Genomic DNA, 115,882 nt, shown 5'->3' on the forward strand with positions numbered 1-115,882 from the left:
AATGTAGTTCTTGTATTTTTTGGCTCGTCCCGGTTTGTTTTCAAGGTGGAACAGGTTCACCCATGACCTATAGCCCATTTTGATAGCTCTACCTAGAAGTGAACCTTGTAGAAAAGTGAAAATATGGTTTTTTGTAACCCCTATTATGTTTTTGTGCAAGTTTGTGCCATACATTGGGTTATTCATGCTAAGTGTGAGAACCATAGAGACATTGAGCCTCTGGGTACTAAGTTTGGAAGGATCCATGCTAAGTGTTGGGATCATAGAAAGTGGCACTTGTTTAGATTTTAAGTGTCATGTGGCACTATTTTTTGTGTAACTTGAACGTTAAGCATGGAAATATTCATGCTAAGTGCGGGGATTACAAAGAGTTACACTAGTTGTACACTACGAAAATGTCCATGCTAAGCACAACATCCTTAAACTAAAACATGAGATAATTGAACTTAAACAATAACACTAACTTTAATTCTTACAATTGAAGATGAGATATGAGTTTTGATCTTTTGAGAGCATGAGACACTTAAAGTGGACCTTGAGGGGAAATGTTCTAAATAAATGGAACCACCATGAGAACAACTAAAATTGACTAATTAGATAATGAAAATTTTATGAGCATAAAGAACACATAACATGCATCATATGCATAAATTTGAGTTTTTGAGGCATCAATGTAGAGTCTTATGCCTTGAAAGTCACATTAAGGACTTTTGGATTTGGATCTTGTGGGTAAATTTTGTTTGGGAATCCCAATCGCACTCTATGATGACTATAGGTGGACCTAGCATGACCTTGTATTAGGCACTTGAGTTAGTTAACCTTGTCTACATGATGGAGAAGGTAGGAAAAGTGAATGTAGTTCTTCTCCTATTCTTCACCTAGCTCGGATCCTCTTCAATGGAGATGCAAACCGAATGGAATGGAGGCTTAAGTAGATGGAGATTTTCAGAATGGAAGGAGGTTAAGCTTAGAAGGAAGTATCCAAGCTCAAGCATCAATGGATTGTTCACTTCAAAGAGAAGGAACAATGGTGAACTCCTAAAACTAGAGAGAATTCACGGTGACTTTGAGGGAGAAACTTGGCTCAATGGCTCTCAAATTTCTGAATATTCAAAGTGTATACAAAGTGAGAAGGAATTGGCTTAAGTATGCACCGAAATTATGACACTTAGACGCCTAAGCTTAAGGTTCACAAAATGGTGCCTAAAGTTTGAATTCAAATTTGAAATTTGAATTCAAACTTTGGTGCACATGTGTAAGTCCGAAAATTTAGGTACCAAAGTGCATTTAGGTGTGATTTGAGAGTCATTTAGGGTTAATTTGAGTGGCACATGTTCAGCCACCCAAGGTGCTAAACATGTGACTCAAATGTAACTTAAATGACTTCCAAATTAAACCTATTTTAACCTAATTAGCATACTTTAGTATTCCTTGTATTTTCCTATTCTAATGACCTAATTACATTGGTCCAACAATTACAATGGAAAGGAAAAATTACAAGAATGAAAATGAGCCCAATATTGGGTACCAAAAGCCCAAAGGCCCATGAAGCCCAAAACTAGGCCCAACTAGCCTAAAACCTAAAATGCTACTCTATGTGGTCCAAAATACAAGACCAAAATATATGATACCTATACTAACATGATGTATACAAAACATATGAAAATAGCTATAACAAACTATGGCCCATGAAAAGTTCAACTTGGGCCTTCCCAGGCCCATAAGGCCCATTGGGCCCTGGCTGACCCAAACCTTCATGTCTAGCCAACTCCTCTTGGATCTTTGAGTATGTCACCTCTTGCACTCCAAAGCATGATTCCATCACTACCTATATGTACTCTTAGGCTATGCACTTTGAGATTATATTTTGAATTTGGTTCCACATGCATAATTGCATTATAACATAAAAACTTTGAATAACATGAATATATCTTTCATATGTGTTTGAAATAGTATATGTTGCATATTATTGTTGAGTTTGAGGTTATTAACTTTGTTTTTGCCCCAAGAGCGTGAGTGAAATATATTTCACTCCTTTTTCTTTGTGTTTTGTTTATATTTGGGTTGAATGTCATGTGCAAGTGAAGACTAGTTGTACGACAATGTTGGTAAAGAGACTTAAACTTAATTTGTTTATAACTTTAGATATCATGTTGTGATATGACGTCGTGACATTTAGGGTTAGAGTTTAGATATTTTAGTATTGTTTAATTTTCTTTTAGTTTTAATTATATTTGGTTTTAAATTGATGTATGGCAATTAGAAAGTCAAATTTTTTATTAAACAATTGCAACATCTTTTAAGTTTTTATTTTAGTATGCGACTAAGTGTTTATTGTAATTTTCTTCACCACTTATGAAGCGTTTAGAAAAGTTTGAAAAACTTTGGGTCTCATTTGCAAGTGAGAACCAAATGAATGTCAATGCTAGTGAAAATACTTAAATCTCAATTGTTTATAGCTTTAGGTATTATGCTCTATTATGACAAGACATCGAGGCTTGGATTTATTTAATTTAGTATTGTTTAAGTTTCTTTAAATTTTAGTTTATTTGGTTTTTAAATGATGTATGATCATTGAGGTGACATTTTTTTTATTATACGTTACAATATGTTTTGGGTTTCAATTTAGTGTGTGACTAGTTGTTTAACTCTATTTCTTTTTAATTGTAAAAAATATTTTAATTTGTGCATTAGTTTTTGAGGAGTAGAAAGTGTCACAATTACTTTACCAAAAAGATTAAAAGTGCGATTAATCTTTGCTCCAATATATAAAAAAGTTTTACATCACTTAAGAGTCGAGAGCAATGATCATTTATAAATATTTTTTCTCCTTAACCTACATAGTCACGTTTTTAAGGACAAAACCATGATGACCTAACAAGCAACAAAACAAATAATACTACAAATGTGATAACCTTAACAATGTCAAAGAACTTGAGGTCAAAACATTGATGTTAAAAGAGGGGCTTGAGCCATTCTTTTGCCCCTTAGTCTCAATTAGGAGGCTTGATCAATATGTCTAAAAGTCTTACTTCACTTAAGAGTTGAAGTCAATTGTTGTTTATAAACACCATTCCGTAGTTCACTAAAGTACATTTTCAAGCACAAAACTATGATGATCCAACAAGTGTTAAAACAAACAACACAACATATGTGGTAATCCTAATAAGTATAAAGAAGATCAATAGCAAATTCTTGTCCCCACAAAAGACAAGGTGATTTATATATAAAAGATACGAGTTTATATATATATATATATATATATATATATATATATATATATATATATTTTTATCCAATTAAGGTAAACTTGATGAAAATTTGCCACATTTTTTTATAATATTTATTTAGCTTTATATATTTTAATAAATTATATTTTAATTCAAACAATATATAATATTTAATAAACAAGAAAGACGTTGAAAAACAAAAATATAAGAATTAAACTATATATTTTAGTTATATGTATAATTTTAAGTTGATCATTTGATTTAAATTATTTAATCATTAAAATATTTAATTTGTATTTTTAATGAATATAAAAAATGAAAATATAAAAATAAAAGGAATGTTTCATGAAATTTTATGGATTATAAATAAATTTTTAACTCCAAAAACTAAATTATAAAAGACTAAATTATACTTTTGATCTTTCAATTTTTGTCAATAATCAATTTTGATCCCTCTATTTAGAGACATTTAGTTTCTTATTTTTAAAAATACAAACTTTTAGTCATATTATCAATTTGATATTTGTTGATATATAAATTTTGATGTTATTTTGTAATTTGTCATTACTTAAGTAACGTGATATCTAGTGACGTAGTACAGAGAGATAAAAATTAAAAAACAACACAAAGATTTTTGTTTATATATATTTTTACAAGTGATTGATATTTATTTTATTAATAAAAATATTATTTTTGTTTTTGTATAATTTTTTATTTTTAATTGTGATGTTACTAAATATTACATCACTTAAGTATGAATAAACATTAAAAATTAATAATTAGTATATGTTAATTTGATGGATTCATAAGAAAGAATTGCCAATTTGATAGAAAGACCAAAATTTTATATTTTCAAAATTAGAAGGACTAAATTTCTCTATTTTAAAATAGAGATATCAAAATTATATATTGCTAAAAATAGAAAAACTAAAAACACAATCTAGTTAATATAAAAAAACCTAATTATAAACATTTTAATTTAGGGAGCTAATTAAAACTTTAAAAATTAGATGATATAATAAACTAATAATTAATTTAAGACGAAAAGGAAAAAATATATATTAAATTGCAAATTCTGATAAATGAGACTGGAAATAAAGTGCTCAATTAACTAACTATTAGATAATGATAAATTATTTTCAATGTATTTAACTTGTTGTGCACCGAGGCTGCCCCTCACACATACACATGTCTCCACATTGATAAGATATTGTCCGCTTTGGGTTCAACCCTCATGGTTTTGCTTTTGGATACCACCCAAAATGCCTCTCTACCAATAGAGACAATTGTGTGTATATAAACTTATGTCCATCCTCTTGTTTGAATGAAGTAAGACTTTATTTGCATCCCAACATAACTAACTAGGATAATTAGTGTTGGGGGGAGAAAATTGAAAGTAGTACAATATAAGTTAGATTGCTTTCAAACCACATGACTAATTAGGATCAGAGTAGAATTAAGACTCCCCTCGATCAAAGTAGAATTAAGACTCCCTTCTCAAAACTTCATTATGGTTATGCTTAAGGAAGGAATTTTAAATTTTATTATTTATCAAAATTATAAGGATGACACTAATTAAGATTTAAATTTAAAATTATGTGTACTAGATCTATCACTAAATTGATTCAAATAGTTCAAGTTGACACTTTTATATGATAGCACAATTGAAAAATATAAAAATTAAATCAAATTTGATATATTAAATACGAATTTCTATTTTACACGAGATTGTTTAGGGTTTTCCTTTGACAAGAGTTTTAATTTTTTTTTTAAATTTTTCATCCAATTCAATTTTTATTTATCATAATTATGTATGAATTTAATTTTAATATTTTAAAAATAAATTATCAATACAAAAAAAATATTTCACAATAATATAAATTATTTATTATAAATTTAAATATAATTTATATGCTTTAAATATCTATTATATAAAATTTAAATATTATTTATATATTCCAATATTATATTTATTTGTATATAATTTATTATAAATTTTAGTTATTCTACTATCCTGTTTTTTTACTGACTACTTTACCCCCTAGGGATTTTTTCGAATAGTGTGTTGTCTATTTATTATCCGACTAATGTATTGTTTAGATATTTTACCGACTAGTGTACCATCTAGAGAATTTTTTGACTGTGCGTTATTTCTAAACAACAACTCAACCCTTTTCGCGCTCCTACGCTTGGGACCGGGAGACAAGTGTATCGTCCTGATTTTTTATCGACTAGTGTACAATCCGGGGATTTTTCTGACTAGTGCATTGTCTTGATATTTTTTTTTACTAAGGTACTATGTGTATTTGGCCAGCTAGTGTGTTTTTTAGATATTTTGTCAACCAGTGTATCATCTAGGCATTTATCTAATTATATATTTATAAAGTACATGTGCTGATTAAGTTTTGTGTTGATAAAATGCCGAGTTAGGATATACTCAGATTACCAAGAAATATTTTATTTGACTTGATGACTCGAGCAAATATCAAGGTACTTTATTTGTAAGATATATATGGATCCCAAAAATTGCGTAACAGTTAAAATAACGATAATAATGAATAATTAATAAGTCATTAAGAACATTAATGATACAACACTATTTGGGAGATTAATAAATAAAAATAAGAAATTTGTTGTTAGAGAAAGATCCTAACATATATAGATGTTTCCCTAAATAGAGGGGATAGATTGGACAAGAGTTCTAGGCCGGGATAGTCGTTAAGTTTTTTGATGACCATCCTCCATATCGGAACAGTTATATATAATAACTATTTAACTTTTATATTTCACATATTAAAATATTAATTATAAATAAAAATAAAACTTAATTAGTCATATCAAGTATTATCTAAAACAAGATCATTTAAAGTTTGAATATGACATTTATAGAATGATTTTTTTAAGCCAAATGTAACATTGTATTCGATTTAATTTAAAGATCTAGTTTAATAAAACTTTTAAATAAATTAATATATTTAAGCCTTTAAATAAGTTATAAGTATATAGTTTATAGACATTTTAATAAAAAAAAATACAGTAATATGTTGAGTTAAATACGTTAATTTTTCAACTTTTAAAGAAATATTGGTCTAAATTTTTCAGTAAATAGATTTAAGTTACAGTTACAACTAATATTTATTGGATCAGGAGCCTTTAACAAATCTAATTTATTCACATCCCATATTATATATAAACCTCTTGTCCAGATGACATTATAAGCAAGTTGATGGTCGATGTCTTGGGTGTGTATGAGACATTAGTTTTCTTTTGTTTCTTGTCTTTATTTTCCCGACATAAAAAAAATATTATAAACCGTTAGAATTTATGGTGCAAAGCAAAGGAGAGAAAAATAAGATGAGCTAAAAAAAATATAATTTATTAAGAATGAACAACGTGTTTACAATATGCGAACATGTGATTTCAAGTTACAACTTTAATATCTTCCGTAAGTTAGAAGTTGGTTATAACACTTATATAGCTCGAGATGAATAATTCAAGTATATATCTAATCAAAACAAATATAATAAAAAAAATTAAAAAATACAATGGCCAAAAATTACATAAATAAAGTTTCACTATCATATAAAGCAAAAACTAAAATAATCTAAGTCATATAAGACAAAATTTATCATTAAGTAAAAATCATAACATAAACAACTACAAGTAAAGAATCATAGAATAACCTCTATAAACCACTATAAACTACATCTGTGATATAAACCTCCAAACTCCAAAGTACAATAACTTGAACTTTTAAGATAGTGAAATATTTTTGTTTTTATTGTTTTGGATTTTTATGAAATTTCCCTATATCATTTTGTGATTATTCTTCTCACAAGTCACAATAAGTGATTTTCTTTGCAAGCAAAGTCTTCACATTTTATGCAAAAACTATTTAACTGCTAAATTCAAACTAATTTATTATTGACAATTAGCAATTGAGCGTGGTTGGATGCATTTCGACAATGTTGGGGAAAAAATAACTTCACCTAGCCTCCAAATATAAGATGCTAATTCATACGAAAATCAATTTTGTAAAATATATAATAGTAAATTTTATTTTTTTATTAATTAGATGGTTAAATAATAATGATCAAGATTCAAGGTTCAACAAAGTTTGTATATAGTTGAGTTTCTTAAGTGCATCATTAGGATATCCAATGATCGATCATTTGTATGGAAAATATTTTGTTAAGAAAGATAAAATTCAATTTGGTAATCTTTAAGTTTCAATCAAAATTAGTTATCAACGTTGAGAAAATAGTTTTGGTAAAAACCAAAAGAAATAAAAGTAACTAATATAAGTTTTGACAATATAAAGATTTTATACACTATCATCTAATAATAAATTATTATATATAATATTTTTTAACTTTTATAATAATAATCTTATATATGTGTTTAGTTTATCAAATTTAAGATATTTTTTTTCCCTCAAATATAAAATTAATTTTTGGTCCTATAATTATTTTAGTTCCTTAAGATCACATCAAATCATCAATAACAATAATATATTGAAATAGTTATATAACATTGGTTGAATTTTATAAGTTTAATGTGATATTTTTATTATCAAAGACACTATTAAATAAATTTTGTGCGACAAATTAAATAATATATAAGTTTTAATTGATAGACTCACTAAAAATATTTTAGCAAATGGAGTAAAATAATTTTTTTCCCCAAAATTACATAAACTCAAAAAATTATTTTTAATTTATATAATATTAAAAATAAATTTAGCTCATATTTAAAAGATTAAATATTGACAATTACTTTAAAGTACATACTTATCATAATTCTTAATTAGTTGTGTTTAACTTTAAATTAAAAATGTTTTTTAAGATTCACTCGTACGAAATCATTGGCTTTAATTTGTGATCTTATCTATAATATATATATATACTTTTTATAGTAACATTATTTGACAAGTGCTTCCATCTTATGTATATAATTGTTGATTTGTTTTATATTTTTAATTTTATCAATTTTTATCCATTTAAATTATTGACAACATTGGTTGCGAATGTGCAAAACGAAAACTTACCGGGATATATTTTCGAAAAAAGTTAAGGTGTAACATCAGTTAACAAATTGATTACAGACACACATTATGCTCTTAAACTTATGGATAACTCATAACACCCCTACTAATCTGAGTTTATTCAGATATAAGTTAAAAATATTTTTCTACTAAAAATAAAAAATATTTTTTATTAGAAAAACTTAAGAAAAATACTTTTAAATTTGTATTAAAATATATTATTAATCTCAAGAGTAAAAAAGGGGAAACATAAAGGCCAATATTTGCGCATTTTCAAATAATTACTGAAAGTAAGAAGAAGAAAAAAACCTGCGTAATGAGTAATGACTTGTCACATCGCATTCATGTTCTTGGGGAAACCAGGTTCTCCATCAAAAAAAGGTTTATTTCATTGTTACCGTGAAATAATGCGAGATTGTAAATCAGTTACGTGTCCTTTTCAACACATTGAGAAGCAGCCTTGGGCCTTCGCATAAATACAAACACCAACGGCACCCAAAGCCCGGTGAAAAATCACCTAAACTGTGTTTCAACTCTTTTTTTTTTTTTTGAGTCAAAAGTTATTTATAAAATAAGTTACATTTTGGATAATACTTGAAATTTGTATTATTTTTAAGTATTATCCAAATATATAAAATATAAGTTCTTTTTATAAAGTTTGGATAAAGTATTAAAGTATAAAATAAGTTTTTTTTAAAGAAAAGTTTAGATTACAAAAAGCCATTGTTCCATGAAATATTAGAGTTAACTACTAATTTCTTTGAGCTAATGAGATTATTTGTCTATCAATTCCATTCACAACACAAGTTTATATGAAAGAATATGAGTGTGTTTGGAAACACACACATATATATGATGAGGTATTTACCTACTTTAAGAGTAAGTTTATTTAGACTTTCTTTACTCAATAATTTATATTTTATATCAAAATTTAATAATCTAACCATTATATTAAAATTTCTTAATGGATAGATCAAATATGCAAAGTTTTAAAAAATTTAAAAATTATTTGATAATTCATTTCATTAATTAAAATTGACAAATAATTGTGATACTATAAGCTAACCAATTGGTTTTTAGGTATTTAAGGATTATGGAGTGACCCTTAGAGCGGAAGGTCTCAAGTCAAAGGTCTAATTGACCTTGAGAAGGAAAGGTATAAATAGTTTCCTTTTAGAACTAGACTTCATAAATTCATTCCTAAGAATTTTGGAGAGATAATCAAGAGAAATAGACTCGAGAGGTTTTTGACTTCTTCTTTCTTCTAGATTTACCATAGGCGTGAGAAATTTATTGGATCCTCAGTGTAGCAATTCAACCATTTGGAGGTTGAGAAATCCAAGCTTGGGCGCCGAGCACAAAAAGCTCAAAGTTCTCCTTTATTCTTCTTCTTCCTACTTGGACAACTTGGAATTGAGGTAAAGGAAGCTATGAAGTGTTTTTAATGAATGACCGAGTATAATACATTGAAGGGATTGTAGATTGCATGTTTTTGTATGGTGAAACTACATGAGTTTGGGGTTGGATATGTTGAACTCAAGTGGTTGGGTTCATGGATGTGAAATTGTTGATTTCTTTGATTTGTGATTGCATGTGTTATTTTAGCTTGATTTTAAGCCATACATGATGTATATGTAGTGTTGGATGGTTTGCATGTCTTGGATTTTTTGGTTTTTAAGTGCTTGGGGAAATTTTTGTGATTTGCATTATGCAGAAATCACAATCTTGTCAAGCACAATTCCAATAAGAGAATTCTGTCTCGAGCACGCCGAGCGTAGGATCAATGGCACCAAACATGAGGAGAGAGACTAGCCTTAGGTTGGGATGGCGTCAAATGTAATTTAAATGGTGCCTCGGGTCTGTGACTTGGTGATGTTGGGTGCCACTAAGGTGACGCTAGGCGAGAGTCAAAAAGAGGCTTTTTCTCTGATATGAGGTCGGGCATAAGTTTAACCACACTAAGCATGAGGTCCTAGGGGATCTCCACTTTGGGTACATTGGACGTAGTTTGGATGATGCTGGGCGTGAGCAAGTTAGAGAATTCCTTGTCTTGATGGCGCCAAATGCGAGTTACGTTGTGCTAGGCTTAGGATGCCTAAATGATGGTTGTGTTTTAAAAGGTTGTATGATGAACATGAATAGATGTATGAGCTCTATTGCATGTTGTGTGAATTATGAAAGTTGTGATTCTATGTATGTTGATTGGATATGACATATATAGATGATTGTGTGGTGTTGGATGATGGTGAGCATATATATTTATATATTTGTATGGTGTTGTTGATTTCTATATGCATTGACTGAATGTGATGAATATAGATGATGTATGCATAAGGTGTGGATGTTGAAAATGCAGTATGACATTAAGGCATGTTCGCTAACTTAGGACTTTAGAGGAAAATGTTTTGAAATTTGATGATCCTACATAGGGAATCTTGGAGTGGTGCTCACTTAGGCCATTGTTGGAAAACCCTCCTCGAGTAGGTGTGTCACTTGGAGTGGGTTTTGAGGTGTGTTGAGTTTCCTCTAGGTCCTTAGTTAGTGGCTGAATAAGATGGAAGGTTAAGGGCTACAACCTTTAATTAAGTATTTGGAAAGGTTGTGTGGTTCCTTTAAGATAGCCAGTGAGCAAACTCTATATATGATTTGGTAATGAATGTCAAGGTTGTGGTAAGCCTATACCTAACTGTACTATTCCTAATAGTGGAACCAAAATGTCCTAATGTAAGTGACAATACTCGAGAAACTAGAGGAAGGATTAGTATCCCATTTTGTTATGATTAAGCTGGTGCTTCAAGTGCTAAAATGATTGAGTTGGTTCGGTAGGATAGAGTCATTTAGACTGCTTATATTGTTGGGAGATCTTTGTAGATAAATGCATGATGATGCATTAGTTGAGGTGTTTACATATGATGTATGGGGTGACGTGTTTATATGTATTGACAGATGCCTTGGCTGATATGGTGTGGATTAGATACATGTTTATTTTGGAGTGTTTGGCTTTCATGTATGTTTTGTTATGATGTTGTATGATATAGAATTATTTTTATGCTTACATGTTTTCAAACAATAGCTTACCCTTCTGTTATGTGATTTAGATTGCGATGATCATACGTTGTATGGGGGTGGATTAGGGCTAGGCTAGAGAACGACTGTTGGCAAGTGGAGGGACTTTTGTTGGTGTCGATGCTACTTTATGTAGCTTGTATATGTGTGCTCAACCGATACAAAGTTATATAATTTATCTATGGATTATTGTACATACATGTATATAATTTTTATACATATGATGATTGCACTTTTATATTCCTATTATATGTATGTTCATATATTTGATAGTATAAACTTTTATAATTATAGTAAACTAGTTTCTCTTACTAGTAGTGATTCTACATAATTTAGTGACCATGACGAGTCGTTACAATAATCATTAATATGTTTTATACGTTGATTTAAATCAATGAAATGAAATATAAAATATTTTTCAAGTTTTTTTTAAAATTACAAACTTGATTTATGTATTAAGAACTTTTAATTCAATAGTTTGATCGTTGAAATTTTATGTAGAACATAAACTATTAAATAGAGTAAATTTATGTAGATTTTACTTTTAGAGTAAATGCATCTCTCCTTGTGTATGTGTGTATAATATATATATATATATATATATATATATATATATATATATATATATATATATATGAGAGATTTGTTTACTCTAAGAGTAAGTCTACCTAACTTACTACACTCAATAACTCATATTTTACATCAAATTCCAACAATCCAATCATTCAATTTAAAGTTTTCAATACATAGATCAAGTCTGTAAATTTTTAAAAATTTAAAAATTATTTAATATTTTGTTTCATTAATTCAAATTGACAGATAATCATAAAAATATTTTATACTTTGATTTGAATAATTGAAATGAAATATCAAGCAGTTTTTAAATTTTTTAAATATTTGCAGACTTGATTTATATATTAAAAACTTTTAAATTAACAGTTGAATCTTTGAAATTTGATGTAAAATATGAGTTATTGAATCATTCTAGACTTACTCTTAAAGTAAATGAATTCCTCCTTTTATATATATATAAATCATGTGTGGCCTACATATTAGGAGTTTGGCATGCATGCTAACAAACTAAGTTTAAGTTCAGTGCTCTAGACCTTGATGCATCATAGTGATGTACCATGTGTAAAGAATATTAACTTACCCAGAATATTTTGTGATCTCACCAATATATATAAAAAAGTTTCTAACCATATATATGATATAGTATCATATAAAAACAAAAAAAAATGCCTCTTGAAAATGTCACAATTTTCTTATCACAACTAGGTTAATTCACGTTATAACTTGAGTTCTATGCGATAACAAATAAAATAAAACAAAAAAAAAATGAGTGAAATGAACGTGGGACTAATTTATTTTAACAGTCAAATTTTATGATAATGTACTAAATATATTAATCACAATTCAAACTTTTATATATTGTTGGTATTCCCAAATATTAATTCAATTGAAATTTATAACATAGATGTGAGCTTACGTATACTTGAAAGTTGAAACTTATTTGAGAAAGTTTGCTCTAATTTCGGCAAAATAAATGTAATTGTTTTCTTAAATTTTGTTGAAAAATTCATAGATTTTTTCTCTCGTTTTTTTTTATACAAATTTTGCTTTGTACAATAAAACTTATTTTATTTTGGGTTATTTTTTCACTAAAAAATTATGGATAAAAGTTCCAAATTATTTGATTTAATAGCATATAAGGATATAAAAAGTTGTAAAAAAAATATAAATTAAATTATATTTAATATTATAAAACAATTAATTATTTTAAAGTGGGTAATATTTTCATAATGATTTTGCTTTGTACAATGATTTTGATTTGGCCTCCATTTTTTTTCCTCAAACTCCGCCACTACGCATCAATGTGCTACAACTTAATTACAAGTATAATACTTCGGATTCAAATAGATAAACAAACTGCGTGTTTCGATACCATCGTTGGATGTTCGTTGTCATTAAAATAAACGTGGAAGCAATTTATATATATAACTTTTATGTTATTTTCTATTTTTGACTTGAATTTAGAGTAAAAATATGGGTGTTAGACACTAATCCAAATTAACACTCTAAGACAATATCTCATTAAAATAAGTTAGAAAATCAATGACTAGACATTTTTTTCTTGCAAAAATATAGTTTATGAAAAGGCAACCTGAGATAAAGAACACAAATATAAAATTACTTGTACTAATTATTTTGGTCGAATATTTTATGTTTACGAAGATAAAATTCGAGACTACCAATTAAATTTAAATAGTACTGCTATCATATTCGTTGATTTGCATATGGAGTGACTTTTTACATGGTTTTGTATATTTATAATTTTAAACGTGTTTCTCGGTTCTCATTAGTCATTATGTCGCTTTCTCTTATCTTCTCCTACAAATAATACTTGGTCATTATTGACCCAAAATAATAATTGAAGAAGTTTTAAGTAGGGGGTGTTAATGGATCGATTTTTTGAAAAATCCGAATCAAATCAAATCGAACCATTTTATAAAAGTTGATCGATTAACCAATCTATTTTTTATAAAGTGGATTGGTTTGATTTTTTAAAAATATGAATCGTTTTTTTTAAATTGGATCGGTTCAGTGTAGTATAGTTATCCACTTTTTACTCATAGATGGATCGTTTTTTTTTAAATCAAACCGAACTAAACCGATTCACTTTGTAAAAATGGATCGGATAACTGAACCGGATCTATAAAGTGGTTTGGTTCAGATTTTTTTCAAAATAGATCGGATTTTTTAATATAAATTGGATCGGTAATGGATCAGTTTGGATCAATTTAGATTTTTTGCACACCCCTAATTTTAAGGAGAAAAGAATTATGAGGATTCGTTTATTATTTTTAAGTAAATACTTTTGCATTTGATTTTTTTAAAAAACAAGAAGGATAGAGTAAAATTTGTCGTGCAACTTTTCAATTATTTTCTTTATTTAGTTAGTTTTTTAATTGTATAATATTTTCTAAAGTAAATACTTTCTCTCAAAATTCTCCAGCATTCAAATATAGATAATGGTCACCCAGAAAGAATAATGTTATAAGTTTTAGCCTTGCGACTACTTGGTACCCTTTCTCCCACCTACTCATTGTTTTTTTTTTTTTTAATTTGTTTTTAGTATTGACCATTTTTTTAAAGTTGCCAAGTGACAAAATGCACAATTTCATTGTTCCTCACAGCTACCTTTGCCATTTCTTACTTAGATGTATTCTTAATAAAAAAATAAATGAAACAATATAATGTTATTAATCCACGTTCTTAATTCATGCGTTTCGTGCCACTTTTTTTATTCACAAAGAATAGCACTGCTATATTTTATAGAAAGAGAAGTGGTACAGAAGAGAAGTGATACGAAACACAGCAATTGCAAACTGGATCAATACCATTATATAATAAAGTTTTGATGGGAAACACAGGGTTCGTGAAACTCAACGAAAGACATTTCGTGATTCGTAGCGATTAGCATTTTCCTAAAGAATAGCACTGGTGTTCACATAGACAATGTAGTGGTAGCTTCTTGTTTCTGGCATTTAAGAAGCATGGTTTGGTTTGGTTGGTATCACAGCATGCAGCCATGTCGTTTTATGTCATTGCATACTCTGAATGGTAGATGAGTTGGTTAAGATGACAGCAATTTCATATGTGACATGGCCAAGCTGCCCTCATGCATGGATCCATGTATGAACACGACAATGATATTTGATTAGTGTTTTGACGTTTTGTGTTTGTTTCTTGTTCAGGTAAAATATGTGCATCATATCGCCTATGCCATATTAATTTACTGTAGTTTTTTACCTTCTAATTTCTTGATCAAACTAAGTAGTTGGGATGAATTTTTGCTGATCATGACTTTTTTCCTTCAGATCCCACTTGTGCTAAATTTAGAATAAGGACTATATAATTCTCATGTTACTCTATTAACACATATTTAGTTATATATGTTTTTTATAAAAAAATTTTACTAAAGACTCTTTCTGCATTATAATAATAAATGATTTGAGATTTCGTTTGAATTTATATTTTCCATAATATTCTTTTGACTCTCCTTATGATCAATAAAATCTTACTCCAATAGACATATTTATTTAAGAACACGGATAAAATTTCTCTAAAACTCTATTGATCCTTAATTTAACAAGTAAAGTACTGTTCTAAATGAGTATTACTAAGTTTTAATTAACTATTAAATGAGTAATGGTGTTTGATTTGAAGATTCTAGCATACCATTGGCTCCTTGTCTGATAATCTTGGAAGTATTATTTTCTACCTACTCTTTGATGCATAAAAAAGCATTTGATTATAACTTCATAAGCTTCTTTTTTTTACTTGCTTAGCTGAATTTGAATCTTAGCCAAGAGACTATTAGTTCATATTTCCGTTTTTATCTGGTTTAAACAATTGATTTATGAAGTAATGGGTTAAACTTGATTAATTAAACATGATTTGTAAATTAGTAGAAATTTCTTGACACCAAATTTGATTATGATGTTAGAAAAATAGAATTGAATCAAATCACGGTCAAGAAAGTGAGTCACCAATATCGTTCAACCCATCAAATGTGTTTTCAAGAAAGATGGACTTCAAATGACCTTAATTACAAGCAGTCTCCTCCACATTTTTTAATCCAAGGTCCAAACGATCAAACCTTTGTGACAAATAGATGGGCCCTTACTATATTTGATGGGCCAAACTTTAATTGATAAAAGATGTAATACACTAATATACATCAAATGAGTGTTGTTTTTGAAGCAGAGGGAGTGGGAATTAGAGGTGGTGGTGGTGGTGGCGGCAACGGCAAGCATCACCATGACCACCACCGGTGGAGTTCTCATGAAACTTCGTTTTCACTAATGTCATTATTTTTTAAAATCTAACAACAAATGGGTAAAATACAATATTATTTTTTTTAAAAAAAATTTGCATCAAAATATTGTAGGTCATTCATCTAAACCATTGAATATAATAATAATAAATTTGATGGACAAATTTCACTTGATCACGATTAACCATTTGAGAGATTGGTGCACATTAGTTACCGTCCACTAATTAACAAAAATAGTATAATGGGTGTTAAAGATATGCTGTTATTTTATGCAAACAGAAAACTATGAAAAGATTGTATAACTAGAAATTAGGGATTTCTTTTTTTTATTTGTATATTAAATTGTAGCATTATTTAATTATAAATAAAGAATTATATGTGTGAGTAAAACACATTTCAGTAAACATATATTTTATTATTGACTTTTGTCAACTTCAATGGTCGATGAACAAACATGTTCACTGAACTTCTCAAGATTTCGTATAACATGTATGCTCCATCTTATGTTAAAGATATGCTTTTATTCTTTGTAGATAGAATATGATAAACAAGACATGTATAGTTAGAAATTAGATAATTCATTCATTATTTGTATTCTTAATTGTACTTTTCTTTGATTATAAATAAAACACCGTATGTGTAAGTAAGATGCACATTTCAATAAATTATATATTGGAAATAAACTAAAATTCATTTTTTTAATCAAATAGATTTGATGCATGCTAGTGAAAGACCACGGACGTTATGAAGTTTGAAATTAAAATGTTCTTTGTTGAAGTACAATTTTTTGTGTGAATATTAATGCAAAGTTGTTATTCCAAGAAAAAAATCATTTCAATGCTCCAAATCTAATAATTTTTTTCTAATAAGAGCACTCTTATTTTTTTTTTGTTGTTGATTTTTTTTATAAGAAGATATAACTTCTTTTCATCAAGTCTTATAAGGATAAAATGATTAAAATCTAGTCCTTAAATAAAGAATATAAGTATCAAATTACTTAAGCTAATAACTTTTGATATATTTTTATTGTTATGAATGCATATAAATAATTTATCTATATTACTTTTATTTAATTTATTTTATCATATACGATTTTGAGACTCTAATGTTATCATAGGATAATTCATAAAAAATATTTAAAATACTTAATTGAAGAAATATTTTTAAGATAATTCTTCAAGAATGTTTGATAGGAATATTTTTGTTGTTTTGTCTTTATTGCCTCAAACAATCTCACTTATTTTTATCTACTCGTTAATCAATTTATTTAAAGGAATAAAATGAGTCAAAGACTAAATTAGTAAAAAAGTGTTTTGTTCAACATAGAGGAAAAAATAAAGCTAAAAATATATTTTATTTTAACTAAAAAAAAGGGGCAATGTAAAAATTTTTCACGACTCAAATGAACTCCTTTTAATTCCATGAAGATATTCTTAATGCTTATACGAGTCTTTATATGATTTCATAAATGTAGGTCTATTAATGTTTTTCAAAGTCACTCGGCCTCAACCAAAGCTAAGGACTTGTTGAGTATGGGATAAATGCAAAAAAAGTACTGATGTTAGCACTTATTTCAAGTACTCTCAAATTAGGCAAAAGGCCTTAATAAATGCCAACTATTTTGATAAAACTATGAAGGGTTTAATTAGAAACTATAAAAAAATTGCTATATTAAAAAATTTGAATAGGAGACAAACATCAAGGGTGGTCAAGAGGTAGTTGTACATGTAGAAGTACAACTCTTACAAGGAGGTTGAATAAATGTCATAAATATTGTCAAATTATACTTGAACATCTTTGTGAAGTGATTCTCGTTCAATTAGGAAAGACAAGGCCTTTATGTTTCTTCAAATATTATTATGAATAACTTCATTCATCATTTCTTATGGAAATCCAGTGCAATCTAGTGTCTCTTAAATTGTGTCTTTTCCTTTAGAACTTGAGCTTGTCATATTTGAAAAATCAAAATTTGCAAGGATTAAGGAAAAGTTAGATTCTAAACCAAAAAATAGAAAACAAAAAATATTGCAAGTTTTTTGAGGTTCAAAGACATCACAATTTTTCTATTTTGTGTGGTTGAGTTAAAGAAAATGTTGAGCTTCAAATATCTCCACAATGTTGTCATTCCTTTCCTTCTTCTTAAACAAAAACACAACTTGATATTATTTTGTATCTCCATATGCTTTATTGGGCCAATAATTCATTTGAAGTCTACTAAAATCATTTTATCATATAATATGTAATGCTTTTTACACCATTAATTAGATAATCAAAGTCACTCTACTTATACCACTCATGCTAAGAGGTTATAGATATTAAGTGGTTAAAGAATTCATGTTATGCTGAATTTACTCTATGAAGTGTGCTCGTATGTTAGAATTGTGACTCATTTGCACTTGGTCATATAAAAAGGACATTTCCCACATCACTAGATAGACCCTTTTCATGTATTGTCACTATACCAATTCACATACTAATTGGAGTGTCAGTAAGAGGATATTTGCTTTTAGTAATTTTCGCTTACTTGTAAGGCAAACTTTTATCCTTTTCATAATTAGAAATAACATAATTTTCTTTAAATATAAAAGTTTAGTTAAATCAAAATTAAAATTACATTGAATCAATTATTTTACTATATTACATGCTAAAAGTGTAACAAAAAATTATTACATGCTAAGAGTAAATTTAGTACTTAATTAATGGTTTAAGACTCGTTAGAAAGAAATTATAAACAACTTATTTTAATATATTTTATGTTGTAAGAGTGTATTTTTAAAAGTTTTTTCTTCCCAACTCTAGTTTTTTAAAAGGTCATAGTAATATTTTAATCTTTCAAATAATTAATATGCTAATATGATATTATTTAGTTAATATATTAACTACTTAATTATATTTTAATTTTTCAATCATGATTTGTTTTTTTTTTTAAAATAAAAATAATATCTTATTAGTACTTATGTAACAATACTTTTTTTTATAACAAATGTAACAATGTATGTAAGTACTTGAAAATTGTACACGTAATTATCAATATTATGTATAAGCATAAATAATTTATTAAGTTTAAAGCAGTAATAATATATACTCTAAAAAATTACTAAAAAAAATAAGTTTTTTTTTCTCTTTCAAATACGCTCTTAATTTTATAACATTAACAATGTTCTTATGTTATTAATGCATGAGATCAAACAAGATTTGAATTCATCATTTTTTTATTAGTTGATGTATTTTAATGATTTATTTTTATTTTATCTTTAGAATGACATTTATGTTAATAATATATGATTTAATTATTCATTTTCTTCATGAATTCTTACATTTATTTTTATTTTATGTTTTAGTTCTTATATAAATATTATTTTCTTTATAATTTTGTTTTTGTCATTATATTTATTTTTTCTTTTTTTGCTTTTCCACCTTTAATTTGAATAAAAATAATCGTTAATTTGTTTTGTAAAATTGACCAAATCACTACTGTCAATCTAATATTAGTGAGTTAGAATAATATGTGCAAAATTTTAGGTTTAATTTTTATTATTGTGTAGTATTTTTATTGATAAAAAAATCAAAATTAGTAATATAAAATGGGTAAGACAATAATACAAATTATTACATGATATAAAAAATTGTCAAGACGATTTTGTATAGCCCAATTTTGATTTTGTGACAAATTTAGATAACTTGGAACTAATGAATTAACTTGGTAACAAATGACATGATGTAAAACATAAAAAGAATTTCTAATATAGAAACCAAAACATGCAATTTCAAAATATAGAAACTAAAATACAAAGCATAGAGAAATGTAAAAAACAAATGAGTAGTTCATCTTTTTATTTTTTTTTATTTTTTTTATTTTTTTAAGTCAAGCAAGTAAACATAATATAATAGTATAAAAATAAAATTATTTGTTTTTATTATTATTTTTTATTTTTGTTATACCATGACATTAACTAAAACTGAAACCTCATGTGAACTACCAAAATATTTTTACTAAGTTAACCCTTATAAAATATTTTGCATTAAAATTATTGTTATTTTTTGCAAATCATGTAAGATATTACACCCAAAAAAAAAAAAGAGTCATACATAAGAAATTATTTTTCATTTCGTTACATAAAATTTAATGTCTATATTCTATAATAAAATAATAAGTCATTACATAAATGAAAAAACGAAGGTTATGGTATTTTAGAAATTTAGTTTTTGTATTTTGAAAATAATTTATTTTTCTAGGGTCTGGTCTTCGCTTCTGCCTTAGGCTGCGCAGTGTTTGAACGTGGAATTGAAGGAGTTTAAAGGCAAAGAGAGGTTCGCACCGTAGAATCGATTCGAAATTCATTCTGATAGCGTCACTCTCCGATCTCCAAATTCTCAACAACTATGGTGAGAGGATTGCTCAACAAGCTCGTCTCTCGCTCCCTCTCCGTCGCCGGAAAGTGGCAGCACAACCAGCTCCGCCGCCTCAACATCCATGAGTACCAGGTCTCTCTGCGTTCCCCACTCTTGTTCTTATCATTGCAATTTACGAATCAATTCCAATTTTCGCGGAATCTGTTGATTCATTTCGCTCTTCCGTTCGTGTATTTCTTTTCAATAATAATAATAATAATAATAAATCGTTTTTGTGGATGACGAATCTGGAGTTCCTTGAATGTATATTTTGTGAAACCGTGGATGTTTTTTTGTCGAATCTCTTTTGATTCGGTTGATTGACGAGCGTTGATTATGGAAACCAGGGCGCCGAATTGATGAACAAACACGGAATCAACGTTCCGAGAGGCGTAGCTGTTTCCTCTGTTGAAGAGGTCAGAAAGGCCATCAAGGATGTCTTCCCTAACGAGAAAGAGGTAATTTATTTCGTAACGTGTTGTTCACGAAAAGCACCAAGAAGTGGATTTTAGAATTGTACGGTGCGTTGTGTTTGTTTCCATTAATTCCGTGTGTAACAAATGGAAACCCTAGTTCTGCGGTTTTCTCCTCCAGAAACATTATCAAATGTCATGGTACACGATATTGCATGTGAGTATGTGACTGTGATGACTAATAGTGTAACTGGGATTATTGTGCAGTTGGTGGTTAAGAGTCAAATTTTAGCCGGTGGACGAGGTTTGGGCACTTTTAAGAGTGGTCTTCAGGGAGGAGTGCACATTGTTAAGACTGAACAGGTTGAAGACATAGCCGGTAATGCATTTCTCCTCCTTCATTCCGCATATTGGAGATTTCCTTGTTCTCATTTTATGTCCTTGGCCTTCAATACAACACTCTCTACTATAATGTCAAGCTCATATGTATTGATTTATTCAATTGAATTCATAGAGGATATAATACTCTACAATCTAATTTCCAGTTATGTTTTTTCTTAGCTCTATTATTATTTCGTTGTTGTTATTGTTGTTATTATTATTTCAGGGAAGATGCTTGGACAGATACTAGTTACCAAACAGACCGGTCCTCAGGGAAAAATAGTTGGCAAGGTTTGAAATTATTCAATCATTATATATGAAAATATGTTAGCAATTTCAGTATGCATGTGTATGCCCGGAATTTTCATTTATAGAAATTTATACCTTGGTGAAGCAATGTAATGATATCAACCTTCACAGATATATTATGCTAGAGTAGTTATTGTTTGTTTTCTTTTTGGAAAAATTTCCCACTTTTTTAGCCCCCATGGGTCTTGTTTTTTATGTGTAATATATTCAGAGCATAAATTGATTCTTCCAAGTGTTACTTGGTAGTTATTTTTTTTGGACTGACCCTGCTGGCTGAACTACTAAAGTGGCAACCAAACCATTCTGGTTTTATGTAGATTGACTTCAACACATGAACTGGAGTAGCCTGGCAGTTAAACTGATGAACCTGTGTGAATAGAGTCCTTGGACTGGTCAACTGAACATTCATTATTTCAAAAGATTTCCTATCAATTGTTATTTAATTTAAATTATAAACTAATAACCATTTGTGCTTACTATTTGTTCCATTGGATTCTAAGCTCTTGTTGTATTTGATAATGGAAGTAAATTTCATGTCAATGTCATATTGGATACACAATGACAGCTGCTACTCTATTTTAAAACTGGATACACAATGACAGCTGCTACTCTGTCTTATTTTGGGTTTCATTCAATTCATTTATATAGAAATGTTCACAAAAGGGTGTTGGTTGTTTAATATTGAATTGTCCATTTTATACAGGTTTACTTGTGCCAAAAGTTGTCACTTGTAAATGAGATGTACTTTGCTATAACACTGGATCGTACAAGTGCTGGTCCAGTAAGTTTCCTATTTCATTATGTTATCTTTTGATTTTCTTTATGGTTTCTTTAATAACCAATAAGAAGTCATGTTGCTTACTGCAATTCTTTTCTTTTTCTGGTTTTGCTTTTGCAGATTATTATTGCTTGTAGAAAGGGAGGAACCAGCATTGAAGACCTTGCAGAGAAATTTCCAGACATGATTGCTAAGGTTTGTTATCTTTGGCATTTCTCATGGTGGTTTAATTTTTTCATTTGAGCAGTCTTCTTTGCAAGAGACACCTGATGCATTCTTTCTTTCTAGTAGGTACCTATTGATGTTTTTGAAGGAATCACTGATGAAGATGCTGCGAAGGTTGTTGATGGTTTGGCTCCCAAAGTGGCAGATAGAAATAAGTCGATTGAACAAGTGAAGAATTTGTATAAACTTTTTGTTGATTGTGACTGCACGCTTTTGGAAGTAAGCATATGCAAGTTTCAGTTTATACAAGTTTATTTTATGAAGAATGTCTATAATGAAAATTGATTATTTTTAACAGATCAATCCCATAGCAGAGACAGCTGATAACCAATTGGTGGCTGCTGATGCTAAGTTGAATTTTGACGATAATGCTGCATATCGTCAGAAAGAGATATTTGCTCTTCGTGATACAACACAAGAGGACCCTCGAGAGGTTTACTTCCTTTTTTGTTTGCGTTTTCCCTTACATGGAAATGTAGCATATGAACCCTAAATCCACTCCATCTTTGCCACTTGAGCCCATGGGGATTCAACCCGGCTCAAAGCTAATTGGGATGTCTTGGGTTCTAAAAATTAGGCATAGTGTGTTTCTTTGGTTAGATTCCAGACATATTTTGGGTAATCCCAGCTTGGCATGTTGCCACAAAGTATTATAAAGCATTTTTTTGTAATAAGTAATAAATAATAAAATGTTTGACTTAAAGTAATACCTTTTACTTAACATGATAATATATTTATATTGATATGCTATGTTTCATTATATTTATGTAACAGCAACATGCATAATATTCAACTTTTTCTGTTTTGTCTAAATAGGTTGGTCTTAATTGGGATGGGTTCAGGCCCAAAAATTGGCCAGACCAATCTATTGGCAATGCCAAATTTCATATGATCTACTTGTGCCTGATTATTAAAGCCTTATATCCTTGAATATTCTGCTTATACTGGCTGTGTAACATTATTTGTGCCTTTATCTTTGAACAGGTGATTGCTGCAAAGGCAGATTTAAATTATATTGGATTAGATGGAGAAATTGGCTGCATGGTGAATGGAGCAGGGTTAGCAATGGCCACAATGGATATAATTAAACTGCACGGGGGTACTCCTGCCAATTTTCTGGATGTAGGTGGGAATGCCTCTGAAGGCCAGGTAATGTTTTAAAGTTGGAGTTGCTCCCATTGTGGCATTGCTCTTATGCGTTCCTTTATCAGATTAATTTGTAATCTGCTGGTGCATTAACCCGGACTTTACTCCAAAAAATTATATAAAAAGCATTGTTTATTTGTGTTGCTAGATTACCTACAATGATCGCCATCTTATGGTGTTTTGTTCATATTTAATGCAATTATGTAAATCAGGTGATTGAGGCATTTAAAATATTGACCGCTGATGACAAAGTGAAGGCAATTTTGGTTAACATTTTTGGTGGTATAATGAAGTGTGATGTTATTGCAAGTGGAATAGTGAATGCTGCAAAAGAGGTTAGTAAAGTTTTCTTCCTTTGTCCTACCATATGATTTTGACAACGAAGAGGATATTATCTGTGCAGATTAACTTTTTAATTTTATTCTTATTAGCATTTTTTGACAAATGTTTTATTTGGGCCTATTTGATATTTAAAAAGACTAAGTTGAAGTCAAGAAAATGTTAAATTTTTATTTTTTTGTCTTGTAAGATTTCAATTTGTCTAAGGATGTTGATGTAAATTGTTAATAGTTGCAATTTTTGAAATAAAACTAGATATAAGGAGCTAAAATCATTGTTCAGTCCTTTTTTTTTCCCTTCTTTTTTAATTGAAAAAAATAGGGATTGAACATAATATCTATTTTATCTGATATTATATATAGCGTTAACTTTTCTTGCCATTCATTGTATTCAAGGTTGCACTGAAAGTACCGGTAATAGTTCGTCTGGAAGGCACCAATGTTGATCAAGGAAAAAGAATACTGAAGGTAAATCGTTAGATTTATTAATATATTCCTTTAGAAAACAAAGCAAGAATGTTTGAAATGTCTGCTATGTTTTTGATAATCAATGGTTCAACAGGAAAGTGGTATGGCATTAATAACGGCCGAAGATTTAGATGATGCTGCTCAGAAAGCTGTGAAAGCAGCTTACAAATGAAGGGATACTTCTACTCATTTTAAGAATTCGGTTTAGTTGCAACATTATTTTTTGCGTTAAAACATATTGACGAGAAAAGGATTGATGCGAGAAGAAGTCTTGTTGAAGCTGCAGTGCTTATCAAAGCGTTTCCAATAAATTATTGATTCCCAAGTTGTAGTTCATTTGGGTTGATGAACGGGATTGCAGTTTGGCTTCTCTCTCGCAATTCAGAATATTGGTCCCTTCCTTTCTGACTTTTCCTGGTTGAATTCTGTTCTTTATGCAAATAACATGGAAATACTTGTTTTTTCTGTTAGACACGGTGGTTCATTAAGTGGCCAAAACCTGCTTTTTGATTGAGGTAATTCAATTTTGAATGTTTAATGATTCTGTTGATTGGAAAAAGTGATTAAGCACTAGTGCCACCATTAAATACCTTTCAACATACAGTCTTCCGAGGAGAAAGAACATCCAATATAAGAAGAAAAAAAATAAAATTTAGAGGAGATTATTGAGGTATAAGTGTGAGGAGACAGTTTCACATTAGATAAAAATATACATAACGTACAAATAGAAAATAGTAACTACAAACTTCATATATTAAATTTTTGAATTGAACTTATTATCAGTATCTTATGTTTTAGCTCATGACAAAATAATAAATATTTCCTTTAGCTCATGTGACCTAATAAAAAAAAAATCTTCTCAATATTTTACTGTTCTAATATCCCTAATAGTTTTATTTAACCTTTTTAGGTGGAATTAACTACACAACCCGTTAAAGTTGATGTCTAGTTCTATTAAATTTTTAAATGGCACTAAATATAATATAAATGTTCGCTATTCAAACACATTTATTAAAACGCATTTGCACTATTCAAAGTTGAAACACGTATATAAGTATTGGATTAGTGAGTGCAAAGTCTTTTAAATGAAAGGTCTGCCACTCTCGATGTATAAAAAAAGGCGTGCCATTAAAATTATTAAATTATCATATCTGAATTTTGGGGGTTTTATAGAATCGTGGAAGAATAAACCAAACTCTATTTTATTTTCTCCTTTTTAAGATTGTTGATGTTTGTAGATTATGCTAGACTTGAACTAATTTGAGTTAAACAATCACAAATTACATTTAAAATAATAAGGGTGGGTAAAAAATTAATTTCCTATAAATCTTCACTACTTCGGAAGAGATGAAAATAAAGAGAAAGAAAGAATATAAAATATGCATGTACATTTTTCTCCTTAAACATGGGAAGAAGTTCGGGAATAGATGAGACTTTTTTTTTAATATGTAATTAAAAAATCCATCTAAATTTATTATTTTAAGAGTTTAAATATGTTTAATATAATTATTATTTTTTAATTTTTGTATGCAACCTAATAAATGAAAAAGAGTTCCATAAACTTTTTTTTTTGGGTTAATTTAAACAATAAAAAATTACTTATTTTCTACTCATTTCTATTCTTTCCACTCAACTCCTTTCTTTTTACTATTCAAATATAATAAATTAAAGAAGACCCATTGCTAACACTGTGTGATAATGATGAAATAAATGAAGGAAAAAGAAGTCTGAAAAAGTGTAGAGAATATGTAGGAAATAAAAGTTGTTTGATAAATGAGAAACAGAAGAAAAAAAATATACAGTGGAAGTTAATTTTTTTATAGATACTTTTATTTAAAATAATAAATAAGATGATAATTAAATATAGAAGTTGAGAATTAAAGAAAAAAATATAAATATAATAAGTAATATGATACGATAAAAAGAGACATATAAAGAAAAAATGAAAGATAGATGTCAATTGATTGCATGCATCAAGTGTCCATATATCTCATTACGTTACTCATAAGAAAATGATGGACTAAGTGAAAGAACATTCAATATTATTTTTAAATGTTGTTAGGCATACAAAATTCCATTATAAATCTTCACTAACATTGATAGTATTCCTTGACCCTGTAAAGGGCATGCCTTCTCCAATATAAACTTTTATTATACTAATTTTTTTTCCTATTTGAATTACACTTTCATGTGCTAAATATTGTTTAAATTCTTTAAATATTTTATTAGTTCGAAAAGAATTAGTTTTCGGTCATTGGTGAGAGGATATCTCGGTAGAAAAAAAGAATGTACATAGAAAAACAATAATTCATGAGATATGATTGTATTTAAGGATTATTGTTTTTATTGTGGCATATGTAAGGATAATTGTACAATGGAAATAGCCAATAGGAGCACCAAAGTTATTTTCCTTCCATGAAATTAGGAATGAGCAACATCCAAGGACCTATTTTCCATTCATGTGGACTTCATTCATCCTACAATTGACCTTTTAAAGACTCCCTAAATTTAGCACCTTCAAATTGCATTCCCTTAATTTTCCTTTATATTACTTCTCATTGCCACACCTAAAATTTCGACCACCTTCTGGTTTCGATTGTGTGAGAAAACCAACCAACCAACCAACAATTCAACGAAATTAAAGAGGGACATTCCTTAAACAAAACGTGTTAGTTAGATTCATCCCTTTTCTCACCATTGCAACCTTCATGAAACATTTGTCAAAAACTGTCTTAAGTTTTTGAACCATTGTTATTCTCGTTCCTCGAATGCCAAAAGAATAAAAAAAACCATATTGGCACGCCCCAAGAAGAAACCAAAAATACATACCTCTAATCCTCCACTCATGGGTCCTCTCTGGACCATTTCTTCAGAAGATACACATATTTTTGAATGTTCAATGGAGAAAGTCAATGTTGGGTTCTCATCTTCTGGATTCTAATAAAGGTTAACTCAGTGCAGCTTTGTAAATTGTTGAGCATGTCCGGCAGCAAGGTGAAGGGCATTCTTAAATACATTTCTCAGATATTTGGTGAGTCTCTCCATAATATGCAATTTAATTATTACATTTCTAATACATTTTTGTTAACATACATTATTATTGTTAGAATAATAATGTTCCTTGATTGAGATTTGTGATCTCATATTGATTAATAAAAAACAATAATGATCTATAATAAATCATCTAATTGAATCATTATAAGACCACATTAACATGAAGAAGTGAGTTGAAATTTCCCATCAACAAATAATATAGCCACTATAAATCAATCTTCCCCCTACAAATGAGATTTATAAATTTGAATTAGATTCATAAATCAATTTCGTAAAACATATAACATTATTTTTTGCGTGTTTACATCCCATAATTTATTATATTTCAAACTCTCTTTCTTCGTTTAATTAAAGAAAAATGTGACCTGGCAGATACTGATAAAGAACAAGACATACAGATTGGATATCCGACGGATGTAAAACACGTGGCCCATATAGGGTGGGATGGTCCCTCTGTAAATTCTCCCAGCTGGGTAATTCTCAACATTCTTAATATTTAATCCTTAATATTCGACCTCCTAGAATATACATATTACTTAGTAAACTAAACTAAATGCTTTTGTTTATGCTTATGTTGATTTTCCTTCACGAAATAAAGCCTTTGGGGGGCTTGTTGTGACTGTTTTTCAGATGAACGAGTTTAAAACTTCTCCCTCTCCGGGGTTGCCTGGAGATGTTCAAAATAGAGGACACGACCATACAGCCAAAAGGCACTCCGAAGGTACACATTATTACCCTTATACATGTCCCAAACACACCCTTACTATGAATACAACAAACTTACTAAAAGTACATTCATAAATGTATATTTAAATTAAATTCTTGAAAGAAAAAAAAAAATAATAATGTTGGCATTGATTGAATTTGCATGGCTAAAAATGTTTGATAGATACGAGGAGAAGAACAACTCGGGACTCGCCGGAGTTACCACCCAAGGCATCGAAAAGGCAGTCAACGGGTGGAGTGACGGAGTCTCCGACGAGAGAAAGGTCAAACAAACCGAGGCAACCAAGAAAGTCAAACAGGCCCAAAGACGAATCCAACCCGACCCGAATACCCGTACCCGCAGACCCGTTCCCACCCTCGGCGGTACCCGATATTCCTAAAAAGTCTCGTCGGCAGAAGTCAAAAGAGAGTTCTAGTGGTGGGTCCGCCAAATTGAGATCCAAGGCCCAGCCCAGTCCCGACTCTGGATCTCCGACCCAATCCAAGACTAGGAACAAACCAAGGTCCTTTGAAGAAAATGAAGAGGATATCATTGTATAAAAAATTAAATATCCTATTAGTTAGAGTGCTTGTATAGATAATTCTTGAAACTAGAACACACCACACACAAGGCACAATCTCTTTTTTTCCCCGGATTTTAATATTTCTCTGTCATTTTTCTTAAGTTGGTCATCTTTTTTGTCCTTTTATATAGAGTCTTGTACTATTTACCCACTGCGGATATGTAATTACTAATCAGTGCAACATGTTCATTTTAGTTTTCAGTAGTTTGTAATTGAGGTAAATTACAAGATTTTCATTTTAATAGAAGGATTATACGTATGTGTACTAATTATGTGGAAGGGATGGAAATGCGTTATTTTTGTTTTATCGTAGGAATAAAATGTTGCATATCATATCCATGAACCTGTAACTAATGTTTATGGTAGATAGTTTTGTCTTTTAAATATGTTGATTCTGGTTCAATATTATCGACTATAAATATACGAAAAGAGAAACGCTACAAAGTACAAACGCTATAATAACATAAAGAACAAAGTTATGAACTTGAACAGAAATTACGTACAAAAGCGTGTTCGTGCACTTTCTTCCTAAATTATTGTTACCAATTACTAGCAATTTTCATATGAAAAAAGTTTTATTAGGATCACTTAATCCATTTCGATATTTTCCACACGTTAAAATTAATTAACGTTTTTTTTTTCTTCGTTAAGAAACACACCTGTTGCAGCATAAAAAGTTGCGATTAACAAAGGCAGAGGAAAGTTCAATGATAAACCATGATTTGATGAATTCGAATCTTTTGAAGTGTTTGGAGATTCCATTTTTGTTTAGAGGAAAATGTCAATTGAATTATTAATGGATTGAACCTAGCGAGCCTCGAGCAGCCACTAGTTATGAGTAGCGTAGCCTTGTATCCCACACTACATCATCGTACCAATATTTCGACATTGCTTCTGTCCTGTCACTCTCATTGCCACTCACCAATAATAAACCAGTACAACAGTTAAGAAAACACTAATCCAGACAACATAACGGTTTAACATGTGACTTCCACTTTACACTTGTTAATTAAAAAAGCTTTGCTAGTGATGGCAAAAAACATGTTTCTTTCTTTGGTGGTAAAAAAGAAGTGATTTTCCCCTCCAGGTAAGAGAAAAAACCCTATTCTCTTCACGTAAGAAGAAGCAAGCACCCCGTGAAGACAAAGAAAAAAGCAAGAGAATGAAAAGGCAGCAGAGAAGAAGGCCCACTGAAAAGGACAGCATCAAGAACATGAGTTTTGTCGCATGCCTTCCGTTGACACCTTATTCTGTTATCATCCACACACAGTCCTCTGTTCCCCGCCACCTTCACCTTCACCTTCTTCTTCACCCACAACGCCACTCTCCCACTCAAATTATTGTTCTCCAAGTTTATCTCATCCACAAACTCCAGAAGCCCAAACTCCTCCGGCACAGGCCCATGGAGCCCGTTGTTGTCAAGCCCAAGATAAGACAGTTTCCTCAAATGAACCCCCATGGAAGCAGGAATCCTCCCAACCAAACCCATCTCCGAAAGCCCCAGTTTTTCCACACCCCCAAGAGAGAGGGGGTGGTGGAGGATGTGGGGAGGATTGTGATTGTGATTGTGATTGTGATTGTGAGGAGAAGAGGGAGCATCCTGGTAGGACCCATTTGTTGTTGTTATTGCTTATTGGAATGGAATGTGTTGAGTGAGTGTGGTATTAGTATGAGTTTTAGTATGGTTGTTGTGTTGTACTACTACTAAGTAACAAGGTAGGAGTAGAAGGGGACAGAGGTGCTAACGAAAGACGCGACAATAGTGCGCCGCACTCGCTGACTCGACTTCTTCTGTCACTCTCAAACACACTCATTCCTTTTATTAAATAAATTATTATGTAATCTTCTTTTTTGTCCTACATGTATCACTAGTCCTATCACCCTATTCACCTGATTTTTCATGTCACTGCAGTAGAAATACGTTAATAAACAGAAGCATGGTATAAATGCTGAAAACTACTTTCCACTTGCATGATCAACAATTCAGTTTTTTTCAAGAGTTGCTCACTTTGATTTCCTTTTATTTTATGCCTATGGCCTATGGCCTATGGTTGATTTCACGCTGAATTGTGAATTTAGTCGATTTTGCTCTGCCTGAAATTTAAGATATTTGGCTACAAGCTTATATATACACCAACAATGTAAAAATTATCTAATTAAAAACAACCTTTTTAATAAAATAAGTGATTCGTAAAACTTAGTTTTATTCAATCTTATTAATAATTCATATGATTACAATTTCATTAACCATACATACAATTTTTTAAAATAAATAGTACACGTAGATAATAGTTTTTTTTATATTTTAAATTATCACTTAATTTATAATAAAATTGTAGACTTTTATAATATACGTTTTATGACTAATACTAAAAAAGAATTTTTATCAAGACAAAATTCTTATACAATATGATTTCTATTATTAGTATTATTTTTTAATTAAAAGAGTTTTTATTTTGATAATACATATTGACATTCAATAGGATTCTTTATTACGCATATTTATTGAAAATATAAAAATTATAATACTAACAATACATATTTATTAAATTCAAAATTTTAAAGTTAGTAATTTTTGTTTTGAATATAAACGTTAACTTGTTTTATCTTCTATTTTTTAATGGTTGACTAATATTGTTCTAAAATTTATCATTTGAGAATGCAATGATTTCAATTTTAGTATGTATAATGTATTTAGAAAATAGAAGGGAATTAGTGTAATATTTTTTAACAAATGAAAAGGAGGTTTATATAATGACACAAAATCTATAATGAGGATATTTTTTGTCAATATTATTGAAAAAATAGGAAGAATTTTCTAAAAGCTTTACAAATAAAGGAAGCTTTATATAAAAGAATACAGAACATTCAAGAGGATAGAATAGTTTACTCTATCTAGAATGTAAGATGCACACTATTTTCTTTTAAAAAAATTATAAGTAAAAAAAGAGTACAACGACTGTGAAATCCGAATCTTAATAGTTAATACTCATATACTTATGCAACCCCCCACACAATTTTAAATACAGTTATTATTATTTGTTAAAATTTACAAATTTTTTTTTTATAGATTTTACTTTTTATTTAATAAGTCTCATTTATATATCATAATTTTTTTGATAAATTTTAATTATTAATAAAAAAATGTATTAATAAGATTGTTACAAGTGTATTGCTACAGTATTTTTTAGAATTATGTTTTCACCCCTCCTTAATTTAACCTGTCCCCGAGATTTTGGACTTCTAAGTAATTTATGTCAAAATTTCATACACATGAAAACTATCAATTTACTCCAACTTATTTTTTAAAAAATGTAAGTTAATAAATTACACCTTCAAAAATACTTTAACGAATTCCAAAATTACAACTTACTAATCTTTCATACACACATGAAAGTAATTGGGAACATATTACCAAACACAAGCATGCACAGATATCCAAATCTTTGTTTGCATAACCTCCAATTTGTAATTGTCATCCATCTGTCAGCATTAAAAAAACAAAGAATTGTGTAAGTACACCATCGTTCGAAAATTTAACTTTTTCCCAAGATTAAAAATAAATACAATAATTCTAAATGACTCCTCCTTTTGTATAGTAAATTTAAATACGTTCTATATTTGCATGACATTAAATAAATTTACTTTTTTATTTATAAGATAATAGAATAATTTGTAGAAGAATATAATATTACACAAAAAATCTTGCTTGCTTATAATATAACATGAAAATAATTCTAGAATACGAAAGCCCCCCAACAAATCATCCACCACATAAATAGATTCTGAATTTTGTATCTAAAATTGATGTTTTCTTGTTCTCTAGATCCAACGACATCGATATTGAAGTAGTTTTCAAAGAATAAGATTAAAATTTGATTTTCAAATGATCAACAAGGGCAGAGCAGGGGACTGCTTGCCATCACTAAGAGTTTAAAAAAAAAAAAAAAAAAAAAAAAGAGGGAGAGAATAAAAGTAACCAAACAATTGTCTGTTAAAAGAGCAACTGCAACCTCAGAAGATCATGTAACCACAGCTGCCATCATATAGTTACAGAAAATCTATTGTCTTTGTCATGCCTTCTTTGCCTGCATGAACATACAGCAAATACCAAAATTTACATTTCTTGGATGGAAGCAAATTATAAAATGAACACTGAAGCTTTTAACTTATTTAAGTTGAAAGTAAATGATCATGGTTATGGTTATGTATGAATCATCAACCAGAATATATAGAATACTTACAATATAAACAGGCAAAAGAATAGAGAAAAGATTGATTATTAAAGTTTCAAAATCAATATTATTGGAAGATACATAGTCTAATGCATCATGTGTGGAATATTTCCGTTAGGGCTGATTTTCATTTTCCTAAACATTTACTCTGCTAGATAATTGAACTTACCTTGCTCAGGTATTTTTTCTGAAGTTTCAGTGCTTCAGTACATGCTTTTTTAGCATCAAGATTTGAGGTTATGTCACCCAAGATCTGAAGAAATAGTTTTATGTCAGATTCATGCAGAAACATAAGCAAGAGCATACTCCTTCTGGACTCAAATATAAGCACACAAAAAATAAAAAATCTTATGAATGGTGTATCAAAATATAAGCAAATCTTAACAAGTTTTATCCCATTTAATGATATCATCTCCAAAATATCCTTCATTAGTTGATTGATATGATGCACAGATACGATACGCGTATCGTATCCGATACGGCGATACGCTTATTTTAAGATATTTAAGATACGATACTTGTAAGATACGTGTCGTCATATATATCAATGTTCATACAACATAATAATTGTGTACTTGTAATTTTGATCAACATTCATAAACATTAAATATATAATTGCTATTTTGCAAATCCAAATTAAAAACATACTTATTGTACATTACTAAAAATAATTATAAACCATTTTATCATAAATTATTTTTTATTATTTACAAATAGAAATAATATTACCAATTTCATTCCTTTCTTAAAATTATCTATGTAGAAGTAGAAGACAATTTTCATTTACAGTTTATCAAGGACCAATATTTCTATGTTTTTATATTAAAAATGTTTATATATCTTATTTAGTTGTAATAGATATTTCATAATTTTTCAAAAATTTGAATACTTTAATGATACGTATCACCGATAAGCATCGGTGAAGTATCTGAGAATATCGAGATTGAATAAAATTTTCATAATATTTTCAAAAGTTAGGATACTTCATTGACACGTATCGGTGAAGTATCCAAGAGTATCGTGTCGGATACGTATCGGATACGGATACGTGAAGCAAATTGAAGTATCCGTGCTTCATAGGTTGATTCTATTTCCAATGGAATTTTTTGTTTCTTGATATCAAGTTCCAATGTAGGGTATTAGAGGAAAAAGTTTATTTCTAATAGAGGTTAGTAAAATTAATTGATGTTGACTAACTTTCTTAATTAACACATAAAGTAGTTAATTTTACTTATATTTGAATTCAAAGGAATACATATATATGCATCCATAAGGGGGATGGAATGAGAGAGGGATACCTTAACAACATCGTCCACACCCTTGGCCTCGTTTAAAATCCGCCTATTCTTGATCTCAAGAACACTTGCAACAAGAAAAACAGACAGTGCACTAGTTTCCTCTCTATGCCCAGTCTTCACATTTTTTCTCTCAAATTTTCCATATTGCTTTAAAAGTTTGTCATTTGGAGGTGAGGGGCCTTTTGCTTTATCTGGATCCTCATATTTTTGGAAGATGTTTGGGTTGTATTCCATGGCCCACATCAACTGGAAACAATCTATATTATGTCTTAAAATGAGCTATTAATGCGAAATACTCTATCTCATCATGAAATGTTAGGAATCAAAAAATGGTAGCTCCTCAACTTTTAAATATGCATTTCTTGAGAAAATTTATATCGTCGTAGCCTCGTAGGAATCATCCTTACCTCCCAAAGATACAAGGTATCTGCAAAAGAAAATTCTCTTCGGAAAAGAACCATAAGCATGCGAAATGCAAAGAGATATTCTCCTCCATCTAAATCCTCTGCAAAATATAAAGTGATCAAGTTGAAAGGGTTGCTTTCTAGGTTCTTTCACATTGACATAGGCAAGCTATCATGCAATGTCTCCCTTAAAGAGAGGTCCCCTTAACTACTATAGACAGTGAATTATTCTGGTTGATAGAATAGAAGAATCTTGATAATATTAGAAGCTTTCCAATCAAGTTTTTACGTACCGAGGTGATGGTGAAGCTTGGGATCAACTGTTTTTATTATCTGTGAGAGTACACCCAACTGAGATTGGACCCCCATTGAACTTTCATTGCACCTGAAGTTCTCTCTCTATTATGGAAACAAAAGCATGAATGTAAATACACCAGAAAAGAACAATTCATTTAGATCACACGCTTTTTATCTTTAAATGAAAACAAATTTAACAGCAACAGATAGAATAGGTCTAAATGCTATCTAAATGAATCAGAAGTACTTTATTTGAACTCACTACAGTAATATGTTTAACTGTCGCATGTTGATTTTGCATACTTGAGAAAGGACTGGGCACCAAGAAAATAACAAGAGGAATGCTTAGGACATTGTTTCTAATACTTTATTATTGACTGAAATTTATTGAAAATTATAAATTTTGATAGGTCTCATGTCTCATTTAACAAGTCCTTTTCCTAATTTGGCGGTGAAACCACCAAAATTTGTGATCTCCAATAAATTTCAACCAATAATAAAGAGTGTTGCTAACATTCCTCAAATAAAAAAATGAGCCACTACTTTTTCTTGAGGATTCAATTTCAATCCCAACAGTTGAGTCTGTTCCAGGACTTCGTCATGCAGTTTTTGGTGCAACAATATTTCATCAAGTGCGGAAAACATGAATATAAAACGAACAGAACATGAAAAAAGTTAGAGAAATTCCTATCCATGTCTTTTCTAGTCTCTAGTCTCAACAACTGTAACTAAAAGTACCAAGAGGATAGCATCACTGAAATTGACATGAATAAAAGTAGCAAAATCAAAGTAGATTGAAGTTTGTACATATCAATTATCCAACCAAGAAACATGTAGAACTAGCACTTTTAGACAAGTTTGTTGTTGCATTATGTATGGCTTACCATCCTTCGCATTGCACGGTCAAAGCACCAGTAGCAATCTGCTTCATTCTCAATAAGCATAATCAAAGGTGAACAAATATCATTCATTCCTGCAAAGAAAACAACCCCTTAAGAATGTCTCCAACATCTTGAAGCTTTTTCAGTTCAACATTTAAAAATTGAGAGGTATAATGTGAGTGAACTGTAAAGAGAGCAGTTGCAAAACTGACTCTCGGGTGGTTAGTTTGTTATAGGTGTATTTGTCCTATAAATAAGTGGCTTTGCTCCACTAGATCAATATCAAGAATCAGTTACAATTTCATAAAGACTTTTCTGTTTCTCTTCTCTCTCTCTGTTTTTCTATATGGTATCCAGAGCGTGACGATCTCAATGGCCGATTTATCTCTCAATCTCTCTTCCTCTGCGCCAATCACTTTCGCGCACACGATCTCAACGAAACTAGATGAAATGAATTTTCTGATCTGGCGTCAACAAATCGAACCGGTTATCAAAGCTCATCGTCTTTAACATTTTGTGGTGTGTCCGAAAATTCCTTTGCGATTCTTAAACGAATCTGATCGAAATGAAGGAAGAATCAATCCAGAATATACAGCTTGGGAGCAACAAGATCAAATGCTTATGTTGTGGTTGCAATCGTCTTTGTCTCCTGCAATTCTCTCGCGAGTATTAGGAAGTGTTCATTCCTATCAAGTTTGGGATAAAATCCATGACTATTTTCACAAACAAACTCGAGCTAGGGCTCGACAGTTACGAACAGAGTTGAGATCTACTTTGCTTGAAGAAAAGACTATGGAAGAATTTCTTCTTCGCATTAAAGCCTTGGTTGATGCTCTTGCATCTGTTGGAGAATCAGTTTCACAACAAGAACATGTCGATGTGATTCTTGAAGGTTTATCGCAAGATTATAGTTCAGTCATATCTGTTATTGAAAGCAAATTCGATACTCCTTCAATTGAAGAAGTGGAAGCGTTGCTGTTAGCACATGAAATGCGCACTCAAAAATACAAAAAGAAACTCCTATCTGAATCAGCTGCAGTCAATCTCACACAAGTCCCTAATTCGAACCCTAATTTTCAGGAAAATGGTAGTGTTGACAATCAGGTTAGTCATTCTTCACAAGGTGTTGATGTAAATATGAATGGTGGCAGAAATGCGTATCGCGGCCGTGGTGGTCGTCGTGGTCGTGGCCGTAGTGGACGATATTCAGGCGTTCAGTGTCAAGTGTGCTGTAAGATTGGTCATATTGCAGCAAATTGCTATCATCGTTTTGACCAAAACTATCAACCTTTCTTTACCTACAATTTTCAAGGCAATTTTTCTCAGAATCGTGAAAACTCATTTAGTGGAAATGTTGGACAACAGAGTTATGTCAATCAACCACAACAATTTTTTTCGCACAATGGATCCAATAATCAATGGACTCAGAACAACAGGCCAACTTCTAGTCAATGGAATCCGAACACCAAATCAACTTCTCAGCAACCAAGTGCTATGGTAACCAACATGAACACTGCTCCAAATCCTACAAATTGGTTTCCAGATTTTGGTGCATCTTTTCATGTGACAGGAGATCAACAAAATATTCATCAGATCAGTCCCTTTGAAGGTCCTGACCAAATTTTCATTGGCAATGGTCAAGGTTTGCCTATCCACTCCTCTGGTTCTTCATTCTTTTTATCTCAACATAATCCAAAAGTTTCTTTAGCCTTACATAATCTGCTGCATGTTCCTAATATTACCAAAAACTTAATCAGTGTTAGTAAATTTGCCAAGGATAACTCTGTCTTTTTTGAGTTCCATTCTACTCACTGTCTTGTTAAATCTCAGGCTACCAATGAAGTTTTGATACATGGCAGAGTGGGTCCTGATGGTCTCTACTGCTTTCCCAGTCTTCACCTTCAAGCTACTCCAAGCACTTCTGTCACCTGTTTAGTGTCAAATGTTTCTAATGATGTAAATACTGATGTTGATATCTTGAATAATTCTAGAACTAGTTCTCAGGCCTTATGGCATGCTAGACTAGGACATCCAAATTTTCATGTTCAGAAAATTGTTCTACAACAATGTAATGTTCCTATTTTGAATAAAAATGATCAGTTCTTTTGTGCTGCTTGTTGTATTGGAAAAGCCCATCGCTTGCCTTCTTCTTTGTCTGAATCTGTCTATAATACTCCTCTGGAATTAGTGTACAGTGACTTGTGGGGACCAGCCCCTATACAGTCTTCAAATAACTATAAATATTATCTAAGTTTTGTTGATGCTCATTCTCGATTTACCTGGTTATATTTGCTGCAAAATAAGAGTGACACATTTACTGTCTTTAAACAGTTTAAAGCCATGGTAGAATTACAGTTTAATACTCCTCTTAAAAATCTTCAAACAGACTGGGGAGGCGAGTTTAGACCCTTTACCAAATACTTGACAGATCTCGGGATTAATCATAGACTCATTTGCCCTCATACTCATCACCATAATGGGGTTATTGAAAGAAAACACAGGCATATTGCAGAACTTGGCTTAACATTGCTCAGTCATGCTTCTCTGCCTTTAAAATTTTGGGACTCAGCCTTCACTACTGCTGTTTATCTTATAAACAGATTACCCACCACCTCTCTCAAGTTTCATGTCCCTTATAATGTTTTGTTCAAACAGATGCCAGACTACAAATTTCTAAAGACTTTTGGTTGTGCTTGTTTTCCCCTTCTTAGACCTTATAACAATCACAAACTAAACTTTAGGTCTCATGAGTGTGTTTTTCTAGGATATTTCACCTCTCACAAAGGTTATAAATGTCTTTCTCCAACAGGAAGGATCTTCATATCCAAAGATGTTGTTTTCAATGAATATAGATTTCCTTATTATGATCTATTTCCCAATAATGTCAATCCACCATTACATTCGGTAGATTCCTCTCAACATGTTACTTCAGCATCCATCCCTGTCCTAAAAACATTGTCTCCACAGTCTGTTGTACACAATTCTGGTATTCCTGCTGTCACAACTAATTCCAATCATGATTCCAGTTCAGATTCTAGTCTCAACCCCTCTCCCATCACAAATTTGTCTAACAATACTAGTTCTCCTGTGTCTCCTATTAATACAGAATCTTCTCTACCTCTCACAGCTCAAAATGTTCATCCTATGCAAACTAGATCTAAATCTGGGATCTCAAAACCCAAATTATATTCCTCTATCCTTCTCGTTGAGTCTGAACCAAAGAGTGCTAGGCAAGCCTTGAAGGATCCTAAGTGGTTAGCAGCTATGCAACAAGAATATAATGCCTTGATTAACAATAACACATGGACACTTGTTAATCTTCCACAAAACAGGAAAGCTATAGGCTGCAAGTGGGTTTTCAGAATCAAAGAAAATCTTGATGGTACTGTGAATCGGTACAAAGCCAGATTGGTGGCTAAAGGATTCCATCAACAACCAGGGTTTGATTTCAATGAAACGTTCTCTCCTGTTAACCATAAGGCTGATTCTCACTTTGGCTATTACAAACAATTGGGAAATTCATCAATTAGATGTTAATAATGCTTTTTTAAATGGTCTGCTTGATGAAACTGTTTATATGCAGCAACCACCAGGTTTTGAGACTGGTTCCACTATGGTCTGCAAGTTAAACAAAGCCCTATATGGCCTGAAACAAGCTCCCAGGCAATGGTTTGATAGATTACAAGCTACTCTGCTGCAGTTTGGGTTCAAAGCTAGCAAATGTGATCCTTCTCTTTTCGTTTATCACATAAATAACAATATTGTCTATCTTTTGGTCTATGTAGATGATATTATTATCACTGGAAGTTCGTCTCAGTTTACTCAACACCTCATATGTCAACTCAATGCTATATTTTCTCTAAAACATCTTGGCAAGTTGGATTATTTTTTTGGGAATAGAAGTCAAACACCAGCCAAATGGTTCTATAGTTCTCACACAAAGCAAGTATATCTGTGATCTTCTTCAGAAAACTAACATGCTTGAAGCCAAACCAATTTCAACACCTATGGTTTCTACTTCCAAGCTGTCTAAGCATGGGTCTGATACATTGACTGATTCTACATTCTACAGGTCAGTTGTTGGAGCACTGCAATATGCTACAATAACCCGCCTTGAAATAAGTTTTGCTGTCAATAAAGTCTGTCAGTTTATGGCAAGTCCTCTTGAGAGTCATTGGAATGCAGTAAAAAGGATCTTAAGGTATCTTAAAGGTACACTATATCATGGGTTACACATTCAGGCTGCTGGGTCTCATCAAAAGTTTCAGCTACATGCATTCTGTGATGCTGATTGGGCTGCTGATCCTGATGACAGAAGATCAACGTCTGGGGCAGCTATCTTTTTTGGACCAAATTTAATTTCGTGGTGGTCTAGAAAACAACCTGTAGTTGCCAGATCAAGTACTGAAGCTGAATATCGAAGCCTGGCTCAAGCAACTGCTGAAGTGCTATGGATTGAAACTCTTCTTCATGAATTGGGAATTTCTTTCTCTGTTCCAGTTGTCTACTGTGACAATCAAAGCACAGTCTCTCTGGCTCACAATCCTGTTCTTCATTCTAGGACAAAACATATGGAAATCAACCTGTTTTTTGTTCGAGAAAAGGTTCTTGCCAAGCAACTCAGTGTTCAACATATTCCAGCTCAAGATCAGTGGGCTGATGCTCTCACAAAACCTTTGTCATCTGCCCGGTTTTTATTTTTGCGAGACAAACTCAAAGTTGTTGAGCTATCTTCTGCTGCTCACCCAACTTAGGTTTGTGAGGGGGTATGTGAGTGAACTGTAAAGAGAGTAGTTGCAAAACTGACTCTCGGGTGGTTAGTTTGTTATAGGTGTATTTGTCCTATAAATAAGTGGCTTTGCTCCACTAGATCAATATCAAGAATCAGTTACAATTTCATAAAGACTTTTCTGTTTCTCTTCTCTCTCTCTGTTTTTCTATATATAACAATTTACCTTGTACATAACCAATATCATTGTCCAACCAAGCATAAACGGATAGAACATCCCAGAGTTTTGCTTGATTAACTTCAGTCTCATAAAAGACAAGTGCTCGATCTGTTCGAACAACATCCAGACCTACAATGCAAAATAATCAATTGCCTCTACGGATGCTTGTTAGAACTTAGAACAAATAAATTATTAATAAACCAAAAGCAAACATTTTTTAAGGGAGAAATGACACTATAAATAAACTACAAACGAAAAGGAAAATTAACGGCATAATGACCTTGTAGTTTTGTAAACACAATGGAACAGATGCCATCACCATCACAAATCAGGAAGAACAAGGGATTCTGCCTTAATTTGGATTTATGCTATACAAAATTCAGGTTGTTATTCTGTTTCAATGACTTCTAAATTTATTAATTAGCAACATTTATGGAAGTATAAATTATATGGTATATAAGCAAGGATGGTGCATTTGCCATTACATATGAAATCCATTCCTTCTAAAAAAATTCTTAAATTTCTTTAAAGCTTAAACTATACGTTTAGGATATTTGTCTTCTTTGCAGAGAAAGTTTACTTGCTAACCAATTGAGTGAACTGAAAAGTACTAATAGAATCATGACCTTAAGCCCGCAAAAGAACACAACCCTACTTCTATGTCACTGATGATTGATCTATGAGACAATCTGTATTCATGAATCCCAAAATTACGGCACTAGCTTTTCAGTTCAGTTAAGCCCAATAAGCAAAACTTGTAGAACAAAACTAAAAGCAAACAGAATGGGAAAGTATCCAGTATTTAAACAGAAGCATATACATACCAATCTGATGTAATAACTGCATCCACTGCAAAACTTTCTTATCTGAAGTCTGGATGCCTACCAAAGAAGGATCTGTTGGCCGACCATCATCATCAAAGAGGGGTGTAGTAATAAATTTTCCAGTACCAATGACTGGGACCATCCTTTGACATTCAGCTTTCCACATATCATACTGCCCCCTGAGAACAATACATTTACTAAAGATTTCATATTTTGTTTATTTTCAATCAATACAAAGAAGGGGGAAAAAGGAAGAGAAGATTTAGGATTTACACCCTGAAAAATTAGAAACACCAATAGCACTTAAGAAAAATGTAAGCAAGAATATAGGAGGAAACATAGGAAGCCACCCAGTTTTGTTTTACTATAGTATAGATTCTTTGGGAGATAAAGCAGAGAGAAGTAATTTTCTTATTCATATATTGCGAGAACCAAGCCAAAAATTAATAGGAAGCATGGCATCCAAGAGGTAGCAATTTTGGTCAAACAATTCTGATTAGAATAATACAATCTGGATATTTGGCCAGTGATTATACCACAGTTCTGTAATGGCATTCAGTGGCAGGAATGGTGGTGATTAGTGAAAAAAAATGATAGGAAGCAGATGCAGTGGCAGTGGCAGCAGCAGCCAGCACGAAAGCACTGCAGGCAGTGCAACTGGAGTTTGGTGGAAGTGATGGATGATGGCTAAATACTGCCCACTTATTTGATTTGTTTTAACTTTCAAATACATTAGCTACGAAAAAAGTGATAACTTGGGGCTTCTTCACAAGTTAACAAAAACAGCGAAAAAGTATACCGATAACATCAATCATCTTAGAACCAACACCAATTGCAATCCTAATGAACAAATGCCTGAATTCAGAATACCAAAAATTTGTGAAGTATTGTTAATGTTCGTTTTCCTTTAATCCTGTAAATCTGATTTATTGATTTTATAGAAAAACGTTTAAATGAAAATGTACCTCCTGCGTTGCTTGAGCTCATTCCGTTCTTCAAGTGTACTGTTAGGATCATAGCAACCTAGCAAGAACTCCCAAACTTCTCCTTTGATTGAAGGATGGACACCCTAAATAATTTATAGAAATAAATAAGGCACAAATCAGGAGGAACAAAACTCGAACAATAAAATGATAATGAATTTAACTTTTTTGAAGTACATTGGAAGAAAAATATGAAACACATGAAATGGTTATCACAAATCACCATCTTATGGTGTATCCTTTCTAGAGAAAGAGTCTTTAAGGCATGTGAGAGGAGGGGGTAGGTAAGTGTCATCAACCAACTCTCCTAAACTTTTAGGTAAAAACACATGAATGATTTTATTCTTACGTGACATTTCAAACGTCTCCCCTCAAGCAAGAGCCTTTAGGGCTTGAAGCATAGATAAATTAAAATGCACTGGCCAGTTAAAAGAATGGTGACAACAAGGATTGAACTATAGACCATTAGTCATAGAGGTTCTAACAGTTGTTTTGTGGTTGATTATTTCAAAAGGTTAAAGTTTCACATTGCTTGATCTTAGATGTTTTCAAGCCTTTTTTATAAATCACCGTATTTTGAGCAAGAAACAAATAAGAGGCATGGGCTTGCGTATATGGGAACAGGCCAAGTTGACCTGCTGCCGTACAAGGCTGCCGATTTGCGCCTCTTCCTTATGCCCATGGTAATGGGCCTCACAATCATTTTGTTTTTGTATTAACTAATTTTCAGAAAATTAATTTTAAGTTTAAATTTATGCTTATCTGAAAATTGGATAAACCTTATTTGATTGTGATTTGGTGGCCAGACGTAGTTTTGAAAAGTTCAAAAATCTTATCTAAAACAAGTTTATTTTAAATTTTTTATTAATTGATCATCAGAAAAAACCTTATTTTCCAAATATACATATTAAATGTTTTCAGTAAAAACCACATATCTCCCTCTCTCACCTTTCCCTTTTTCTCTATGAGTTGCTGGGTTCAAATAAAAACACATACTCGCGCATTGCCTCAACATAGTCTAGATGAACCTATTAAATCTTGGGAGACTTGCACACCACCTGAATTAGTCCTTATGTACAATACGAAATCACATGTCTCAAGCTACTTCTAATTTTTGTTTGAGACAAATTGAGTTTGTGGGTGTGTGATCAGTTTGCCGTTCATGATACTAGACTACTACAACAACACAACACTAATAACATGGCATAGACCAACTCTCTGAAACGTTTAAACTATTGAGTTAAGACAAATTAATGGTTTTATACTTTACTAACATTTCTAACTAGAAGTTTACATAATATTTGCTACAGTCTACAAACTATAGGGAAAGGATCACCATGTAGTTGAACACTTGTTCTCAGAGTGATTGCAAATCTGAAAACATAGAAAGACAGACACACGGGAAGGAAACCAAAAGAAATACCATTTATTACTTATTAATAGTTATTGATGGATTCAGCAATGTAATTGTAAGTGTGTGCGTGCAAGTAAACAATAAAGGCTACCCCTCGCTGAATTCGTCTTAGCACTTTTGCAATATCCAAGTGACCATCTTCAGAGAATGATGCATGCCATCTTCTTTGACTTAGAGTTTTGCCAGCCTGTTGAAACAGATAATGCAGTGTGTAAATCACAAGACTTACTTTTCTCCTTTTATATATAATAACATTCATTAAAAACCATTGATGCCGTATGCATAGAAGATACATAAAGCTCAAATTTCAATCCTGTAATAGTATCAAAGAGTTGCTTATCACATTCGAAGGGGGTACAAGTGCAGAATCATTCCAAATAGGGTTAAATGAATTGATGTGCATTAGTGATGAAAATAAAATGACCAAACAACAAGACGGGATAAGAAAGGATTAGTTGAGAAGCAAAAGCTCACCCTTGGTTTAAAACGAGTGGCTGGAACATCGGCTACGCATTCTGGTTTAATGGGGTAAAAGGTATTCAACTCAGTAGCTCCACCACTCTTCATAAGAACCCTCCTCAGTCACTCACAAAAAATCATTAACTAATCCCAAGCTCTTCAATTCCAACAAGTCCCTTACTAGAGACCCATCACACCATCAATTTCTGCACATTGAAGAAACTCAACCCATCAAACAAAATTTGATTTTTTTTTTCTTAAACGTAGGGGAAAAAAACAAAATGGGAAATTTCACTGGCAACGGCATCTTTCGATGAATACAACTAAGTTAGTTTCCTTAAAGTTGCCAATTGTCGAAAAAAAACAAAAAACAAAAAACAAAAAGGCACGTATCAAATCGTTGTTAGGAAATACCGATAATAAGGAAAACGTAATCTTAATCGGATTCAGCACGTTAAAGGAGGAGGTGAAAACCCCATTTGTGGAAATATTTTTGAAGCAAATATGAAATCTGGGGTGAGGAAAAGGAAGTACCTTAGCGATTTGGGAAGTGATTAATGAACGCGCAGAGGTGAAGGCTGTGGAATAATTTGTGAAAGATGAAATTGAATGAAAGAAAGAAAGAATGTGTCGCAGAGAAGGAAGGAGAGAGATGGTAGGCAATGAGTGTTGAATAGGATAATTCGCTGAATGAAAAATGGTCGTTGACGAGGAAAGGGAAGAGAAGACTATATATATATATACATTCATGTTCTGTTCTCAACGGTTATTTGAACATTTTAACCTTTGTTGGCACATATTCATTATTATCAAGGTATATTTGGTTATTTTTGTTTAATAACATTCCTGCTTTCATTATTTCTCAAATTTGCATTGCATGGCTCCTTTCACCAACTTAGCAAAACGGGAAAATAAGGTTCTTATTTAAAACTTTCATCCTCAAAGCCATTAACATGCATGATCTTTTCTTTTAAGATTTTTTTTAACCAAAAGTGCTCTTACCAGATCATCTATATAAATATATACTATCTTTGATCACATCTAATCAGACATTAAAAAAAAATCCCCTTTTTCGATAAGTGTAACCCAATATATTTTGGTTAAATTATATTTTTATCTCTTTATTTATTTTAAAATTTAATTAGTTCACACTATTTTTAAATAATTTAATTTAGTTTACTAATTTTTTTAAAAATGTTTAATATTATCATTTTGTCCAAATTGACATCAATAAAATTGAACAGAAGGACAATATTAAATATTATTTAAAAATTAAAGAATCAAATTGAATAATTTAAAAATAATAAGATCAAATTGAAAATTTTATAAATAGATAAATTATATTTAAAAAAATATTTAACATTTTTTTAAATAAATTTGAATTTTTTTTACCTATTTAATAATTATTTTTATTAGATAACTTCTTTATTTTGTGATCATTATTTTAATTTCAGCTACTCAATTTGTTTTCATCTATGATTTTGTTAAGGTAAGTAAAAGAAAATTTAAATTTATCTAGAAAAAAACTGTTAGATAAATTTTTATTCAATTTGGTCCTACTATTTTTAAAATATTCAATTTGATCTCACTATTTTTAAGATATTTGATTTGATCTCACTATTTTTAAAATGCTCAACTTGGTCCTATAATTTTTTTTAAAATATTCAATGATATTTTTTCTATATATAATTTTATTAACATTGTTATTGTTAATTTGGATAAAAGAAAAACATTGAATATTTTTAAAATAAAAGGACTAAAGTGAACATTTTAAAAATAGTAAGACTAAATTGAATTCTAAAAGCAAATAGAGGAGCTTATATTTTAGCTATGAGCTTAGGTAATATTTAGTTTAATTTTTGTTTGGTTGTTCTTTTCTTTGAAAAAAGTAAACTAAATATTTTTTAAAAAAATATTAAAAATTGACCAGCTTAATATTTATATAAAGAAATAAATTAAGTAAAGGAGCTTTTAGAATAAAAAAAAGTTTTTTTTTCTCTTTCTTGCCATTTTCTATATCTCTCTCATTTCTCAAGAGTAATCTATCTTAAGTTAAAAATATGTGAAACAACTTTTAATTTACTCTTAAATTTGTATTTTCAATTTTAGTTTTAAAATAACTACTCAATCCAAAAAAGTTGGACCAAAAATTAATATAGCACACGACTAAAAGCTCTATGCTGTCTCAATTTATTGAATTGCTTGTTTGAAACGATGATTTTATAAATGTGAGTGCTGAGAACCATGTCCAATAACTAAACTAAAAGCACACAGTAGCTTTTGCTTTTCTCTTCCAATGTGAAATAGAAGTCATAACATCTAAGCGTTTTCTAAACAAATAAAAAGACTTAACAAACTTAAAGAGAACAAGTTTGGATGCATGTCACATTGAAGCTTTATCGAGTAGCTTCTGCATTAAATTGGACATTTGACATGAATTTATGGGCCAACATAAATAATGAAAAGTAAACCAAACACACACTTCATTCTTAAATTAATGATTAACACTTAAATGCGTCCTACATGATATATTGTCTTATCTAACAAAGACAAATACTATATAACAGTAATTCTATGTCATACACATTTCCGAGCTACATGCTCACAAACTTAGAGTGTGTTTGGTGGCGCATCACAATCGGTGCAAATGGATGTGACATTAAGACGATATTTGATTCTAGTAAACTTTAAAATGCGACAAATGTACAATCATTGTTCGTGTTTCCATAAACCACGGACTTTAATGAATTATGCATTATGACATTGTAATTTCTTTACAGTGATCATCACTGGTTTTTCCCACCTCAGTTGTCTTCAGGGAAATCAAGAAAAACAGAAACATGAATTTCTCAGAGTGTAACTTATAAGTTGGGAATAATTTACTATGGCTCCTTATGCATTTGAAGTTCCAAATTCACACTTCTGTTTTGCGGACATGTTTTTTTAGCTGGTTGCTTTTTTTTATTTTTTTTTTATTTGTTGGTTTGTTTGAGGTTCTCAAACTCAGTTATAAACTATAACTAGAATTATTTCCAAAACCCCTTTCTGGTGACTCAGAAGTTCAATGTGAGTATCATCCTTTCAATTATTGATGTGTTTTCCATTAAATTTCCTCCGTTAGCCAGTTTGAAACCAAGTACTAGCTTGTAAATAAATTTCATTCTCAAGAGACGTGTTAATAACATACAGGCAGCGTTTGACCTCATTGTTCACAAACAATAGCATGGTGTGTCATAAAACTTACTACAATTCAGGTCTCATCTAGTACAGAAATTAAATATAAAAAGAATCTCAGTTGAATTCTCTTTGGGACGTTTTAAGAACACGTTACAGTGGCTGAGAAACCTTCTGAAGCAATTCTGGGGCAGAAAAAAGTCCACCTTGGTCCAAAACTGATATCAGGAGATCATATGCCATAATGACCTCAATGGTAATTGAGTAACATCCATGAACTTGATTCTTTGGTTTCTTTGCACAATGCTTGAGAATATTCTTGAATAAAAAGGTGTCTTGCATTCTCAGGTGTGTCACAATTCAGATATGACAACAAAAAGACACACCCTTCACTTAATTACTTTCTGATATTGAGGAGCTCAAAGCTCCTAAGAGGATCATCACGGTGGCCTCTTATTATAGAGCCACTGCGTGTGTAAGTTGCTTGTTTGGTGTCATATACAGGTTGAATTCTATGAGCACCAGATGGACGGCCACCACTTAAGGTTGGCCTGCCGGTATGGTCACCAGAGGAAGTCTGCTTGTTTGATGAGATCATGGGTCTTCTTGAAGTGCTGCCATAACGAGCGGGGTTGTGTTGGGCATAGTGCTGTCAATACAAGGTAAAGTTAAACATACATGAACAGTTGATAATTAAACACAAGTGACAATCTCAATTATGCATAAATAAATCTGATTGAACTATGAACTAACAGTAGAAAAAATAGAGCCAGTGAATTTCGTCCTCATTCTTGAGAGTAGAATAATCTCTCTATACTCTCCCCATTAAGCCATGTTTCTCTCAGTTCTTTTTCACTTCCCCATTTCTTCCATGAAAGATGTACTCAGTCCAAATTATAAACCCTCTCCATAGAAAAGATAATAGCATGCTGCATGCGACATCTCTACAAACCAGATATCTAGAAAATAAGAGGTCCCCTTGTTTTGAGAAAACTCTTAGAATAGTGAATTTAAGTCTAACTCAACCCTAAAAAACCGGCTTATAAGGTGAGGGTTGCTTTCCACTTATATACTATTTAATTATCTAATCTCTAGTCGATGTGGGACTTGAGTTTTTCCCAATACACCCCCCTCACATCCAGCACTATTGGGCTTGGTACGTGGATAAATGGTAGATGGCCCTTTTTAATGATCTAGGATTGGCGGGACTTGAATACACTCCCTCATGTCCATGGTGAATGTATCAATGAATGGTAGGTGGCCCTTTTTTTAATTGGCAGGACTTGAATACACCTCCTCGTGCCCATGGTACATGTATCAATGGTAGGTAGCCCATTTTTAAGAATCTAGGATAGCTCTGATACCATCTTAGAATAGTGGATTTAAGCCTAACTTAACCCTACAAAACCGGCTTATAAGGAGAGGGTTGTTTTCCACTTATATACTATTTAATTGTCTAATCTCTGGTCGATGTGGGACTTGGATTTTTCCCAATAGAATGATCCTACTCTTGGATCTTCTGCCTAATTCCATTCAGGATCCCACTCTTGGATCCAGCCAATACTCGTCTGAGCCGATCACCAGTTACTTGGTCGAACCATTGGCTCTGATACCATCTTAGAATAGTGGATTTAAGTCTAACTCAACCCTACAAAATCGGCTTATAAGGTGAGAGTTGTTTTCCACTTATATACTATTTAATTGTTTAATCTCTAGTCGATGTGGGACTTGGGTCTTTCCCAATAAAAACATTTTCATTTTCATTTCCTGTTTTAATAATTACAAAAACACCCAATTTTCATGTTTTCTAATTTCGATGATTTGTACGAAAGTGGTGAAAATAATATTTTGGTGTTCTCGCCATATACAAAACTTAGAAAGTAAATTGAAGGAAATGACATTTTTATAGTTATAATTAGTGAAAACAGGAAATGAATAAAAAATGACATTTCTAATATACGCATATGAAAACTTCAAATGGAGATTCATATAATATTCTTATTGTTGAATAATCAATATTACCAAATCCTTTTGTACTGGTACATCATCAAAACTCCTATGTTTGGTGTGATCAGGACGAGGACTTGCATTTGCAGGGTTCCTCCGGGAGAATGCTTCAACTGCACCAGAGAATTTCTCTCTTATCTCTTTCCCAACTGAAAGAAATTGCATGACCAAAATAATACAAAATGGAAATTGATTAAAGTATGTTAATTTAACTTTGATATGAGCCATGAAAAAACATAACTACAGTTGACTGCTTTCATAAAATTATTTTCTGACACCTCATGTATTAAATTCAAAATTCCTGACCACCTAAGGTCAGGCTCATTAAGGCATCAAACTTCATTATCTTATTCAGCTGAAAGAGAATGAACCTGAGATCTTTTCTTGTTTTTGTACATGTGGACCTGCATGCATAGCTGCCTTGCCAGTGCCATGCTGTTATTACAATTACAGTAAGTGACCAACAATAGACAACATGAACAAAATAAGCAAGCACAAAAGTACTAACTCGCCCTCTAGAGGTGCCACCAATCTGTGGATACTTCAACATAGTCCAGTCAAAAATGTAGTCAAACTGATAGCCTGCACAAACAATGTCAAGATCAATTTACAGCCACTAAATATGCTGGAAATTTCCAGCATAATATACTGAACACATTATCCCAATTAAATATTTTGGGTAACGTACCTTCTCGAATAAATAGGTCTCGGAAAAGTCTCTTTAAGTACGAGTAATCTGGCTTGTCCTCAAACTGCAATGATCGGCAATAATGGAAGTATGATACAAACTCGGAGGGATATGATTTGCATAGAACCTGTTTATACAAAAAACATTATTCAACAGGATCAATAAAATTAAAATATGTCAAGTGCCTACTGTTGAATGCAAGGATTAATATAGGGTTAAGAATTAAAAAGTGAACATTGACCCGAGAGCATTTGGTCAATTAGTATTAAATAGAAATAATTAACGAAGTATTGACATAGAAATAACTATTATGAAATAACACTTTGTAACTAAGTTCCAAATTTCTAGTGTACAAGAAACCTGCAACAGTGCTTGCATAAGTATCAACATTCAAATGTCCAAAATATTATGGAGTTAGCCTGGCCTGTCTTTATTAGCCTCTATGGCAACAGAATATCTAACCTAATTTAAAGTATCAAATCAAGATCTACTTTTATTTTCTCCAAAAAAACCTTACAGATCCAGTTAGTCATAATACCTCTATGGGAGTTGACACTTTTGTCTCACTGATTTTATCATATTTTTGTTTTTTAGTGCCAGCCTTCAGTCCTTGCCAGGGAAGACTGAAAAAAGGAAAATGTAAGAAAGAAAGATGACAGTGAGAAAATTATGTAAAAACATCAAAACCTCCAAAAGGGGTAAAGTAGAAGTATTTCTCAATTATCCAACCTTCCTCTTAAGAAATACATAAGCACATAACCAAGAGATTCCAGATCATCCCTTCTGCTTTGTTCTATCAGTAAAATAAATATAATTAGTTTATAGAAAACAATCAAGTCAAGTAATATAATAATTCACCTCTAATTATTTTCTGCTAACAGAAAAAGAAATAAACCAGCACAAAATATTACTCACCAATTCCAAGATGAGTGTTGACACTTGCATAGCGTGCTGTGCCAGTAAGGTTCTTGTTTTCCCTACACAATGAAAACAAATACGACTTTTAAAAAAATGTTATGCAAAATCTTGGTATCTGAGTGCAAGGACTTGGTCTAGTCTCCATTGTATTGTATCCTAGCCAAAGAGTCAACTATTAGCCATCTCTGTCAGTCTTTTAGATCAGTGCTCAGTCAGCACGGTTAGTTAGCTTGAATTGTCCCAATAAATATCTATTAGAAACTGATTGAGCAATGACATGAAATCATTCTTTCAAATTCAATACATTTGATCCTCTCTCTATTTTCTTTCTCTCAGATTATAATAATAAAAATAAAAGATTGCGATCAAGGAGGCTCTACTTCAAACAAGGGGGTTCCAATGCCCTGAATTCGGTTTGGATGGGTGTCACACACCATTCTATCAGTGGGAATTTGATGTAGCAAGTTTGATAATAATTTTATTATCACAAGTATAATAATATTATTTATTATTAAAATACAGTAGTAATAATACATACATTTAAGTGAAGGCCTTCCACCAAAAGACAGTATAAATGCATAATAGCCTATTAAAGTGATGCAAATGCATAGAAACAAAGAAGGAATGATCAGTAGTTTATTAATGCAGGTTTGGTTTGCCCAAGTGTTGTTGCTTAACTAATATTACTCCCTCCTTAAATAATGAGACAAAACCAACCTGTATGGTATGTGCCTATGAGTCTGAAGATCCCTATATTTTTTTGCAAGGCCATAGTCTATGGCATACACCTGAAATGACAAAGCCAGAATGACATATAGTTAAAATTTGCATGTTTGACCAAGTTATATCATCAAAAATTATCATGCATTTAATTTTAGTTGGACAAAAGAATTGGATTCCATTAAAATAGATGGGAAGTATAAGATGCACAAACAAGTCATGTATAACATCCATAACTTTAAAGAAGAAAAGAATATGCTACAAGCTTTAAAAAGAGAAATTGAATAAAGCAAACAATCAAAAGGTACAAATTTTTTTTAATTCTTTGAATGAATCCTTCATCGTTATTCCCCGTATTATCTAATTAGCCTTGACTAACTAACTGCTGTAATTGCCCCTAACTGTTCTAACTCTCCCTAATCCTTCTGTCTGTCCTAACAGAGAATTAACACAAAATGCTGGCCAATCACTGACCATATGATATGTGGAACCAAAGTAAGAAAAACACATGACATGATGACATGGCATTCTATATTATGAACTAAACAACATGGAGTTGTATGTGGTATGAAAATAAGAAAAATGCACTAGTGACATTTGTTTAGGATTGTAAAGGACCAAGAAGCAAGAATGTCCTTGACCAACTAAAAGACAAACATGGGATTAAGAGTACAAAACTACCAATTCCTAACATCACTCAGCAAGCTTATATTTTGATTTTTTTTTTTCCCACTGTATGAGAATCACTTTAATATGTAATTCCTTTCCATTTATATAAAGACTGTAAAAAACAACCAAAATCTTCCAAAGTCTAAACAATAACGACAACAAATTTGATCAAATGACTATATTCAATCAAAAGCCAAGTCCTCCAAAAGGCTATTTAGATCTTCATCTTAATGACTTCGCTATATTCACAGTCATCCTCAGAGTGCATGATATATGGTCCCCAAAGTAGGTCATTCAAAAACCATCTTTTATAGGACAATGAAAATCATTTGTAGGTCATTCAGATTCCTCTACCCCACCCCATTAAAATTCACAAAGGTATACTGCTTCCGCATTATATAAGGGAATAGAAAGGAGCAACAAAAGAAGAATAAAAGCAAATATAAGTTGAAAGAAACTATCTTCAACAATAACATACTTGATTTGCTTTTCGTCCTAGACCCATTAGAAAATTGTCCGGCTTTATGTCGCGGTGAAGGAAACCTCTTGAATGCATATATTCAACTCTGTTAATCTGAAAAGAAACAAGAATATGAAGCAAAAAACATTAGTATCACTTTTAAAGCCCCTTCTATGAAAATAGTTACCATAGAGACTTACCAATTGATCAGCAAGCATTAACACTGTCTTCAATGAGAACTTTCGGTTACAATAATTGAATAAATCTTCCAGGCTTGGTCCAAGAAGGTCAATAACCATGACATTGTAGTCTCCCTCAACTCCAAACCACTTGAGGTGGGGAATCCCCGCTTCATAAAGGAAAAGGCATATTGGATTACTCAAACAGAAATTTTCATTTTTTAAACATCTTTACATTCTTCATTTTTCCTTTGAAGGCAAAGGTTTGAGACTAATGGTTCTTATTTCATTCCTAGAAGAAGATCTGGTACAACAATCATGTCATACCCCAGAATCAAGAAAAAAGGACAAATGTGTATATCATATAATGATTAAGATACATTTGCCTGAATGTTCTAGCATTAGATTAGGGAACACTTTTAGTATCCTATATGCTAAAAAGAAAGAGGGATGTACACTTACTTCCTCCTTGAAGAAGCATATACAATTTTGACTCATAGTGAAGCTGTGGATGCCTGGTTTTCACAGGTTCCTGGAATTTTTTGATGGAACAAGATGGGATTGTTAGGAATTTGAAATGTAGAATATTATTAATAAATAAATACCATTAACTGGTAACAAAAATAGACCTCAAAAACCAGCAAAATATGATCAGAAATCAAATATAAACTTTGTTGTAAAAATATGCACCAAAAGTGACAATGACTACCACATAGAATAACAAAAGACCCAGAATGCACGATATATAGTCCAAAAAGCAGAAGTAAATTAAAACAAGGTATTTATACCATTGTATAAAACAGATTAAAGCATTTTCTAAGATGATATACTATAAATCAGCAAAACAGACAAACACTTCGCACCTATAACATGGCAGTAATAATAATAAAAAAAATTATATATATATATACACTGTAAATACATTCAGATTTGAGAACCACCAGAAAGAAAGGAAAAAAACAAAAAGATCAACCGATCTCTAGTTCTCTACAAATTCATGAAAGAATTCAATAATAAAAGCTTTAAGAAAACTTAACATACCAGCTTAACAGCCACCTCCTCTCCAGTTTGTACATTAACCCCTGACATAAGACACAAATATAACCAAACATGTTTACAGCAATAAAAAAAACATAAAACAATACGATAAAATGCAGCAAAATAAAATCATACAAAGAAGGAGAAAGAAACATGAGCATACATACCTAAATAGAGCTCCCCAAAAGACCCACTCCCAATTTTTCTTCCCAATTTAAACTTTCCACCAATCACATGCTCCATGATGAAATGACCTTCAATGCACCTCCAACCACAAGCAACAAGAATGAACTTTTTGGCTCAGATTTGTGCCCAATTCAGCAAGTGATTGTGCACAATCCCAAACGAGAGAAAAGAATAACACCCCCACAGATTCACCGGAGTCAAAAATCCTAACTTTCTTCAAACACCCGCCCAAATCCAATGAGATTTCACAACCAAGTCATTAAATTAGAACCAATTCAATGTAAGGGTAGATCAAAACGGATCAAATTTAAGAAATTTACAACACCCCCTTTGAATGAGGATGAAATTCTTATTGAGAACACAACACCACCTCCTCCAGCTACATTCCTTCCCCCCAAATCAATCACCCCCAGACCGCAAAAATTGAGGCCGCAATTTTAGAAAATAGGACCCCATTGACCCAACAAAAACAGTATCTTTAACGCGTTCAGGAACCCCAAAAGGGGCCAAAAAAAAAGTGAACTTTTTTACCGAAACGGATTGAGAAAGCAAAAGGGAGAGGAGCTTGTGGAAGATCAAAGAGGAGGAGACAAAAGCAGTTCCACAAATAAGAAAATATTGAGATGAAGGGAGGAAGCTGGTGTGGTTTGGTGTGAGGAGAGAGAAAGAGGAGAGAGAAAGAGGGAGAGAGAGAGAGAGAGAAGAAGAAGAATGTGAACGGAAAAAACCAAGCATGAGGATTATAGGAATCCTGTTTCCTTTTTTTGGTTGGATTTTTATTTTTAAATAAATTCAATTTTACTTTGTGTTATGTTGTGTTGTCTTATTGTTATTTTTCATTTTTTTAAATCAATTTTACTGTTTTTTTATTTTTAATTATTTTGTTATTTAAAATTTGAAGGAAAAAGAGACGTAAGACGAGAGGTTACCCGATTCCTTCTCTGTCTGCCGTCCACGTTTGCGCTGTCAAAAGACAAAAAGTGTTTTCCTTAATTTCTTATATTTTTCCCTTTTTCTTATTCTCGTCTTTTTCTGTTATTTTTCCCTTTTTTTTAATCTTTTTTAGTCTCTGAAATCTGAATGTTGCTGCGGATGATCAGCTCAATTCTGATTGTCTTTTACTTGTCTAACTATTTGCTGCCGATTACTCCAATTTTTAGTTTTCTAATGACACACAGAAAATATAACAGTGGTGAGATAGATGAAAAAAAATACTACTATCATAAAATCATTGTACAAATAATTAGCTTGTTTGTTTAAAAAGAATTATTAAAAAGTATTTTTTTAATAAAATAAATTAATTTCTAATATATTTGTCTAAATTGCTTGTTTTTAAAATAAATACTTTTTTGCTTAAATAATTTTTTAAAAAGTGTTTTTTATAATATATTGTTAAAATTTAAACAAACTAGTTCGACATAACTCTAATGATAAATTTTAATAGATGTGATTTCTTCTTTCTTTTTTCTTTTATTTTTTTGTCTTATAACATTTTAAAAAAAATAATTTTTCATTTTTAAAAAAATCATAGATATAGGTAATATCAAAGGTCTAGAAGGAAAAATAATCTTTTAAGACTTTTGATCTTTTATAAAGTTCTTATTAATTTTATTTATATTTTTGGCCTTTCATTTCTCATTATTTTTGAACGAGACTGATATATCATGGAGTTAAAATTATAAGAACATAGATATTCTTCTCGTCATATGTCATTAACAACCATTATCTAGACACTAGTGTAAATCTTTCCATTTTTTCACCAAGAATTCATGCAACAATAATTATTTGATACTTTAGTACTCAAATCATTTTTTGTCCTTTTCTGTTAGTTCTCTTGCCCTCAGACACCTCATGTTTTCTCTTCATATCACATCTGTTTGACGTGGTGACCACCTTTATCACAAACATTATACAAGATTATTTTTGACATTGGAGAGGAAGTTTTTATATTTCTTTCCCTCATAGCCAATACCATGTTTGTCAAATGACAATCTTTTTGAATTGTACAATTTTAGTTTTTCATGTTGTAACTTCAAATGGATCAGTGCTTGTGGCTTTGCTTTTGAGATCCTATATCTCATTGAAAACATATGATAGATCCTTTTTGAGTCTTTAATTTTTAGATATCATAAATTTATATTTTTCTTTAAATTTTTCATACTCAAGAGTGATCATAAGAAAATTTGTCATAAGAGTTTCATAAAACATCTCTTTCATTAAAGTTATTATTTGACTCATTGGACAAATCAAAAGTAGAGTTTAGAACAATCTTTATCTTTATCTTTGTTTTGTTTGCATCTACCATGAGAAAAATGCTGACTTTTTCATCATCTGAATTAATGTTATTTAGATCTTTTTAGATGATCATCTTTTTGTTGGACCATATTTTTCAGAGCTTTAGGCATTCAACCTTTATGAGCCCATATTTGAAGCAAATGATTTACTTATTTTTTTCCTTGATATGCTTCTTGAACTTGTTCTTTTTTTTTGTGGAAGCTTCTAAGTCTCCCCTTCTTTTTCAACATATTCTTGAATTTCTTAGAGATAAGAGAAATCTCAATGTATCTAGAGTCCTCCAAGCTTTCATCTAAGAAACTGTGCCTAGACTCCTCCTTGAGAGTTTTCCATTGCTTTTTCCCTTTGTTGGTTTCACTAGTTCTTAAAGTAATAAAATCATTTGGCTCCATGTGATCTATGTTGTTTAGATGAACTTCATGAATGCTTTTAAGGCTTCGAAGAGTTCATCCAACATTAGAGTTTTTAGGTCACATGCCTTAGAGATGGTAGTGGCATTGGGCTCCTAAACCTTAGGGGGGTTTCATAGGATCTTCAAGTTATTTTGAACTTTGGTAAACTCAATTCCCAGGAATTTTAATCCATTGAGAATAGTTTGGACCCCTCCAAACATTTTGTCAATAGTTTCATTTTCCTTCATGAATAACAACTCATGGTGTCTCTAAAAAATAATTGCTATCTTGAGCCTCACATCCTTAATACCTTCATGTGTTACCCAAATGGCATCCTTTATCACCTTTATAGTCTTGCAGCTGCAAAACTTGTTATTCTTCATTCTTAACAAAGAGAAAGCTAGGATGTATCTTACTTTTGTGTTGAACTACAAAGTGTTGTAGTCGTCCTAAGCTACTCACTCTTAAGCTTTACATGAGAATATCACCACCTATGATAATCTTCCAAAGTTGGACTTAATGAAAAATTCTATTATGTCCTTCTAATATGAGTAGTCTTCTCTATTAAAGGTTGGAGACACTATACAAGAAGCTACTTCAGGTAGGTATTGTCCTTCACTACTTTCCATCTATAATCTATTCCTTTGGCATTGTTAAAGACTTAACCCCGTCAAAGGTTGAGCTCTGATACCAAGCTTTGGGAAAAAAAAAAACAGACACTAGAAAAGGGGTTGAATAGTATCTATCAAAAACTCAATACATTTTTTTTTCTCTTTTGATTTAAACAATGAAGTAGTTACGTAAGACCAAAGAGTACAAACAAAATAAAGAAAAAAAAAGTATTTTTAATGGTTTGTCTCAACTACCAAAACTACATTTAGTTCTTGATTAATTTCATTAAGTTTCACTATCTTTCATAAATATACAAGTATGCTTTCACAAACCACTTCTATTTTAACCTAAATGTCCTTTGATTTGCCTCTTAAAGCAAACTACCAAAGTATTCTTTGAATAAGAAAGTATCTCCAAATTTCAATACCAAGTATTCTTTAAACAACGAAGTTTCTCTAAGCATCAAGAAAGAAATACAAAGTTTGAGTTGAGTAAACTATCAAGGTATTCGTGTTACACGCAAAACTAGATAAAAACATTTAAGTATAGAATGTACTTTATAGAGAATGAATGAAAAAATAAATGGTCTTTAGTTTTCAACTTCCATTTCTATAAGTTGTATGAGCTTCTTTATATAGGTCATTTTTGAAGATGACTAATGCAAATCCGAAAGTTGCACTCGTCTAGGTGCTTCGTGTTACTTCCTTGCAAAGTGATATGTTTGTTGGTGCAATAATAAATGTTTGCATTAAATGTATTTCACAAAATTAACACTTTTTATTTGATTAAGGAGAATACTTATCATCCTTAGAGTACAAAAGGAAAGGATTGTAGTGTGTGTCAATTAAGAACATCTTTTGGGTTGACTTCATGTATTTTAAGATATTTGTTTGTCCCTTCTTGACGAAAAACAAAACCTTCAAGATAATTTTTTTGTACTTATTTTATTTTATAAGTGCTTATGAAAGTGTTATGACAAACTTATAAAATATCTTACAAATAACTCATTAGATGTTTTGAGCTTATTTGGATAAGATGTCCGACATAAATTATTACTTAACTTATGTTGAAACTTATTAATAAATAATCAAGTTTGAATCCTAAAACAAATAATTTTTTTTTATTTTTTTATTCTTTCATTAAAAATAGTTATATATTTTTTTTATTACTCCTTCCAAAAGTTTTCATTTCTCTCTCAAAAAGTTTTTGTTCTTTTTTCCTCCAAAATTTTTTATCTCTTCCTTCCAAAATTTACATTTTCCTATTATATAAAAATCATAATTTTTTCTCTAAAATAGCACATCTCAATTAATTTTGTTTTTGATATTTATATAATAATTTTTAAACATTATTTTATAAAATATATTTAATTTATTAATTTTTAAATTTATGACTCTTAATTTTTAATGATTATATATAATAGATTTATTATATTTTATTATTAATTTAAATTTTTTTATAAACTAAAATTAGTAGAATGGTGACTAATATTTTTTTTTATCATATTTAGTATTATTGTGATGTATATTATCATTTTTTAAAATTATTTAATTTTTTTAGTCAAATTTTTATTTATAATTTTTTAATTTTTAAAATAAGATAACATTTTATAACATTTTATTACTACTTAAATAATTATATATCTAAACATTTTTAAACTATATAAATACTTATTAACATGTATATCCAAATGTAACAATTTATTAAATTTTAAACACTTATAACATAAGTTCTTATTATATAAAAGTTTATTATATAATATCTTAAAATACATTGTTTATCCAACCAGATTCAACCTTTTTAAGTTTTAAACTTTTTTATAATGTTAAAAAATGATTTTCATAAATGATTTTAAATAAAGGCGTATATTTTTGGACTGGTAAATAAGGGTGTACTTAAGTAAATAATTTAATGAAGTATTTATTTAACAAGTTCTTATTGAAGGAAAACTATTTATAAACTAAATTGAGAAATTTATTAATAAATTAAAATATTATAATATACTTCTCAATTTAATAAGTTTATAGAAAAATGGAAATCACTTTTAATCATTAATAAACTCTCGTGGAACACCTTTTATATCAAATCGTAAAAATAAATATTATATTTAAATTTTAAAATACTTTTATGTGCCGGTGAAAAAGAATAAATTCATAAAATCGTGAGCATAATGATATTCTAATAAATATGTCACGAGTGCATAAAATCTAAAACCCAAAATAAGGAAAAGTGGGATAGTGGTATAATTTGAAGATGAAGGAGGTAATTATTTTGATTTATAATTTTATAGAGAAAGGGAACGTGCGATCAATTATAAGGCTTCTGAGCAATTAATGAATGCCCAATGCCCAACAAGAACATAATAATGAAATTTTTTATGATTATGGAATACCTTACTACTATTTGCAATAATTTATAGGGATTGATTATGAACCTCACTGGGATTTATGCATGGATATGACATTTCGATGTCCAAATTTTCAGACTTAATGATTGAGATGTATATCATTTACCAAAAAAATGATTTAGATATATATGACTGACTATCTTTTTGCCTTTCATTCCATTTTGTTTCTTGTTTCTTTTTAAGAAAATGACATTATTTTTCTGTCAGAATGTATATTACATTAATTTCCTTTTCTATTTTAATAAAAAATGTCATCATAACTTTAATTCAGGAGAAATTAAATCATTCTAACTTCAAAAGAGTCGTTTTTTTTTTAGTTTAACTAGAGGTGGAAGTGGAGATCAATCACTTATAAACTCTAATTGAATCAAATTGATTATATGAGTTTGGATTATATGATTAAAATTTAATATTTTACAGGTTAAATAATGAGTTTTGTATTTTTTAATTACTGATTTATTTTAATTCGATTATATATAATATCGATAATGATGATAATAATAATAAATTAGTGTTAATACTTATTTAAAATAATATTTTTTTATCACTTTTGTTTAGTAATAAATATTGTATTTTTTTAATAACATTATAACAATATAATATATTTATTTTAAATTTTATATTGTATTAATATAGGTTATTTGAGTCGATAATAATGTAATAAATTAGCATATTTATTTTAGAATTTAGTTTGTATCATTATTTGCTTGATCAATTAATAACATTGATTTGTAACAAAATATAAAATAATTTACATCTATTTAAATATATTTAAATTTTTATAAAAATTAAATAAATGTAATTATGTTGACACAATTGACCTAACTTAATCTGACTTGCTTGTGATTGATTTGGATTGATTTTGATTTTTTTTAAAAAAAACATATACAAAATCTAACCCAACTCAACCATTAAATTTTGATTGAGTTGAATAATAAATTCATTTAAACTTAGTCCAACCCGACACGTTTACACTCCTAAATCTAACACTTCTAATAAATAACATATCTCTAATTATTAGATTAAAATAATATAACATATCTCTAATTGTTAGATTCATGGGGATATGACTTTTTTTTTTCAAGTTCTCCAAAAATATATATATTTTTCTTTTCAAACACTTGATCTAAGCATTATTTCCAATAATTCATTCTTATCAAGAGAAGTGAATATAATTTATTAGGCTTAATTATGTTTTTAACTCTCTACTATTAGATAATTGTGCAATTTTATTTTCTAAGGTTCTAATTGAGTAGCTTCTGGCAATGGCACGCATGCCACCCCAAAACGCGTCCACACAAGGAAGGTATCCACACCCATATATATGGCATGCTTTATTCTCCTTCCTAACCGATGTGGGACTTCACACATTAAGTAACATAATTGCGTGATTTTGATTTCTTAAATTATAATTAAGAAAACTTAATTCCTTAAGTATCGTAATTATATGATTTTAGTTTCTTAAATATTGTAATTATAAAATTTTTAAATTATTTAAGTTACATATATTATAATTTTAATTTATGTATATTACTTAAATTAGTAATATATATAACTTAAATAAGTAAAATTTGTATAATTATTAGAGATAAAATCACATAATTACGATACTTTAGAAATTAAAATTATTTAATTAAAAATTAAAAGATCAAAATTATACAATTATAATACTTGATAAACTAAAATTACTCGATCAAAATTTTGAAAACTACAATCACACATTAAAACACGAAAAACACATTTAAACCAATTTATTAGGAGTAATTGAACTCTTCCAAGAGCGAGTATACTACTAGGTAGTTATAGTGGGTAGGGGGAAAAAATCTTAAAAATGTTTTTGTCTTATAATTACATATTTCTGAGAATAAGTTTTAAATGATGCAAAATATCAATCGTGGACATACACGTTTTCAAAAGTATTATTCATAATTAAGAATAATTTTTTAAACCGTGCCATTAAGAATATCATTTATTCCCGCATATCTTTTTCTTAGGAATATAACATTATTCCTCAAAAAAACACAATTCCCATGACTGTAACATTAATAAATTGAATCATATATGCAATTACTTGTATGTAATATTTTTTTAATATTGAAAAAACATGATTTTTTTTTAACATTACAACAAATAAGAACTTAGTCATCAATAACAAATTCATTGCACTGCTCATCTCGTTCCTGTTTTCTTTTACATTTTTACCTAACATTATATATAAAAAGCAAAACTAAGAATAGAATTCATCGTGCATAAAAATATTATTTAGCATGAAACGCGCGTTTCTTCCCTATTCATTCTTCGACTATAGTAAACATTTTCCGCAAGACATGCAATAGTATCATAGGTTATAAAAAAACGACATTAATTCAACAGGTTCGATATTAAATGGAGTGTTACACCTAACTTCTAACTAGTCATCATCGAGATCTGCCTGAAACAACATAATTGGTTGTTCACACGTACATGGAACCAAATGAAACATATGAAAGTTATAACTCATCTATTGTTCTACTTCAACTTGGCAAATTTGTTCATCCAAATAGAGAGAGGCCTACGCAGGTGCGTGCCTAAATTTAAACAACATATTGGGACCACAGAAGAAAAAAAAAATGGCATTTAATTTCCACGTTTAGTCATGTGGTTGAACGAGATACGGAAGCATCCAATGAGAGACAAGAAGATGGAAAGTAGAAAGATTCCCATACCTTCATCAGGCCCAAAAAAAAGTAGAAGAAAAAGTTGGTAACATACCCACATTCAGTAACTTTTGTGTAGACAGTAGAATTTGACTAAACATAAGTGAATGTTTGGATTTGATCCAAGTTGGTCCTTAAAACCACATCAGAAAGAGAAAATTGATCAAAAACAAGTCTGAGTTTCTTGTAATTGATGGGTTATCAAACACGTGCATATATAATTTCTTAGAGTTTTTTTTTTTTTTTTTAACTCAAGGCATGATTGGACTTATTACCAAATTTCTGTTAGGATGTTCAGTGAAGCATTAGGTTTCCAGCATCTGTCTTGATTGTTTAAGTAGGGGCAAGTTCCGATTACAGTGGTGAAGTGGTGATTCTTGCGGTAACAATCTTGAACTCCAGTGATGACACTTCCAAACACTCTGATATTTTAGTTAGTGCCTTTAGTGTTCGCAAGAATGGAAGTAAATATATGTACCTTAGTTAAGGGGTCCCTTTATATATATATATATATATATAAACTTTTGGCGGAAAAGTTAATTAGTTACACTTTCTTCTATGAAGTTAATCCTAATAGTTTATCTTAGATATTTTTAATATTATTCTCTAATCAGATTTTAGAGTTTTATACAAGAAATCTAGGTAATAAAGATTGTATGAAGGTTTACCAAAGTAAAATTTCAATTTTGCTGACGCAAAAACACCTGAGCAACTATATTTAACTTTTCTCCTCAACAATAAAAGCTAACTAGATATTAAGAAAATCATATCATAAATCGTGTGAACATGAATATGGCTATATTGGCTACAGAATTGTTTTTTATTCCCTAAAAAGTTGCAATCAATTTTCTCAATATACAACTCAATTCTCCAGCTATATAGTTGTTTGAACAATTAAACTGGTTTAAGACCAAAAGCTAGGAACCATAACTAAGCCACCTAACTAGCTTAGCTATCTAGAAGCAGTGCAGGTCCATGCAGAAGCTGTGTACAAGCTTGTATCCTTCCATCCAAGCCTTAATGTGCCATCAACTTGTGCAAGGCTATACCCATAAGCTGGTGAAAACATGTTCAGTATCAACTGCGCTTGAGCCATTGAATTGGCACTCATTGGAACCTGCATAAAACAGTGCCTTGCAAGCTCACTTCTCCACTGCCTAAACTTTTCTTCACCACTCCGCTTAGGCCCCCCTATGGCCAACACATTGTTGATCTCTCTAGAGAGAAGTCCATGCTCCACACGGTGCCTGTTAGAATCATCATGGTGCAAGTATGCTCCAAGAGAATCAAAGAGTGTAGAGTAGTAGTGCAAGGAGGCCACAAACCGATCCAAGAAAGCCCCTCCATGGTTCACATCTTGCTCCACCAATGTGATGATTCTTGGCTCCAACTCCTCAAGGAGCCTCAGTGTTTTCCAATCAGGACCAGTTGCATCGTAGAGTGAATGCTGCAACCAATGCACTGCCACAGCCTCACCAGGCTTCACTTGCAACATGGACACATCAACCTCTCCAAACTTGCTTGCAATGGGGTTGAACTTGAGTGACATGCCGAGCCTTCTTGCAAAGTTTGAGAGCTGTTTTCCTGTCTCAACAAGGAGTTCCATTGAGGCTCCAATACCTGTCATTGTGACCTGTGGTGGACCCTCCATTCTGGTGGCTAATATGTGGAAAAAAGCTGGCCATTGCAGACCCTGCATGATGTCCAAGTCAATGATGTGGATGCACTCACAATGGCTCACTGCCTCGAGAATTGCCTGGTTGGAAGTGAAGTGGGAAAATTTGATGAAAGGGGAAACGTTGTTGAACACTTGGAATGATGAGTTGATGCTCTTGTGATCAACCAAAGGGGAACACGCACCAAGCCATGAGTTCATCACCCTGCTAGCCATGGCCTTTGCAAAGTAAGCAACAACACGCTCAGCACATGATGGTTTGTAGGGTGATGCCACTTGTGTTAGCTCAAGCAACATCCTATGAGCCTCACCTAGGTTTTCAACTGAGATTGCCACTGCACACTCCATTAGGAGGGTTATGAGGTTCAACCCTTGGTCACAAACATTGTGGTTATGAATGTGATCTAAACTTGAAGTGTTTGTTTGAAGGTGGTGATTGAAGTTGTTATTTGGAGGGTCGTTGGTGAAGGAGTCAAATTGGGGTCTAGAACATGAGAGTTTTCTTTGAGTGAAGCTGGGTGAAAGAGAGGGAATAACAAGGTTGTGATGAGAAAGGGAAACCCTTGTTGGGGTATTAGCCATCAAGGTATGATCAGAAGTGGTTTGTGGCATGTCTTCAACAAGGTGCTTAGTGATGTCACTAATGTGCTCCTCCATCCAATCAGAGAGTTCATTATTCTGCCCCAAGTTTAGGTTTTCTGTTGCTGGCTTTGGATATGGACTTGATGGGGTTGGAGCTGAAAATGGCAAGGTAGTAGTAATAATATTTGAGTAGTGATCCCATGTTTCATGCATGTGTGTACGAATCATGTTTGGATTTGCATGAACCACTTCAAACCCCACTTTCATCATATAGAAGGATATCAAATGTTTCTATATGCTAATTATGTAAAGAAATTTATGATATAGGGAAAAGAAATTAACATGTAGAAAGACACAAAGAAGGAGATGGTGTAAGAGGGGCTTTGAAGAAGAGGTTTATGTCACTTTTAAAGGCGAAATTTGATGAGAAAAAAGAAAAAAAAAATGGAGGATTGTATTGTATTGTGGATGACATTGCCAATTCCATGGGATGGCCGGCATAATGAAGCCATTTGGAAAAAGATAAGTGACTAGAAGCCCATCATTACACGTCGATTTGGCAGTGATTTTACCATTATATTAATGAAGATTAGTGTTTTGAAGCTTTTAATTACATGGTTTAACTGTTTGAGCTAATTTTCAAAGTTGATGTAAATAGATATGAGAAGGACGTTTTTGTTTTGTCGTGACTATGGCGATGGAGAAGGAGCAACTACCCTGTATAAATAATATGATTAATGTCATGAAAAACTATGGTGAAAATTGCTTTTGAGTTGTTTATCTTAATGGTCTCTGACTTGGCAAAGGGCACTCAGGAGTTGCAATTATCAAAATCCCAGGTCACAGATTACGTTGGTTATGGTTATCAGTGAAATTAATGGAAATTATTCAGCCACACTGATTTGATGTAATTTCTCCGGACTCATATATATAAAGTTAGTTTATGTAAATTAAGAATGTTGATTAACTTTATTTAATTTTTTTTAATTTTATATTTTCTAAACTATCTTTCATGCTAACGATAAAATACTTCAATTTTATGAGAGGCTATTTTAAATGAGAATGGAGGCACAGAAAAGGTGGAGCTTAAGATAAGATAAATTGGAAGGGGGAATATTACAGGAATCAAACATTGCTTTTTAGTTTATTTTTTATTTTTGTTAAAAGGAATCAAAATTGCTATTTTGCTTACATATACGTAACTGTCAACCAACATATCAACACAATTGATAAATAATTTTTTTTTTTGAGATATCTTGACAATGATTTGATTTTCAAACCATATATATATATAGATAATATTAGATTAAAGTTACACGTATAGCTTAATCTAGATTACTTTCTTTCTCAACAAATAAATATTACACATTGAAATGTTGATGGATTCAGGTATTTCGTGAGCAATATGTCTTTATACCATTGAACACTTTTCAATCCTCAAAAGGTACATCTCTCCCACGTAGGGTTAATGTATTTAGTAGCATTTATTAATTTGAGCAATTAATAGCAAAGTTTAAATTGGGGTAGTTGGTTAGGTTAATGAGACTTCATATCATTAAAAGTAGGTTAACCCCTTCTGCACAGTTACCCTTGATTATTAACCGATAATAACATACTACATTAATTCAGTTATTAAACCACCTTTTAGATGAAAGTGATTGCTATGTTAGTTTATTATGGCTGCAGGGGAAGGGAACGACCGTGCTAATTATTTTACCATGCAACAATGACAGTTTAATATTCAAACCTTATTGCATAATTTTTATTAGAATGCGAGTCTCCTGATTAATAAACAACATATAGTTAATGATGATTGATTTGTAAGCTTGCCGACTCGTATTGTGTACATTGCGTAATTGGGTACTATTGTGGGTCAACCGATAAGTTTATTTGAGCAAAAGTTTTATATTTGAGAATTGTGAAAGAAAAAAAATTTGAAAAGAAAGAATTCAATAAAGATAATTGGTCAAATTTTTCAGTAGAAATTAATTATGGACAAAATTGATAAATATATTTTACTAATAATAAATTTATTTATTTTTGTTTTGCATATATGCTTTAAACGACACGGCACATGAAAATAATGGTTTCCCTATCTATGGGCTGGTTCATGGTATTTTGTCATTTTGACATTTTCCTGATTCAGGCTGCTTGATTAGAAATAGCTTCACTGGCTATACTTTAGAATACCATTATTTTATGTTTAGAAAAATAAAATAAAATAAAGCATGGGACCGTTCCAATGCATAAAATAAAGCATCAGTGTCACTGTAAATGTGTAAAGAAATCAAATGTTTGAACTATGATAAGGAGCCAGTCATCTATTGTTGCTTAATTTTAGGTAAAGAAAGTGTTTGTCTCCAAGAAAATTCTATGGAATGAAAGGTGAGAGAAGTTAATTTTGATTGTAGAATATCCGAGTAAGATTATTTTAACTACTCATCCACTTTTTCTGTATTAGAGTAAAAGGGGTACCCAGTGCCTATGTGTATTTTACAAAATAAAAATAAAATAAAAAGAGAGATAATACAGTGGTTCTCTACTTTAAGAGTGTGAGATATTTAGTTATGATTAAGTAGAAAATAAACTAAATAAAAAAAATATTGGAAAAGGAAGAGTGGTTCCTAAATAGTTATAAAGATAAAATAGTTTGTGAATACATTGATTTTTTTACAGGTTTGTTTTTTAAATAGTCACCTATGTTTAGTGATGTAAATACTAATTTAATAACGGTTTTCTAAGTATTCACTTAAGTTAATGATGAAAAGTCAATAAATCACAATAGGAACATATTACTAATTTTAAATGTTAAATTTTTTGATAAAGAAAAATCTATTTTTGATTGTTTAACTATTGTCCAAAGGATAATGATGAGCAAGGTTGTTTTAAAAAATGTAATAGTTATGCAACATTTTTATACTGCTAAAAAATGTATAAATCATATGCAGTCCAAGTAATTATAGTGATAGTAATTTTTATATTTATTATTATCATTATAAAATTTAAGAAGCCAAATAAAAGAAATAGTATCTACTATGTAAGCATAGTTTCAGCAGCATATTCGAATCATTCTTCCAGTAATGGTCCCTACAGCAATCAATCTTTACTGTCTTGTATTTGCCTGCAATAACTTTAAGTTCGGGTGCTTTTTTTGGCGAATTATTATGATTACATAGAAAATATTATATCTACGAATATTTTAAACTTTTTGACCCTCTCAACAGTCAAAAGTCCTCTAATTCATGTTAATGCACTATTTGTTGTGTCAAAAAAAAAAAGTACGTCTGTTATAGAAAATGGAAAACTAATGTAATGTCTGGCGTAAATTCTTGATCAATTAATGAATAGCAAGTTTGAGGCAAATTATAGGTTCTAGAGTTCTAGCAAATATATTATGATTGATGAGAAGTGTCACTTCCACAGCCAGACCAAGTGAAAAAATGCTTCTTGATTGAAACTGGGAATTTTGAGGTTAATATTTTTAATCTCAAAATTATTTGATATCATTTGCCGGTGCCATATAACAATAAAACTATGTTCATTCAATTCTGGCATAAGAGGTGATGTCATGATGTTAAACAAAAGCCAGCAATAATACTAAGTGGCCAAATGTTTATATTAGAATAGGGATAATTAAATCAACTTTTGAAAGTTGGTGCTTACCAAATCCGGCACTCTCTCTTATTTGAAAAATCACATTTCAATTCCTGACTTGTTATATTAATGAAAGGAAGTAATGCAAGTATAATGCATTAAAAAAATGAGAGAGAGAGAGAGAGAAATATAATTTCCATATGAGAAAAGATATCAAGTCAAGGGTAAAAACAATACACAAAAACAGAGATACCAAAATAATTTTTCACGTGTTGTACGTAATAAACACCCATGTCTTCTAACTTGACTAAAGATTACAAAAAAAATCAGTGTGCAGAAAATAACAACGAAATGGAAAAGGTACGCCAATGACTCTAAAGTGTAAGTAAAGAAGTACACATAACTTAATACCTTCTATAAGTAAACACTTATAGAAAATAAAATAAAATAAATTGCTTTATAAACTAAAATTAATTTATATATAGATTAACAATATTTAGAAAAGAAAAAAAAACTAATATGCATAAACTAATTTAAACTTGTAGAAAACATATTTTTTTCTTTCTTATAAGTGCTTATGAAAAAACTTATCAAAAGAGAAGCATACCTCTCTTAATTTAGAGGAACCTCGTCCATAATAATAATAAGAAATTAAATAAATAAATAAATAACCATAAAAAAATGCAGATTATTGGCAGTTAAAATAAATTCAAACAGGTCTGGTTCTGGTAAATAATTTATCAGTCATTACACTCCAATATTACAGGGATAAATGCTTTGCTATCATTAACGCAAAAGAGAAGGCGAATATACATGGTAGCCAGTAGTATTCATTGACATTGGGTATCTGTTTAGTGTAGCAACGAAGACGAAGTAAGTGATGTACAAATCAATAGTTGTGGCCAGTGACAAGAGACTGGTCCAAGGCATTAGTGTAAACGAAGAAGAATGGTATTTTAAGGGTGGAAATAGTGAAAATGCTATGTGTTATGATTCCTACAGTGTCAGACTGGATAGATCACGTGATTGGCTTGTTAGGGCCTGGGAGGAAGATTCTTGTCACGATGAGATGATACCTCTAACTGGGGGGGCAAGAGCTTTAAAAAGCTTCCTTCATTATTTGCAGACATATCAGTCTCTTCTGGTGTTTCTGATTCACAAATCACAAATCATAATCTATCATGTTGATCACATGAAAAGATTTATATGGTTGCATACAAGAAACACAAAGGTGTACCATACAAAGAGCAACACAAACTAAAAGAAAGCGTACCAAAAAGTGATTTGATGGATGGCCTCTTTGGCTTGGACGGTTTCTTCTTCAGTTCAGCTGTGAGGCAAGAGGAAGGCAAAGTCAACGCAAAAGAACAAAACACACGGCCTTCCAGAACATTAAATGAATCAGCACAAAGACAAACACAAAAATTCAAACATTTTTCCCTTTTAACATAACCCCACCAATTTATGTTTCTACATTCCTGCTTGAGAAGACATGTCACCTCATTGATGTGAAACTCTGGTTTGATACAGTTCCAATAATATCTTGGCCGTACAGCCTCAGAAGATGGAATGAATCATATGCCAGATCGGCCAGATCTAATCATCTGGACCGACCAAATTTTGCACATAATGTTTGTGCCTGTAGCTTAATTTCCCTAATTTGCATGTAATTCTTGGTTTAACTAGTAACGACGATGTTATCATCATTGTTTCTTTTGCTGTAAGGAGGCATTTGGATCCTCCTGGTTTGTTATCTTCTTTTCATTTTAATTTATCTTTATCCCCAACAAAATCATATGTTTCAAAGAGACAGATCACGGGCTATTTACAAGCTAAGTCTGGAAAGAGAAAAAAAATAAGAAAGTTGAAACAGATAGAACTATAGTTAAGGTTGTGATAGAATATGTTCTTTCAAATTGATCCTTGTTTCAACATATAGAGAACAAAATGGGAAGTCATATATTTATTCATTTTGGAACTCTTGGTAAAATAAACTCCCTCGAGGAGCATTAACCAAAAGAATAATGCTTAACAATGTTATCATTTGTTAATGTAATAATCACTTACTGACTTGAACAATTTACACTTTTGGTTAATGTATCTAAGTTGGAAATATCTTCACAAAGAGTTGGAAATAAAAGATATCTAACAAATAAGCATAATAGCATGACCATAGCCAAAATACAACCTCTTGGCAGACATATTAACATAAAACAACTTGAAGCAGTGAAAAGAGAAAAAAGAGATATACCCATCCCAGGAACTGGATAATCGTTGACAATTTCAAAGTTCTTGTATGTGTATCCAACAAAATTCAAGTCCTTAGACGAAAGCATCTGTAACATCTCAAACAACATAAGAATAAGATAAAGAAATGGATAGGGATAGGGGTGATACAACAACTGAAATTAACAAACTGAAGATTTTAAGATAGAGAATTACAAGACATAAAGAAAAATATTAAAATTGTGACAGATGTCAGGTAAAAAACAAAATAAACAACAATTAGAACTACAAGATACCCATTGGCCATTTCTAATAGAAAGTTAAACACTAACAAGTTTTTTATTACGAGTTAACAAGAATTCCTTTGAGTATAAAATCACACATTTCAGATTTATGCAGATAACAACCCTAAATCATGAAAGTTATTGTTAACCTAGCATGGACATCAGCAAAGCCTAACAAATACACACTGCTACTTGAGCCATAACTCAAGTTTCCTAACAATTCAGGAAAAGTGTGAATTCTTGTTTTATTGAGTGTAATATTAGTTAGATATCAGAAGTGCAATGCCAAGACATTATTCATAACAAGAGTCTGAAAAAGTTTTAGTCAAGATTGAAATTAGCCAAGTAATTTCTAAAGCCAAAATGTCACTAAAAGTGAAAGGAGAACAAATAAAACTTTTGATAAAGTAATGCCAAGCAAGCTGACAGCTCACAAGATATTTCCTACTACCACAGTGAGTCCTGCCTATGGTTTATACCATCTCAACTACTATTTCAGTTCATGATGACTAAAAGACATACCAACAACTTACAATTCATAGCCATGCAAAGTAATTCAAAGTATAAAGAAAACAATGACGACTAACTTATTTCTCTGCTCTTCCCTTTACTATGAAAAAAGAGTAGGGATTGAACATGAAAAACATACTACTTTGTCATCATATCAACCAAAAGGTGACTCTAGCAAACTAGCTCTACAAATAACTTGGTAAAAATTTCCAACGGAGAGGAAACACTTAAGATTACCTTCCTCCATGGACCAGATCTTGATGACGATTGAGTTTGGCTGTCAGACTACAGATGCAAAATATAAAATGAGAAAAAGTGAACAAGGCAAATGGCTGACAACTAGCTATACAAAGGGAGAATATAAGAGACTCAAATACCTCATCAAACTTTTCAAAATTCTGAGTATCTAACTCATCATTAACCTCAGGAATAAATGCAGCTTCCATTTGATACAACTTATCCCAGTCAACACCTTCGAAGAATGGATGAGCCTAAAGAGGATTGCAGCAAAAAGGTAAACTCCATAACCAAAAGAATAATATAGCAAATCTAAGAATTTAGAAAATGACACACCATACAACACCTTTATTTCATATGCACCTTTTGACCCCAGCCTTTGATTGACATTGCACAGAAGTTTACTAATAAGATCTTTAGCTTCTGGGGATAGCCTAGCTTCTTCAGGAAATTTCAGGTAAGTTTTCCAATTTACTATCTGCACAAAAGAGAAACCAAGATTAGCATACTCTATAAAATTGAGAACAAAAATAAGAAATATTATGTTAACAGAATTTTGCTACTCTAAAGTGTAGGTCGCACAATGCTATAGAGTATGTTAGGAAAACTTTTTTCTCATGATAATTGAGGAAAAACAAAAGGGATTTTAATGCTTGACTGGAAAAAATAAATAAATCAAGAAGAAAGATCTCTTCTCCACCCTTAACATCTGAGCTGCAGCTTTGTTCTAGCAAATCTCAATGCCACTCCACTCCTATTTTAAGCTAAATGCATGTCTTTCCAAATTCCAACCCCTCTAACTAACAGTGTGTCTGGTTATCAGTTCAAACCATCCAAACGGACATTCTGCTTCTTCATTTCATGCTTTGGAAAGTGTGAATGCGCCCATATGCAATGATGCAAATATGTTCTCAAACACACTAATTTTTTTAAGTTTTAACTATTGATACTCTATTGTAACTAACCATTGATACTTGGGAATCTCTAACAGATTACCATTGATGAACAAATTGAAAGAATTAGCTTCCAAAAATCCAGGCATTGCTATCAGATTGCTTTTACTTCATAAAAATATAAAGAATGCATTTTAAATATCAATGTTGATCCACTCTGCACTCTTAGAAAGTGTACTCCTTACAGAATCCAAAAGGTGTGCTTGATTTCCTGTATAGTTCCATTCAACGTGAATATGACATGTGAGAGGTGGATTCACATTGAATGAGCTTTGGGAAGCGGGAAAGAGGAAAACCAAGCACACATTAAGTCATTTTACAATTAAAATTTTCAAAATAGATCAGATGAAACATAACACACTAAACCAAAAAGGAAAAAACAAACTTGACTATCTAACACATGAGATGTCTAAAAATGATATGAAAGTTCAAACTTTACTCAATGAACTCAGTCTCTGTGCCAACTCCTACACTCTACTATGACAATGTGAGTACAATAGCAGTGTCTCTCAAGTCGCGATCCTATTCTCCATGCAAGGACATAACACATGGAACTTGATTTATCCTTTCTCAGTGAAAAGGTTATCAGTAAACAGCAAAAGATCCTTCACTTTCCTTCAAAAGAACAATGTGCAAGCATCCTCACCAAAGCTCTTTCCCACCAGATTTCTTCCTTTGAGGAACAAGTTTCTAGTGTCAGATTTCACTTTCCTCAATCAACCACCTTAAGCTTGAGGGGGGTATGTTAGAGATATCAGAATATGTTGTTGCATGTACTGCTATATAGTGCCATGCACTATATCCTGTCCTAACTAGTCAACTTTCTGTTACTGATAGTTGGGTTGTCTAGTCAGTCATAGTTTGTTATAGTTAGGATTTATATTGTGACCTTTATCCCTTATACAGAGCTGTGTATTCCAGCTCTATAAATACTCTGTTTCTTTTTCAATTCTAATAGATGTAAACATTCACTTTCAGAAATTTAGCTTCCTCACTCATCTTCAGCTTATTAACATTCAATAAAAGAAGCCTGAGGGGAAAGAAGAAAAGAAAGACGTGTATTATATGGTTTCAGTTATCTAGCCAACTCAACCAAAGGAATAAAAGAACTAGGGTAAAAGTGCTTTCAGCCTCATAACCATTACCATATTTCATATGGTACAATTTGCATTAGTACAAATTGCAATTAATATAAATAATAATAATAATAATAATAATAATAATTATTATTATTATTATAATTAATCATAGCATGAACATGTGTATCATGTAGATCCAGTGCAAAGAATTTAATAACACCAAAAATGTCAAATAAGCTTGATTTACAAGTAAATCAGTCCAAAGACATGAACCAAATGAGGGTAAGCAACATAGCAAGCAATTTGATACTAGAAAATAGACTTTGATAGAAACTACAAAAAGAGAGACAGACTGATAGACAGAAAAGTAGCTTATAGCTAAAAGTTCAAAATAAATGCAAAGCAAAAGTCAAAATAAATTTTAAGAGTGTCCCGCAGAGATTTATCATAATAACAAAAGTGAATATCAAACAAGCATTAGTCACAAGAAACATTTCTATTAGAAAGATTACCTTCCTACAAGTTAACATCGGATCATCAGAATAAAAAGGTGGATATCCCACCAACATTTCGTACATAATAGCTCCGAGTGACCACCTGGGAATTTTGTAACAATCATTGCATTAAAAATAAAATATGTAACCCTGATCTTATATATTCACATACTCCACATAAATTAAGCAAAATCCAATATGTTTTCAAAACATTTGAAAGGGAAATGATAATAATAATAATAATAATAATAATAATAAAAATTAAAAAAAAAGGAAAACACCCCAAATTGCATCCCAAGAATGGAAGTAAGAAATTTGAATGCCAAATTGTGTTGAAACTTGAAAATTATTGAAAGGATCACTAGAAATGAATGAAAAGATAAATTGGATCCTATGATATACATACACTATGGCAAAGACAAATCGATATTTGATAATATGCCAACATTCACACACATAAAACTCACCAATCACATTCCATCGCATAACCTTTCTTTAAAAGAACTTCTGGGGCAATATAATCTGGTGTACCAACTGTGGAATAAGCCTGCAATGATTATACATTTAAAAATTACAAGCACACACAAGATGTAAAAGAACACTATCTTAAACACATGAGGAACACTATCCATACAAATAACCTCAATAGTTAAATGCAGCCATTTATGTTTTTTATTTTTATTTTGGGTTGGGTGGGTGGAGAGGGGTTTGACATGTACAATTTATTATTATATGACTTTAAACACTTCACCACATATAAGGAAAACACCGCATCAAGTTTTACAATTGTGTGTACAATCATAGCAAATAAAATTAAGTCAGAACATAATAGCACTATAGCAGTGAACTTACAAGTGTCCTCCTGTTCATTTGCCAATGTAGCAGTTGTTCTTGTTGTGAGCGTTTGGGAGCTGTGCGCTCTTCATTTTGTGTAGATCCATTCACATTCTGACCCACAGAAAAATCCTTTTCTTCAAGTGTACTACAATCTAATGGTTTACAAAGTCCAAAATCTGACAATTTCAAGTGTCCATATCTATCAAGTAATAAGTTGTCTGGCTTGATATCCCTGTAACACAAAATATTGAATAGACAAACTTATACTATATAACTAATTAAGTTTGCTTTAGTTTAAAATATAAACACATACATATACATGCAACTTCATACATCAAACAGACTCAAAGTTATATCAGATAAGCTTTACAATTATAACAGATATTCTGGAAATTAGCTCACAATAAGCTTCACAAATATAACAGATATTCTGGAAATTAGCTCAAAGTTATACCAGACTCAATTAGAAGCTAACCCTATAAAAAGAAGTTAAATGTATTGGGTATAACTAAGGAAATAGGACTACTCTGAAAGTAAATGAACATGTAAATACCTATGTATATAATTGTGTTTATGTATAGATTCGATGGCCAGAATTGTTTCTCCTACATAAAATCTGGCTTCATCTTCAGTCAAGGTATCCTTTCTCATAAGTAGAGTCATCATATCCCCACCCGGTAGGTACTCCATAATAAGATACAAATATTCATCATCCTGAAAAGAACAATAAAGTTTGACAATGCAATTGCTGTCAACCTCTGCAAGGAGATTCCTTTCAGCTTTAACATGCTCAACCTGAAAAAATTAACAAATGGGATTAAGTATGATGGCCTTATTCACCATACACACTTAAACTACTAATAACCGGAATAACAAAATTTAGCCAGATCAATGTTGTAAACCTGGCCTCTGCGAAGCATCTCTGATTTTTTAAGCTTCTTCATTGCATATACATGACCGCTTGTCTTCTCCCTACAGACTCTGACCTGGAACAAATTCAAATTTCAGGGAAAACGCAAGGGGTCAGGATCAGTTGGATAGTTCTGTTACACTTTTTACACACATAATCTAAAAATGAATATGTGGTTCACAAAAGAGGTTTTCAGCATATACAATCTTCAAACTATAATTACATTTTTTTTTTTTTCAAATAGAAATCAGTCTTTCTATATGTTCATGAGTCTCCTCAGCACAGCAGAGTTAGATGTAGTTGGAGTTAGATTATGAAAAACGAGAGGAGAAAAGGACCATTCTTCATTTACATGTTGTAATCCCATCCAACAAAGTAGCAAGGTTATATTGCTAGAGAATGGAAGAGATATTGATTAATAAAATGCGAAATCCAATAAAAACTACTGCTAGCAATAGGACGTTGGTAGTTGTGGCCACCTACTAAGTGGTAACAACAATTGTCCCAAACTATTCACATAACACCATAATATCCCTGATAAGAGTTTACAAAATAATATTAATAATGATATACCCAGAAAATTGTGATAAAAACATTATGGACGCCCACATCCCCCATTACAATATTTTGTTTTGTTTATCTCTTTAAAATCACTTTAATGTTACTATGCATGTAATTAAATAAGAATACAAAAGAATGCATAATATATACCAAAGTATCCCATAGATAGAGCCAGTGTAAAACAATCCACCATTATATTTCAATTTACACATAAAATAAGTAATCATAAGCAGGGTTTTAAATTGAGTGTTGTAGTGCCACTATAGTGGTCTGGCAGTGCGGAGCAGACCTGCTCACTACAGCTGCTGCGATAGTTGAGTGGTTTAGTGTAGCATCTGTAGTGGACCAAATAGCCTGAAAAGCAGTCATAGTGGTGCTATGTTTTGATTCCAAAAATGTCCTCTGAACAAAAACATTAGGGCCTTTTGGGGAGCTATTTATTGGAATTTCAATTTCTAGAAATGAAATCTACAGTTGCAATAGCAGTGAAAATGATAAAGAAGACTTGGATTTAGAAGATGATGATTGATGATTCCTATCAAGGAAACTTGTATTTGACTTTTGTTGGTATTTTCTATTTACTTGTATGTTTCAAGAATCAAGAAACCTATGGTTTTTTTATTGTTAATTATGAATGTTGATAATTTTGAGTAACTTTTATCACTTTTGAGAATTTATATGTATACAGTATACATTATATAAACTATATATGTATATATATATATATATATATATATATATATATATACATATATAAAATAATAATAAATAAAAAAAATGTCGACTATCCTGCTATAGTATTTTTGGGGCTAGCCCCGCTACATGCCACCATCCAGGATTTAAAACATTGATCATAAGATGAAGGAAGAAAGCACAAACAGACATAACAACAATCATGTACATACCTCCCCAAATGCACCTTTTCCAATCATTGTTAATAACTCAAAATCATCAACACCCATCTTATGCCTCTGAAGGCGCATATATTCAGTTTCCTTTTTCTCTAAAAATTTAAGCAGATTGTTTTGATCCTCCTCGGAGACATCAGCATCAGCCAACTTCCTTTCCAAGATGGTTCGACTGTCATAAGCAAGTGAGATGTTATAAAAGTTTATCACATGTTTGCCAAACCAACTAACACAATACACATTAAAATTCAAGCAAGATGACACATCCAGTTCCAGCCATTTTCATATGCACGGATGCACCTCAACATAAAGTTGAGAGAGGAATCCAAAACCCACTATGGTATGTTTCTGAACCAGTAAATTATTAGAACTTAATAGCTCCCATAGTATATGAGCTTGTAATATGAACCAATGCCTTGGATCTCATTAAACCCTCCCCTTAAGAACATAATAGAGAGATATCTTCTCAAACCCAGTAGATGCAATTGCTCATACTAACTTCATGGAGAAAAAATAAAACAACTCCCTCTTTCTATGGATAGTCCTCCAAAATTCCCAGAAACAATCAAACCTCCTGGCAGAAATAATAACAATAACTAACAAATTTGAGTTACAACTACAAATGTTATAAGACTGAACTCAGTGAGGACATAAGCCAACTTCAATTTTCAATTGCACACGCCATTCAAAAGTCCTCTTGGAAAAACAAACACTAAATCAGTGCAGCCAAGTGCCAAATTTAACATCTCGTCATATCTATGTAGTGATGGAGAAGTGCAACGGCAATACTGAAAACAAATACTATATGATGTATACAAATATCAACAAAGCAACTCTCTACATGACAAAAAGTAAAAGATTTCGTATCAATCAACAGCATAAGCTATATAGATGGAATTTAAGAGCAGCAGATGGGAATGACAGGAAACAACTCTGGCCTGAAGAAAAACACTGAAGCAGAGAGGAATGCCATAAAGGCATAAACTGCTCACTAAAAACTATACCCAAGTGGTTCGAAGGTGGTCACAAGCAAGTGTCATCAATTGATGTTTCCCAATACACAAAAAACATTTATCAGAATCAGAGATAAACTGAACCATACCGCTCCTTCCTCTCCTGAAGGTTCTTCCTTTGCTCCTTGTAATGGTTTTCAATGTACTGCTTTGCTGCTGCCACCTTCTGCTTGGTGACACTGGAAAGCGCTGCTTCATCCACTGCTGCACTCAAATCCTGGTTTCCTCCATTACTATCCTCCTCCTCCTCCTTTTTCTTCGCACCAGCCCTGGTTTTATCTCGAGGCTGGAACTTCTGAAGCCAACTCCTTGCAGAATCCATTTCCTCACTTCAACGCCCAACAATCAGCCTTCTAACCATTCCCAAACACTTCACTCAAAACCCCTAAAAACAAAAACAAAAACCTCAATTGCCAGAAATCTGTATCAATCAGAAAACAAGTCTCACCCCTACAAATTTTTTTTTTCATAGGAGTCAAACTCGGTACCAAGAGGCTTTCAACACCACCTTACTCAACCAACCGAATAAAACCCCTTGTTACCCCTACAATCTTTACACACACATAAAATAAAAAAATAAAAAAATCATTTCCCTGCACCTTAAGTTTACTGATGACCCAAATCCCACGGCAGATAATTACGTTTTCCCTCAAAAGCTCACGTGAAAAAAAATATAAAAAAAAAAGGAAAGTTTTTTTTTTTTTCTTCTATAAGTACCTGAATTTCTCAATTTCAGGCATTTGCAGAGCAAAACAGTAAAATCCATGGCATGAGGTGAAAGAAAGGAAGGGGGTTTTAGGGTTTAGCGAGGGCGAGGAAGAAATCAAAATGTGGAAGAATTGAGTTAGTAGAAAGAAGCTGAGAATTCTTATTACCGCGTTGTGAAAAGAGTGTTATTATTAAGATCCCGCGAAACCCGAGAGAGAGTAGGAATTTGGTTGAACAATGCTAACGGCAATGGCTCCGGCGAGGAACTGAATTCTGTCTTCAAGCTGTCTTTCTCTCTGTACATGACATGGCCTTCCCCTTTATGCCAAATCTTTTTCTTTTTAATACTTATTCTTCAAAATTGAAAATGAAAAAAGTGCACAAAAATTAAAATAAAAGCAAATGTACAATTTTTGGATACTTCCGATAAAATTTGTACCGTTGATTTACCTGGCGATGAAAATAGAAGTCAGTGAATATCTTGACAGAGGAACAGTATCGCAGTACTCTTTGAGATTCTTGACAAATAAATAGTAAAATCGAAAATATCTATGCAATCTCGTCAATTTCTACTTTCGGTGACATCTATACCACTGATTTATCTAACAAACAAGATAAAATTCAACCAATAATTTTAAATCTTGAGACCAGCTATCCTATCCTTTTAACATAACAAGAAAATTAGTTACATCGATGATAAATATTTTAAGAACGAATCAAAAATCTTAAATTTTAAATTTTAATATTTAAAAATTAGTTATTTTTTTGTATGTCACAATTTCAATGCTACCTCCTTTTTCTAATTGAATACAATTTTATCTTTTTGGGAAATAATATTGAGAAAGATTTACGGTGGTATGGATAAAATTTTACATGTATTTATCTATAGTAGTCACAAGAAAAATATATAAAAAAAAATTGGAAAAAAAAACATTTTAATAAATTCTTTCAAATTATTAGTAAATATGTTATTAAAGTAGAATTTTATAATGAGAACAACATTAACTTCGTGATATGAGAAAATTATGTAACATTTATATCAACTTATAATGAGATATAATTACTACATTTATCCATAAGTTTAATACTTCACACAAATTTAAATTTGAATCCATTTACAATAGTATAAAATTAAATTTTGGTATTTAGCATTAATTCCTAAGTAAGAAGAGTAATAATGTTACCAATGTAACATACACATAATGCTAATATAGCAAATGAAGCATAAAACTCGCATAAATAACACTAAAGAAAGGAAGCTAAATCAAAACTGACTAACCAGGAACATGAAAAATAATATTCATTTAAGTCATTTTGTTTATATTAATTAATCAGACAACGCCAAGTTAGAATTTCTTGCCGTGAGAGCCTTTATTCGTTGGTCCCATTACACAAAGTTAAATTAGAATATATAGGAACCTTTATTGGACCGCAAATACATATTTCAAAACTAACGAAATGAAGTTGAAAAAAGAAAGCAAAGAATGATTTTACACTTGTAGATACCTAACATTCTCTATGCTAACACATCCTTCAATAACAAAGTCGTTCCAACCCTTTTAAAATTACATTCAAGACAAAGAATATCCTTCTCTTAATCTACATTCAACACTCACACATAAGCCAAATTGGGACCAAATGTTGAAATAGAGAAATTGGTTATTGAAACAAAAAAAATAAAGTATCAAAGTAAAATAAATAAATAAAAGTTAATTCTTAAGATTAAATAAAAATAGGCATTGAGAATATATAAATTTTTTAACTTACACTCATAATCTTTATTTTTCTTGCACTATAAAGCAGTTAAATTTTTTAATATTTATTAGAATAGATATTTTGAAATATATTTTATGTATAAAATTTTATTTGGCATGATATGGTCCCATGAAGGGACCTAAGATCGAAATACCAACACGACCGCAACTGAAGACAAATGTCGCTTAATTGATTGTTCTGTCACAAGAAAATTGGAGAAACATTGCTGTCAAAATGGATGAACAATAGCTAAAGTAGTTCAGCTAAGGGGACAGCAAATTTGTTCCCAATATATACGTATCTATTTTATAGTTCGGATTTTTTTTTTTTTAATTTTAGTAAAATATGAACGATATTTAAAATTAAAAAAAATGTTTATTTAAATAGAATAAAAATATAGAAAATATATGAGAACACTTAATTAACGTTAAAAAATTAAAAATTAAATAGCTAACGTAGCATAAGTCATTTTCTACGGAAAAAAATAAATATCTAATTTAATCTACAACAATATATACCTTTGGTTTCATTTTTTTAGACAATAATAACCTTTGATGAACCATAAGGATATTTTTTATTTTCTATTCTATTATTTTTTTAAATAAATATGTAGAAGTATGTAGTGACTTTTTTCATCTAATGTAGATGATAACAATTGACTTTGTTCTTTTAGTAGGTTAAATTTTAGATCAGGGAAAGATACACTCCCATACAAGATCAGAAAAGACCACCATCTCTATAAAAAAAAATTATATTGATATTTACATATTTTCTGAAAATTGAACATAAATCACAACTAGTATGAATGAAGACTCAGTATGTCAATTTTCGATTAAATGTGTCAAATCATGTTTTGTTAATTAATTAATAGTTACCGACTCTTCAAAACTCAAGTGTTTACTTAATATTAGTTGTCTTAGTTTTGGTCATTTACTTCTTTAACTGGCTTTTGTTAAAAAAAAGCTTGTGGCTGTAGGATATAGTATGTGGACGGTGGTAGTTATTTTCATTGGCTCCCACAATGCCTAAGAATCATCAATTGTGAAGTGGAGACAACTAGTTGACTAGTTTGAACAAAATTTTGTGTGGCCTAGCCGTGGCTAAATTTTTTGGTTAATTATGGATAAAGGTTGGTTGAATTGAAAATTATTATTTTGTTTAGGATTGTTGGCTCTTTTGAAATAATGAAAACCATTATGGTGCTAGCCATGTTTTTCAATCAGAATTTTTAATCAACAAAAATAATGTTTACGATTATAGTTATTGATATAGTACATTTAAAAGTTTTAGATTACTTAAGATGAGAGATTAAGTGTAATTTAATTATAATGATTTAATAAGTAATAAAGTGAATAATACGTTAAATGTGGTGATTAATAATAACAACAAACTTATCTACTAATGTAAAAAAATATAGTTATTTTAACCATAAGTTTGTTAACAATGTTAGGATAATCACATTTGAGATATTCTCTGTTCCGTATTTATTAGACCATTGCAATTTTATCTTTAAAAAAAAGTCTCCATGGATTAAAAAAATAAAGTGTTTATAAACTACTTCACTTAATAACATATCTTTACATTAAATTATAACAATTCAACCATTAAATTAAAAGTTTTTAATGTATACATTAAGTTTGCAATTTTTTGAAAAAATTTGTAAACTATTTAATATTTTGTTTCATTAATTCAAATTAACGTATAAAATAATTTTATGAATCTATCAATTTGAATTATTGAAACGAAGTATCAAATAATTTTTAAATTTTTTTAAAATTTGTAAAAATGATCTATATATTAAGAACATTTAATTTAACAATTAGATCATTAATGTAGAATAATTACACCGGTGTAACTTTTACTAAGTATTACACCGCTTAATAACTTTATATTAAATGCAAATTTTGTAAATTCAACCGTTATATTGAAAGTTCATATCTCTTAGATCATATATACAAATTTTTATATTAATCTAAGATGATTTGATACTTCATTTTTATACAACAAAATTGACGTAATATATTCATTTTAAAATACACTAAAATATGAACACTTTGATCACCTTCAAATTGTTATTCAATTTTAACAAAATTTGATATACACGTATAAAGTGATATGAACTTTCAATCTAACGGTTGGATTTACAAAATTCACATTTAATATAAAGTTATTAAGCGGTGTAACACTTAGTTAAAGTTACACCGGTGTCGTTTGAACCCTCCTCTATACAATACCTTGCCCCTTATACAGGAGCAGCTCTGGCTGAATATTTTATGTACCGTGAACGTCACACTTTAATTATTTATGACGATCCCTCCAAACAAGCACAGGCTTATCGCCAAATGTCTCTTCTATTACGAAGACCGCCAGGTCGCGAAGCTTATCCAGGGGATGTTTTTTATTTGCATTCGCGTCTTTTGGAAAGAGCCGCTAACAAAATTCACATTTAATATAAAGTTATTAAGCGGTGTAACACTTAGTTAAAGTTACACCGGTGTCGTTTGAACCCTCCTCTATATATATATATATATATATATATATATATATATATATATATATATATATATATATATATATATATATATATATATATATATATATATATATATATATATATATATATATATAGAGGAGCGTTCAAACGACACCGGTGTAACTTTAACTAAGTGTTACACCGCTTAATAACTTTATATTAAATGTGAATTTTGTAAATCCAACCGTTAGATTGAAAGTTCATATCTTTTAGATCATATATATCAAATTTTATATTAATCTAAGATGATTTGATACTACATTCTCATAAAACAAAATTGACGTAATATATACATTTCAAAATATATATATTACATATAATACATATTAGTAAATATATCTTCATAATTATTAAAAGATGTAAATATAAATTACAATGACATATAATATACATTATTAAATTTTATTTAAAATTAACACTAAAATTATATATATACATATCAAATAAGTTTATACTCATATATATTATATCACATTTTTTTATAGGCTAAAATCCTATTTTGGTCCCTTATATTAATTGTTTGTTTCAATTTAGTCCCACTTTTATTTTTTGTTTCAATTTGGTCCCAAACTAATTAATTCGTTTCAATTTAGTCCCAAATTAATTAATTGGTTTCAATGTGGAACTTCCGTCCAAATTATTTAAACGGAGTTAACTTTTAGCCACGTGGATGCCACGTAGATGCATACGTGAATGCCACGTGGATGAAAATTTCTTTGAAAACACCTGGACCCAGAACGGCCCGTTCTGAAATCAGAATAGGTCGTTCTGGTTGCACTTTTGGTGTGTTAATTTTGCAACTGAAACGGACCGTTCCAGATGCAAAAATTAACACACCACCAGTGTAGCAGAACGGCCCGTTCCAAAACTGAGAATATAATATTCTTGACTTAATTGTGTTTTTGATCGCTCAAGTATTATAATTATGCAATTTTGATCTCACAATTTTTAATTGAACAATTTTAATCTCTCACAATTTTAAAAGATTACAGTTGTGTAATTTTAGTCTCACAATTTTTAATTGAACAATTTTAATCTCACAAATATCATAATTGTGCAATTTTAGTCTTTCTCATTAAAAATTTAATAATTTAATAATTTTAATATATATATATATATATATATATAATGTTTTAAAACTATATAATTGTTTGCTTATTTAAATTAACGTATATTATAATTTTTTTTAATATATCAAATGATATATATTTATTATTACTAAATAAATAAAATTTATATAAGATCAGATATATATTTCTAATTAATATACTTATATTTTTGTAAAAGTATATTAATATATAACAAGTTATATTTATCAAATTATTAGTTTATCTATAAATATATTAATAATATTATTGATATAATATCGAAAATTATAATATACGTTAATTTGAATAGATAAATAATTGTTTAATTTTAAAATATTATATATATATATATATATATATTAAAATTATTAATTTTTAATGGGAGAAACTAAAATCGTACTATTTGATATTCGAGGGACTAAAATTGTTCAATTAAAAATTGAAGGACCAAAATCTTGCAATTGCAATTTTTTAAAGACTAAAATTACCCAATTAAAATCTTGGGGATCAAAACTGCACAATTGTAATACTTGAGGGATAAAAAATGCAATTAAACCAATATTCTTTATTAATTTTATTAAAAAATATAATAATTTTGAAAAATATTTTTTTATGGTAAAAATTTTAAAATTACTTATTTTTATAAAATACAATTATCTTATAAATAGAGTAATAATTTTTTCTTTTTCTCTTTCTGTTTGAAGAAATATTTAAGTATCACTTTATAATTTTTTGCAACTTATTTAAAATTAGAGGAATAAAATGATAAAAATTAATAAGATAAATATAATAAAATAAAATATAAAAAAATATTAATATATTTATTTTATTAGATATAACAACAGAATTAAAATGTAATTAATAATATATATTTTATAAAATTATTAATATTTTATATATAAAAAAAGGATGAAACAGGAACGACCCGTTCTGAAACCGGAACGAGTCATTCTGGTTGTATTTTTGGTGTGTTAATTTTACACCTGGAACGGGCCGTTCCGGATGCAAAATTAACGTATCAAAAGTGCAACCAGAACGGCCCGTTCCGGTTTCAGAATGGGTCATTCTGGGTCTAGGTATTTTCAAAAAAATTGTCATCCACGTGGCATCTACGTATGCATCTACATGACATTCACGTGACCAAAAGTGAACTCCGTTTAAATAATTTGGACAAAAGTGAAACTAATTAATTAGTTTGGGACCAAATTGAAACAAAAAAATAAAAGTGAGACTAAATTGAAACCTTTTTTATGTTACTCAACATAACCATTTCTTTTAAGTGATTAAATGTGAACTTCTGACACTTTCTCACGAAGATCGAACATCGATCTAAAATATAAATCCTACACATGATCTAATAATTTCTGACACTTTCTCACGAAGATCGAACATCGATCTAAAATATAAATCCTACACATGATCTAATAATTACTGGATGAGCCTAACAATATCTACTAGTGTATATACAGGCTGTAATGTCATTAAAACTTGAGTTAAAATTAACTCCACAAGATGAAAATTGTACTTTATTTACATATATTATTTTAGAACCGATGAATGCAATATATCCAACAGAATGCATAAATTTTAAACGTCTCCGTCCTCTGTAAACTCGTGAAATGGCAATTGGTATTAAAAAAAAAAAAAAAAAAGTACTCATCCGGATTAGTAACAACTCAAACCATGATGCAACATATTGACAAAAGTAATTATTCTCAGCAAGTATATGTTTCATTTATTGTATGACAAAGGGAATACATGTTATCAGCCAAAGCCAGCTACATACGACTTCTTGGTGATTATAAAGCTATGATTCATTTAATCATACTTTTTTTTAAACATACAGCTATTCCGGTTTATAAAAAATAGTATAGCTATTCCAGAAAAAGATGTTGAAGGTAAAAGCAACCACAAACTTGACAAGCATGAAAGAATGAATTACTTGCATTTGTCTCTCAAATTATTTTCATAAGAATTTTTTGTCAAAGGACTATCGATAGTACGCCATGTGTCTGGATGAAAAGAATGGAGAACTAGCAAAAGAAGTCTTTTGGACAGGGTTCTTCTTTTCAAGCTTTGTTTCAGCACGGAGCCAGGACTCAACAACAGACAGCAGATTAGTTGTAGATTTCAACTCGTTAACATCTGATAATTTTTCAGCTCTTCTCAGTTCACCATCTTGTATGTATGCCAAATGAGTTGCCCACGTCTCTAGTCCATCAAAAATATGAGTTGCATATACGATTGTAGCTTCTCTCTGCAAGAAATAGAAAACATGAGAAAATAAGTGTTGTTTTTGAACCCAACAAACCAACGTTAGAAAGCAAATATCAACCTACAGTTAATAACCTAGAAGACTACCATTAAAGCTAAAGAGAAGATAAAGAAGATGATAAAATAAAAACTGATATTTGCTTCCTAGCATTTTGATGCTTTCATTGAGAGACGAACTGAATCTGAATTGTATTCACCCAAGCCTATGAAGCATCAATGAAGAAATATTAGTCTTTATTTTATCATCTACGTAGCTTCTTTATCTTCCCTTTAGTTTAATGGTAGTCTTCTCGGTTATTTACTGTAGCTTGATATTTGATTCCAAACATCCAGGCTCCAGCCTTCCTAGGATGGCCATATCATCACCCCTTCCTAAGTGATAATAATTTATCAAGGGATTATACTTTCCATAATTGCTTTAAGTACGCATATTAGGGCATGTCTAGCATATACTTTGTAGTTTGTCCCTTGTAAAAATTGAAGATCAAACTCATATTATTATATTTTAATATGATTATCATTCCAACAAGAACCAGTTATCATCTAATGCCACATTGAGGCCATCCTTGTTACAATTTTCCATACCCATATGGCATATCCAGTGTGTTTCAGCAGGCATATAGATAGAGCCAGTAGATACCTGTTCACATTCTTCCCTAAAGAAGTCCAATAAATCCATCCGGGTAACAACATCCAGATCAACAGTAACCTCATCCAGCAAGAGAACCTGAAACGTCAATCAAGGGTTCCAGTTATATATCCGGTTTGATAACAAAAAAATAATAATAATGCAAAAGACATTAATGCATTGTCAGAATTCAAAGCTTTTTCTCTTCTTAAAAGGCCACTACGATATATAGTAGGCACCATACTAGTGAGCATTGACAAATTGTCTGCAGCATAAAAACCATACATAAATCCTCTAGGTTTTAAATGATACCTTATATGGATAAAGAAGACCAAGACAAATTTGCACTCGACGCCGCTGCCCATCGGATACCTTATGCATTCGCCACTGCAGATCGATATCAAGCAGATCGATTAACTTATCTCTCCTATCAGGATCAGCGCCCTCAACTGATAAAAGTAGGAAATACCTTAAGTTCTACTATACATCAAGACCAAAGAACAAGTGTATTTGAATTGCTAAATATTATATAAAAAATAATGCAACATTACAAAAGCCAGTTGCAGACATGGCATGATGATTAGCTTTTCTCTTGATATTTAGAAATCGAAAAATGAAGATACAAATGCAATTTGGCAACAAAGACAACTACATCCGAAACCCACCTCCAAAGATCATATGTTCTGCAGAGAAGTCTCCTTGGAGCGGAATTTCTCCCTGAATATATGAGCAACTACATTAATACTTGAAATGTTCCCTGAATATATTAGCAACTTTATTAATACTTGAAATGAAATTAATCAAAGCATACAAAAATCAGGTTATTAAGTGAGGTTAGGGTAGACTAGTAGAGTATGTAAATCACCCAAAAAAAGATTATACAAAGAAAAATCAGTAACATAAAAATTGTCTCAAAAGAAAACTATTAAACCAAGGCTCTGAAGTGGGTTACTGTAATCCATGAACATTGGGCAAGAATCCCACATTATGGATATGGACCGGGTTAACAATGTTAACGCATGGCTGTTTCACTTTCAGTAACATGGAAACCAAACATTGGAAAAAATCTGTGCAGCAGTTATCAGTTCTGGCTAAGAGAGCGCAAAGGCTGCGCATCTGATCTGTACTTAAACAGAAACAAAATTCCCTAACTTGGTCTTATAATATTAACCTTTACTAAAATCCCAAATGAAATGTTTTTCTTAAAAGAAACTGAAAAGTGAGGAGAAAATAATCAATTCAAATTAACAACAAAGGCCCACACCATATTTAAGCTTCCTAATTTTAAGGAACAGATTTAAAACAGATAAAAGCTACAGGTGAGCTTTGCTGATACGATTACATTTTCCTGAATATCCACATTACCAGCACCCCTTCTAGTCTATGAATTTGAAAACCAGCCTATATTTAGATGATTTATACCTTATTATAGATAAAAAATGATAGAAGAAAGGACAGTAAAACCTATCCTCACAGCTAAAAGATTGCTAAATTAGTATACCAGTAAAAATTGCCACCAAGAAGGAAAAGAAACTCAGCACTAGCTTAAGCGAAACAGAATTGAAAGCATCCAGTGTAGCGAAAAACACAAAAACAGGTTCACAGTGTGCAAACATTGTAAATGGCTCACAAGATAAACAGGAAATTTACCCTCACCAAGAAATTACAGCAATTAACTAAAAGTTTCAGCATAAAACTCGAAGATCACATAAAGAAGTTGGTAGTTGCCATGCTATCATAAACAATAAACAATCAAAATACACTAGCACAATATTATGGTCCGAGTGAAAGCGAACAAATAGTCAATAATCAACTGTAAAAACGCCAAAAAGGGAAAGTTTCCCCTAATCCGCAACCACGTGAAAATCAACTCTAAATGATTTTAGCTTGTCCGAAATGCTGATTTAAACTTATGCATAATCTAATCATAGCTCAGTGGACATTCCTTCTTATTTTTTTTCTTTTATAAATAATTAAGGAAATTTTGATCTAAACAGGGCACGAAAAACTCACAGCGGAGCCAACGTTTTTGCTCCAGGATCCGCCCAAGTAAGCGAGATCGCCGCTACAAACGAGTTGAGTGTCATGAAAGGCTGAACCGTTGAGCACGCGCACCACGTCTCTTCCTCCAACCATGTGCTTCCCCGCCAGAATCTTCAGCAAAGTCGTCTTCCCTGCGATTAACGAACTTCAATCACAAATTCCTCACACGCGTAACGCATTAACAAACAGTAACAGTGAACGGAAAAGCTGAATTAGGTTACCGGATCCGTTGGCGCCGACGAGGAGGCAGCGCGATCCGGGTTCGACGTCGAGGCTGAAGTCGAGGAACAGCGGCGGTTGCTGCACGTCGTAGGAGAATTGCATGGCGTTGACGCGGATTCCGCGGGAATCTTCTTGCTCTGGCGCCATTGTTGTGAGTGTGCGAGTGCAACCGCCATTGGAGAGGGATTTGTTCATATTCTCTTGGGTTCCGATTTGGGGCCAATGGGAAACTTACACGTCAGTGTCTTTGTTTGGTAGTTGAAAACCAACGAAACGAAACGAAACGTGTGAATAAACGACAACCCACGTCGCCACTTCCACCCACCGTTTTTCGGTGCTTAATGGAACTTCCAAAACGCGCGGTCGTCAAGCCCCAACCCCTGCGTGTCAAACCATATGGATATGATATGTTTTCATGACAAAAACAAAATCACGTGAATTTTTCTTACACATATTCATTTTAAACTTAAATTCAAGACCACCTAACTAAGTTGAAAGAATCTCATACCATTTTATTCGTGTATTTGATTGTTCATATTAAATTTTAGTTTGATTGTTTTAGTTTTTCTGAAATATAAAAATATATATTAATTTTTTAATTTAAGAAAATATTAAACAAGCTTTTTTAGAAGGCTAAATAAATCTTTAAATTTAACTTTTTTTTTTAATTTATCTCTAAATATACATGAATATCACTACTTTTTTAAATAATCTAAATTAACTTGCAAATTTTAACCGATTGATATTATACTATTGGATCGAGGTGTGTGTCATTTACCATTTTTTTCACAACCTTACTTGTATTGTATGCTTTATTTTACTAGAAAGAAACTTAAAATGTGTTCCCACGTCAAAAAAAAAAAAAACTCTAATTGAATTAGAAGAAAATAGGAAAATGAAAAGAATAAAAATGTGAGTTCCATTGAAAATTTTTAACTATTTTTTTAAAAAAAATATATTTCCAAAATGTGTTATATATATCGAGGGCAAATTTGATTTTATGATGAAATTTATTTTCTTTTTCTCTTGACTTTTCTATTCAACCAAATTAATGAATATTAATCTTAACGTTTTTTTTTCTTCTCTTCTTATCTATTCTTGTATTTCTTTGAGTCCAAAGATCTTTAAAAATAAAATCTACTTTTTCTTTATTCATTCTTTATTTTTTGTTACTTCTTTCTATTCAACTTCATTATTGACATTTATCTTTTTATCCAAAGTAGTAAAAAAAAATAATTTTATCTTAGTCCCAATTATAAAAAATATATTTTCTTTTTGAAAAAACAAGCTTTTTTCTATATAATTATAATTCTATTTTTAAAATTCTTTTAATTGATATTTCCTTTTATACCTTTAATTTATTTTGAGTCTATTAATGAATTATCAATTCATTTTTATGAGTAAATGTATTTATTGGACAACTAATAATATAAATCATGTTCATAAATTAATATATATATATATATATATATATATATATATATATATATATATATATATATATATATATATATATATAGCCAATCTCTGATATCTAACAACATAAATTGATCACAAGGCTCTTCCACCTTTACTTAAATCAATTTATATTGAGTTTAAAATGATAATATTTCTAGAAAATGGACATATTCATATTACTTTTCAAGAATATCCATATCCTCATGTTATGATTAATGTTTATCATTATTAACTTTTCTCAAGTCTTCTAATTATTTGATTTATTTTTGAATTTGTGTTCAAATTCTGTTATTTGTTTTCAAAAGTATTGATATTTTGAGTCTTTTTTGGGGAGAATTAGAGGCTAAGGTTATACATTCTTGTTGGTGTTCCCGGTAATAAAGTCTAAGTGAGAGGTAGTAAATCCTTTGGTAAGCCATGGATAGAGGCCACACCTTTACCACTGTCAAAGAACCCTCAAAATTGTCAATAATTTTTGAAACAATTAGCAGTCTAAGAACCAAAAACAAAAATAAACCAATAATTATGAGAGAGAGAATTTATTTACAAAATAAGTACAAAAAAGAAAAGAAGAATGATAACTAAATTTACTGCACCAATGATTAAATTTATCCCCTCTAAAAATATTTTGTTTTTGTTTTTTATTATTTTATCTACTCTTATAATAAGACTCAATTTAAAATAATTATTTGTTATTTTATACAAAACTTAATTTTATATTATTCAAATATTAATTATCATTCTTAGGTTAAAGTGCTATTAATTAAAGTGTATTTTTTAATTTAATAAAATATATTAATCATGAAATATATATATATATATATATATATATATATATATATTCTAATTAATTTGAAGAAAAAATATTAATTAAAAGAAAAAATAACATAAAATATGTAATATAATTAATTAGAGGATATATAAATAGTATAAAAACTATTAAATATATATATATAGAATAAATTTATTATTTTCAGTTAAATTAACGAATTTTCTTAATCTATACATCTATACATCTATATCTATACATATCTATACATCTATACATATTATAACCACCCATTTGGTAACTACCCCTTTGGTCTCCACTTTTTAGTGGATGATTATACCCCTTGAATATTAAAAAAAATCTTATATTTTTTTCTAAATAACTATCCATAATTATATGCATATTATAAATGAGATATATTTTGGTAACCATTCATTTAATCTCCACTTTTTAGTAGACGATTATACCCCTTGAATATAAAAAAAATCTTCTTATATTTTTTCTAAATAACATCCATAATTTATAATATTTGTTTGTGTGTAACTATTAAAGACACAAAGTGTCTCGGCCCCTCTAGTTTTAATAAATTAGATAATTAAATTGTATATGTAGAAGTTAGATAATATAAGTTGTGTGTAACTATTAAAGTCACAAAGTGCTTCGACTCCTCTAATTTTAATAAATTAGATAATTAAATTATATATATAGAAATTAAATAATATATCTCCTAAAAAAAAAAGAAGTTAGATAATATAAGTAAAAGAAAAACAAAATAATTAAATTAATGTAAAAGTTTCTCCCTCTTTTAAATCCTTCCGATGGAAGTAAAAAAATTTAAACAAAAAAGCACACCTTCCTCACACGTGTTAAAAAATAAATAGAAATAGAAAACGGAGTATTTAAAAATTAAAACTCAGAGGCCGCACGAAAACGTGCCTCGAAAGTCTTTTGGAGTCCTGGCGCTTCTCGTGCTCCTCCTGGCAGTTCATTTTACTCTCTCTTTCTTCTTTATGCATTCCACTTTTCGTAACGCCCTCGGAATCCGTCAAGTGTTCACTGTTTCCTCGCTCCGTTGCGAGCCCTCACTGCATCATGTTTCTTCTTTAAGCATGACGGCTCCGAACTCCGTCACGCCGATTACCAAACTCCGAAAGGCCTTCGCGGTCGCGGTATTCGTTCTCGCTACCTCGCCGTCGCGAACATGATTCACGGTACTTTACTTTTATTCGTTGAGCTTTCCGCATTCTCGGTTGCGTTATACGAATGCGAATGTATATTTACAAGTTACTAGAATTTAGAACGCACAAAACTCCATCTCTGATCTTAATTACCGGGTCATGTATGATTTTAGGGTTTTGCGGCCATGGGTTATGCTTTGCATGAACGGGTTCCCAGCTGAGGTCTTAGCTTTTTCTTTCTTCTAACGTTATTTTCTTGCATGTTTATCTTTCACTCTGTTTCACATTTATATTTCTTTGATTTATTTCGTCAAATCCATGTTCTCGTTTCATGTTCTTTTTAAATTTTTCGATTTTTTGACTCTCTTTTTGATTGTTTCTTTTGGCTTTGAAATGATTGCATGTTTATCTCTAACTTGTTCTTTACCTTAACTCTGTTTCATGAATTTGATTCTGTGCTTAATTTTACCAATTCCATGTTTTCATATCATGATCTTTGTTAATTTTCAGTTCTTTGGCTTTCTTTCTTATTGTCATTTTTAGCTTTGATATAATTTAGTAATAATTTCTCAAGTTATGTAATGTTTCTTTTATTGTACATAGCTACTGTATTTATGTGCATGTTTTTTGTTCTAAAGTTTTTTTTAGGATTTTACCTCTATTGTAAGGAGCTAGACTCCAAATTTTCTTGGTCAACCTAATTCTTATTTATGTCTTTTGGTTGCATACCTCACTTCCTTTTGTGGTTCAGGATAAGTATTTTGAGTCTAGAAAACATAGCACCAAAAGCATTATTAAGTGGGAGAGGTGATAAAATATTTTTATGCAAAAAGTGGTTTTCTTTAAGAATTGGTTACATGAGATGAGTATTAATTTAAAGTAATTATTAAAGTTGCAATTGTATAAGAAAGACAAATGGCTTTTAGAAATAGTCCTCAGAATAATAAGATCGTATACCTCTTTCATTATTTGTCGACAAAAATAATCATCATGTAAATACAACTAATTTTTATCGAGATGAGGGATAAAGACAAATATATAAGATTTTTATGCCCTAAATTTTTTCATGAAGCATACAACATGCATCTAATAATAACCGTCTCAATTTTTGGACATTAGGATGAGGCATAAGATTGTACACCTCTTTCATTATTTGTTGATAAAAATAATCATGTAAATACAAGCAATTTTTATCGAGATGAGAGACAAAGGCAAATATATAGGACTTTCATACCATATATTTTTTCACGATGCATACATGCTTCTAGTAATAACCGTCTCAATTTTTTGACATCAGGATGAGGCATAAGATCGTATACCTCTTTCATCATTTGTCGACAAAAATAATCATGTAAATACAAGCAATTTTTACCGACATGAGGGACAAAGGCAAATATATAGGACTTCCATGTCATATATTTTTTCACGATGCATACAACATGCATCTATTAATAACCGTCTCAATTTTTTGACATCTTGATGACGTATAAGAAGATCGTACACCTCTTTCATCATTTGTCGAGAAAAATAACCATCATGTAAATACAACCAATTTTTACCAATGATGAGAGACAAAGGAAAATATATAAAACTTTTATGCCCTATATTTTTTCACGATACATACAACATGTAGCGAAAAATAATTGTCTCAATTTTCCAACATTAGGATGAGGCATAAGAAGATCGTATACCTTTTCAATCATTTGTCGACAAAAATAATCATGTAAATACAACTAATTTTTAGCAAGATGAGTGATAAAGGCAAATATATAAGACTTTCATGTCTTATCTTTTATCACAATGCATACAACACGCATCTAATAATAACTGTCTCAATTTTTCGACATCAGGAAGAGGCACAAGAAGATTGTATACTTCTTTTATCATTTGTGGACAAAAATAATCTTCATGTGACTACAACCAATTTTTACCGAAATGAGGGACAAACAAATATATAAGACTTTCGTGTTTATATTTTTTGACGATGACTACCTCATGCATCTAACAAAAACCATCTCAATTTTTTGACATCAGGATGAGACATAAGAAGATTGTATACCTTTTTCATCATTTGTCGACAAAAATAGTTATAATGTAAATATAACCAATTTTTACCGAGATGAGGGACAAAGGCAAATATATAGAACTTTCGTGCCCTATATTTTTTTACGATGACTACATCATGCATCTAATAATAACCGTCTCAATTTTCGACATCAGGAAGAGATATAAGAAGATCGTATACATCTTTCATCATTTGTCGACAAAAATAATCATCAAGTAAATACAAGCAATTTTTACCAAGATGAGGGACAAAGAAAATATATAGGACTTTTATGCCCTATATTTTTTCATGATGCATACAACGTGCATCTAATAATAATCGTCTCAATTTTTCGACATCAGGATGAGGCATAAGAAGATCATATATATCTTTCATCATTTGTTGACAAAAATAATCATCATGTATATACAAACAATTTTTACCGAGATGACGGACAAAGACAAATATATATGACTTTCGTGCCCTATATTTTTTCACGATGACTACAACATGCATCTAATAATAACTGCCTAACTTTTTCGACATCAGAATGATGCATAAGAAGATCGTATATCTCTTTCATCATTTGTCGAGAAAAATATTCATCATGTAAATACAATCAATTATTACCGAGATGAGGGACAAAGACAAATATATAGGACTTTCGTGCCCTATATTTTTTCATGATGCATATAACATGCATTCAATAATAACCGTCTCAATTTTTCGACATCAGGATGAGGCATAAGAAAATCGTATACCTCTTTCATCATTTGTCGAAAAAATTAATCATCATGTATATACCAATAATTTTTACGCAGATGAGGGACAAAGACAATTATATAGGACTTTCGTGCCCTATATTTTTTCACCATGACTACAACATGCATCTAATAATAACCGCCTCACGTTTTCGACATCAAGATGATGCATAAAAAGATCGTATACCTCTTTATTCATTTGTCGACAAAAATAATCATTATGTAAATACAACCAATTTTAACCAAGATGAGGGACAAAGACAAATATATAAGACTTTCATGCCTTATATTTTTTCATGATGCACACAACATGCATCTAATAATAATTGTGTCAATTTTTCGACATCAGGATAAGGCATAAGAAGATCGTATATATCTTTCATCATTTGTCGACAAAAATAATCATCATGTAAATACAACCAACTTTTACCGAGAATTGGACAAAGACAAATATATAGGACTTTCGTGCCCTATATTTTTTCACGATGACTACAACATGCATCTAATAATAACCGCCTCACTTTTTCGACATCAAGATGACGCATAAGAAGATCGTATACCTCTTTAATCATTTGTCGACAAAAATAATCATCAAGTAAATACAACTAATTTTTACCGAGATGAGGGACAAAGGCAACTATATAGGGCTTTCATCCCCTACATTTTTTCATGATACATACAACAAGCATCTAATAATAATCGTCTCAATTTTTTGACATTAGGATGAGGCATAAGAAGATCGTATATATCTTTCATCATTTGTCGACAAAAATAATCATCATGTATATCCAAATAATTTTTACCGACAGGACAGACAAAGACAAATAAATAGGACTTTCGTGCCCTATATTTTTTCATGATGACTACAACAAACATCTAATAATAACCATCTCAATTTGTCGACATCAGGATGAGCTTTAAGAAGATCGTATACCTCTTTCATTATTTGTTCAGAAAAATAATCATCATCTAAAAACAACCAATTTTTACCGAGATGAGGGACAAAGGGAAAATATATAGGACTTTCATGCCCTATATTTTTTCACGATGCATACATCATCTAATAATAACCGTCTCAATTTTTCAACATCAGGATGAGGCATAAGAAGATTGTATATCTCTTTCATCATTTGTCGACAAAAATAATCATCATGTAAATACAACCAGTTTTTACCGAGATGAGGGAGAAAGACAAATATATAGGACTTTTGTGCCCTATATTTTTTGATGATGCATACCGCATGCATCTAATAATAATCGTCTCTATTTTTTGACATCAAGATGAGGCATAAGGAAATCGTATACCTCTTTCATCATTTGTTGACAAAAATAATCATCATGTAAATATAACCAACTTTTACCGAAAAGAGGGACAAAGGCAATTATATAGGACTTTCATGCCCTATATTTTTTCACGATGCATACAAAATGCATCTAATAATAACTGTCTCAATTTATCGACATCATGATGAGGCATAAGAAGATCGTATACCTGTTTCATCATTAGTCGACAAAAATAATCATGTAAATCCAATCAATTTTTACCGAGATGAAGGACAAAGGGAAATATATAGGACTTTCATGTCCTATATTTTATCACGATAACTACAAATTGCATCTAATAATAACCGTCTCAATATTTCGACATCAGGATGAAGCATAAGAAGATCGTATACCTCTTTCATCATTTATAGGCAAAAATAATTATCATGTAATTGCAACCAAATTTTACCGAGATGAGGGTCAAAGATATTATATAGCATTTTCAGGCACTATATTTTTTCACGATAAATACAACATGCATCTAAAAATAACTGTATCAAATTTTTGACATCAGGATGAGGCATAAGAAGATCGTATAACTCTTTCATCATTTGTCGACAAAAGTAATCATGTTGTAAATATAACCAATTTTTACCGAGATGAAGGACAAAGGTAAATATATAGGACTTTCATGCCCTATATTTTTTCATGACGGATACAACATGTATCTAATAGTAACCATCTCAATTTTTAGACATCAGGATTAGACATAAGAAGATCGTATACCTCTTTCATCATTTTTTAACAAAAATAATCATCATATAAATACAACCAATTTTTACCAAGAGGAGGGACAAAGACATGTATATAGAACTTTCATGTCTTATATTTTTTCACGATGCGTACAACATGCATCTAATAATAACCGTCACAATTTTTTGACATCAGGATGAGGGATAAGAAGATCGTATACCTCTTTCATCATTTGCCGACAAAAATAATCATGTAAATTCAACCAATTTTTATCGAGTTGAGGGACAAAGACATATATAGGACTTTCATGCCCTATATTTTTTCATGATGACTACAACATGCATCTAAAAATAACCGTCTCAATTTATTGACATCAGGATGAGGCATAAGAAGATCGTATACCTCTTTCATCAATTGTCGACAAAAATAATTATCATGTAAATACAACCAATTTTTACCGAGATGAGGAACAAAGGCAAATATATAGGACTTTCATGCCCTATAATTTTTCATGGTGCATACAACATGCATCTAATAATAACCGTCTCAATTAATCAACATCAGGATGAGGCATAAGAAGATCGTATTCCTCTTTCATCATTTGTCGACAAAAATAATCATCATGTAAATACAACCATTTTTTACCGAGATGAGGGATAATGACAAATATATAGGACTTTCATGCCCTATATTTTGTTACGATGCATATAATAATAACCGCTTCAATTTTTCGACTTCAGGGTGAGGTATAAGAAGATCGTATACCTCTTTCATCCTTTGTCGACAAAAATAATCATCATGTAGATACAACCAATTTTTACCGAGATGAGGGACAAAGGTAAATATATAGGACTTTCATCCCCAATATTTTTTCATGATGGATACAACATGCATCTAATAATAACCGTCTCAATTTTTAGACATCAGGATTAGGCATAAGAAGATCGTATACCTCTTCCATCATTTGTCGACAAAAATAATCATCATGTAAATATAACCAATTTTTACCGAGAGGAGGCACAAAGGCAAATATATAGGACTTTCATCTCTCATATTTTTTCATGATACGTGCAAGATGCATCTAATAATAACCGTCACAATTTTTCGACATCAGGTTGAGGCATAAGAAGATCGTATACCTCTTTCATCATTTGTCGACAAAAATAATCATAAATACAACCAACTTTTACCGAGATGAAGGACAAAGGAAAATATATAGGACATTCATGCCTTATATTTTTTTACGATGCATACACCATGCATATAATAATAATCGCCTCACTTTTTCAACATGAATATGAGGCATAAGAAGATCGTATACCTCTTTCATTATTTGTCGACAAAAATAATCATCATGCAAATACAACAAATTTTTGCCGAGGTGAGGGACAAAGGCAACTATATAGGGCTTTCATGCCCTATATTTTTTCATCATGCATACAACAAGAATCTAATAATAACCGTCTCATTTTATCGACATTAGGATGAGGCATAAGAAGATTGTATACCTCTTTCGTCATTTGTCGAAATAAATAATCATCATATACATCCAACTAATTTTTACCGAGATGAGGGACAAAGGTAAATACATAGGACTTTCATGCTCTATATTTTTTTCACGATGGATACAACATGCATATAATAATAACCGTCTCAATTTTTCGATATCAGGATGATGCATAAAAATATCGTATACCTCTTTCATCATTTGCCGACAAAAATAATCATCATGTAAATCCAACCAATTTTTACCGAGATGAGGGACAAAGACAAATATATAGGACTTTCATGCACTATATCTTTTTTACAATGCATACAATATGCATATAATAATAGTCGTCTCAATTTTTTGACATCAGGATGAGGCATAAGAAGATCGTATACCTCTTTCATCATTGGTCGACAAAATTTATCATCATGTAAATACAACCAATTTTTACCGAGATGAGGGAAAAAGGTAAATACATAGGACTTTCATGCACTATATTTTTTCACGATGGATACAACATGCATCTAATAATAACCGTCTTAATTTTTCGACATCAAGATGAGGCATAAGAAAATCGTATACCTCTTTCATCATTTGCCGACAAAAATAATCATCATGTAAATCCAACCAATTTTTACCGAGATGAGGCACAAAGACAAATATACAGGACTTTCATGTCTTATATTTTTTCACGATGCGTACAACATGCATCTTATAATAATCGTGTCAATTTATCGACATCAGAATGAGGCATAAAAAGATCGTATATCTCTTTCATCATTTGTCGACAAAAACAATCATGTAAATACAAGCAATTTTTACAGACATGAGGGACAAAGGCAAATATATAGGACTTTCATGTCATATATTTTTTTACGATGCATACACCATGCATATAATAATAATCGCCTCACTTTTTCAACATCAATATGAGGCATAAGAAGATTGTATACTTCTTTCATTATTTGTCGACAAAAATAATCATCATGCAAATACAACCAATTTTTTGCGAGGTGAGGGACAAAGGCAACTATATAGGGCTTTCATGCCCTATATTTTTTCATGATGCTTACAACATGAATCTAATAATAACCATCTCATTTATCGACATTAGGATGAGGCATAAGAAGATCGTATACCTCTTTCATCATTTTTTGAAATAAATAATCATCATGTAAATCCAACCAATTTTTACCGAGATGAGGGACAAAGACAAATATATAGGACTTTCATGCCCTATAGTATTTGATGATGACGGCAACATGCATCTAATAATAACTGTCTCAATTTATCGACATCAGGATCAGGCATAAGAAGATCGTATACTTCTTTCATCATTTATCGACAAATATAATCATTATGTAAATACAACCAATTTTTACCGAGATGTGAAACAAAGACAAATATATACGACTTTCATGCCCTATATTTTTTCATGATGCATACAACATGCATCTAATAATAACCGTTTCAATTTATCGATATCAGAATGAGGCATAAGAATCATATACCTCTTTCATCATTTGTCGACAAAAATAATCATCATGTAAGTACAACTAATTTTTACCGAGATAAGGGACAAAGGCAAATATATAGGACTTTCATGTCCTATATTTTTTCACGATGCGTATAACATACATCTAATAATAATCGTCTCAATTTTTCGACATCAGGATGAGGCATAAGAAGATCCTATACGTCTTTCATCATTTATCGACAAAAATAATCATCATGTAAATACAACTAATTTTTACCGAGATGAGGGACAAAGGCAACTATATAGGGCTTTCATGCCCTATATTTTTTCATGATGCATACAACATGCATCTAATAATAATCGTATCATTTTTTCGAGATCAGGATGAGGTATAAGAAGATCGCACACGCCTTTCATCAATTATAGACAAAAATAATCAATATATAAATACAACCAATTTTTACCGAGATGAGGGACAAATGCAACTATATAGGGCTTTCATGCCCTATATTTTTTCATGATGCATACAACATGCATCTAATAATAACCGTGTCAGTTTTTCAACATCAGGATGAAGCATAAGAAGATCATATACCTCTTTTATCATTTGTCGACAAAAATAATCATCATGTAAATACAATAAATTTTTACCGAGAAGAGGGACAAAGCCAAATATATAGGACTTTCATGCCCTATATTTTTTCACGATGCATACAATATGCATATAATAATAGTCATCTCAATTTTTTGACATCAGGATGAGGCATAAGAAGATCGTATACCTCTTTCATCATTTGTCGACAAAAATAATCATCATGTAAATACAGCCAATTTTTGCTGTGATGAGGGACAAAGGTAAATACATAGGACTTTCATGCCCTATATTTTTTCACGATGAATACAACATGCATCTAATAATAATCGTCTCAATTTTTTGACATCAAGATGAGGCATAAGAAGATCGTATACCTCTTTCATCAATTGACAACAAAAATAATCATCATGTAAATCCAACCAATTTTTACCGAGATGAGGGACAAAGATAAATATATAGAACTTTCATGCCCTATATTTTTTCATGATGCATACAACATGCATCTAATAATAACCGTGTCAGTTTTTCAACATCAGGATGAAGCATAAGAAGATCATATACCTCCTTTATCATTTGTCGACAAAAATAATCATCATGTAAATACAATAAATTTTTACCGAGAAGAGGGACAAAGCCAAATATATAGGACTTTCATGCCCTATATTTTTTCACGATGCATACAACATGCATGTAATAATAGTCATCTCAATTTTTTGACATCAGGATGAGGCATAAGAAGATCGTATACCTCTTTCATCATTTGTCGACAAAAATAATCATCATGTAAATACAGCCAATTTTTGCTGTGATGAGGGACAAAGGTAAATACATAGGACTTTCATGCCCTATATTTTTTCACGATGGATACAACATGCATCTAATAATAATCGTCTCAATTTTTTGACATCAAGATGAGGCATAAGAAGATCGTATACCTCTTTCATCAATTGACAACAAAAATAATCATCATGTAAATCCAACCAATTTTTACCGAGATGAGGGACAAAGATAAATATATAGAACTTTCATGCCCCATATTTTTTCATGATGGATACAACATGCATCTAATAATAACCGTCTCAATTTTTTGACATCAGGATGAGACATAAGAATATCGCATAGCTCTTTCATCATTTGCCGACAAAAATAATCATCATGTAAATCCAACTAATTTTTACCGAGATGGGGGAGAAAGGCAAATATATAAGACTTTCAAGTCTTATATTTTTTCACGATGCGTACAACATGCATCTAATAATAATCGCCTCTATTTATCGACATCAGGATGAGACATAAGAAGAAAGTATGTCTCTTTCATCATTTGTCGACAAAAATAACCATCTAAATCAAACCAATTTTTACCGAGTTGAGGGACAAAGGCAAATATATAAGACTTTCATGTCCTATATTTTTTCACGATGTATACAACATGCATATCATAATAATCATCTCAATTTTTTGACATCAGGATAAGGCATAAGAAGATCGTATACCTCTTTCATCATTTATCGACAAAAATAATAATCATGTAAATCCAACCAATTTTTACCGAGATGGGGGACAAACACAAATATATAGGACTTTCATGCCCTATATTTTTCACAATGATTACAACATGCACCTAATAAAAATCGTTTCAATTTATCGACATCAGGATGAGGAATAAGAAGATCGTATACCTCTTTCATCAATTGACAACAAAAATAATCATCATGTAAATCCAACCAATTTTTACCGAGATGAGGGACAAAGATAAATATATAGGACTTTCATGCCCCATATTTTTCCATGATGGATACAACATGCATCTAATAATAACCGTCTCAATTTTTTGACATCAGGATGAGACATAAGAATATCGCATAGCTCTTTCATCATTTGCCGACAAAAATAATCATCATGTAAATCCAACAAATTTTTACCGAGATGGGGGAGAAAGGCAAATATATAGGACTTTCAAGTCTTATATTTTTTCACGATGCGTACAACATGCATCTAATAATAATCGCCTCTATTTATCGACATCAGGATGAGACATAAGAAGAAAGTATGTCTCTTTCATCATTTGTCGACAAAAATAACCATCTAAATCAAACCAATTTTTACCGAGATGAGGGACAAAGGTAAATATATAAGACTTTCATGTCCTATATTTTTTCACGATGTATACAACATGCATATCATAATAATCATCTCAATTTTTCGACATCAGGATGAGAAATAAGAAGATCGTATACCTCTTTCATCATTTGTCGACAAAAATAATCATCATGTAAAAATAACAAATTTTTACCAAGATGAGGGACAAAGGCAAATATATAAGACTTTCATGCCCTATAATTTTTCATGATGCATCCAACATGCATCTAATAATAATCGTCTCAATTTATCGACATCAAGATGAGGCATAAGAAGATCATATACCTCTTTCATCATTTGTCGACAAAAATAATCTTCATGTAAATATATCCAATTTTTACCAAGATAAGGGACAAAGGCAAATATATAGGACTTTGATTCCCTATAAATTTTTTACAATGCATACGACATGCATCTAATAATAATCGGCTCAATTTATCGATATCAGAATGAGGCATAAGAAGATCGTATATCTCTTTCATCATTTGTCGACAAAATAATCATGTAAATCGAACCAATTTTTATCGAGATGAGAGATAAAGGCAAATATATAGGACTTTCATGTCCTATATTTTTTCACGATAACTACAACATGCATCTAATAGTAACCGTCTGAATATTTCGACATCAGGATGAAGCATAAGAAGATCGTATACCTCTTTCATCATTTGTCGACAAAAATAATCGTCATGTAAATACAACCATCTTTAATCGAGAAGAAGGACAAAAACAAATATATAGGACTTTCATGCTTTATATTTTTTCACGATGCATACAACATGCATGTAATAATAACCGTTTCAATTTTTCGAAATCAGGCTGAGGTATAAGAAGATTGTATACCTCTTTCATCATTTGTCGACAAAAATAATCATCATGTAAATCCAACCAATTTTTACCAAGATGAGGGACAAAAGCAAATATATAGGACTTTCATGCCCTATATTTTTTCATGATGCATACAACATGCATCTAATAATAACCGTGTGAGTTTTTCGACATCAAGATGAAGCATAAAAAGATCATATACCTCTTTCAGCATTTGTCGACAAAATTAATCATCATGTAAATACAATAAAATTTTACCGAGAAGGGGGACAAAGACAAATATCTAGGACTTTGATGCCCTATATTTTTTCAAGATGCATACAACATGCATGTAATAATAACCGTTTCAATTTTTCGACATCAGGATGAGACATAAGAAGATCGTATACCTCTTTGATCATTTGTCGACAAAAATAATTTTCATCGAAATCCAACCAATTTTTACCGGGATGAGTGATAAAGGCAAATATTTTGGACTATCATGCCCTATATTTTTTCGTGATGACTACAACATGCATCTAATAATAACCGTCTCAATTTTTCGAGATCTGGATGAGGCATAGAAGATCGCACACGTCTTTCATCAATTATAGACAAAAATAATCATCATATAAATACAACCAATTTTTACCGAGATGAGGGACAAATGCAACTATATAGGGCTTTCATGTCCTATATTTTTTCATGATAGATACAAAATACATCTAATAATAACCGTCTCATTTTATCGATATCAGGATGAGGCATAAGAAGATCGTACATCTCTTCCATCAACTGTCGACAAATATAATCATCATGTAAATACAACCAATTTTTACCGAGATGAGGGACAAAGGCAAATATATAGGACTTTCATGCCCTATATTTTTTTTACGATGCATACAATATGCATATAATAATAGCCGTGTCAATTTTTTGACATCAGGATGACGCATAACAAGATCGTATACCTCTTTCATCATTTGTCGACAAAAATAATCATCACGTAAACACAACCAATTTTTACCGAGATGAGGGACAAAGGTAAATACATAAGACTTTCATGCCCTATATTTTTTCACGATGGGTACAACATGCATCTAATAATAACCATCTAAACTTTTCGACAGCAGGATGAAGCATAAGAAGATGGTATACTTCTTTCATCTTTTGTAGACAAAAATAATCATTATGTAAATACAACCAATTTTTACCGAGATGAGGGACAAAGGCAAATATATAGGACTTTCATGTCCTATATTTTTTCACGATGCGTACAACATGTATCTAATAGTAAACGTCTCAATTTATCGACATCATAATGAGGCATAAGAAGATCGTATACCTCTTTCATCATTTGTCGACAAAATAATCATGTAAATCCAACCAATTTTTACCGAGATGAGGGACAAAGGCAAATATATAGGACTTACATGTCCTATATTTTTTCACGATAACTACAACATGCATATAATAATAACTGTATGAATATTTCGACATCAGGATGAAGCATAAGAAGATCGTATACTTCTTTCATCATTTGTCGACAAAAATAATCATCATGTAAATACAACCAATTTTTACCGAGATGAGGGATAATGGTAAATACATAGGACTTTCATGCTCTATATTTTTTCACGATGGATACAACATGCATATAATAATAACCGTCTCAAATTTTCGATATCAGGAGGAGGAATAAAAAGATCGTATACTTCTTTCAGCATTTGCCGACCAAAATAATCATCATGTAAATCCAACCAATTTTTACTGAGATGAGGGATAAAGGCAAATACATGGGACTTTCATGCCCTATATTTATTGATGATGCATACAACATGCATCTAATAATAACCGTCTCAATTTTTCGACATATGAAGCATAAGAAGATCGTATACCTCTTTCATCATTTGTCGACAAAAATAATCATCATGTAAATACAATCAATTTTTACCGAGAAGAGGGACAAAGGCAAATATATAGGACTTTCATGCCCTATATTTTTTCGCGATGCATACAATATGCATCTAATAATAACCGTCTCAATTTTTCGACATCAGGATGAGGCATGAGAAGATCGTATACCTCTTTCATCATTTGTCGACAAAAATAATCATCATGTAAATACAACCAATTTTTACCGAGATGAGGGACAATGGTAAATACATAGGACTTTCATGCTCTATATTTTTTCACGATGGATACAACATGCATATAATAATAACCGTATCAAATTTTCGATATCAGGATGAGGCATAAAAAGATCGTATACCTCTTTCATCATTTGCCGACAAAAATCATCATCATGTAAATCCAACCAATTTTTACCATGATGAGGGACAAAGGCAAATACATAGGACTTTCGTGCCCTATATTTATTGATGATGCATACAACATGTATCTAATAATAACCGTCTCAGTTTTTCGACATATGAAGCATAAGAAGATCGTATACCTCTTTCATCATTTGTCAACAAAAATAATCATCATGTAAATACAATCAATTTTTATCGAGAAGAGAGACAAAGGCAAATATATAGGGCTTTCATGCCCTATATTTTTTCACGATGCATACAATATGCATCTAATAATAACCGTCTCAATTTTTCGACATCAGGATGAGGCATAAGAAGATCGTATACCTCTTTCATCATTTGTCGACAAAAATAATCATCATGTAAATACAACCAATTTTTACCGAGATGAGGGACAACGGTAAATACATAGGACTTTCATGCTCTATATTTTTTCACGATGGATACATAATAATAACCGTCTCAAATTTTTGATATCAGGATGAGGCATAAAAAGATCGTATACCTCTTTCATCATTTGCCGACAAAAATAATCATCATGTAAATCCAACCAATTTTTACTGAGATGAGGGACAAAGGCAAATACATAGGACTTTCATGCCCTATATTTTTTAATGATGGATACAACATGCGTCTAATAATAACTATCTCAATTTTTCAACATCAGGATGAGGCATAAGAAAATCGTATACCTCTTTCATCATTTGCCGACAAAAATAATCATCATGTAAATCCAATGAATTTTTACCGAGATGAGGCACAAAGGCAAATATATAGGACTTTCATGTTCTATATTTTTTCACGATGCGTATAACATGCATATAATAATAACCGTCTCAATTTATCGATATCAGGATTAGGCAGAAGAAGATCGTATACCTCTTTCATCATTTGTCGACAAAAATAATCATGTAAATCAAACTAATTTTTACCGAGATGAGGGACAAAGGCAAATATAAAGGACTTTCATGTCCTATATTTTTTCACGATGCGTACAACATGCATTTTATAATAATCGTCTCAATTTATCGACATCAGAATAAGGCATAAGAAGATCGTATACCTCTTTCATCATTTGTCGGCAAAATAATCATGTAAATCCAACCAATTTTTACCCAGATAAGGGACAAAGAGAAATATATAGGACTTTCATATCCTATATTTTTTTGACGATAACTACAACATGTATCTAATAATAACCGTCTGAATATTTCGACATCAAGATGAAGCATAAGAAGATCATATAACTCTTTCATCATATGTCAAAAAAAATAATCGTCATGTAAATAAAATCAATTTTTACCGAGATAAGGGACAAACGTAAATACATAGGACTTTCATGCCCTATATTTTTTCACGATGGATACAACATGCATATAATAATAACCGTCTCAATTTTTTGACATCAGAATGAGGCACAAGAAGGTCGTATACCTCTTTCATCTTTTCTCGACAAAAAAAATCATATATATATACAACCAATTTTTACCGAGATGAGGGACAAAGGTAAATACATAGGACTTTCATGCCCTATATTTTTTCACGATGGATACAACATGCATCTAATAATAACCGTCTCAATTTTTCGACATCAGGATGAGGCATAAGAAGATCGTATACATCTTTCATCAATTGACAAAAAAAATAATCACCATGTAAATCCAACCAATTTTTACCGAGATGAGGGACAAAGACAAATATATAGCACTTTCATGTCCTATATTTTTTCACGATGCGTATAACATGCACCTAATAATAACCCCCTCAATTTATCGAAATCAGGATGAGGCATAAGAAGATTGAATACCTCTTTCATCATTTGTCGACAAAAATAATCATGTAATTCGAACCAATTTTTACCGAGATGAGGGACAAAGGCAAATATATAGGACTTTCATGACCTATATTTTTTCACGATGCGTATAACATGCATCTAATAATAACCGCCTCAATTTATCGAAATCAAGATGAGACATAAGAAGATCGTATACCTCTTTCATCATTTGTCGACAAAATAATCATGTAAATCCAACCAATTTTTTCCGAGATGAGTGACAAAGGCAAATATATAGGATTTACATGTTCTATATTTTTTCACGATAACTACAACATGCATCTAATAATAACCGTCTGAATATTTCGACATCAGGATGAAACATAAGAAGATCGTATACCTCTTTCATCATTTGTCATGAAAAATAAACGTCATGTAAATACAATCAATTTTTATCGAGAAGAGGAACAAAGACAAATATATAGGACTTTCATGCCCTATATTTTTTCACGATGCACACAACATGCATGTAATAATAACCGTTTCAATTTTTTGACATCAGGATGAGGCATAAGAAGATCGTATACCTCTTTCATCATTTGTCGACAAAAATAATCATCATGTTAATCCAACAAATTTTTACCGAGATGAGGCACAAAGGAAAATATATAGGACTATCATGCCCTATATTTTTCATGATACATACAATATGCATTTAATAATAACCGTATCAGTTTTTCGACATCAAGATGAGGCATAAGAATATCGTATACCTCTTTCATCATTTGTCGACAAAAATAATCATGTAAATTCAACCAAATTTTACCGAGATGAGGGACAAAGGCAAATATTTAGGACTTTCATGCCTTATATTATTTCACGATGACTACAACATGTATCTAATAATAACTATCTCAATTTATCGATATCAGGATGAGGCATAAAAAGATCGCTCTTTCATCATTTGTTGACAAAAATAATCATCATGTAAATACAATCAATTTTTACCGAGAAGGGGAACAAAGGCAAATATATAAGACTTTCATGCCCTATATATTTTTTACGATGCATACAATATGCATATAATAATATTCGTCTCAATTTTTTGACATCAGGATTAGACATAAGAAGATCGTATACCTTTTTCATCATTTGTCGAAAAAAATAATCATCATGTCAATACAACCAATTTTTACCGAGATGAGGGACAAAGGTAAATACATAGGACATTCATGCCCTATATTTTTTCACGATGGATACAACATGCATCTAATAATAACTGTCTCAATTTGTCTACATCAGGATGAGACATAAAAAAATCGTATACCTCTTTCATCATTTACCGATAAAAATAATCATGTAAATCCAACCAATTTTTACCAAGATGAGGGGCAAAGGCAAATATATAGGACTTTCATTTCCTATATTTTTTCACAATGCGTATAACATGCATCTAATAATAACCGCTTCAATTTATCGACTTCAGCATGTGGCATAAGAAGATCTTATATCTCTTTCATCATTTGTCGACAAAAATAATCAAGTAAATCGAACCAATTTTTACCGAGATGAGGCACAAAGGCAAATATATAGGACTTTCATGTCCTATATTTTTTCACGATGCGTACATCATGTATCTAATAATAATCGTCTAAATTTTTCGACATCAGGATGAGGCATAAGAAGATCGTATACCTCTTTCATCATTTGTCGACAAAAATAATCATTATGTAAATCCAACCAATTTTTACCGAGATGAGGGACAAAGGCAAAATATAGGACTTTCTTGCCCTATATTTTTTCACGATGACTACAATATACATCTAATAATAACTGTCTCAATTTATCGACATCAAGATGAGGCATAAGAAGATCGTATACATTTTTCAACATTTGTCGACAAAAATAATCATGTAAAAAAACCAATTTTTACCGAGATGAGGGGCAAAGACAAATATATAGGACTTTCATTTCCTATATTTTTTCACAATGCGTATAACATGCATCTAATAATAACCGCTTCAATTTATCGACTTCAGCATGTGGCATAAGAAGATCTTATATCTCTTTCATCATTTGTCGACAAAAATAATCAAGTAAATCAAACCAATTTTTACCGAGATGAGGCACAAAGGCAAATATATAGGACTTTCATGTCCTATATTTTTTCACGATGCGTACATCATGTATCTAATAATAATCGTCTAAATTTTTCGACATCAGGATGAGGCATAAGAAGATCGTATACCTCTTTCATCATTTGCCGACAAAAATAATCATTATGAAAATCCAACCTATTTTTACCGAGATGAGGGACAAAGGCAAAATATAGGACTTTCTTGCCCTATATTTTTTCACGATGACTACAATATACATATAATAATAACTGTCTCAATTTATCGACATCAAGATGAGGCATAAGAAGATCGTATACCTTTTTCAACATTTGTCGACAAAAATAATCATGTAAAAAAACCAATTTTTACCGAGATGAGGGACAAAGGCAAATATATAAGACTTTCATGCCTTATATTTTTTCACGATGACTACAACATGCATCTAATAATAACTGTCTCAATTTATCGACATCAGGATGATGCATAAGAATATCGTATACCTCTTTCATCATTTGTTAACAAAAATAATCATTATGTAAATAAAACTAATTTTTACCGAGATGAGGGACAAAGGTAAATGTATAGGACTTTCATGCTCTATATTTTTTAATGATGGATACAACATGCATCTAATAATAACCGTCACAATTTTTAGACATCAGGATGAGGCATAAGAAGATCGTATACCTCTTTCATCATTTGTCGACAAAAATAATCTTCTTGTAAATACAACCAATTTTTACCGATATGAGGGACAAAGGCAAAATATAGGACTTTCTTGCCCTATATTTTTTCACGATGACTACAATATACATCTAATAATAACTGTCTCAATTTATCGACATCAAGATGAGGCATAAGAAGATCGTATACCTTTTTCAACATTTGTCGACAAAAATAATCATGTAAAAAAAACAATTTTTACCGAGATGAGGGACAAAGGCAAATATATAAGACTTTCATGCCTTATATTTTTTCACGATGACTACAACATGCATCTAATAATAACCGTCTCAATTTATCGACATCAGGATGATGCATAAGAATATCGTATACCTCTTTCATCATTTGTTGACAAAAATAATCATCATGTAAATAAAACCAATTTTTACCGAGATGAGGGACAAAGGTAAATGTATAGGACTTTCATGCTCTATATTTTTTAATAATGGATACAACATGCATCTAATAATAACCGTCACAATTTTTAGACATCAGGATGAGGCATAAGAAGATCGTATACCTCTTTCATCATTTGTCAACAAAAATAATCATTATGTAAATCCAACCAATTTTTACCGAGAAGAGGGACAAAGGCAAAATATAGGACTTTCTTGTCCTATATTTTTTCACGATGACTACAATATACATCTAATAATAACTGTCTCAATTTATCGATATCAAGATGAGGCATAAGAAGATCGTATACCTTTTTCAACATTTGTCGACAAAAATAATCATGTAAAAAAACCAATTTTTACCGAGATGAGGACAAAGGCAAATATATAAGACTTTCATGCCTTATATTTTTTCACGATGACTACAACATGCATCTAATAATAACCGTCTCAATTTATCGACATCAGGATGATGCATAAGAATATCGTATACCTCTTTCATCATTTGTTGACAAAAATAATCATCATGTAAATAAAACCAATTTTTACCGAGATGAGGGACAAAGGTAAATGTATAGGACTTTCATGCTCTATATTTTTTAAGGATGGATACAACATGCATCTAATAATAACCGTCACAATTTTTAGACATCAGGATGAGGCATAAGAAGATCGTATACCTCTTTCATCATTTGTCGACAAAAATAATCTTCTTGTAAATACAACCAATTTTTACCGAGATGAGGGGCAAAAGCAACTATATAGGACTCATGCCCTATATTTTTTCATGATGCATACAACATGCATCTAATAATAACCGTCTCAATTTATCGACATCAGGATGAGACATCAGAGGATCATATACCTCTTTCATCATTTATCGACAAAAATAATCATCATGTAAATCCAACCAATTTTTACCGAAATGAGGGACAAATGCAAATATATAGGACTTTCATGCCCCATATTTTTTTACAATGCATACAATATGCATATAATAATAACCACCTCAATTTTTCGACATCTGGATGAGTCATAAGAAGATCGTTTACCTCTTTCATCATTTGTCAACAAAAATAATCATCATGTAAATCCAACCAATTTTTTTTCGAGATGAAGGACAAAGACAAATATATAGGATTTTCATGCCCCATATTTTTTCAAGATGACTACAACATGCATATAATAATAACTGTCTCAATTTATCGACATCAGGATGAGGCATAAAAAGATCGTATATCTCTTTCATCATTTGTCGACAAAAATAATCATCATGTAAATACAACAAATTCTTACCGAGATGAGGGACAAAGGCAAATATACAGAACTTTCATGCCCTATACTTTTTTACGATGACTACAAGTTGCATCTAATAATAACCGTCTCAATTTATCAACATCAGGATGAGGCATAAGAAGATCGTATACCTCTTTCATCATTTATCGACAAAAATATTCATTATGTAAGTGCAACAAATTTTTACCGAGATGAGGGAGAAATGCAAATATATAGGACTTTAATGCCCTATATTTTTTCACGATGACTACAACATACATCTAATAATAATTGTCTCAATTTATCGACATCAAGATGAGGCATAAAAAGATCGTATACCTCTTTAATCATTTGTCGGCAAAAATAATCATCATGTAAATACAACCAATTTTTACGGAGATGAGGGACAAAGGCAAATATATAGGACTTTCATGCCCTATATTTTTTTACGATGAATACAACATGCGTATAATAATAACCGTCTCAATTTTTCGACATCAGGATGAGGCATAAGATCTTATACCTCTTTCATCATTTGTCGACGAAAATAATCATGTAAATCCAACCAATTTTTACCGAGATGAGGGACAAAGGTAAATATATAAGACTTTCATGCCCTATATTTATTCTTGATGCATACAACATGCATCTATTAATAACCGTCTCAATTTATCGACATCAAGATGAGGCCTAAGAAGACAGTATACCTCTTTCATCATTTGTCGACAAAAATAATCATGTAAATCCAACCAATTTTTACCGAGATGAGGGACAAAGACAAATATATAAGACTTTCATGTCCTATATTTTTTCAAGATAACTACAACATGTATCTAATATTAACCGTCTCAATATTTCGACATCAGGCTGAAGCAAAAGAAGATCGTATACCTCTTTCATCATTTGTCGACAAAAATAATCATCATGTAAATACAATTAATTTTTACCGAGAAGAGGGACAAAGACAAATATATAGGACTTTCATGCCCTATATTTTTTCACGATGCATACAACATGCATGTAATAATAACCGTTTCAATTTTTCGGCATCAGGATGATGCTTAAGAAAATCGTATATTTCTTTCATCATTTGCCGACAAAAATAATCATCATATAAATCCAACCAATTTTTACCGAGATAAGGGACAGGCAAATATATAGGACTTTCATGCCCTATATTTTTTCATGATGCATATAACATGCATCTAATAATATTCGTTTCAATATTTCGACATCAGGATGAAGCATAGAAAGATCGTATCTCTTTTATCATTTGTCGACAAAAATAATCATGTAAATACAATCAATTTTTACCAAGAAGAGGGACGGAGACAAATATATAGGACTTTCATGCCCTATATTATTTCACGATACATACAACATGCATGTAATAATAATCGTTTTAAATTTTCGATATTAAAATGAGGCATAAGATCATATACCTCTTTCATCATTTGTCGACAAAAATAATTTTCATGTAAATCCAACCAATTTTTACCGAGATGAGGAACAAAGGCAAATATATAAGACTTTCATGCCCTATATTTTTTCACGATGACTACAACATGCATCTAATAATAACCGTCTCAATTTATCGACATCAGGATAAGACATAAGAAGATTGTATACCTCTTTCATCATTTGTCGACAAAAATAATCATCATGTAAATACAACCAATTTTTACAGAGATAAGGGACAAAGACAAATATATAGAACTTTCATGCCTTATATTTTTTCATGATGCATACAACATGCATCTAATAATAACTGTCTTAATTTATCGACATCAAGATGAGGCATAAGAAGATCGTATACCTCTTTTATCATTTGTCGACAAAAATAATCATGTAAATCCAACTAATTTTTACCGAGATGAGGGACAATGTCAAATATATAGGACTTTCATGCCCTATATTTTTTTACGATGCATACAACATGCATATAATAATAATCGCCTCAATTTTTCGACATCAGGATGAGGCATAAGAAGATTGTATACATCTTTCATCATTTGTCTACAAAAATAATTATCATGTAAATCGAACCAATTTTTACCGAGATGAGGGACAAAGGCAAATACATAGAACTTTCATGCCCTATATTTTTTCACGATGACTACATGCTTCTAATAATAATCGTCTCAATTTATCGACATCAGGATGAGGCATAAGAAGATCGTATACCTCTTTTATTATTTGCCGACAAAAATAATCATGTAAATACAACTAATTTTTACGGAAATGAGTGACAAAGACAAATATATAAGACTTTCATGCC

At 30.9% G+C, this 115,882-nt stretch overlaps 7 protein-coding genes and 1 long non-coding RNA gene across 14 annotated transcripts; 3 read left to right on the plus strand and 5 right to left on the minus strand.

The window, feature by feature from the left end:
* Nucleotides 1–20,407: 20,407 nt before the first annotated feature.
* Nucleotides 20,408–25,100, plus strand: LOC109795414 (ATP citrate lyase (ACL) family protein). Its single transcript, XM_020354917.3, has 12 exons — nt 20,408–20,665; nt 20,920–21,030; nt 21,253–21,364; nt 21,593–21,657; nt 22,379–22,456; nt 22,574–22,648; nt 22,745–22,897; nt 22,977–23,111; nt 23,663–23,827; nt 24,037–24,159; nt 24,559–24,630; nt 24,725–25,100. The coding sequence occupies exons 1-12, from the start codon at nt 20,564–20,566 to the stop codon at nt 24,800–24,802; spliced, it is 1,269 nt and encodes a 422-aa protein (XP_020210506.1). The 5' UTR covers nt 20,408–20,563; the 3' UTR covers nt 24,803–25,100.
* A 2,036-nt stretch (nt 25,101–27,136) lies between these two features.
* On the plus strand, nt 27,137–29,174 carry LOC109811808 (CRIB domain-containing protein RIC6-like). The gene is given in 5 exon segments (XM_083059600.1): nt 27,137–27,661; nt 28,057–28,157; nt 28,315–28,405; nt 28,574–28,902; nt 28,904–29,174. Coding segments are annotated over 5 exon segments (744 nt in total). The 5' UTR covers nt 27,137–27,522; the 3' UTR covers nt 28,988–29,174.
* Nucleotides 29,175–32,254: 3,080 nt separating this feature from the next.
* On the minus strand, nt 32,255–45,445 carry LOC109805513 (uncharacterized). Of its 4 annotated transcripts, none has more exons than XM_020367603.3 (13): nt 45,252–45,442; nt 44,733–44,923; nt 44,350–44,445; nt 42,827–42,930; nt 41,862–42,040; nt 41,044–41,166; nt 36,092–36,180; nt 35,204–35,309; nt 34,914–35,011; nt 34,507–34,752; nt 33,378–33,461; nt 32,987–33,061; nt 32,255–32,456 (listed from the first exon to the last, which is right to left on the minus strand). In XM_020367603.3, exons 2-12 carry the CDS (start codon nt 44,823–44,825, stop codon nt 33,047–33,049), a joined length of 1,233 nt encoding a protein of 410 aa, XP_020223192.1. In that variant the 5' UTR covers nt 44,826–44,923; nt 45,252–45,442; the 3' UTR covers nt 32,255–32,456; nt 32,987–33,046. The 4 variants fall into 4 exon arrangements, with proteins under 4 accessions (XP_020223192.1, XP_082915725.1, XP_020223201.1 ...); XM_083059599.1 differs by having other exon boundaries at nt 32,954–33,061; XM_020367612.3 differs by lacking the exon at nt 41,044–41,166.
* Nucleotides 45,446–47,857: 2,412 nt separating this feature from the next.
* On the minus strand, nt 47,858–55,486 carry LOC109808347 (casein kinase 1-like protein 10). Of its 2 annotated transcripts, none has more exons than XM_020371321.3 (14): nt 54,738–55,486; nt 54,574–54,614; nt 53,995–54,064; nt 53,554–53,702; nt 53,372–53,467; nt 52,222–52,292; nt 51,502–51,563; nt 51,316–51,379; nt 51,125–51,209; nt 50,587–50,713; nt 50,407–50,480; nt 50,270–50,333; nt 49,914–50,011; nt 47,858–48,540 (listed from the first exon to the last, which is right to left on the minus strand). In XM_020371321.3, the coding sequence occupies exons 1-14, from the start codon at nt 54,811–54,813 to the stop codon at nt 48,289–48,291; spliced, it is 1,329 nt and encodes a 442-aa protein (XP_020226910.2). In that variant the 5' UTR covers nt 54,814–55,486; the 3' UTR covers nt 47,858–48,288. The 2 variants fall into 2 exon arrangements, with proteins under 2 accessions (XP_020226910.2, XP_020226901.2); XM_020371312.3 differs by having other exon boundaries at nt 49,914–50,047; nt 54,738–55,484.
* Nucleotides 55,487–63,864: 8,378 nt separating this feature from the next.
* On the minus strand, nt 63,865–65,926 carry LOC109811817 (scarecrow-like protein 23). Its single transcript, XM_029272887.2, has one exon. It carries the CDS (start codon nt 65,683–65,685, stop codon nt 64,111–64,113), a length of 1,575 nt encoding a protein of 524 aa, XP_029128720.1. The 5' UTR covers nt 65,686–65,926; the 3' UTR covers nt 63,865–64,110.
* A 3,781-nt stretch (nt 65,927–69,707) lies between these two features.
* On the minus strand, nt 69,708–80,198 carry LOC109791592 (uncharacterized). 3 transcript variants are annotated; one of them, XM_020350903.3, is made up of 15 exons: nt 80,180–80,198; nt 79,897–80,047; nt 79,111–79,406; nt 78,006–78,180; nt 76,532–76,615; nt 76,183–76,424; nt 75,645–75,861; nt 75,260–75,339; nt 74,811–74,895; nt 72,613–72,744; nt 72,407–72,520; nt 72,267–72,314; nt 71,261–71,345; nt 70,283–70,339; nt 69,708–70,159 (listed from the first exon to the last, which is right to left on the minus strand). In XM_020350903.3, the coding sequence occupies exons 3-15, from the start codon at nt 79,341–79,343 to the stop codon at nt 70,044–70,046; spliced, it is 1,668 nt and encodes a 555-aa protein (XP_020206492.1). In that variant the 5' UTR covers nt 79,344–79,406; nt 79,897–80,047; nt 80,180–80,198; the 3' UTR covers nt 69,708–70,043. The 3 variants fall into 3 exon arrangements, with proteins under 3 accessions (XP_020206492.1, XP_082915727.1, XP_029125391.1); XM_083059601.1 differs by lacking the exon at nt 80,180–80,198 and having other exon boundaries at nt 79,897–80,076; XM_029269558.2 differs by lacking the exons at nt 79,897–80,047; nt 80,180–80,198 and adding an exon at nt 79,739–79,857.
* Nucleotides 80,199–86,801: 6,603 nt separating this feature from the next.
* Nucleotides 86,802–90,649, minus strand: LOC109804726 (ABC transporter I family member 21). The gene is made up of 6 exons (XM_020366559.3): nt 90,272–90,649; nt 90,021–90,181; nt 88,673–88,724; nt 88,320–88,456; nt 88,020–88,106; nt 86,802–87,362 (listed from the first exon to the last, which is right to left on the minus strand). Exons 1-6 carry the CDS (start codon nt 90,465–90,467, stop codon nt 87,096–87,098), a joined length of 900 nt encoding a protein of 299 aa, XP_020222148.1. The 5' UTR covers nt 90,468–90,649; the 3' UTR covers nt 86,802–87,095.
* Nucleotides 90,650–92,310: 1,661 nt separating this feature from the next.
* LOC145949536 (uncharacterized) lies at nt 92,311–94,022 on the plus strand. The gene is made up of 2 exons (XR_014427804.1): nt 92,311–93,710; nt 93,851–94,022. It is a non-coding gene; the product is annotated as an uncharacterized LOC145949536 (long non-coding RNA).
* The last annotated feature ends 21,860 nt before the right edge of the window (nt 94,023–115,882 follow it).

Source organism: Cajanus cajan, chromosome 7 (assembly GCF_000230855.2).
Source record: "Cajanus cajan strain Asha chromosome 7, NIPB_CcT2T_4, whole genome shotgun sequence".
Classification (NCBI taxonomy): domain Eukaryota; kingdom Viridiplantae; phylum Streptophyta; class Magnoliopsida; order Fabales; family Fabaceae; genus Cajanus; species Cajanus cajan.

Bases quoted from the DNA above. Each gene is read 5' to 3' on its own strand.
- LOC109805513 (XM_020367603.3), bottom strand. From the start codon at position 44,825: ATGAAGAGTGGTGGAGCTACTGAGTTGAATACCTTTTACCCCATTAAA. The intron at 44,446-44,732 runs GTGAGCTTTTGC...CTGTTTCAACAG, and splicing joins CCACTCGTTTTAAACCAAGG to GCTGGCAAAACTCTAAGTCA. The intron at 36,181-41,043 runs GTAAATTGTTAT...TTTTCTTTGCAG, and splicing joins TGATATTGGTTATGTACAAG to GAATGAATGATATTTGTTCA.
- LOC109811817 (XM_029272887.2), bottom strand. From the start codon at position 65,685: ATGATGAAAGTGGGGTTTGAAGTGGTTCATGCAAATCCAAACATGATT.
- LOC109808347 (XM_020371312.3), bottom strand. From the start codon at position 54,813: ATGGAGCATGTGATTGGTGGAAAGTTTAAATTGGGAAGAAAAATTGGG. The intron at 51,380-51,501 runs GTGAGTAATATT...TTTTACTGATAG, and splicing joins CAACACTCATCTTGGAATTG to AACAAAGCAGAAGGGATGAT. The intron at 50,048-50,269 runs GTTCATTCTCTT...AATTTCTTTCAG, and splicing joins AAAACAAGAAAAGATCTCAG to TTGGGAAAGAGATAAGAGAG.
- LOC109804726 (XM_020366559.3), bottom strand. From the start codon at position 90,467: ATGAACAAATCCCTCTCCAATGGCGGTTGCACTCGCACACTCACAACA. The intron at 88,725-90,020 runs GTGAGTTTTTCG...TCATATATTCAG, and splicing joins GCAAAAACGTTGGCTCCGCT to GGAGAAATTCCGCTCCAAGG. The intron at 87,363-88,019 runs GTATCTACTGGC...TATTTCTTGCAG, and splicing joins TTAGGGAAGAATGTGAACAG to AGAGAAGCTACAATCGTATA.
- LOC109795414 (XM_020354917.3), top strand. From the start codon at position 20,564: ATGGTGAGAGGATTGCTCAACAAGCTCGTCTCTCGCTCCCTCTCCGTC. The intron at 22,457-22,573 runs GTAAGTTTCCTA...TTGCTTTTGCAG, and splicing joins ATCGTACAAGTGCTGGTCCA to ATTATTATTGCTTGTAGAAA. The intron at 24,160-24,558 runs GTTAGTAAAGTT...ATTGTATTCAAG, and splicing joins TAGTGAATGCTGCAAAAGAG to GTTGCACTGAAAGTACCGGT.
- LOC109791592 (XM_020350903.3), bottom strand. From the start codon at position 79,343: ATGGATTCTGCAAGGAGTTGGCTTCAGAAGTTCCAGCCTCGAGATAAA. The intron at 76,425-76,531 runs GTTTACAACATT...TAATTTTTTCAG, and splicing joins AGATGCTTCGCAGAGGCCAG to GTTGAGCATGTTAAAGCTGA. The intron at 71,346-72,266 runs GTAATCTTAAGT...GAGATGTTACAG, and splicing joins GATCTGGTCCATGGAGGAAG to ATGCTTTCGTCTAAGGACTT.